We start from the raw sequence: 144179 nt of genomic DNA on the forward strand, positions 1-144179 counted from the left end.
GAAACTTCAATTATTTCTTGTTTTTATTGTATAATAAATTATCCGATAAAGTTACTATTCTTTTCTCCTCTTACACAATATGGATGGAAAGTTGGATGAAAAACTGCTGCTTACTTAATTTACAGAGAAAATCCTGCCGTGTCAGATTGACTGGAGAGGAATCAGTGTAGATTTGTGCTTGGGAGACCAGCAAAAAAAGATTTCCACAGTTTTGAGGAAACACCCTTTATTGTAGAGAAGTTTGTATACACAGATGCGATGTATTTACAACCAGGTTTTCTCAAACAGATGACTATTTAAAATCCTTCACAAATCTGTCAAGAATGAAAGAAGACGAAGCTCAGAAGCCCAACCAGCCAGCCCAACCCCCTAAATTCAGATTAATTCCCAAAGATAACTGCAAGGAGATCATTATACATGGAGTTATTCTGAAGGAAGCAACGGGACTGTGACAGAGATCAATGGATGGACTTCAGGGTTGGTTCAGTCAAAAGCATTGCTTAGTTTGAACTCAGAGTGAATGAACCACAAAGTAAGATGCCAAGAGGCAGATTGGGACGTGCTTTTTCCCAGGGGTGTGGAAAAGACAGGCAGAAAGAGCTTGTGACCCTTCCTTCCATGGCCTCTGCAAGGACTTGTCACGGTGAGAACCTCTGTGAAAAGAAGTTGTCAGTCCTGTGTTCCCCTGGAAAGGTCTTTTCCAGAAAAAGGCAGGAAAAGCGCCATTCTTCTTCAGTCTGCAGGATGGAGTCAATGCACTGCATGCGAGAACAGACATCCTCCCTGGGAAGGGTGTGGGCTCACGTGCCAGCCCAGCCACAGGAGAGATGGCCCCTTGGATTCTTCTGGTGCCCCTCCAAACCATCCCTCAGCTCTGCGCTGCAATTTTCCTCTGTGCAGTGGCATCAGCCTTGCTTCAACCTGCTTAATCACCCCAAATGCTGAGGAGGCACCACAGGGGGGAGCGGTGAGAGGTAGAGATAGACATTGTATTTCCTTGTCCTGATCCTTTTCAGTTAGAAGTAGCATCTTCGTCAGCAACAAAAAATTACATGTGCAGGAGGCACTTCTCTGGGGAAGAAAAAAAAAATACCTCACGCAAGCATTCGTGGATGGATGAGTCCCATGAGGAAGATTCTCAGCATAACCAGTTCAGTTATAAAAGGAATCTGAAATCCTCACGCTGATGTATACGAGAAACACGCTAAACGTATCTGCTAATTCTCCGGGAAGGTACATGCATAAGTTTCCCATAGGCTGGGAACATATATCTTGGAATCTGCATAATTTACTTCACACCCAGCAGAACACTGCGATATTTACAGGCACATTCCAATGGGAAAACATTTGCATATCGAGTGCGAAAGATGCAGCTTTGCCACCTAACCATGGGACTTTAAAAACAGGGAGTTTGTGACCTCAAAATGCTATTTGAGAAGTTTCTGGAGAGAAAAATGGTGTATAGGCAGGAAAAGAAAATTACCAGAAGTTGGTAAGAAGTTGTTTGTTTTTGTTTTGTTTTGTTTTGTTTTGTTTTGACCATTAGAATAGTTACAGGCTGGGACTGAGTCGTTGTAGACCACAGGTTCTGCCTTGTTACACATCACAGAGTGCTTTGTCTATTCTGATTTCCCATACTTATTTTTCCCCATTAAATTGGTTTCTTACTAGCCAGGTTGATGAGAATAGTACATAACTTTCATCCTTCTTGCAATCATCACTATTCATATGAGTAAGTATGCTTACTCATAGATTTTTGCAGAACAGGAATGAAGCTGAATGTCACTTTTTGGATTTGGTCTGTATTCTGAAGGTCAAAGTGGGCATCTGAGAATTGCATTTATAATTCTTTGGAAGTTTTATAAATTAAAAAAAAAAAAAAAAGGACATTACACTCTGAACCTGATTGAGAATGCCAGTTCTCTATCCTGTAGCACTGCATGTCAGACATGGTGGGCAAAGCTATTCAGCAACTACTGTAACCTTATCGCTACCCAGAATTGTTCTGAAACTAGTTCAGCACACTACTGTAGTTGCAGCAAATTATTAAAACTATCTACAGAATTTTAATCATACAATTTAGGTTTCAATATGTCAGCAAAACAGCAACGTATAACCCATAGAGGTTATACCCTGGAAGTGAAATGATCAAACTATTGCTCCAGTGTCTGAAAAGTAAAGCTATCCTCCCTAGGTACATAGCACACTCTCACTTATGCTGACACATAAGGTGGTGGTGGATCTTTAGCAGCTCCATTCACAGGATCATCATATGGTGGCAACAGCACCTGCAGGAAAGGAAAAAAAAAAAAAAGTTATATTTTCTAAAAAGAAGCCAGCTGATAAAAATTACAAGGGAAAAAAAAAAGTCCTTGTGCTAAAAAATAACAAAAAAGAGTTATCAGGAGCTGATTAGTTAGAAAATGAAACAGTATTAGTTTAAAGTTCCTCCTTTTCAATTTATATGTTGGTTTTCATTAGGAAGGAAAATATTTCTTCTCATTCTTATTGACTGCAGCGACAGATTGATTTCAGCCAAAGGCCACTGCTTGCTGGTACCTGAATTTCTTCAATCTGACGGTGACAGTAGCTGCTTATTCCACAGCTGTCCTCTGTCTAGAGTGCTTAAACCATGTCTCCTGGAGGACTGCTCAGGCTGCTAAACCAGAGTGAGGAATGTCCCCCAAACCTCTCTTTCTGATCTCTCACTGGAATAGCTAAGATTTACTTTGGGGTGGCAAGAAGGAAAGAAAATAGAGAACAAATTACCAACGTCTAAATAAATCTCCAGTTTTGTGCTTTAGGGGCTCTCAGCTGTGAGAGGGAAGACATACATTACCATAAGCTCTTGAGTAAATACTTAAACATCTGATAGAAATTAGGACAGCTTTAATCATATATCATCCCCATTCATGGGAGGCCAGACAGCTTCCTAGGACATGGGAGGTGCAAGTTCAGGCCACACAGGGCAGAGGAGGGATTTGAACCAAGGCTTCTACTTCTTTAAGCCAGCATGCTAGCTATCATGCAATTTTTTAGAGTCACCAGCACTGACATCAAATAGCTTGCATGTGAGAAGGTGAAAGAGCACTTGGTTTGTGAATCCCAGCAGGGACTGAGAGTAAAATGGATGTCTAAATGAAGAATGAGTGTGCATTCCCTAAAACCTATCAATAGGGTGTAAAAATATCAGCTGTGGTGCATTGGCAGAGATACTTTATGCAGCTGAAAATCAATTATTCACAATGGAGTTTCCAGATATATCAACATCACTTCTTGGTCATTAAAGGGCACATGAAGCTGAATGTCTAAACATGCATAGGGAAAACCCTGACACCATTAAAATTGATAGGAGTTTTGCCATGGGAGGATTTCACCAGTTTTTAAAGAAGTTGATAATACTTTTTCTGTGAAGAAACATCCGTGGTCATCTGTTTTGGACATCAGCCACGACATAATAAAATCAGTGGGAATCTTTCTATAGATTTAAATAGGCTTTGGATCAGTCCTTTGTAGGATGGTTCCAAGGGTGATTCACATTGTCCTTACGTGAGTTTACAAACATGCACTGTGTGTTCAAGTACATCTGTGCACATGTTTGTTGGATTACAAAACAGATACCTTCGCATCTTCAGCCCTTAATCAAAAAAGTTTCACCATTTAGAAAAGGAAATTGTCAGTGTTGTTGCTCTTTATGAATACCATATGTTTGAACTTGTAAATGTAATACATGATGCATACATCCACTACAAAATCTAAAAAGCTCTGTATTAACAAGCATTTAATAAGCATTTAATAAATGGTGTCAACAATTAAGTGTAAACAACTTAAGGCAGAATACTTATCTAGTGAAATTAGAACAACATATAGAACTTTATATAAATGTTGTGATAAAAAAAATCATAAATTCGTGTTACATTGTTACCTCAGTAAATCACATTGCTAGAACATGTAAACTGTGAAGAACATTAAAACTGAGATCCTATCCTTGGTGCCGATCACTAGTTTAACAGTTTTCTAGGGTCTCTAGTAAAATCCTCGTGTTTCTGAAAAAAGCACTAGTTTCTCAAACGTATTGAAACACATTCATTAGTTGTATATAAAACAATATAATTATTAATTAAATCTAATCCACGGATGACTAAAAATGAATTAAATTCACTTTGTGATGATTTAGCTTTCTTTTTGCATTCTTGTACTGCTCAGCCCCAAACTGTTGTCTATTCCTTTTAGGTTCAGAGTCCATTTCATCAGGCATAATATGAATGACAGCAGACTCAATCCAAAAAGCTGTCCATTTCCCAAGTCTACCAGTTGATTAATAAAGAACAATACCTCTCCCTGTGCTCTGATCCTCTCTCTTTTAGATCAATGAATCCTAAAACTACTGTGGCTACATCAATATTACTACTTCAGCACTGTGGTTACTGTCATTTGCAATAGGTCTCCTGAAGGATTTGCTGATATGAGTGAGCTTCTTGGCTGCCTTCACTCTTGTGAGAAACGAAATCCTTCAGGTAGGAGAAGAGCCTCCTCGATAGGCTCTTACCATGCTCTGGGGAGGTGAATGCTCTGCTTTGCTCCATGGACCCCAAAATCATATGTGGGTCAATGACCCCTAGGAGCCCCAGAAAATGCTTTCTGTCTTCCCAACAGTTCCACAAGAAGAGAGGGAAAACAGGAGTACCTAGAGGAGACATTTTGGAGAAGCCATTGGTGATATGCTAAGGCATATGGACTTCTGTTGGAAAATTCAACGTGTGTGAGGTATGAATTGGGGAGGTCACTAAAGAGGTCCGTAAGTTTCACAATAAATTGTCTACAGTAGAAGGCTAAAGAGTGTTTTCAAATTTCTGTAAGGTCTAGGGTCACTTTATTGCTGGCAAGGGTTATTATTGCTGGTGAATAGTTCCATCAGTGATGAGTTTACAGGCTTACTCCACACTCATTTTTGTGTTTAAATATTGGAGTACCCTCATCATCCATTTCCTTGACATGAACAGAATTGTGAGCTGTAAAAACCAATGAGTGCAGAATAAGCACTATTCAAAATTACTACCTTTGCCTAGCAGCGTTTGAGTTAGACAAAGAAAATATGGACTGGTTTTCTTTCAGTGCGGTGTTTTGTTTTTTTTTTACTGTTACTTAATCATTTGTCAACTGTAAGTATAAATAGTCATCATTCAGCTTCCAAGACAATTTTAATAACTCTTAAAACACTATAATTATAAATCTTGCAACTCTGCCTGTAAGACTACATTTTCCTTGTTTTTGACAGGAACAGTTTCAGGCCATTACTTCCCTTAATAATTTTTCTGTCCTTTCAGTTAAGTCCATTTTGGCCAAAGGGAGAAAGATAAGAGCTGAATTACCTCAGCTTTTAACTGTTTACTGTTAAAACAGTTAACCACCTTGAAAAATCTCAAGAAAAAGAGAATTCCTTTAGAATTTTAATGGATGAATTTACACCAAAGTGGCTGAGATGAAAATCTGGATGATGGTATTTTTCTCATCTATTGTCTTAATTTTAAATCTCAGCATGGCTTAATGGAAGCAGATAAGTTCCTTGGACATAAAACTGCTTAATTATTCTGGCAAAACATTATGTTCTCTAGAGACTTAAAAAGGAAGCCAGTCACTGAGCCAAAGGGTGAATTCAGAAGCTGGAAAAGTGGACAGAAACTCACTATTCAGTTTTATCTGAGAACCTAAATAGAATGGATGCAGTCTAAAATAATTAATGAATGTCAAAAATACTTTAGTTCCATGGTATCCCCAAGGCAGAACATGCACTAAAACAACTGAAGCATTTTGCTTCCTGGGCACTACATTAGAACATTTCCTCGTTTGTTTGTTGTGAATTGAGTAAAATGTATGTTTGTTCCCCTGAATGCTCTGGGACTAATGCTCACAGAGTGTTTGAGATTGTCACTTGAAAGTCATTATGAAGAGTAAAGACAAATGGCCCCGATTTTATGGAACACAGTGATTTCTGTGAAGTGAAATTCTGGGGTTTTATGGCTAGACCAGCTAACACGTTTGGAAGATTAGGGTCCAGTCCTATACGACGCCTAAAATCCAAAGGACAGAAGTTCCCAACTTCTTTCACAACCCCTAAAACAGTATTTAAAAACTACAGATGATTGTAATATCATCCTGTAATATGCATCCAAAAAAGGAGCTGACATTACTTGCTGTTTGTATAATGTTTAGTGATAAAAAGCATTGCCCAGAGACTGTGAGATCAGAGGTCTAGGGGCTCCCAAACCAAGATGGTTTGAATCCACATTGCCCATCTCTCATATGAATGCCTCAGACACAAGGTTATCGGGCAGGTTGGAAGGCCATTTTCCACCTTTCTGTTGTTATAGCAAAGCCAAGTGTGCAATAATCCATTGGGAAGGAGAGAAAATAAGAGAAAATGTGGCTCCATAACCCCATAGTTAGTGCTTAAGTGGGACAGAGAGTCCTGGGTGCTGGGCTTTGCTCCCAATACCATTTAAGCATTTTGTGATAAGCAGTCTTGTATAATACACAGAAATAATCCAGAACTGACCCATAAGAAATCCTGGTCCTGACTTAGCTGGTGTCATCCAACTTATTTGGATAATTGTATTACATAAGCTTCTCTCTATTTTAAAGTGCAAGATAAAGAATGACCTTCTCTGGAAGAAATAATTACCATATAAGTTTCCCACTAGCTATAACATATTCAGTTAGTATAAGCATATGTCATTTCTTATTTTTTACATCCTGTTTAATCTGTTTTTGAGTGGAAGTTCTTAAAATTATTGCTTAGAAATATGCCTAAAAAGAAACACACGCAAATACTTGTATATTCAAATAGTTCAGAATTAATCTTGGCCCAAAGTTGTTGTTTTTTTGGGGGGTTGGGGGGGGATTGCATCATTTCAATAATCCTTCTATATTTTTTGCAGCTGTTTCCCCATTTAGCAGAATTTCCAATAGAAATTTTTCTTTCTTCAGCATATGTGCAAGTTCTATCCTATTGCTGCATGTATTCCTGTTTGAACTCAAGATCTTAGATATGTTTGGTGTCTAGTACATTTCTACAGGACAAAACGTGCTTAGTCCTGTGTGAGTAAACTTAAAAATTTGATGAATTGATTATTTCTGCATTCTTGAGGACCTGACCCAAGACTCACTGAACTTAACAGCAATCTTGCTGTGTCTTCAGAGAGCGTTGAATAACATTTTCCCACAGCCATTTGTACTCTTCACAGAGTGCAATGGTACAATTGTCACAAAACAGCTTCTGGTTTGAACAATATTTTGGCTGGCAGCAGATATGTGAGGCTTTTGTGAGTTCCCATGGCAAAATACCTTGTTGATTTCTTGTTAGAAACAAACATTGTTAGAGACAGTTCTAAACTATATTTTTTCCTGACAATTCCTAGCACAGAAATGTACTTGATAATGCCAAAAAAAGCCATCGATTAAAAATTTCTATGGTATGTGCTGATGGTGGTAGTCAGCATTCAAGATGTTTTCTCAAACTTCAGCTTGGAGATGCATCAGTCCTTCAATCTCCTGTCTGTAAATCCAGGATTATAAATTATAGAATAGCTTTGGAAACAAACAAACAAACAAACAAACACATCCTATGCATCAATCAGGTTGGATAAAAAAAAACGTAAAAAAGACAGATTTACTGTAAAATGATTTAAATTCTTTTTTTTTACATATGAAATACAGAGGAGTGTGAGCTGCTGCCGAGTGTTTGGGAACTCTTCCTTCAGCCAAGACCCATCCCTGCTTCTTGAAGTGAGAGGCATGTTCTGGGACCAGCCTTATGAATGCTCTGTACTTCAACAACTGTGCTGTGAAACACAAGAGTATCACTTCATGAATTTGGGAGGGATACGTGCTTGAACTCTAGCACTTCATAAACAAGTGATCATCTTCCTGTTCTCTATAACCTTGGTGAGCATTTCCAAGGTGCAGCAACTTCCAGCTTTACTATGAGAGTTTGTGGAGCAATGTGAACAGGTTGCAGGGGGTCGCAGCAAACAGCACCTGAGAGTTTTTTCAATAAAAGCTTCAGACCTTGACACTAAAGGACTTCACACTACATCAATACACGATATATAAAGAGGGATAGATGACAACGAATGATTGAGTAGGATTAGGGTCATCACTACTGCAATTCAGTCCTGGTCCTGTCTCTGACATTCTGAGTTTTAACAAATCGTTTGACTTGGTTGCAGAAGGATTTCACATTTGTAAAACAGGCACATTATTTGAAACATCCTGAAAAGTGTTCCAGACCTAAAGACAGATTTAAAACTCTCTTGGGTGAAACTTGCATATGACTGTGTGAAACATGGACTAAATTGTGGAAATACTTACAAAATAAATGTATATTTGCTAAATATTTGACCTATGCCTGGAAATGTTTACCCCACACTCTCCACCACAGCTATGTGTGCAGTACTTCTCTTTCTCCTGCAGAAGGGACATTTGCATCCCAGACACCCAGACCATTGCCAGGAATCCCTACAGGAGGCCCATGCAGATACGCAGAGAGGAAAGAGAGAGAGGGCAAAAGGAGCCTTTTCTCTCATGCAGCTGATGTACAAATTGTCAATGAGTACAGGCCTTTCTTTACTTAAAAAGGGAGGGAGAGTAACCACAAAGTGATGGAGAGTATGGCAGGGCCTGGGCAGGAATCACCGGAGCGTTGCTGGACCAAGTCATGGGTAAAAGTGCTGAACCACAGGAATTTCCTCGTCCGGGAACTTCTGCCCAACATGCAGCGCCGGTGTGCTGACGGGAGGAGTGCTGGCACAGCTGCGGGCTGAAATAAAGAGCTACTGAAGGTCTCCTCTGCTGCGACTAGCCTTTTTTTCCCCTTCCTTTCCAAATCCAGGACAAAATTTCTCCTCAATGTTGCACAGGGCTAATGCATCAGGTTCAGGGACAGCTTGATTGCAATATGAAGCCTCAAGCCACACAAGCCTAGTTGCAAAAATCCTCTGTTCTGGGTTCTTTTTATCTCAATAATCCCAGCATGAGACCCAGCACCTACTTGTACCGACAGACGCAAGGCATGATAAATGTACAGGTGTTACTGTTGTGTGGTCTGGAGTGGGTTTCACAGTGTGCAATCACATTCTCTAACTCCGTGCTTACTTATCTGCTCTCCTGTCATTCACCCGACCAAGAGGAGAGGGATTTCCTTCCACAGCTGCGGTGCCGTGAGAAGCCGTTAACTGCAACCTAAACCACGTTCAGCTGCAGTGGAGCGAGCAGACAGCCTACAAACAGCTCTGAAGGGAAGGCTGCTGACATGACCTGTCCGGTTCAAGGTACTCCCAACAGCCCTCTCCTCGTGTTGGAGACAAATATTATGAAGGTCACTGGGGGAAAGCAGATTTCTGTGTGCATTTCTGATTGCTTCACTCTGCACGCAGAAAAGGATGAGAATGATTCTCTCTTTGCAATGTTTTCCTGTCAAGTTGGCAATGTGTGCTTTGTTTTTGAGAAGTCAGATGACAGAGGAAAATGTAAAATTAAAATGGGTTAACATAAACTTTTAGGGTGATTATTAGCATACCTAGCAGATTTGGGTGAAAATACAACTGGATGGACAATCTGGCCTGGAAGAACAACGGATTACACACACCGAGATTGTCAAGAGAGAGAGAGAGACTGAATCAGGAAGTATTAAAACAAAATCCATTAAGAATTCAGAGAAAAGCCTTTTAACCCATGAGCATGAAGACACACTTTATGCTGACTGTATGAAAAGACTGACAGCCTTCTGGTGAAGAGCGAGCTTTTTCCTCAGAGTGGAGAACCAGGGAAAATACAAGTAATTCTAAGGCAAGAAGCAATTATTAAATGTTTCATGCAGGGTAAGAACTGGAGAAAGACGTAGGGCTTAGCTTTTTTAGCTGCAGCTGAGCATGCACATGTATGGACAGCTCTGCTGGATTAGGTGAGAAGTCCATGCAGACCACAGTGATTAGTGGTGGATGTTGAAGAAAGAGAAGAGCAAGAGGTCTTAATAAAAGAAACTTCTTAAATAAAAGAAATTTATTAATAAAAGAAATGAAGACAGAGCAAGCATATATGGGCAGGTCATTACTGGCAAGGTCAAGACCAGGCAAGTTAGAGAAGCAAGAGGGGTGCTGAGGAGGGAGCTGACCTCCATCTGAATGAAGCTTTCTCCGTGCTCAAGAGAGGACCAGGCACTTTCTCCCACTTGATCTGTATTAGCTATGTTCTTCCAGATGAGATCAACAGCCCTGTGGAAGCAATTCTTTTTCTCTGCTGCTTAGAAATATCTGCTTTCAAGGTGGCTGTTTACAGTGTAAAGGGCTGCCCTGGTCACATGAGTGCAACCAAAGGAACTGTTTTTGAAGAAGTTAAGAGAGCAATGTTTACAAAAAAAACTTCCCATCTGCCTTTTTCTCCTTCCCCTATCCCCAGTTAAAAAAGCCCTGGATATAGGACCAGAGCTTCATATCAGAACCAAATAGTATTTAATATCAAATAGGAAATGTTTTTCTTTGCTTTATTGACAGCTGCATTTGCTTGAAAAGTTTGCCCCAAACATGCTAGTTAATTACAATTTGTTTAAGTGTTTCATGATTCGTTATTTGTCAAATAAATCCCAGGAAACCTTCCTCCCGACATGGACAGGAAGTTTGTATGTTTATATGTGTGCATTTCCATTAGAAACCACGCTAGAATGATTACAGATGGACTAACTGGAAGCAGAATAGCTCTGAGATAATTCATAATTCCATTCAGACAAAAAGTAGGCCTCAATGCTGAAAAATCATCTGTACAGAGTTAGAGTTGGTATTTTTTGTTTTGTTTTGTGTTTTTTTTTTTTCCTTTCTCAAAACTGCTTATTTACTCCAAGCCACCAGCTCTCTAAGACACTGTTTCAGCTACTTTACATGCGTTTATGGATTTCTGCAATGAAGCAGCACAATGTTTTCAGCGCTACAGATAGATGAATAAATGTATATATTACTAGGACACAGCAATATTTAGGGACAGATTGTGATTGCTCTTGCGTGGGAAGAAAATTGGATTGAGGAAACTATTGTCTTTTTTCATCGTGCGCAACCTCATAAAAGTCATCCAGAATAATGGTGTAATTACCCTCCCCATTCAAAGGCATGGAGTGATAGTTCACCTCAGGCCACAAAAGCCTTTCCTACATATTGGCCAGCCCTCTTCTGCTGTACCTCCTGTCGTGCATCATGATCGTGCGTGGACAGAGCACATCCTTCATGCTTTCAAAATGAGCATTTGCTGGATGAATATATGATTCCTAAGGGGTACTTGACTGCATGTCACCAGTACTGATGACTTGGAGAAGTATATTACAACCCTGTGTACCAAATGGTTGGTCTGTTGTCCTGAGCGCAGAGACTGTGAGAGCACACTAATCTTTTGATGGACTTTTTAATTACTAACATGCATCTCCAACCTTGTCTCCTCTTATAATTACATTTTGCTGCCACTCAAGAGTTAAAAAGATGGGAACCTATAAATAGCTCACACAGGGCAGCCAAATTGTTTAATAGAAATGGTCATCTCGTGGGAGATATTCTTGCTTTACAGATACTGCTGGAAAGGCTTCCATTTTATCTTCATCTCACCAGATGGACCATTTTTACCTCCCTATCTGCCCAGGGATGTGGGGTGATTGAACACTGGTCTTTGGCACCACAACAGAGAGATGGGCCAGTTGTAAAATTTGGGGGTAGAAATCTCATCATAACATTTGGGGGCAGTAAGATATGGGACTTTGAGATGCCTAGTTCTGTCTTCCATAAATATTTTTCACCAATTACTATTTTAATACAAAAAAAAAATATTTATATATTGCACAGTGCATTTAGGCATTTCCTAGTGAAAGCTGAATGAAAGCCCTTGTTTATAACAGAATTATTGTAATGCTGTGTTAAAACTACAAAGCAGTGGTGTCATGAAAGGTGATGAACTGACAGCTTGAGGGAAAAGCCGTATGTTTATGTGGAAATCTGTTAATGTTAGTAAATCACATTTGTAAAGCACCTGTCAAACAGAAGCTCTCGTGATTTTTTTCACATCTAAATTTGGCACACGACTGACAGCTCAGCCTTGTTCTTTCCAGAGTTAAGGAGGGTTTGTCACGGAGTCCAATTAAAGCAGACATCGCTTTTCTCACTGCTCAATAGACAGAGGACTGAGACCGTAAGCGCTGTGCAGCTCAGGGCAGGCTGCAGTGGAGAAAGTCCTATGTCCATAAAGAGTCCTGAGGGAGGCTTGGCAAGAAAGCAGTTGCTCTACTGGAAGCTATCGCCTTTGTGGAAAACGAAGGCAGACTGGAAGAACGGTCCAGAAATCACCAGAAGCTAACAACTGCAGGAAGTCAGCCTTCTGGATTGTTGTCACACCCTCGGCAAAACAACTGCAGCTGCTTGTACTCCCCCGTGATACGGTGCTGAGCACCGCCTCAGTGCAATCTCTAGGAGAACAATGCCACCTACTGAACTGCCGGCGGCGGCAGCTCCGTCCCACCCAAGTTACAGAGGATGTTATTTCTGCATCCACACAGCTTAGGGTGCTGGGTGAGTTTTGGCACAGAGGCTCAGGGCTAAAATATCTGGGACATGCAAGGAGTTGCTCCTCCACTTGGCAATGGCCAGGCTCGCGCTGTACAAGGGGGTGTGATGCAAAAGCGGAGCTAATTTTAAAGATGAAAGGCAGCTTAGCAGAGGAGCAGGGCTTCCAGCATGGGCCAGCTCTGTGGCTATACAGCCACAGCATGGCTGACTGCTGCCAGGGCTTGGCATCTCGCATCCTGCTGCACTTGCTGGTCTGCACAACACTGCTGGGGCGGATTCAGGCTTCCCCTCTTCTTCACTGCACAGTGTAACTACAACTCGAGCCTGTCCTGGAAAACTCACACAGGGCTCAGCTTGTACACCCGTATATCCTTGGCAGTAAGGATTTAAGCTGTCATCAGCTTTTGCCGCACTGATACATATCCTCAGAATTATACCTAAGACTTCAACTCATTTTTTCAAGCCCACAAAACAGCAGCCGCCAGATGGTAATGAATTGAGCCTGCTAGGGAAAAAAAAAAAAAGGGTCTGTAAAGAAACTCTGCAACTTTATAAACACTCTATTTTTTCCTACATTGCAACACTCCTAATTAGTGAATTGAAAAAGATTTGGAAGATTCAAATTACACATCTCTGTTATGTCTTTTCTTTTTAAATTTAATTATGAACAGTGAAAACAGATTTATCTCTTTCTATTTCAAACTTCTTACTGATTTTCATGTGTTAGAGTAATTCCAGTATTTGAGCTCTTAGAGCTGCAAACAGCACTAGATTTTTTTTATTTTTTATTTTTTAATTACACTGGGGAAAATAGATAAACACGTATCTTGATTTCTAATTGAACTTGTAAGTAAATGTAAGTGTAAGTGTAATGACTGTAATGACAAGTGAAAATGTTCTGGAAACCTTATTTTTAATCTTTGGAGGGCATTTGCCCCAAATTGACACCATTAATGGCCTGTCTGAGCAGCACAGCTGGCTTCTAACATCAGCCAGTAAGTGATAGGTGAGACCTGTAACAAAAACTGTGATTAGCAAATAGCCCAAAAAAGCAGAGCAAGCAGGCAGCATAAAGCAATTTTGACCTCAGGGAATGCTGGAATTTAAGAGAAAATCCTTGCATAAACAAAGAAGCAGTGGAAGAAAGAGCTGTGTATAGATGATAGGAAGATGGGAAAGGTGGAAAAAAAAAAGACGAAGGAGTAACAAAATCTCTTCATTAAGATTAAAGGACAACTGAAAAAGGATGAGACTTCACTGCAGGTAGAAAGTGAAGTGCTGGAGCAGCCGTATAGCTGTTTGTTGGCAGAAGCAGACTGTTAGGATACTTTTCTGCAACTTGGAATCAATTAGAAGAGGAAGCGCACGCACACATGAGAGAGACGTGAATGCTGGCATCCACGTGGGACTTGAGCCCTTTGAAGATTCTCTGATTAAAGACATTGCTGTGGGAATGTACAATTCAAGCTCGTAAGAGCCATTCTGCAAAGAAACAGATCCAGCCCTTAAGCAACACTTCCAGATCACATGCAGACTATTACTCGTGGCTACTAACTAATTACCGCCTTTACTTCAAGTGCTCGGTAGTTCTGCTTATATGCTGTGGTTTTTTGTTTTTGTTTTCTTGCCTCTGCTTCTTCTTCCTCTTCTCTGCCTCCTGTTTTTACCTGCTTTCCCTCTTGCAGGTTTTATCAGACAGTTTCCACCAGGGAAGGTGGGAACTCCTCTGCCTGCACGCAGCCGGAGGCTCCGAGAAGGGCTCAGAGAGTGAGTCATGGCAGCGGTATTCATTTGTGGTGTGTGCTCACTGTAAAGTATGCTCATGGTTACTACTCAGTGGAAAAAGATGCCTCTGATGTAGTGGCCCAGCCATAACGGTATGCATACAAACCACCATGCAAGACCAACTCCTTGGTGAGCATTGCCAAGTTTCTAGGAATTTTATGCTGCATTATGGAAAATACCTTTAAAGCAGGAATTTTCTCAAAGGTACCTTGAACTCAGACACGTACTCTCTCAAAACTGGCTCAGTATTTGGAAATCACAGGTCCCAAAGAGCCTATCAGAAACAAGAACTCTTGGGCACCGTTTGGCTGCCTCTGGACTCCATCTCACATTTCTGTCTGTTTAATTGGCAAGCGTCTAAGGATCCTTCTCTCCTTCTGTACAGAAACTACTCACCCTCCACACATGCAGAATGAGACAATAACACAAAGAGTGGCTCTTCCAACCTCACCAAAGAATATTCCTGCCTCTGCTCAGAGGAATCATCCAGCAGGAATGAAAGACCGAACTCTGCACTTCTCAAACAGGTTCCTATTGCTTTGAGAAAGGGAGAACAAACGAAAGAAGAGTGTTGGCAGATTAATTTCAAACTACACGGTTGATGTCATGTCCACAAAAGAACTGTATCTGTGCTGAAAGCAAAACCAAAAATGAATAACTTACCAAATAACTTATTAACCATTGCAGATAAATGTATGTCAGATAGGATCCATTAGAGCAATTTGGTAAAGTACGTAAGAATCTAAATCCCAATTTGAGGAGAGATTTACGGCTTTACATTTTATCCTCACTGGCAGCATGACCAGGTTGGCTTCCACTGATTGGCTATGGTGAGTGTTAAAAATAAAATAATGAAATTCCCCGGTTGTCCAAGAGAACAAAGGAGCCATTCCTCCTACGGAGAACAAAATGTCTAACTTTGGGTAATCCTCCACACTCATAACTTGGCAATTTTTCCAAATCGGACAGTCATTTCCAGGGTACTGCAGTCACAGTTTAAATCAGTGTAGAAAACTGATCTTCATCCATGGAGTGCTCGAAGCACTTGGCAGGAAAAAGCAATCCCAGATTGGGAAAGTAGAAAAAGTAACCTTCAGGTTACCATGGTTTGTTGCGTGGGAGCCACCTTACTGCCATCTTTTACAGTACTGGAATAAAGCTTAGAGGGGTGAGATGATAACGTACTCTTGAGCAACCCTGAGGCTGTTGTGACTAAGGTACACAGCTGGACCTCCAGCTTTTGCCATTACCAACCCCTTGGGCATAACAGGGTAACGTCTTCCCATCGGCTGGGGTCCAGGCTGTTCTCCAGCCCGGCACCAGCTGGTCCCCCCACCCCATAACACACACTGTTCATGGAGCCAACCTGGGTGCACTGCTCTGGTGTCAAACTTAGATCAGGGGCCACAGAAGAAGGATGTTTCACCTCACAGGGGTAATGTGAGCATCCCATTCACAGCCAGCAGTGGGGAGGAGGTTCCAGATGGCACGCTTGCAAAAAGTATGGCTTAAACCACTTACACTGAGTGACAAAAATCAGATTATCTGGTAGCTAATAACTATAGCTATCAGGTTACTTACAGTACAGATCTACAAGTGTTATTTATAAGAAACAGTTTGGTCAGGGAGAACTAACTGGAAATTTCTGTGCTGTGAATTTTCCCACCAAACTAGTCCACACTGAAATTATTCTTATGTATTTTAGTGGCATGAGAATTGGACAGTAAGAAGGAAGGGAGGGAGACAACTGGAATTTTTTAAAAATTAAGTATCCCTGCAGTGAGGATCTCAGAAGGACTGTGGGAGAAGGTAGAGCATATGCAGGGGAGTGCTGGTGACAAGGACTGGCAGAGCAGTTCTGTGTGAGGGCAGACAAGACAAAAGCTCGTCTCTTGGAAGGCAACACCTGTAGTTTTCCACCATGAGGCCAGCCAAGAAGATGAAGGAGTATTGCTGTTGAGACCTATACACTCGACATGAATTCAGATTCTTGACGGGCTTGCTCTTGGATAGAAACGGAGTAACTCATTGTGAGACCCACCAAGGACTTCCAAACGCACAGAGCCAAGGAGCAAGTAAGTAACAAGAAGCAGGCCCACGCAACTGTGCTTAAGGAATTGCCCGTTCTTCTAATCACGTTTGGATGTGATGTGCAGGTGTGCTTATGCGCTTTGCCAGTGGTAAATTAAGAAATGCAGTAAAACAAAAGATAATCTGGTTATTATTTTCAGAACAACATGCTGGATTGGAGAGCCACTTAAATAAAATCACAGATTCTTGCTCTTTTGAACCAAACACTGTTGCTCTATATTAAAGATGTTTCCTCCTTTTGTAAGAAAGGGACCTGTAATCCAAGCATCTCAGAAGGGTTCACAGCTGCTGCAGTCAGAAAGTAACTATGGACCCTTTTTACCTCTGTACCACGACATCCCAGCTAGTATGGATCTGATTTTTTTTCTCGAGAAAATCTCAGTCAGGAATTTTATATTTCCATTTAAATTTGAATTTAGATATATTTTCAAGCAGGTAAAACAGGCAACTCCCTATTCAAACATCAGAAGAGGGAAAATAATTATCTTTATGAAGCTATAAGTAAGTTCATATTTATCTGTCAATGGAACATCCAAGAATTTGATTTTGCCAAGATTTTAATAGACCAGAGAATAAATAAGAATAAATATAGTAGCTGACACATCTTCTCTTGCAACAGGCATGGGTGTCCCTTCAAAATGTGGCACACAGCAGTCATCAAGCAATCATAACACAAATGTGATTCAAGCAATTTTCTATGGCAATTTGTCTGTAATTGTAGATATTAGAGAACATGGATTTACCCATTTTTTTCCATTTTCAGGATAAATCCTGTTGGTACATAGAATTTTGAATTCAAGGATGAGTTTGCTGATGATTTGTTATTGATCTCTTACTGACACTTATTTTCCCTGAGTGCAAATTACAATAGAAATAAGGTACATGTCCTTTTTAACATATTTTTCAAAGACAGCTCTCCCCAGATTTGTTGTAAGGCACAGTAATACAATGTTTGTAGCAGTAAATTTCTTAGCTTCATTGAACATATTGACATAACTGCAGGGAGATTTTGAATTTCTAATCATCCTAATATATAAGCCAGATCTTTCAAATTTGACAGTAAAAAAACCTGTGCTCCAGTCCATATCTGAACTCCATACTAAATAGAATCATAGTATCGTTCAGGTTGGAAAAGACTCTAAGATCATTTGGTCCAACCTTTAACCTAGTACTGATAGTCCACCACTAAGCCACGCTACGAAGTTCTACATCTACACGTTTCTTGAAGACCTCCAGGGATGGTGACTCAACCACTTCCCTGGGCAGCCTGTTTCAATGCCACACAACCCTTTCAGTGAAGAAATTTCTCCTAATATCCAACCTAAGCCTCCCCTGGCTTAACTTGAGGCCAATTCTCCTCATCGTATCACTCCGTGCTTGGGAGAAGAGCCTGATCCCCACCTCACTACAACCTCCTTTAAAGTAATTGTAAAGTACAATAAGGCCTCCCCTGAGCCTCTTTTTCTCCAAACTAAACAACCCCAGTTCCCTCAGCTGCTCCTCAAAAGACTTGTTCTCCAGACGCTTCACCAGCTTTCTTGTCCTTCTTTGGACATGCTCCAGCACCTCGATGTCCTTCTTGTACTGAGGGGCCCAAAACCGAACACAGTACTCGAGGTGCGGCCTCACCAGAGCCGAGTACAGAGGGACAATCACTTCCCTAGTCCTAGTGGCCACACTATTCCTGACACAAGCCAGGGTGCTGTTGGCCTTCTTGGCCACCTGAGCACACTCCTGGCTCATATTCAGCCAGATATCAACCAACACCCCCAGATCCTTTTCCTCTGCACAGCTTTCCAGCCACTCTTCCCCCAGCCTGTAGTATTGCACGGGGTTGTTGTGCCCCAGGTGCAGGACCCGGCACTTGGCCTTGTTGAACCTCATACAGTTGGCCTGTATGAAGTATGTATGTTTTTGGTAATGCCATGTCTAGCAATTGAAAACTTAATAACTTTAAAAAAATATCTTGGGTGCAGCGTATAGATGAGAGGCATTACTTGCACATTGTATATAGCACAAGGGATACTAGGAAATAATAGCTGGGACCTGATCTCTAGATTTTAGAAGTATCAGGATATATTTAAACCTTGTTACACTAAAATGTAGTTATTATGCCCAGTCCCATATTTAAGCTCAGATTTTTACTTCCATTTGTATGGATTGCTATTCTTTTAACTAGTGCTGGTGACAAGTATGTGTAAAAAAAAATCCCTGAATACAAGAATATGCCCTACAGCTAGGACCTACAGCTCTGTTGGAATTCAGGCAGCAGGTTTGATTCTAAAAATGATACATTTCTTTTGAAGTAGAGGGCAGAGATTAACCCACATTTTTTCAGAAACTTGTAGTTTGTAATTAAAAAGCACGTTGGGGTGAAGGGCCTTGCCAAAAGAAGTTTCCTATCATCAAACCCATCGTTTCATACATAAATACACTTGAGTGTTGGGGGAATGTTATACAATTCAGCAGACAGCAGTGACCTATCAGAACATTTCACATTTTATGAGGCTTACTCAAGAATCCTAAACTCTCAAAGGTCCTCAGCATTCAACATTCTAAGTCTTATTCTTCCATGCTTTGTTTTCAAACCACATTTTTTCCAGTTGTCTTGAGTTTACTTTTTAAAAATTATGTGAAAAGAGATTTTTGATGATCTCTTTCAGCCTATGCATTGTGAAAAAAATAATCTTTTTCAGTCCTCAGATTGGGGGATGAAGGGAGGGAATAACAATCTTCTGATTCAAAGCACAGGAGGATGATGATTTAACCCTACAAACTCTGTTGTTCCTTGCTGAAGCTTAGCAATGAGCATAAGAAAGAAGGGCTGCTCAGGAGTACATCAGCTCCTCCATCACATCCCTGAGTGCAGGGCGCTGGCAGGTGGCCATGGAGTTCGTCAGGGAAAGATGTGCAAGGGCTGGAACCTGACTGCATCACCTGGAGGTGAAGGAACTCATCCTGGCCAGAGAGAAGCACTCAGACATGGCTTTGCATGAGGCTTGCCTCCATCCCAAGTAATGCGTTCAAAAACCAGACTGTTAGTGACTCTCCCTTCCTGCCTCTCTAGCAGGGCCTGAGAAACTCTTCTCCAGTGGCATTGCTCCTGAGCCTTTCTGTACTCCTGAACCAGAATTTTGTGGTGAAGAAGATGGTTAGCTGAGAAATTCCCACACAGCGCTTTCTACAGGACCTGATCTAACATCATCCCATTGAGCTTACGAGGAATGAACAAATACGTTGTAGCTGAAAGCAACAGATTCTGGCCACGTTCACATGAAGAGAATGTAAATACTGGGGAAGGAAAATATGTCCAATGGTCAGGGCACTAGCCAGGGACATGCAGCCTTTCTCAAAACCTGCCTGTGCGGTAGCTGTGTTTTAAGATCAAGATAAGCAAAGTTAAATTAAACTCTCAGTGCAAGAATACGCCATATGTAAAACAGGGTGAAAGGGCTTCCTTTCCCCACAGAAACACTCACAAGAAATTCAAAGATGAGGAGGCAGCTCAGATTACTTTGGTAATTAAACATGTAATTTTATAGTGAACACAAAAGTACTGAGATAAATTCTCATAGCCATGCATGTCTAAAAACCAAAGTCTTCTGCTCTGTAAAGGAAGCAGTGGAGCATGTGTTTTTAACCCAGGTCTTAAAAAGCCTTGGTAAATTTAGTTTCCTAGATAGCTCAGCTGACATTCTCCCACTGCCAAGCCTGCCAGTGCTGTGGTTTGTGTAGTTAGCAATGGTTCAAGATGAGTTACAACAACCTACAGGCTGAAAAAAAGAGCTATCAAAATTATTTCACATAAAACTCATGATTTTACTCAAAGTAGATTCCGGTTAAGAAAATAGTAATATGTCTTAGCTTTCAATAAACCCATATTTTTATACTTAAATGTCCTGTTTGCCAGCTCTGATTGTAGCCTGTAAAACTTCCTATGCTTCTCTTAGAGCTAGAGATCATGTGAGAATTACAGCTTTCATGTGAAAGCAGTTTTTTAGCCCTTGAATCCACACAGGAGTCACTCATTCTCAAGGTTTTAAGTTGTTGGTCTAATGTCTCAGCATGTGGAGACCACCCATGCTTCTGGAAAACCTGAGGAGGGCAGTCCTGAAATTTTACCCAGATGATCCCAAGAACCACGATCATGCTGCTGTCATTCGGTTATATAAATTACGTAAAGACATAATTTACATAAACTTGTTCCATAAACCAGTGGTGTCACCCAGGGACTGATTTGGCACACTGCCCTCAATGTGGGGCAGCTCCACAGAGATCACTGCAAGCAGAACTAGCTCTTTCCATGGACTGCATTCATTCACTGCCTTCTACAACCAGCAAGACTTTGCTTAGCAGTAGTACTCTGCACGTGTGCATGTCAGCACTAAGATACTATAAAGTGAACCGATATCTTCCATCCTTTGTGGTTAAAATCTGTTTATTCACTTCTTTCATGTTGCTCTTTGTTTTGTTGTCTCCTTACTTTACAAAACCCATCATGCATTGGGAGATGAATCACTGAACTTGTGTTGCTTTTTAGATCCTCTCTGTGTTGGTGCAAAGTGCTACCACTGAGTGCTGAGTGCCCTAAATCACAGTTTCTATAGCTAAATTCACATTTCACAGCAGGTGTAGAGCATGGCATCCCTGGGTCCTAATCAGTCCCTGAACTGATCGTAGTTCCAGCTGTGGCATCCCATGGTGTGGTCTTCCAGGCTAAATGACCCGTTTCATCCCACACAGCAGTGGGGGCTGTGCCATCTCACATCTTAACATGAGATTATCACACAGCTGGAGAGTTCAGGGCTGGAGGCATTCCTGGGCCCATGAGATCAGCTGTAGTTTATGCCTAACACTGATTCTTTAGCAGACCGTGCATAAAATAAAACCAGTACTTTAGCAACAGGTGTCACTTCAACAACAGCACCCCAAGCCATTAAAACTCAAGTCTAAACATAACCAACAGAGGAGGACTCTTGAAGGAATGAAGATGGCGAACTAAGGAGTTAGAAATTAATAGAAAATAGAGATATTGACACAATATCAGACAAATATTTTCTCTGTGGTCTAACACCCTTACCGCAGTGTCATTGGTGGTAATGTACACCAACACATCTGAGTTGTTCCTGCCATTAATGTATCGGTAACAGTTCCACACGCAGCTTATCAAGTAACCCTGCAAAGAGAAGGGAGTTATCATTATGTGCAGAAGATAAACCATACAAATTTTCCTGCCATACATTTGTGCAAATTCTTGAACCTGGACTGGTTAAGAGCTCTGGCTTGACACTGAGAACAGAAGGGGAGCATAAATACAGCAAGTTCCATGAAAACAAATAAACAAGCTAATTATTAGGAAAAAAAAAAAAAGATAGATATGATTATCAAGCTTTCTTTTGCTAGAGAAATTTCAGCCTCCTATCTTTTTGTTCTGTGCCTTTATGAAAGGCCATATCATAAAGGAAGCTTTCCACGACGCCCTGTAAATTGTATGCTTGCCTTAGTCTTGTGATACCAAGGAACAAAGGAGTAGAAAGAACAGGCAGAGTAGTGTGGAGTGAGTCATGCTCTCCAGAGCTCTGTACACAAACCAGGGCATTTAAAAAATGAAATACTACTATAAATATGAATATGAGCCTGAGAGAAGCATGGGACAGTCACTTTGCTTGCTGCAGTGACTGTAAGTTTGTGCAGGGATTCTGTAAGTGATCCGACACCTCTTTATCCCCAATTTTACTTGAACGAGCAGGTCACATATACAAGCGTTCTTCCTTACACCTCTCTAAATACAGAGAGATATGAGTACAGTCAGACACCTCACTGCCATGCATAGGATGCTGCACACTGGCAGGGCTGTGGTTTACCATGTAAAATGAGCATACAAGTCAGATCATGACAAACCAGAGAAGGTGTTGCAGATGCAGAATGCCTCAGGGACAATAGAAAAAATAAACAGAAACCAGTTCTGGATTCCTCCGTGATAAGGCTGTTTAAGTATTGTCACTGAGCGTTCGTGGTCTTCAGAAAGCTGAAGCAAACCCCAGTAGAAAGAGCACAAGCAGGCTGGGATCTGAAACATCATCAAGAAAATTACAGGAACCCCTCCGTGTCCTGTGGTTGGAAGCCTAGCTGGTGACTACGTGATGACTCCATTTATCACATGCATGGTTTCAATACTCCTTTTCACTCAATCTGAGATTAAATCAATGTACTCCATATGACCGGAATAGTCTGTGGTCTTCCTATTCTTGCCTGAACAGAGAAAATTGCCAGTGTATAAGTTTTTACTGAAATCTGAAATTACTCCTATCCTTTTAATCCTTATTGCAAATACTTTTTTTTTTTTTTTTCCCAGTATAAAGGAAAAAAAATATTGCAGTAATATTCCTACCGCAGGATCATAAACTTAGCTGTTTTTGTTCCTGGAGCTCACTTGGCTCCAGATAGCAAAGAGCTAGGAGTCTGCCTGGCAAAGACCTAGGAGTCTGCACTCATTTTATAGCTGGTTAGGCAAAATGCTCACATCTCCTCTGCCAGCAGGAGAGGTTCCAGTCTGGCCAGCAGCAAGGAGCAAAGTGGCTGGATGGAAGACAGGCGGCAAGAACACGTGGAGGAGCAGGACTCAGATCCTCAGCATGCCATGGACAAGGCTGGTGGAACTAAGCAGCCCCCTGTGGAGCTTTCTGCTTCCCACGTAGCCACACAGGACAGTGATGAGGTGAACAACGTGATTTGATAGCACTCAACTTATATTTTTACTCAGTGGGCTCTGCATAGCAGTCCTTCCACAAACCTAGCGTGTGCAAATTGAACTGCCAGCGCTGATTGGATTTGCATGTGTATCTCTCAGAGTGAGTCATATTTTTGTGACTCACTTGCACTGATGACCTTCCAAAAGCCTCTTATCCTCTTCAGCTGCCCTGTGCTTCCTCCCTCTCCAGAGCTGTCACACAGGAGCTGTGTTTCTCAGGATGCCACATGACTCACTCATCGCTTGCCTGCAGACCAGGAAGAGGTCTTTTTTTTATTATTATTTTTTTCACTGGGGCTGAGCTGGCTGAAATCCAGTAAGTTTTCTTCCTCTTCTTAATGACACATCACAGATCCTGGATGACATGGAGGTGTCACGGGCTTTGACAATACTTTCTACTATCAAATGGGGAGGATGACAGAAGTCTGGAGCGAGCTGAGTGCTAAGGGCAGGGCAGGCTGGCTCTGCACCCTGAGCCGTGGGCTATGCAAACCTGACACAGGTTACTGGAACCAGTCTTGTAGAGGCATGTAAATGATGAACTGCATCTTTTTCTTTTTTTTTTTTTCCCCCCAGAATTCAGTAACAATGACACTGTTGTTAATGATAAATGGTAATAAGTAGTTCAGTAGCTTTTGATACTCAGATGCCAGGCACTGAGAAAGGTATGAGGTAGTACAGAGCAGAGTACTGAATGCGGGACACTTGTGGGGACAGCTCATCTTCATAAGAAACCCATGCACAGCAAGGCCACCTGTTTGCAAGCCAATCTTTATGCTCCTTCTGTTCAAATCCAAAGCGAGGGAAGCCCCATTTCTGGTAACACAGCCTTGTCTGGGAGAGGCTAGCGGGAGATTTATCTTTGAGTTCTCTTCTTCTGCTATGTGTGGTGAATAAACCCCATTTCACCCCACAACGTGCACACACAGCCTCTCTGCCTCCCGGCCCGCCTGGATGCATGAGCTGTTTCTCAGAGGGGGAGGCCTGCTCCAGCCCTTGGGGTGAAGAGGCTTCCAGTCAGCACACCACATAGCTGGCGATAATCAGCCCTATGTAAAAGCCCAATGCACTCTGAGGGGTATTTTCATACAGCACAACACAGGCTGCTGGCAGACTCCTTTTGGGGCAGCAGCCTCCGTTCCAGAGGAGCACGGTGATGCCACCACCACTTGGAGGATGAGGACGCCAGAAGGGCTGAGCAAGGAAACAGGCACCGCACCTCTTCCTGCCAGCTTTCGGTCCCTCCACTTGTGTGGTGACAAATGACACTAGCTCCAAAGGAACTGAAACCCACAAAGCTATAACTCTGCCTCTCACAGACCTTTTTGCATGCAGATGTTTAGCTGCACAAGATTTCGGCTCAAGCTGCAATATATATGAAGACTTCAGGGTGATGCGAATGGCAGAGCGGTTGGCTACGTGTATTTCACACATAGTGCTGCAGGAGGGTGCACACGGGGCTGCTTTACTGATCAAATCTGCAATTAAATCCATCTTCCCAGCACATTTGAATGTGCATCTTGTGAGTATAAGAAGGTTTATACAGGTTAGCCCTGCTGGGAGCATCCACGGGGCTGAGATACTGGGTCTGTCCTGGTGAGCACAAAACGTGGTGAGCACCACCTTATCCCATCTGCTGAGCACCACCAGGGGTGGTCTGGTTCCCAGGCTCACCAGTACACCCCCACAGCTTATAGGCATATCACAGGGACCAGGGTGACCCTGAACTGGAATACCTTTCGGCTGCCTCTTCCTCCCTACTTTCCATCAAAAGGATGGCCAGCAAAGAAGAGAAGAGGCCAAAGTCTGCAGCTGCAGAGTGCCAGGGCAGCGAGGGGGAAGGGTTTATTTGGTTGCGTTTGTGCTCACTGGACTCTACCTCATTTGTGCATGGGGGGCTTTGCCCAGGCTGGGGAGGGGGAGGTTGAGGCCTCAGGTTGTCTGTGCCAGCAGCTGGGGCTGGCCAGAGGAAACTGGGGCTCCGCTCCCCAAAGCAGCTGCAGAGAAAGGCACGATTCAAAAGCCACCTTGTTGGCTTTGTGTCATGTGTCAAGTGCTGCATACATTCAGTTATGCTGCTGGGTGTCCTTCGTCAGCCAGATAGGAAACACCTATGTTTCATGGTATGTAGCTCTGGTTCAGCTTCTAGACAAACAGGGTAAGCGGTATAACACATTTCGGTCTACTCTGAAAAAGACTCTCACTTGGCATGAAGTATCTGTCCATGCATCTATCCATCCACCTGAAATATCTATTAGCTGCTTGGGATCCAAGTGAATCCTGAGGGCTATAAAGACAAGTGCTGGTGTGTGGTTGGCTTTCATTCATTCTTACTGCCCTCTTTTGTCCCCCGCTTTTCACAGACTTATGTACAAAGCACAATACTTCTGTCTGACATATCGATATCTCAATTTCTGCTCAATAGTGTTTTCATTTGCATGTAGCTAGACCCACAATAAAAGTGTCCTGATGCCAAATGTTTCTGACAAATTATGTGATTCTGTTTCATATTTCCGACCAGACGAATGCAGCTTTTCCTACTGTAGCTTTTCCTAGGTTACAATGTTTTGGTTTCTCTCTGTTCCACAGGGAGAGGGAGCTCAGGCATATTTTTATGCACAGCACCTTTTCAGTTTCAGTATATAAACCTGGTGCCATCTGTTAAGTCTATCAGTGATAAAGTGTGATGCATGTCATAGCGTCCAGCTTTCTTTTCATGTAGCAGACTCCAAAAATCTGCATAGCAGCTCTTCTGGAAACACAAGAAATCCAAATTAAAACGCTAACTGGAATTTAGCATGTGTTTCTGTGTGAGTCATATTTTTGTGACTCATTTGCACAATAATATGTTGCTAGAATGAACATTAAGAAAAGCAATAGTCTGTAATAACCCTGGCTGTAAAGAACTCGAATAGAAGAATGGAACATTAACCAATACTTCAATCTAACTAGTCACATATATTCTTGGAAAAAATATGTGTAGCAGCTTTAAAATAGAATGATTATTTTGCACTATTAATTTCTTGGATTTCTTTTTTTCTGTAGTAAGTATTTTTTGCTATTCCAATTTTAGTTACATTTATTTTAGAAGCTTGAGACATCTTCGCCATACTTTTTCAATGAAACACCTGAGCCACCAGGAAAAAAACAAGGTGATGCTTGCATCCAAGAGTTTTAAAGAGCATGTTGCTTGTGTCACCTGGCAGATCTACATATTTATTACATTCAAAGGTGAAAAAAAAACACAACTCTATTGCTGTGAACATATATATGGACAAAGCCAGAAGGCTAAATTATATTTCTAAGTCAAAAATAGAAAAATGAATATCACTTCCAATTGCACCTTAAAATATCTTATCTTTTCTTTCCAACTTTGAAAGAGCTTCAATAATCTAATCCACTTTTTTTTTCTTTTTTTTTGATCACAATAACTTTCCCTGTTCGTGCTGTATGGAAGCAACTTCCTGTCCTGGCTCTTCAGGATGTCTCTAACCTAATGTGTAGCTGCTCTGCAGAGGAAGAGCAAGAGCTATTCTGACACCAAACCAACAGCAATTAAATAATTACTCCCTGTTCCCTTTTTCCGCCCCATGTGACAGTCCTCTGTGCTGGCACTCCCAGGAGGGACTGCCTGGATCTATTTAACTGCTCCTTGTATGAGAGCTGTTCCATCCTTCGGATCACTTTCCTTCTGCTCCTGCTGGTTCTGCAGCTCTACGGCATCCTTTTTGAGACAGGACACCCAGAAGTGAATGTGTGCTTCAAGATGCCAGTGCATGGCAGACATCACAAATGGCACAGAAACTCTTAGATTTCTTTTTTAATTTCTTCTATTTCCTATTTATTTCTTTATTTCATTAGGTTATATATATATATATATGATATTTTATTAATATCTAATATTCTTATTATTTGATTCACTTGTTTGACCAGAACTGAGAAGTAAGCTAATACTTTCATGGGCCTATGTTATTACAGCTACAAGACCCCTTTTCAGGTGCTCATGCTTAGTTCAGAGTTGTCTGTGGTGTCTGTGAAACAGGATTGAATTTCCTCTGTGCCCATCACTTAGAATATATCACCATGGGGTTTCTCCACTGTTTTATTGCTCAGTAACTCAGAGCCATGAGACCGTTCTACAAAGCTTTCTCAGCTGATTGCTTCCCTATTTTGGGCAACATTGCAAAAAAACATTGTCAGTAGATCTTCATTCCCTTCCCCAGATCTTTTGTGAATGGACAGCATGGGGCTTTGTTGTAAAAACTGATGATTTACCTTTATCCTCTATTTCCTAGCTACAACGTACGAGGGGACCTTTCCTCTTGTCCCTACACTTCTCAGGGTGTGGTTTTTTGTTTTTTTTTAAAGCCTCTGATGAGAAGCCCTGCCAAATATCTTTGAAAAAATAAGAAGTCTGTATCAACAGTCCCTTCCTTGTCTACTCCTTCAACAGATTTAAGTATCATGCGCTCCCCCTACAAGCATCACACTTCCCCATTGGGCCCTACGTGTTCATGTGTCTGTCTGTGACATTTTCTCCCTTCTTTTTTATTTTTATTTTTTTCACAATACCTACCACTTTGCTTTGTGCAGCTTTCAGACTGCCTGGTCAGTATCTCCCTATGTGTCTTCTGGGGACAGGACTCCCAGAGGGAGCATTTCGCCCATGACTAGAAGTAGGCGGTATACAAATAATGGACTTACCTTAAAAGCCAAAATGATGCTTATGAAAAGGAGTATAATCACAACCAGGCATGTAGGGTTCACAGACATGATCTCTTCCTTGTAGGGAAAATTGCTGGGCTGCAAAAGCAAAAATAAGCAAAACACTGTAAGTTAATCTCACGAGTCATTTAAGATCCATTCAATTAGTGCAGTCTATAATTAATAGCTTAAAAAACTTGCTGTGATCTACTAAATTGGGAGCTCTCTGCACCAACAACCAATTTCAGTAAATTTGTCTGGAACATGTGCTACAAAGGCTCAGCCTGCCAAATGTTCCCCGGAGGGCCGAGGGGATGGCTTTTGCTCTATGTGTGTGGTGGGTTTTCTTTCCCTTTGTGCACACTGGTTTTGTAATGGACACAGATTGACAAGGGGTATCCCTCTGTGGGCTTTGCAGCAGGAAACGTGCCCTCTGGGACAAATGACAGGCAAGTTCTGGTCCTGTGAAATGGTCACTGTCTTACAAGATACAGTACTCTGGCTGTGATTGCCAAAGACTAGTGGCAGCTCCTTCCAAGAGTCAAAGAGGAAAAGTCCAGACAGCACAATCCTTTCACCTAAATATTTGATCAAAAGACATTGGCTGTATTCAAATCCATCTTCTCTTAGCTAAATTTGGATTAGTTCTCCCAGGGGCACTTGTTAGTGCTGCTGTTCCCCAAGGCGTGGGCCGTCCAGGGGAGCAAAGTCATGACGTTAAATCTGAATGTGCTCCAGGCCCTTCTGTTATCTTGTACGTGAAATCGAGGTGACAATGTTCATCTTCTTAGGAGTAGTTATTCAGAACTGTGGGACGCTTCACGATCAGTGGCTGAAAAACAACCTCTAAAAATGTTTTGCTATATCTGGTATCGCTTTAAAAAAAACAAAAACAAAACAAAAAAAACAAACAACAACAAAAAACACCCTTTAAAATGAATTGTTTTGAAACATGGCAGCACAAGGGCTCCTGTTCCAGATGGAAGAAACCATTCTTTGCAGACAGAGCCACTCTTCACACACGATAGCTCCGCTGCAGCAGCAGCAGCTCACTATAACTGCATGCATTAGCTCCTTCCACGCACAGCCCCCTTTTTCCTTACAGGTCTAATTACTTAAGCAGGCCAGCTCTGAATCCCTGTCAGGACAATTAAACGGCCCAAGCTACAACTGTACTCTTGGCAACAATGGTGAAAACCCAGCGTAACCCCTTGATGCCCCTTACACCAGAAGTCAGAGCAGTGCTTCAGGAAATTCTCCTTTTGGACAGCCGCTGGCGACAATCTCTCTTAATGTAGTGCTTCCATGAACTGTTCAGAGTGGTTAACATCAGCTGCAGCTGTAGCCGATGCAGATAACGGTTACATAAGCACATTTTTCACTTCTTGACAGCAATGTTTCTGTTAATGTACTGAATTTCATGGCTGAGGTTTTTATCATGTTATCTTCTTTGTCGAGGCACAGCTTTTGTAGGAAACCAACTTGCTATAATTCAATGAGTTACTTCTTTTTTTCTTTTTCTTTTTTTTTTTTTTTCACACAAGGTTATTGCTAAATATAGTGGATGCGGTCACCCAGAGACCAAGAAAGCAAGAGTGTATGCCAAGAAAAGATGCACTGCAAAGTAAAATCAAACCCCTTATATACAGGACATTTAAGTACTACGACCACAGCCCACCCTACTGCTTGCAGGAGTGAGGCCATAGGCTTGGTTAGAAAGCCCAGTCAGTTAGGGTCAGTCCCAGTAAAACTGCCCAAATAGGTTACCTTTTAGTACTGATCTACCATTAAAAACTATTCAAACTAATTCATGAGTGTAATAGGAACTTCCTAGCTTGGCTTTGGTCTTCATATGCTCTGGTTTTGGGGAACCAGTCGCTAGTCAAAGACTGGACAACTGTATACTGGGGTTTTCATGCCTGTTTTATGCCTGTTTCCAAACATCATTGCAACTGGGATTTGCATGGGGGCAGGGGGAGGGTGGGAAAATGACCAAGGAAGTTCCTGCAACCTTGAAGAGCAGGAACATCTGCTGGAGCCAGGAGCCCTGGCCAAGTCTGGGAGCAGCACATCCCTTACGTCAGCAGTGCTTTAAGTGAAAGGGCCTAATCAGCACTGAAAGCAACAAGCTGGGAGAGTACGTGAGGAGCACATTCTGTGGTTTCTGTCCTCCACGCTCAGGTTTTGGAGTTTCCTTCCTGGGGAGACGTGAGGTGGGAGCAAGCCCCGCGTGGTGGCTGCCCCCACCAAGTGGTGCCTGGTAGATCGTCATGTGCTGTGTGAAAACCAAAGCAGGCCCCTCCTGGGGCTTCCCTGCTTGCTGCGTGGGACAAAAGGCTTCTGGGGCTGCGTGGAAGGCCCAGGGCTGTGGGTCAATGTGGAAGAAGTTCATTTTGTTTGGTAACCAGGCTGGTTGCACCTGCCAGCCAGAAGATATTTAATGCTGGCTTGCCCAGGCTGGCTGACGAGCCGCCTGATCTTGACTCACAACCACAAATCCCTTCGGTGCAGTAGGAAAAACAGTTATGAAACCTTCATTTTGCAGAGAAGCAGGAAAAATTACGGGAAGTGTCTCAGCTGCCCAGTGCAGGTACTGCTGCGGAGCTGGTTTGTGCCAGGAAGGGCTCCTTCATTCCCACCATAACCAAGTGCCAAAAGTGGCTCAGATGAACCAAACACCCATTGTCCTCCGCTGATGCTGCAGTGATGAATTCAAACACTGATGTGACTGTATGAAGTGGGAAAAGACAAATTCTGATCGCGTGCAAGGGGTTTGTCACCCATGGGGAAACCAGGAGCTGGAAGCCTGCCACAGGGATGGTCCTGGGCACCAGGGTCAGGCCAAAGGTTTGGCAAATGCACGGGTGCCATAACTTCTGGGAAAAGCTCAGCGTCAAATGTTGTGCAAGGTCTGATGAAGCTCAGACAGAAATATGGTTGGGTGGGAAAAAATCCAGCCCGTCACTGGAAATGCAGGAGGGATTTTGCAGGAAGATGTTGTGAAATTTCATGCACTGACAAGAAGTACTTGTAGTGGTGTGGCACTGGCATGCTAAAGTCTTAATTAAAGTGTCATTCATAACCTTGTCGTGGATACTGAGTGCACTGCATGCATAATAATATACCCTTAAATTTTCAATTAAAAATAATTACTGCTTATATGTAGCAAAGCTCTATTAGAGACTTCAAAGGAATCTAAATTTTGCATGGCAAGTATATGGTATTGACATTGTACAAATGTACAACAACAGAAAGCCCAAGCCTGAAGCTCCTTCTTGTTCCCTCTTGTACAACCACCCATGCTTTCCTTCCTCTGGGACCACAAAAAATCCACTTCAAATAATGGTGTGGGTTCTCATTCAACAGTTACAATACTCCGAAATTAGATCTTACAGAATTGAAATAAAACAGAAATGAATCTGTAGAATTTTTAAAACCCTGCTAGGAAGTTAATTGTACTTCTTTGGAATTATAAAATGGCATTAAAATGTCAGAAAGAAATTCAATTTTTAAGCTTTAGTTTATAGGAATCAGTTCTTTAGTTCTAATCTTTTACATTCTCTAGACCTCTTTCCTAGGATTGAAAAGCATGACTGGTACAACCTGAGCTGTTAGAGAGCAGCATCACAGCTATTTAATATACTTTGAAATTTTCTTTAGATGACCTGAGAAAGTTCTCTACTTTCATAAAAAAAACAATGTTGCATAACTCAGTTGCAGACTAGCCTGTTCTGCACCTCTGATTCAATTCATTATGTATACTGTTATCAGATGACAGAAGATGAAGTGTTTAATTTTAAGGTTTTAGAAAGCACATACATCAAAGTGCTATTTGGGGTAAAGAAATGAAATGTGTTTTAGGTCAAACTACTTCAGACCTCTACTGCTCCAAGAACCAAGAAGATTTTTTTTATACATGCAACATTTGCTCTATGTGAAGATTTTTTTTTTCCTAGTGACAGCGATAATGACCAAGATGTCCAACATAACCTTCAGAAAGTTTTATGACACGTCATCTCCCTGTGACGTTTCAAATGACAGATTTGTAACATCTACTTATTTTACATGACCCTTTGTGCCGAGATGCTCTTGCAGTGTATGGGATTTAAGGGATAGACCTGTGTGCAGCTGGGTACTAAATGGCAATGCCAAGTTTCCAAAGACACTTAACGACTCTGAAAGAAGCAGTCAGTGTAGGCTGACATTACAAAACGGCTTGTGAACACCATGCTCAGTGTTTTGGAGTTGCAACACTTTTAGCTAGGGTTATACCTATCCTATTGATAGAATCCTATTTGCCTAAAAGTACAGAGAGGGTTTTATAGCAGCTTGCAACTCACCGTTGGTAGACTTAAATCTGGTAGATGTGCACCAAACTGAAGAGATAAAATAATTCCAGGTACTAGCATAGAGAAGTAGAAGTGATTAAAAATATGGGCGGTTGACCTTATGGTAAAAAAATAACATTCTTCTGTGACTGCCAAATATAATCCATTACTTGAAGTATATGCTCTTGCAGATATTCAATAATGAATCTGAAGAATGATTGGGATTTTTCATTTCCCTTATGGAGCTGTGCTCCCTAAAACACCAATCCCCATATTCAAAGCAGTTTTAGAGGCACGAAAACTGAGAATGCCAGGAAGAAACACAATTCACTCCTTTACTTTCTGCCTTGCTTGGCAGGCCCCTGCAAATGGAATGAGGGCAAGATGCCCCTAGGGCTGATTTATAAATCATCAGGAGCAATCACACCTAATTGGCATGACTCATATCTCACCTGTGGGGACATGGGTATTAACTGCAATCTTGTTCTCAATGTGGTGTTTAAGACTACAGACGTATCTACTATGAACATCATTTAAAGGTAAGGGAACACGTCCACGGGTGCAAGCCTGTATAGCAGTACCTGGGCTGTATAGCTGCATTGGTGATATTATTGTTAAAAACTGGAGAAGTTTATTTTTAGTTTCATCTTGTTCTCCGAAATCCTTTACGTTGCAAGAGCATCTCTGAATATCTGATACCAGCAGACATGAATTTCACCCACTGTGTCTGTTTTTTCCTACTTAGAGTGTATTTGCTCTGAACCAAATGTGACAACCTTTTGCCAGAAGATGTGGGCTCCTGTGTGGGGGTCCCAGGGATTCCTGCTGAGCTACTTGTTCTAGGGACCACAGCCCAGACAAGGAAGAGTCAACAGCTTCAAAGCTGTTGTAAAATAGCTTCAAAATGTTGTTGAACAGTTGGCGTTAGTGTACAAAATTCACCTTGGCTGTTGGTAGTTTTTGCCAATCACTAATCTCTGCTGTAAATGATACAATAGAAATTTCTCTTTGTTTCTTACTGAACTTCACCTGGACTAGCTTTTAACTACTCATTATCATTACACCTCTCATCTAATTTAAACAGCCTTTAAACCTAGCTGCTATGCATACAAAAGCCATAATGGTATCACCTCTTGGTCTCCTTCCTTGACAAACTAGGCAGGAAATTTGATTATCTGTCATCATACTACAATTTATCCAGCTTTTATATGATTTACAGAAGAGCTTCTCTGCATGTACTTTGACTTTTAAGTTGGAGACACCAGAAGTAGGTAAACACAACCTATGTGATCAACAGAGAAGGAAAGCCTCCTATCTTACTATTCATTGCTCTATATTCTTCAGCCCGCAAATCTCAAGAATAGTATTTGCAAGCAGGAAAAAAAAAAAGTGGACTCTTGTTTTGTCACTTAGTCCCCCAGGCTGCATTCTAGTTGCAGTTGCCATGGTATAAGCTCATCTGTATTCCTTTTTTTTTTTTTTAATATTTATTCACATTTAGCAATGTAGCACACGTGGCTGAATGAACTCAGCTTCTCAATCAGTGTGGCTCACTCTGAGTAATGGCTCTGTCCATAATGTTATTTACATCTCCATCAGTCTGTGTCAGCCACAGGTTTTACTAGAAGTGATTTTGCTGGGGAAAGCCACAAGTATTGACTCTGGGAAATGCAGAGATCTTCTCACTTTGGGCAATGCAGGGTATAGTCTTTCAGAGGATGGCACAGCAGGACTAGATTAGGCTCCTGCTCTTAACTTTCCTCTAGAGGACTTGGTCCCTTTGGACAGTGACCTAGGGAAGCTCTCCCAAAGCTGACATTACCTTTGTGAATGGCCTCTTGGGCACCACAACCCTCCTCCATCTGCCATCTAACGTGATCTAATGCATTTGTTACATCCTTTATCGATCTAGTGCTTCACTGATGTTCCTGAGTATCGTGCTGCGAAGTCAAATGGCTTACAAAGGTCTACTACGCCCCTGCCCAGCTTTATTGACGAAGTCGGTAATCTTGTCAGTGAAAGAAAATGAGTTTCCCTGCAGGACTGATTTGCTGTGAAACCATGCTGGCAGTCATTAATCATATTTCTCTGTCCTAATCCTTTGTCAATTGACTCTCATCTCAGCATTTCTGCTACTCTGCTTGGTAGCAATGTCAGGCTAATCAGCCTATAATTATCCTGAAAATCCCCCTTGCCCTTCTGAGCACAGACAGTTTAGTGCTCATGAAGCCTTGTGCAATTTCATTACCCACGTAGAAAATGATTTACAACAGCAAGAAAGGATCTGTGCAATCAGACATTTTAACACTCCAGAGTGCACGTTATCTGGGCTTGCTCATTTTAAAACGGTGTGTTCAGAGTGAAAACTCTTTAATGTGTTTCTTGACTGTCAGTGAATAGAAATTACTTCCAAAACCCCAGCTATATAAACATGTTCTACTGCTTGTTTCCAAATGCAGAGCAGAAATAGCTGGTGAACACTTCTTCCTTTTTTTTTTTGCATCAGTATATTTATCACCTCTGCCCAACAAATGGCCTCTCCTTGCATTAGAAATTTTTCTTTTTCATTTCTAATATACTTATAAGTAGTCTTTTGGCCTTTTTGCAGTTATAGATTTTTCTCTGAGGTTGTTAGTTTTGTTTTTTTTTTTTACTTCTGGTAACTTCTAATGAAGGTTTCATTAATTTAAGCTATCCAGAAATAAAACATCTCAACAGCGTGGAAAATTCTTATAAGATTAAATCTCCAGCTTTCTTGAAGTCAGCTCCGTGCCTGAGTGTACGACAGGAAAAGCGTCATGGGAGAAAACCCAAATACACGTGTTCAGCAGGTGGTGGCTACACTGACCAGGAGGGAAAAATGTGTCCTTCTTGGAGTTATTGGTAATGCCTTGGAGTTGCTGTTAGAAATGTAGGTCAAAACAGGAATGTGGATCACAAAGAGTTCTGCTGCACAATTTCCAGTGTCCTCCAGGGTCTGCTCTTTGTATTTTGGCTATGGAAGGGCCAAAGGCAGTGATGTCTTAGCACACATTTTGAGGGAATTGGCCGTCCTTTGCCCTCCTGGTGAGCCGGCTCCAAATGTGGCACCAAGAAGAACAGCAGCTCTTCAGCATGCAGTTCCCAGCCCCAGACTGCTGCTTTCCCCCTCACATTTTCCATCAAGGACCAAGATTAAACAAAACCTGGTTACAACGAGCCCCCTGGGATGGGGAGCGTGAGCTCCAGAGCTGCAGCTGGTCCTCATGCTGCCACAGGAGGGGGGCTGGCACCGACCCACGGTGAGGGGCTGCAGGAAAAGGGTGAAGAGGAGGGCTCCAGCCTTAATTTGTTCTTTTTCACCCTTATCTCTGAGTACCTTTTGAATTGTTCCTCTGCTTCTCTTCCAGTGCAGCACCAGCTGTGACTGTGGGCGGGTGTTAAGTAAGGTGAAGGATAACAGGCCCCTGATGCATCCCAGCTCCCGCTGGCTTGACACATTGCCTCTTCCCAGAGATTTGTGCAGCCACTTATCTGCCTGCTGTTGCTCATTACCTGTTATTTATAATGCCCTAGGTGGTTTTCCATCCACATAACAAAGTTCACAGCCAAACTAATCTGCATTCAAGTTCTCAAGGTGGGTTTTCAGAGACAGCCGCTGTGTTAAGTTGTCCCAGAGCTCTGCAACTCCATCTGAACCCATCCAGACACAGCCCAGGACCCGAGATGAAAGATTTGCTTGTCTTCACTGTAGGTGGTTGCAGTCACATACTTTAGGCTCACACAGTACTGAGTATGGATGTTTGGCCACAGTAGAACCTGTCAAGAAGGGAGCCTCTAATTGTCCCAAAGATGAGACAGATTGATAATATTTTCTAGAAAAAACAAACCTACCTTGAATCTAATTCCTGCCTAAAGAAAGCTGTGTTAAAGCCACCAAATAAATTCAAAGAAGCAACAAAACATCCTTTCTCATAGCATGAGAAATAAGTCACTGGATATGAACGCAGTAACTGAATCCAAAAGCAATCTCTTAGGATCTCTCTCTTGCACTATCATCATCATCCCTAATGAAATGGTGCTGAGAGCTTCCACAGCATCACAAAACTCTAGAACTCCGCATAGATACTGTAATGTAAGTTGGAAATGTAACTTGCAAGGGTGTGGAATACAGATGAGCAAGCTCAAACTGAGCAGACTGTTCAAGGACTGCATACGAAGACAACAGTAAACCATTGGCTAGAAATATGGGACAAACTGGGCACCTTGCATGGTTCTCCCCAAAGCCTCAAAAGGCTTATGAAATTTGGGTGATTTACCAGCTGGCGGAGGTAGTCCTGAATTGTGCTGGGATAGACAAGTACACTGATGGCAACCAACGTGTTGAGAGCAAAGTCAAAGATCTGGTAACAGAAGAAAGGGATGATCCAAGCCGCATGTTGCTAGAAAGGAAATAAAATAAAAACACATCAACCACAAGCTAAAATGGGAGGATATATATCTTTCTGCACTAAAACCTAAGGAATATCTAACAGAATGCAATGTTACATTTCATGAAGCTATAAGAGGAAATAACTTGTAAAATAGGCTAAAAGAAATGTAACATTCAGCCAAAAAGATTGGCCAAACCAGCTTGGCTGCTGAGCTGCTGCAGTATGTGTGGTGCAACCCCCACAGCTCATTATACTGGGACATTTAAAAACCACATGAGACTTTTTTTTTTCCCAGATAAATAGGATTAATATCAGGACAAACCACAGATGTGGGAGGGAATGGGAAAAAAATCCATTAAATTTGGTAAGAACAAGATTCAGTTCTCTGAATTGACAGTTTGCCCAGAGCTTACTCCTATTTGAAAGTGCAGAGAGCAAACACATCTGGGCAGCCTCCAGCACGGGGCTGTGCCATACCACTCATCTAAACAACCAGCTCTGCCACCTCTTTGTTTTGTTTGTTTGTTTTTCTCTCAATTTTCAGCTAAACATGAAATTGTTAGAAAGCAACTTTCTTAATTTTATTTCCACAGAGTTGTATAGTTCACTCGCTTCACATCTTTATGGAATGTAATGAATTACCTTATACGCGCCATACGTAGCCATTGCACAAATCAGAATCATTAGAAGAGAAATTGCTGTGGCAATGCACATATCTGAAAAAGAAACACGTAAGAGTGATTGCAGGAAAAATTCAGAGCTTGGTTCAGTTATTTTGCCATCTGCTTAGTGCTGAGCATCCCAAAGGGCAGGATGGGAAGTGTGGGTGGGTGGGGATGAGCCAGGTGCATCACGCAGCCATTGCTGGAGGAAATCTCTGGCTCCTGTGGGAAATCTCCAAATTATGAGAAGCTAAGACAGAGGTTACACCACTGCACAAGCCTCCGCAGCCCTGATAAGGCTGGGGAGATGCCGTGAATTGTTCCCCCCCCCCCCCTTTTTTTTTTTTGAAGGATTTTCAAATATCCGGGGAAGAATGGCTAGAAGACTATTTTGCCTGTGAGGATGATGTCTGTAGTCAGAAAGTGTCGGTGCTGAAGTCAAAGCGTGACCACTGGAGATAAATCTGAGCTTGCCAGACACATGGAGCTCAGCAGGAGCCGGATGCCTGGCTGTTACCAGCCCCTCGGGTACCTTTACATCCTGTACCCAGTTCTGCCTGTTGCGAGACAGCTTTTGGTATCAGGACCGGCAGCTGAAGGCTATCTGTCTTGTGTGAGTCAGCAGGAACCACTGTCACTTCTTCGCCTGTGGTTGCAGACATGCCTCCCAGACTACAAAAGTTTACAGCCTTGGAAAGGATGTCTGCATTGAACTAGACAGATAAGTTTAAATTAACCTTGGGGAGGTCAGGATCTTCTCATTATTGCCACACCTACTCTGCAACTAACCTAAAGAATGACCAAGCTGCCATGGGTCAGGAGAGGAAAAAAAAAAAAAAAGAGAAAAAGAGAGGAGAGAATGAACACTGTGGCTTGTTTTTGCAGTAACAGCTGCCATGTATCATTGCTCACATCTTTCTAAACACTTCAGAGAAGCAGAAATGCATTTTTAAACACAAAACCAGACAAGGCAAGTAGAGGTATCTTACAACAGAAATAATGTACTCCAAACTTTCATTTCAACCAGGAATACTACAGAGATACACGATTTGTTAATGGAGATGTATGTGTGTCAGGAAAGATAAGGTAGTAAAGGAAGTAAAATATTCTTTACAGTTTTGATTGGGGTATTACAGGACTCCTGTCTTTTTCTTCTATTGCTGCTGAGCTTTCAATTAACTTTTTATTAGATTTAAGAAGTTTCTAAGCCACGGACAGCTGGAAGGAGATCCTGCGGGGAAAAAAATTATGTATGTTTGTTCTTTTCCTATACACCTCCCTAGATATAATCACCGGCCTTAGGATGCCAGAAGTGAGAGGCTGTATTTCTGACCCTGCCCTGACAGTAGGTTTGGGAGCACAACTGAACATTGCAACTATTCTTCAGAGGCTAAGCACAAAGAGGAGAGAGGAGGCAAGGTATTTAGGACATGACTTGTAGAGGTCCCAGCTCTGTGAGTATCCATGAGATACCTGCTGCTCACAGTGCTGTTACCATGTGCGTGGAAACTGCCTGTCTCCGTGAGGTATTTGGGGGACTTGAGACACAGAAATGCTGTGTTCAGGCTGCTCACTGCCTGACTTTGGAGGCGTTTGAAGTGTGGAGATGCCTCCATTTGACCACAGTGTTGACATGACACCTAACTCTAGCACTTTCTGAGGAGCATCCCACAGCAAGGGACAGTCCCTCACCTCCCTGTCTGCATCCAGAAGTGGCCCTGCACAGGTGTCTGGGAGCCTGCAGGAAGCTCCCTGAAGGGGCCTGATCTGGACAGGGACTCCAGTGCAGCAGAAGAGACCCTACTGCAGGCTAATTCCTGATTTAATGGATGGAGCCTCTTTCCTGGGCACTTTTAAACTCTTGTAGTATGACAAGGAGCCCCCATTTCCTTACTCACGGTGCTTCCTACACAAAGCTTCACACATGCTGGCTTGTGGATGCCATGGGGGGACACACAGGCTCCTTGTTTGTAACGCGGGAGGGGATGACGCCTCAGTGCTTCCCAAATCTCGCTTCAACCCAAATTGCTCTTCAGAGGCACCTTCTTCTCCTGATACTCATCTCATACATCCAGCTTGGACAACTGAGCTACGCTACCATGAGCAAACTCCAGCTTTTTAGGAGCTGTAAGGCCTGCGGTGTTCCTGTTGCAGGTGGTCTGGATTCTGTCCTCGAGAGAAAGAATGACCCACAAAATGAACCTGTGCTAATAACAGTTACTGCAGTCTGCTCGTATGCTCTTATTTGTGTGGTTGTTTACTCTGACTGCCCCCCACGCCTCCTGTGAAATCAAAATGATGTTGAGCACTCCCAGTGCAATCAAGGTTATGAAAGAAAGGAGAGATGTGGGAAGGGCCATCTGTAGCCACCAACCTCAATTGAACCTCTTGAAAAAGAGCCTGTTGGATCGACATTTTCATTTTAGCCATCAGTTTGAAGCCACTGCGCGCTTATTTATTCTGCCCATTCATAATCCCAGTCCTTATTCCCGGTCTCAAGGGGAAGCTGCTGTCATTGCAGCTCGCAGCAGACACAGCAGTTAGGGCCTGGCTGTGCTGGTGATCCTGGCAGCTCTGGTTCAGGGCCAGAGCCCAGCGAGCCTGGTCCCTGGTGCCACTCGAGCCGTGCACGGCCGTGCCAAGCCTTCGTTGGCCCAAGCTCATCCTTTCTCATTTAAGGTTTCACTGGGCTTTTTGGGCTGTGTCAGCTTCAATTAATGAGAATGAAACCAGATATGTAGCACACTGAATGAGACGCTAGCAGGGGGGTGTGATTTTTTCCCCAAAACACGCTGTACATCCCGTGGCACTCATGACTAGATGAGCTGTACCTGCACCACTGCAGTGTTCATAAGGCCTGCTGTTCTAGAGGGCTTCTTGAGCTTTCTGTTTGGTTTTAAAGAAATGGAGTTAGATTTTTCTCTCTTGAGCCTTGCGGGGAGACATCTTTCTGCCTGTGATAACTTCTGCTTCCTTCACAGGGAGACAGCAAGGAGCCGCAGCAAGGCCATGACCTCCCATCCTCCAACTCCTCCCCTGCCCACCCTGGAGGAGCCAAGAAGATGCTGAGCAGCAGCCTACAATCCCCAGGCAGTTATGTCTACCCTCCCAGCCTTATTTATCTGGCAGCCTGGCCCTGTTACAGCCCGCTGAGGATTACTGCCTCTCTGCCTCCTCCAGCCTCCCTGGGGGAGCTCTGTGCCCCTGCTCCCAGCATCGCCCCTGGGGCCCAACCCCTGCATCAGTGGCATTTTCTGTCCAGCAAAAGAAGAAGGCCAGTAAGAAGGAAAGAGAGAAGAAAAGAGTGAGCTTTCTGCATCTTTGAGTCCAGCTCGTTTACTCCAAATGTTAAGATGTAGCCCCAAATACTGGGGCAGGGGTCTATTTTTTTCCCCTCTCTGTGACATGGGGTTCATGCTACACCAGTGATGTTGATGCAGAGGGGCAGGGAGGGTACCTGCTCCCTGGTACCCCCCAGTGGAAGTCCAAGCCTGCTATTTATAGGTTTCCTTATAAAAATACATCTATTTTAATTATTGTTTTTTTTGTGCCCTGGGGTGCATGTCACGTTCTGCAAGGAGACCATCCCACCAGCCTGCCCACTCTTCCAACCCTGTACAGAAACCCCTCGCCCCGTCTGCACATCCCTGGGCAAGAACACCAGCTGATTTTGGACTGATTTGCTGACACTGGTGTCAAAGTTCCCATGGGTTCCCACAGGGCATAGGCAGGATTTCAGTCCTGGCTGTCATATGGGTTAGGAAGGATCACACACACCTGTTACCATGAGGGCAGTAAATGAGAACAAGCAACACTCCTTGATCATTTGGGCTTTAACACATCAGGATCATAGCCTGCACACCTGAAGAAATTGAGCAGGAGTTTCAGGTGAAACCCTCTGGGAAGCCAGAGTGACTTCCAGGGCTTTTCCATCTCCCATACAGGGATCATCATGCTTTTACCAGCAAAAGCATCGCATAAGGCAGCTCACATGTTTCTTTCTTGTTTTTCCCAGTCTGACTTCTAGTTCATAAACTCCCCCAGGCCCTGAGGAAATAATGGAAAGAAAGATGAGGCTGAAAGGGCTCAGCTGAGCATCCAGCAGAGAAGAAGAGGAAGCCCAGAGCACTGCCGGTTCCCAGATGCACACCTCGGGGCGGCAGCCAAGCCACATGCCCCTGCCACCCAGCACATCTATCTGCCACAAGGCAAGACCTGGCAGATGCTTTTTCACCAATTGTTTCCCTTTCCAGAATAGAAAGAAAAAGCTCTGCCCTACAGCTTTTTCCAAGTGCACAGGTAGATATTTCCTCTGCTTAATCGACCACTTGGTGCAGAGCCTCTGGCAATGCCCTGGGGACCATGCTCCAGCCTAAATCCTGAAGTTAAGGGTACGTAGCCATTTGCATAAGAACTGGTGCTGCACTGGCATTTTCAAACGTTTCACAGTTGACTGGCTCTGGCTCTAAGTGTGACAGACAACTGTGACACTGCTGGAATAGAAAACTGAAAATTGTCCATAAACCAGGCCTTAGTACAGTCGTAAAGAAATATGAATACAAATATGAGGGGAATTTCTTGGGAGCCAAGGGAAAATCTGACACCAACATCAGGTGAGCCTTACCTCCACTACTATGACTCAGCTGAAAAGTTTGTTTCCAGCTAATATTTGCAGAGGTTTGACCAAGTCTATTTGAGGAGTGAGGGAAAAGGAGTGACAATTTTACATGCAAAATCTGGTTGATGTTTTTTTTTTTTTTTTTTGGATTGCTATGGATAAGGGTAACCAAAGTAGCAGAGAATAAAAGTTACTAATACTTCCATCATTATTTGTCAGTACAAGCACAGACCCACAGAATGGTTTGGGCTGGAAGGGACCTTAAAGCCCACCCAGTTCCACCCCCTGCCATGGGCAGGGACACCTCCCACCAGCCCAGGTTGCCCAAAGCCCCATCCAGCCTGGCCTTGAGCACCTCCAGGGATGGGGCATCCACAGCTTCTCTGGGCAGCCTGTGCCAGGGCCTCACCACCCTCTGAGTGAAGAATTTCTCCTAAGGCCTAATCTAACCCTACCCTCTTTTAGTTTAAAGCCATTCCCCCTTCCCCTATCACTACACCCCCTATAGGAGTCCCTCCCCAGCTTTCCTGTAGCCCCCTTTAGGTACTGGAAGGCCGCTGTAAGGTCTGCCCGGGGCCTTCTCTTCTCCGGGCTGAACAACCCCAACTCCCTTAGCCTGTGTTCATACGAGAGGTGCTCCAGCCCTCTGAGTCTCTTCATGGCCTCCTCTGGACCCACTCTAACAGGCCCATGTCCTTGTGCTGGGGGCCCCAGAGCTGAACGCAGGCTCCAGGTGGGGTCTCATGAGAGCAGAGCAGAGGGGGACAGTCACCTCCCTCACCCTGCTGGCCACTCCTCTGTTGGTGCAGCCCAGGACATGGTTGGCCTTCTGGGCTACAAGTACAGGTAACAACTTTGGGACCTTCATTAGTGTGAAAGTCAATGTATCTTACTGTATTTTGTACTCATGGTTTCACATCTAAGAATTTCAGCACACATATCTAACCTAGGAAATATATACTCAAAAACAGGCAAACAAAACTGGGACAAGGGAAGAACATGTGAAAGTTTGTTTGATGTTTTACTTCACAAGAAAGTGTTTCCTCTGATTTGAACAGATATAGTTATATTGAAAAAAAAAAAAAAAGAAACAAATTTTCCCTCATGCTGGCTATTTCCAGTGACTATAAAAGCCAGCAGCCTGATTCAGCTGCCTTACTTGGTAAGGCATTAAGCTAGAGGGAGTCAAAGAATAAAAGGAGACCTTAATTCACATGTTCGTTCATAATTTAACTGCCTGAGAAACGTTCCCTCTACCAAATGGAAATGAGGTTGCCTGGCCCACAAGCCATCCTTTTACAGCCTTTCAGGGCTCACTTCAGAAACCTGAATAAAAAATACAGAAAATACAATTTTCAAGTGTAGATGGAAATCCCCAATGTACTTGATCTGACAGCTATTGCATTACAAAACAGAATTACTATTTTAAAGCCTTGGGCACTGGCAGGCCTCTGATGTCGGCTATATAAAACCACACTGACAGACAGTCATTACCAAGGTTAATCTCTGAGAATTAGGACACGGCAGTCAGTTTTAATATGTCGGAATCAGCTAGGAGCCCATCTGTATGTATGACGGTCCCTACTTCCTTAAATCCAGTTATATAAAAAGATTTTTAGTCCAAAGGTGTTGGTGCTTTGTCAGTGAAGACACAATAAAGTAGCAATTGCCCCCTGTTATTAAATGTAAGCCTTCGAGGCATATCTGCACTAAAGAACTTGTGGAAATAAGCATCCCTTAACAAATAACCCAGCAGCTCTGACACACCATGGTCATAATTATTTTTCTCATGTGTGGAGCTATTCCTTTTCCTGCTGATATTTTTATTGGCTTCAGCGGGGATGAGTTGGAACCTTTTGCTGTAGATGTGTGGCTCTGAGCAGCAAGGCACCAGTGGGACTGATGGGAGCCCTTATTTCAGATTGCAGTGGGAAATGTTGAACATAGCAATCTTGTGAGCAGAAAAACAAATACGTAGACATTTTTTATCAAAAACACATACAAGGGAAAATCTTCTAGGTACTGCTTAAACAGTTAAAACAAACAAGAGACCAAACACCACCAAATCATTGCCCTGAAAATAAAACTGCCATGGAAGAAAGAAGCATTTGCAAAGGGCAGGAGGTTTTTGTAGGAGAAATAAATGGCATTGAAGATTACTATGGCCTTCCGTGAGAAATAACAGCCCTGTGTTATCTCTATACATCTATGACTGTACAGTTAATACTTACATTTGCATCTGTCACTACAGGTTGGGGCAAGTCATGCCATGTGCACGTGGGGGTGTAAATGAATGACCATATTTAGATGGTTATTCAGATGGTTATAGAAATAGCAGCACATAGTCTTACGTGTGTGCAGCCACCGCAGGGCATGGTGCTCAGAGGCCCAGCGTTCCCTGAATTTTCTAACCCCCCTGGGGCTCTCAGCATTGTGCTGGGGAATAATATCTGCACGTCTGGGGGCTGGCTGTGCTCTGTCAAGCCAGGAAACAGCACAGGGAACAGGTAAGGCTAGTAGTGGGCAGCCAGATTGAACTGTGCCACAAATACATCTTTCACAATAAAAATGCATCTGTAAGGTACCAAGAGGAAGAAATAATTAACGGTCAATAATTACTGAAACAATAGGACAGCTACTTAAATGCTGGAGCAATAGATGTTAGTGCTTAGACAGCCTGTACTTACTGGCATCATCCATAAATTCAAATTCACCCCCTAATTCGGCACTGGTGAGGTGGTACTGGTCAGGGTCGGTCAGGGCGCTCAGCAGAATCAGCAGTACCACCGAGTTGATGATCTATGGAGAAGAAGGGAGAAGGGTCAGGCTGTGAAAGCAATCCATAATGAAACTCTGGGCAGGACGTCCCACCACAGGCTCTGCTGCCGACTGAGGCACTGGCTGTTTTCCAGCTGCAAAACTGTAGCATTTCACTAACACCAGAATTAGTTCCTCTAGGTTTGTGTGGGCAGGATATATTTCTTTCCCAAGTGGCAGGAAAATTAAACAAAATGTTCGTCATTCCTTTTCCTTCAGACTCTCTCCCACAACATCAGACAAGTTATCTCTGTTCTTTCAGATTACAGAACATGTTAACACAGCCATTTTTTTTTTCTGTCAAAAAACTCCAAATCAATTAAAAACAGTAACTTTGTGATTACTACAAATGAGCGCTGCAGTGAAAGTTTACTAGCAGGGCAGAGCTGGAATTGGTGATGTGCCCCATTAAAGTGCTAGATGATCAAAGAAGGGCTTATTTGCTGGAAGAGGCTGCATTTGAGAAGAGGCTGTGAATAATGAGCAGGTTCACATGAGCTGCTAAATCAGGAGGCTTTGGGGGGACAGGAGTAGGTGGCACCATGAGCCCAATGCCTGACGAACACATTTTGTGGCACGTGGCATGGGGAGAAGTTCACACCCAGTAAGACTTGCTCTATGAAGCTCAGTAAGTGAATTAAACGCAAGAACATAAGATTGACTGAGAAATTCTGTAGAAACAGATTGTCAGGTATGAGTGGAATGCAGAGGTAGGGAAGAGCTGTACTTTGAAACAAATCCGAACAAAATACTTATAGCTCTTTGAAGTGATGAGGAGACTAATTGCAGGGAAGAAGATTGCTCAGCATGAAATAACACTGTCTGGCTAAAAGATTATTATACAGAAGTAAGAAGATAACTGATCAACAGGAAAAAATGAAGAAAAGAATGCTGATTATAGAATATGCTGGGAAAGATGGATTTGTATTGCTCTGGTTCGCACTTTGAAGTCATCTCAATTTGATCACAGGTTAGTAACAGCAATAAAAAGGTGTAGAACGAGCTATAATAAGATATGAACAGGCTAGAGAATTTCTTGGGTAAGCTACATGCTTTTTGATGGGCAAATTCTGCTGTGTTTAGCTGACATCAGATTTGTTAACAATGTTCTTTGAAAAATTGTTAAGAATAGATTGAGTTCACAAGACAGGGAAAGAACACATCCAGTTTATACCTTCACAAAGCAGAAAGGCCATAAAAAGAATTTCTGACTAGACTGTGCAATTTGAGAATAAAATAAACCCAGGAACAGACAATCAAGTGGTCTCCTTGTTGGCACTTAAAATTTGTACGGTCATAAGCAACAACCTCCATGGGTTTCTCAAGGACAAGCCACATTATCTCATCCTACTCACCTTCTCTGACAGGTAAAATAGGCTTTGTGAGCAGGGGAAAAGGAGTAGATAACTTTTTGCATCTTAGCAGGCCTCTTGACATACTGAGAGTCTTGGTAGTGAGCAAGAAAAACCTGGTCTGGTTGAAGGTGCAGGAAGGTGAGCGCGCATCCAGCTGCATGGCTGGAATGAAAAATAGCTCTCAAGGATTCACAGAAGACATATTGGTTAGGGGTTCTCCAGTATTGTTCAAATGGTATTTCAAGTAACTTGTGAATTGTGTCTTTCTTCCATTTCAGCCAATGCCAAGATGTGAGGACACTGACCAACTATGGCAGAAGTCAGACAAATAGAGAGTAGCGCACCTCATTTGTGACAAACACCTACAGAAGACCAAGAGTAGAGATAACTGAGCAGGCAACAGTTCCTCAGAAAGGAGTCCTGGGAGTTACAGTGAATAAACTGAAAATGATTCAGCACTGTCCCATACCTGCTGCAGGATCCTGGGTATTAGATGCAAATTGACCTCCCACATGCCCTCCACAGGGGCTCTGCAGGAAGGGTGCAGTTCAAAGCCCTTCAAAAACATACCAAGAAAAACCCTGTGGAGGATCCTACAGCAGAACAGAGGGTGATCAGACATCCAGAATGTGTGACTGACAGTGGAAAAGCTGGGATTGCTTAGTCTAGTGAAGAGAAGGTGGAGGGAGATACTCTCAGCCTTTCATATGCAGAATATGAAAGGCAAGGAAAAGGAGGCAATAAAATCCTTCAGATCCACTGGGAGATGAGTAAAGTAACAAATTTAAATTACAGGAAAAGGGAATTTAGGTTATGCAACTTGCTGAACAATAGAGGAGATTGTCTAGAAGGGTTTAGGAATCTTCATTACTGCATTTTTTTCACAGAGCAGTTAGGTAGTTTTGTGTTGGGAATGCTGTTGCCATAGTTTTGGCTTGTCTTTCAAGTCTCGGCTTGGCTTCCAAGGCAGATCACATGACCATCAGGATTCAAAGTAATATTCTATAAATCCTCTCAGTTTTTAACATTATATATAACTTTATGTTTCAATCCAGTTATTGCTTTAAACTCTTCTGTGGAAAGCTTGAGGGCAGCTATCAGCAATAAATAAATAAGTGTTACTTACGGAGAGTACTCAAAATAATCAAGCAATCGGAAACTATAAATGCATACTGTTGCTATTTTAAAGGCATGCCAGTTTAATCTTTTGTACAGATATAGATAGGAAGATTCATAAAATACTGACCTAGGCACTCTACTTTCTCCATATGGGTATGTTCAGATTCATATTACATGTTGGTCAGCATAGTCTGTAAGTCTGTGTATAAAGACACAGGATGTGTTTGTCTGATCTAAAGCCTAGTGCAGTCAGTGGGCATCTCTCCAAGGCTCTTTAGTACATCACTTTCCTGACCTACCAGGTTTTTGTCTTGAGATCCTCATAACGATCTCCGAGCCCCTTCCAAATGTGCTGTTAGCAATGAAAAGTAAAAAAAAAAAAAAAATACACCAACTGTTTATTTGCTCAACCTTTCTCTCAAGAGAAGATATGTATGCACAGTTGGGTGCCTTGTTAGGGTTTTTCTTTTGTTTCAGCTGTGAAGCAACCATTGAATTTTGAATAATGCTTTAATGCATAAATTTAATGTGCCTAAAAACTTACTGATGTAGCATCTTCTAAGGACACATCATCAAGGAAAAGAGCATAAAGTGAATCCCTGTTGACATATGCAGTTTTTATAAGAGTTGAAATATCTGTTTGAGGAAAAGCAAAGGTTGTTTTACTGCTCTCTCAATAGAGCCAAGATTTCTTTGAAATTTTTTTACATTCCTTCAACAACAAATGATGTAACAACAAATTAACAATGCTTAGAAAACATTTTAATTATGCAATGTTTCAGTCAGCAACTAAACGCTGTGCCTCCTTGATGAAACATCATCCTCCTTTTGTGGATTGAGAAACAGAAACATGTTCATGATCATGCAGCAGGGTGGTTGGTGTTAAGTGGTGAGCATAAAATTCAAGAGTTCCCACTATCAAGTCAGAGCTATGACCACGAGGTCCTGCTGCTGGTTATGGCCATAGTTCTACACAGAGTTATAGGAGAGGAACCCCTGAGGCATCAACAGGCCCCAGCTGGGACCTGCCCCCATGCCTGCCCGTGACCCAGGACCCCATTTCAGCTCAGCCCAGGACTGTCAGTCCCTGCCTAAGAAACACCACAGGAGAGCTGTTTTCTAGCCTTGCTGCCGTAGTGAACCCCTTCCAAAGTATGATGGAGCTTGTCTCCAGCTGTGTTCCTGGTTTCATCCTCTTTTGCTCCTGGTTGGGCTCCCTGGATGGCCACTAGCCCTGGTTCATCACTGGCTGCTGTGGGGGCTGTTGATGGACCCTGTTACCAGCCTCCAGCTCTGTCCCAGGCTCAGCCCCTGCAGGATGGCACCTGGGGCGTTCTAACAAGAGACTCGATAAAGTTCTCACAGAAAGTCCTAGAAATGTCCAACTGTCCTCCTATCCTGTAGTAGAAATAAAATAATAATTAATAAATCCCCAAATCTTGCTGCTCTGGCAAACAGGTGAAATACACCCCCCTTCTCCTCAATGTAGGGAAATAAAAATACTCTGCTTTGTAGAGACCCCAGCATACGTAACGAAAGCAGGACATGTTCTAGAGGAGATATGGAGTCCAAATATTGGAGCATTGCTTGGATTTTTCTAACTAAACATGATTTCAAATACGAGTGGAAGATTTTAAATAGCAACAACTGTGTGAGAGAACATGTACACATGGAGCAGGGAGCAAGGCAACAGGTGCTGAGAGCAGGACCGGCACCAACAGCCACGGTTACTGCTCCCATCTGTACAGGGATAAGGAACCAGCCACTTGTGTACGGTGTGAGGCAGCTCTGCTAGAAGGAACATGCAATGTTTTAGGAAGAAAGGAAGCAACTTCATGTTTACCACAGACAGCATTCAGAGTTTAGAAACTATATAATGTGCTACACTTTGAGACCCCCGCCATCAGTGAGTTAGTTGTCTTCTCTTCCACACCATTTGCTCCAGAGATGAGCAGTGACCCACAGAGATAAAATGCAGAGGAGAGAGAGCAGGTATATCACTGAGCATCAGCACTGTATCAACAGGTGATAAGAAAATGAATACTGCTTTAATTTCAGACCCTTCACAGAGCTGCAGGGTGCATGGTATCTATCCCAGCTTACCTAAAATTAAAATAGCTCCAGTAGCTCCAAAGAGCATGCCATTAATACAGATCTTTTGCTGATACTTAACTGAAGCAAAGGGAACAATATTCAAGCTAGTGACTTACACAGATGCCTGTAAATATTAAAAGAATTGTCAGGAGTGACAATAATGAAATTTCTCCACGCCGTCCTCCAGCTTACAGTCAGGAGTTGAAATAAAATTGCTCTGATAAAAGAGTTTAGAAGAGGAGATATAAAGTTTACTTTAAATTGGCACATTGCATTAAAAATACACTGATTTTTATTGAACCCCACAGGGTCAGCTCTACAAATATTCTCGACTTCTCCCAAGACTTCCTGATGCAGTGAAGAGAGTTCCTTATGTTTACGGGAAAAAGTAAGAAGAAAGCTTGCTTTATTTATATTGAGAATTCAATTTAACTGAATCCATGCGCATAAAGTTCTTCACACTGTGCTGTGAAAGATACCCATAGGCTGTTAATTTTGAGTTTTTTCGCAGCCTCACTGAGCTCCAGAGGAGCCAGGGCAGCACATTCCCTGCACCTCTGCCATGGTGGAGCACCATCACCCTGTCTGGGGGCCCTACAGCTCCAGAGAGGCTGTAACGGCAGTGAACACCACTCTAATACATAGGGACAAGAACATATGTTTAGATAAGGGAATAAAAACACAAGTCTGCAAAGCTAACCTTTGTTTTTATGATGTAGAAAATAACAAAAAGTTGGATGGACTAAAGGACTATGACCAGTGGGCCATCTGAAGGGCATTGCTAACCAAGACTTCAAAATACAGTTCTAGTGTACTTTTAAAAACACATGAAACTGGTAGATTTAGTTAGTTGCTCTCTACAGAAGTATTATTGAAGCAAGTCACTGATTACATTGATTTCACTAGTAAGAAATTATAAATGTTTTTAATAAAACTGAAGGTAGTCTGAAGCAAAACTCATTATCTATGAGTTTTTAGTTTTATTTTAGTTTTTATTTTTTAATGAGTTTTTTTACCTATTATTAGTGCTCATTATCTAGAGAAAAACAAAAACAAAACAGAAACAGAAACAAAAACAGAACCAGAAGCAACATTTTTGCTCCTTCAAACTAAACTAAAAACAGTTCTGTAAATATTTTATAATACTTGGATACTTGAAGTCGGTATTACCATCAGAGAAAGTTAGAATGTATGGAAAATGTCTAGGTAAGGTAACTCAAATAGCAGTAATTCTCTTTATCTACCTTTACCATCCCATTGGGCATATTCTTTGCATTTTTGTTGCATTTTTCTTTTAGCATAAAAGACGTTGCCAAGGAAAAGTTTTGTTTATCAAGAGAACACAAGAATTCTACAAAAGAAAAAAAATTAAAGTTCATGATATAACTTAACAGTTCAGGGTAGATTCGTGCCATCTGGGGCTCCTTTCACAAATTTCTTTTTTAGCACTGATAATGAGTTAAGAAGGTTTATGATCTATAGTGCCTTACAGGCAGAATTTTCTATCTGTTTATATCCTCTCCCTGCTAGGCAAAGTTTATGTTTTTCTTTTCTGAATTCTGATTAAAGAGGAAAAAAGGAGGCAATTTTAGAAATTAGGTTTTTACAGCTGTTTGACTGTGGAAAGCAGGCAAATGACGTGAGAAGACAAGAAGTGTGTTGGTATGTGCCCAAGTTTCATTACAGATCTCATGGCAGCGATTCAATCGTCTTCCCCCTCAGGGCACAGAGAAGCCAGGAGCTACGTCTGAGCACACGTCATGCGGTGGCCTGAACTCCTAGGAGAGGAAGGAGCAGGACAGTTCTGGCTGTCTGAGCAGATACTTCTCGCTCTTTTTTCCACTCTGTAAGCCTTCTGCTTCATGCTATTTAAAATGTATGTACTCTCCAGTGATGTGGCTAGGGACAAGCTGCAAGTGATGCATGAAATAATGAATGGTTCAAGGAAGGAAACCCAGTCACACTTGGCTAGCTTTTCACCCCACAAAAGAGTAACAGCCTGAAGGGAAACAGAAAGATGGCCAAGTGAAGTTGGGTTAAAGGGAAATTCTTCATCCTTTTCACAAGTGATATCCATTCATAGACATTATTACTGAAGGTGTAACGAGGAATACAGAAAGGTTGAGATGTTTATTCAGGAAATGCACATGCTCAGTCCTATTTCCAGGCATCTTAAAAAACAAAATATAAGCCCTCATGCTTCAGGTTATTGCCCTAACTTAAAACAGTAGGAGAATAAATGAAAATGTCTTCCCTGCACAAGACATTCTTTCTAACTTCCCTGTGTGGTTTCTTAAAGCACATGTTTCTGGCTGCTACCTGAAACACTGCACTGGAATAGGGAGAACATTAGTCAAACCAGAAGTATCAATTAAGTTGTTCTTCAATATGGAAAAGACAGCATAGAGTCTGCAATTCTTTTTGCTTGTTTTTTCTTATTACTCATGAGAATTCAAAGAATGATCCAGGAAGGCTCAGACTAGCATAATATAGATTGCCCATTATAGACAGCATATAATAGAAAGCTGCATAAAATATTTTAATCAGACTTTATATGCAATCTCAACTTTGATTATTATAATGACACTAAGCATTGAACTTTAAAGTCTATGCTGATTAAATTGATATAGGAAGTCCAGCATGATTTATCAGCACCCTTCTATACAAATGACTCAACTACTGCTGGCTGCCAGCCTTTAAACAGTCCTAAAACCCAAACCACCAGAGGCCTGTCACTAATGAAATATGGTAATGACTAAATGTACAAAAGAAAAATTAGATGGACAGGCAGTGCAGGATGCACGCTAGAGATTTCTGCCTCCCTAGAGATAGAGTTTAATTTGTTATATACTTAATCTCAGTCCTATTGTGGTTTAGAGGAATGGGATATTTGTATTCAAATTTATTGGCGGATTCTTTTTTACTTTTGCATTGCATTTAAAGAAAGTTGAAGCTATATCTGATCAAGGTCCTGAAAATGATTGCTGTAGTCTTCTGCCCAGCCTGGGGGAAATTTAATCATATAGCAATGTTCTAGTTACAACAGTGCCTGAACAACTCACAATTCCTACTAAAGCACACCTTGGTTCAGGATGCTGTGGAGAGCTAGAAATGAGTTGGCATGCATTAAAACCTTGTTAGAAAAAGAGTTTCAAATAGTCAGTTGGGATTTGTTTGGTTTCTGTAGGCATCCCTGACTTCCAAATACAGATTTGGAAATACAACTGTGAAAGGTTGAGGGTGGCCCTGCTCAAGTGTCACAGTTGGGGTGATTTAGGGAACCTCCCATGAGTCTAAACCTTAATTTGCACTCGTGACAGAGGATGGCCCAGTCACCGCAGCTGGAAATGAGCAGGCTGGGTTGCCAGAGGCAGCTGGCCCTGGCTAGCTGCTGGAGTGCCTTACCCATGCCAGCTCATGGTGCTGTCTGTGCCCAGACCAACCTCCAGCCTCTCTGAGCATGAGCTATTGCAACGGTGAGAGGAGTGTGCTCCAGCAAGCCACACACACCTGCTTATTTAACAACCAAACCAACCAAACAAAAAAAAATCACCAAAGCTTTGATCAATTATTCTTACGTAGTCACCACAGGCAATTTCCACAGAAACCAAGCAATGGAAAAGGGCTGTCAAGTAGTACACTGCATCCTCACGTCATTCTGCAAGCCGGGCAGCAATTTAGCTATATAAAAAAGAAGCAGGCACACCACAAAGGATGGTACACTACAGATAATTACCGAAGTAGTAAACAAATTGATCACATTTATCTAATCTGCCTGGGCCCAGCTGTTTCACAGCTGGAAAATGCACCTCTGCAAGGTGAAAATTTCCTGCAAACCCATGTTTCTGCCGAAAGCATTTGTCCTGTCTGAATTAAGTAGCTTAAAGTATCTCCTGACAGAACAAGACCATGCTCAGCACAAGCCAGAAGTGAAGTGAAAAGCAGCCACAGCACTTTAAAAAGCTCTCTAAGCCAGAGGACTAAGATCACAGGAGTCGGAACTGACTGCAGACACACGAATGAGAGCAGATCCACAGGAGGTCCAGAACATTGCACTAGGCTCAAGTCCAAATTATTTCTTCAGTGATGCCTTGCTGGCAGAGACAATGCCTCAGATGGATGAGGAGTACTCTTGCACCTTCACTAATGAGCATTGCTCTTCCCTTCCTGTTCTGCTGTCCAGAGATATGGGCCTTTAAGCCCCAAGCTCAGCTGCCGAACACCAGAGAAACTTGCATGCATTTTCAGGTTTTGGCCACTTTGAATATCCATAGCTTTATAGTCAAGTCATGAGCCTCACAATAAAATGAGAGAGGAAGTAGGCAATAGAGGAGATTAATTCCTGCCTATTTTGCAACATCCGTTCCATATGTCCAGGAATATATAAGACTAATTGCATTTTCACTGACGTCACTCTTAATCAATGATCAGTTTACAAAGCTTAATGTCTGGCTCAACAGGAAATATATATTAACCTTCAATGGAACTGCTAAACACCTTTTACTTGATTAATGTATTACCTTCTCTCCTTTCTGTAAATATGTTCATGATTTTTGAATGACATCTTTAAAAAAAAAAAGGTAAATATAGTGTACTGTACTTTTAATGTGTTTCTTTCCTGTAACAAGCATTTATCTAATCTTTGCTCCTCTTTCAACTGTCCATTTTCTCAAAGGAAGGAGAAAACTGTTCCTTGTAATCTCCGTAAATTTATCACCCAATTGAAAGCCTTACTAAAAAAAAAAAAAAAAGCGCATTTTACAAAAGTTTGTATTTTCTGAATTGATAACTGTGTTAATTGGAAAAGACAACTCTGTCACTATCCTGAACAGCTAATGCAGATTATCATCTCTAGTTGCAATAATTCATACTGTGAAAAATCCCAGTGTGGTATCTGGGGATACAAGAAAACTTGCATACACAAGATGATTAGAGCTTAAAAAATTGTTTAGAAATCCTTGCGTTTAGTAAATGCATGGGCTGTCCAAAAGATACTTACAAGAAATTTTAGCCTTCCAATGCCTTAAAAAGATTTTAAAAATGCTGATATGTGACAAAGTCTGGGGAGGACTGAAAAAATGCTATTTCTGCTTCTCTGTGCATTATAGCAAACAAGCAAACCTGGAGATTTTCACTCAAAACAGAAAACACAGGTAGTGTTAGATACCAGGTACCTACGAGTCCACTCTTTTTTTCTTGTTGTTGTTTCAGATAAACTTTCTGCCCTCTTCATGCATTAATTCTGTCACCCATAGTTGAGTGATTAGGGTCTTTTCAAGTTGTCTTGTTGATTGTACATTTAAATTTCTCCCACATGGGACTTTATTCAGTATTTTAATTGAAGAAGTCCTGAGGAATGAATTGGACTGAGAAAGAAAGGAAGTGGGATAAAGTCCTGCACAGTAGAAACCTGCCTAGGTTTGTGCGTGGTGGGAAGAATTTATTAAAGAACTTCACCAGAAGCCTTTCATGAAGCAGCCAAGTAGCCATTACATAATTCTAAACTGTCCCTCTATACAAGTTACAATCAGAATATAGGTATTTAGAAGGTCCTCCAGAGCAGATGCATCTTGTTCATGCGAATGATCAGTGCTGGTCTTTACTCTTTGCTTTATCATGTCTAAAATGCAGACATATATTTTCAGTTTCTTACGAAAGTACCATACAGGTCCTGAGCAGACATTTATGTGTAGGATCATTAATGTATCCCCTGCTCACCTTCAGTAAGATAATGAAATGGATGTGATTCACTCTAAAAGTAAATACCCTGATCCCCCCTGATTCCAGTGCCAGTTGGGTATTCAACATATACATCAATGATATGTAGAAATCATTGAAAGTAGCACTCATGTTTCTTTTTTCAAAGCAGGAAGGCTCCAAGAGTTACTTGGGAATATTTTTTCCCCCCTCCAAGATCTCAGTATTAATTTTATGAAAGAAAGCACAGACAATAAAAAAGATAACAATAATTTTGTAGGCAAGGAACTTGGAACATAAATATTCAGTCATTGTAGCTATTTCCACTACAAGAATCAGGCAGCTCGAGTCATTTCAGATTACGTGCTGACCCCTTCACCTGCCAGTGGAGAACACTCGTCTGCTGCTGACACTGCATCTCCTGCTAAGGGATGGAAATTAGCCGTGTCACTGGCACCACCCAGGTCTTCCCTGTGAATGTACTGCCCAGGCCTGAGCCACGGAGGTGTAATCACCTGGTGAACCCACAGCGAGCCCCATTCTGCAAGATAGTGCCACCAGTACTGGATTGTTAGAGGAGGCAGAAGAGGGACCAGCAGTGCCTGCAGGATAACCCGACCCAACAGCCCAGCTACATCACACTGCCACAACATGGAAAGTGACATCCCTGGCTGGTATGAAGGAACAGAGACTTCAGTATGACCATTTGTGTGCACATAAAATTGGAGAAACTGTATTCTTAGCCAATTTCATTCCAAATAAAAACAAAGAAATCTAAATTCAGGTTGGAAATTACAAGAAATTTCTTCTCAGAAAGAGTAGTTAGGAGTTGGAACAGGTTGCCCAGGGAGTTGGTGGAGTCACCATCCCTGGGGGTGTTGAAGGAAAGGTTGGACTTGGTGCTTAGGGACATGGTTTAGTGGGTGACATTGGTGGTAGGGTGATGGTTGGACCAGGAGATCTTGGAGGTCTTTTCCAACCATAATAATTTTTATGAATCTATGAAATTTCTAAGTAAAGCACAAGACCTCAAACTTGCATTCATGCGAATTCCCACAACCTGGCCCCAAGATAACAAAGTTCCCAGTTTCCTTGAACCTCAGTTTCTAATGGTGCGATTTCCCCATTTTCACAATTTTCACAATTCAATTGTGTTTGTTTTTTGTTTTTATTTTTTAGTTTTTCAAAGTCTCCCAATTCTCACAGGTTTGAAAATGATAACTTCACTTTTTTTTTTTTTAAATTTCTTCTGCCTTCCCTGAAAAGACTTTTTCACACCATTCAAGTGACCGACACTTACAACTCCTTGCTGATGTGAGCAGTCCTAGACAGTCTAAGGGTTGCAGGAGTGAGAACAGAGCAGGTTAGAAGGACCTCAGTGTGGGTATATTTTGTTTACATGAACAGTCAGTGCTGATCTCTGCTCCCTGCCAAGTAAGCCAAGATTTCAGTAATCTTCTAATGGGTATTTAAGCACATCGCCATACATGCTGTTTTGCACAGGCCTTAGAAAAGACAAGGGAATAAACATGGCCCAGTCACAAAGTATAGATCTTGAATCTCTTTTTGACATCAGGCCAAGCACACTTTACTGATCTCAGCAGAGATAAGCAACCTGTAAATCCATTGCACAATGAGGCTATAGTAAGCAGTACTTCTCTTTTGCTTTACCGTATAAAAAGGATAGTACCAATACATTTTTTCATCCATTAGGACTCTATCCCATCATTAAAAACAACTGGAATGCTGACAGAAACCATTCAAGTTTTCAGCCATCTGCTCAGAAAAATCCAGCACTGAAGCATCACGACTAGCAATCCGTCCTGAGCTTTCCACAAATAGCTCGAACGTTGAAGCCACCCCGGCTAAAAACTTAGGCTTGCTCTATTTATGTTCGTACCACACGTCCTTCAGAGAGTGCCTCCACAATCTGAATAACTGGCAGTCATAAAAGGCTCTTGCTCTTCCATTAGTTTTTTATTTTTAGGCTCCCTCGCAGGGCCCTGGGTTGAGGAGACGGAGCAGTGCTTCAGCACGGGCCGTGCCGGACAGCTCCCGCGGTGGTTGTGGGGTCCCGGCTGCCCCGCATACACGGGGACAAAGCTCCTTCTTCTCCTGTTCCCCCACCACTACCCCTCCCGGAATTTTTTTCCAGAAAGATGAAAGTTTCATCTTTGCCCCGCGCAAGTCAATGGAAAATAATTGCCGTTGTCCCAGATGGTGCCGGCAGAGCCGCGGGGTGTAAACAAAGCCCCTGCTGCCATGTGTCGAGCTAATGGAAAACCCTTCTGTGGCAATGTCAGCACATCAGAGCTGTTTCTTCTTTGTTTTTTAGATAAAGAAAGGGGAGTGCATTTACTCGGGAAGACAACATGCTGTGTTTACAAGTGCTGTTACCAAAGAGGATATTACTCTGACTCACCGCTACCCACTGGATCACTTGGAGCTAACAAAAACGCCAGCTTTTCATTCTCATTGTCCTTCTTTTTTCCCTACATATATGGCACTTTTAAGACTTTTGTGCCCTAAAGTCTTCTGCTTTATTACTCATGGCCTCAGATTTCATGTTTGATATAATACAAAGAGGTGTAAAGTCCATGCCAGTGGGATGAGAGACAAAGATCAATAACCAGCTGAACTGAACTGGTCCCCAGATTTCTGAATAAATATTACCCTCCAGCCAGCCATATTATTGCCAGTTTATGAACATTACATTTATCTTCAACATTACAGCATGCCTGAAGTTTTTCTCCCCAGTGTAGCACATCAGCTCCTGAAGTGCAGGCCACTCTGGAGCCCTGCTAGATATTGCTGTCAGGAGTTTTCCTCTGATTGATATTTGGCTATTTCACCCTTTACAAGTTACATTTTACATTGAAGTACGTCAGTGCTTTTTGATAGTATATTTTAAGATGCATACTATAGTGTAATATCATATAATGCTGTATTACGTTAGTCTAGATGTGGTGCCTATGGCTCTACCAGAAAGAAACTACCGAAACTCAACAGCTGCAGAAACATTAGCATTCTGAGATCCATTATATTCTAAAATGAAACAAAGTTAAATACTTATTTCCCAGCTATAGATATTTTATGAAACCACTGTTCCTGTCCTTCACCTGCAGGGGAAAGTGCTCTGATCACCCGACAGCCCCACCTGCACTCAGCTCCCCTCACTCTCCGTTATTTGAAGGATCCCAAACATACAATTAAAACATTAAAACTGAAGAGCTAAAACATCATCCCAGAGACACACACTGCTTTTTTCCACATTTACTCAGAAATTCTGCCTCCTGAAATTATCCTAGCTGAAAACCTGTTCAACATGTGAAAATGTTATTTAAAAGACCTCCCCAAACTTACAAGCTACTGTATTTTTTCTTCTTAAGAAACTCTTTCTGTGATACTGAAGCATTATATTCATAGTCAGAGAATTAGTAAGACTTGCACTTCACAAGAAGCAAGATATGGAAAAAAAAAAAAAAGAAAACTGTTCATTCTCTAGGGGGATTTTTTTTTCTCAAGTAATTTCCTGTAAAGATTAATGTATAGAGTAACAGTATAGAGAGTATATAACAGTATAGAGAAAACATATTGGTGGTGAAAAAACAAAGATTTTTTTTAACTTTTATTTGAGGTAACACTCATAGCTCATTTGTGGTTTGAAGTAATACAACCACACAGAATGAATGAATGAATGGAGAGGAAAAATCACCAGCAGGACAGCACCAATTTTTATGTATAAGGTATCAGATCATAATTGATCTGAGATAAAACATTATTTTCTTATATGACTTTGTAAACTAGAACTTACAACCAGGGGCTTAAGGGGCTTATTGACTTAAGGGGCTAGCCCTTATTTACCTCCTAACTTAGTAAGCTGGCAAAAAGGTTTAGTATTTATTATCAACATGCAGCAAAATTTCTGTTCATAATAGTCAACCTTAAAAATAAAAGTACGTGTGATATATGAGAAAGAGTAGAAAGCAGTGTTATCAGTTAACTGGCATGTTATGAGCTATTGTCAGTTTGAAGTCATTTAGGAATCTGCCCTGAAAAATGTATAAAAGGGAAGGAAGCAAAGTAGGAAGAGGTATAAATCAGGAAAAAATCAATACTTAAAAAAGAACATTTTTAAAGAGGTTTTGCAGAAACATAGTAAGTGAAACTGGGGCACTGGCATTTAAATGTTAGTAACATGGTAGGTAAAGTCTAAAAAAAAAAGCCCTCAGCGTTTTCTTTGCAACTAAAGCTAAGCTAATGCACTTACTTCCCTCTTCCTTGAATATTTTTAGGTCCACTGAAAAGCTAAAGTATCTGTATCCCTGTCTTTGTGGAGCTGATGTAAAGAGGCTTCATTCAGCTGAAGGCAGAAAGAAATAACAAGAATCCTGGAAGAAATGTTCAGAAGCTTTCAGGTCATATTCAGACTCACTGAAACTCTGTTATAGGTGGGCAAAAAGGGCATCTTTTTCAATGCTGTGATTATTTCGGATACCACGGGCTGTGGATATTTCATTTAACTATTAAACGGGGAGCAAGAAATAGCTGAACTGACACACCATTTTATCAGTGGTGAAATATGCATTTTATAGGACATCATATTTTATGTGATTTCTGGGACATAGATGTCAACCTAGCATTTTAATTACGCTGATTGAATTTATTTAATGAGCTGCCCTACAATGGAGGACAGCCATGCATTTTTTGCTTCCTTCTGAAGGGAATTTCAGCAGTTAGCAAACAAGCCTGGGTCTAATCTGCTTCCGTCTGCAGTGACCCTTGGCAAACAGCTCTGCGTGGCCTTGGCATCAGATGGGGATGGATTTCTCGCACCAAGAGACTGGGAAGACAAAACAGGCTGAGAAGCAGCACATCCACATAACCCAGAGCGACGAACCAGCTCTTTTTATTGTTGTGACACATTTGCAAACCCCACAACTACGGGGCTGGCTCTGGAAAAGCTGCTTTTCCTGCACTGCTACCCAAGGGGTTGAGAAAAGATTGCCAATGACAGGAGAGGAGATGGGGGCTTGGTGCATCTCCTCCTCTTTCCCTGGCTGGACAACCGGGTGTCCAGCAATGCCAGGTGCCCAACAGCCTCTGGATGGATGGATGGATGGATGATGACCCATTAAAGCTGTGCCTCAAGGGTCAATCCCTCACTCCTCCAGCCTGGTGGAGGAAAGAAGTCTTCCTGATACACGTCAGAGGCTCCTGCAAGCCTCCAGCCCCCTGTCAGCCAGGCTCGGATGCCATCGACCAGCAGTTATCCGGCACATGCGGAGCAGCAGTGACGAGAGCACCTGCCCTCTTTGCAAAGCAGCCTCCCAAAAATCTTGAGAGCACAAGATTTTCTGTGCAGCGCGGTCAGAGCCTGAGCAGCCTCGGCGGAGTCAGCGCATCCACGGGGTCGCAGCGCTGCAGTGAGCAGTGAACCCTTGCTCCGAAGTTTGGGGAGCCGGGACAAACCCTCACATCTCGCATCTTCACCCCCAAACCTGCTTTTTGCTCGAGACCCCTGCTTACCTTTAAATCCACACGGATTTCCTCTCTTGCTGTCGGCAGATTTCCACCACCGGCCCTGCCAAGGAGCGGCGGAGAAGCGCCGGACCCTTATCGGGGCTCAGCCGCACCTGCCCGTGTCGGGACCCCCCCAAACCCCCTCTTACCAGGTACCAGACGCCGAGGATGATGGTGCCGGTGCGGACATGGCAGCAGAGGCAGCAGCTGTTGGAGTAGAAGCGTGCCCAGGGCGAGCTCAGCATCTCCGCGGCTCCTCCGGGCTCCTCCGGGCTCCGCGCAGCTCCGCACCGCTCCGCGGGGGCGGAGGCGGGGCCGGGCCGGCCCCTCCCGGCGGGCGGGACCCCCCTGGCCGGGCACCCAGCACGAAACATCCCCCTCCTTCCCTAGTAGATAGGGCCGGAGACGATGGGGAAAATCTCAGCATCGGCCCCCGGTTGCGAAGGCACGAACGGTTGGGGTTTTGCCAGCGCCCGCTCCCATAGCTGCTGCCATCGCGGGGGCTGGCGTTGTGGTGGTTGTTGAGCTGGCACACAAGTGGCAGAAACCCCACTCTTGCTGGCTGTAGTCAGTGCTCTGACGGTGGGGGAACTGCAGCAGGAGTAAGGACCCCCTTCTGGTGGTCAAACAGCAGCCCCCATGCAGGCAGAAGCTAAGCTTCCTACCTAGCGGATGGCTTTTTCATCATCATCGTCAATCGTAATATTTTTATTCTTATTCTACTTCTTGAGACTTGTATCATTTTCTAGAGGAAGTAACGGAGAAGATTCGACCAGGAGGTCTGCACCCCCGTCCTGACCCCGAGAATAATTCAGTCGCCGACATCTTATCTTGGCTACTTCCCAAATTGCGCAATGTATCATCAAAATATAACGCTGAAGAGTACTCAGATGTTTCCCTATATGGTTGCTTTGGGGCTCTTTTTTATTGCATACATACATCTGCACCGAACAGAAACTCCCAGATAAAAGCTAACTTGGCACAGAGGAACATTTCTAACTACGCCTCATCCCTACTTGTAAAACCACTGTAGTAAATTAAGTTAAAAATCCCTTAAGTAGGACCTTTCTACAACCTCAGTTTTTACCTTGCCCTTACCAAAAAAAAAAAAAAAGTGAAAAAAAAATTATTGTGTATAAATAGAAAAGCCACTTGGCACTGAATTTGTAATTTGGACTATATTATGTGCATAAACTAAAAATTGTATTTTCAAGATTCATATTGAAAAATGACACTAAAATCTATTAAAGTGGAACATGCATAATGGGCAAAAAAAAAAATAATCCAAGAGAGCAGAGAAAAATCCCAAGCAATGTGCTCTGAACTATCTCGCCAACAACCTTGACAGACCTCTGTCTTTAATACCAGAAGGTATGCAAGTTAGAAAGATTAAAATCTTGTATACCCGACTTGTGAGAGTATGCGGAAGGTAAGAGCATTTGCTTCATTAAGGTTATCTGAGCAAGGACCTTTTCAAAGCAAAGGGGATAATAAGCAAAGGTGTGTGATAAACAAGGACACCCAGGCACAAACCCGGAGGACAAGGGATAACGGAGACAATGCCGAAGACCCAAAGTCTCCAGTTACAAACGGATGGGCCATTGAGGAGCTCCAGCATTGCTTTGGAGAGGGGCCCCTGGACTTTGTGACTGATAAGAAGGGGAAACAAAAGGGACCTGAGGAGCTGGGATATTCGGGGGGTGGGGGGGGGAGGGCTGTGGGCCTGTGGTGTCAGTGGCTGGAGCCAGCAGGTTCTTGTGGTTTCCCATCAATGGCTGTAATCCAGATACCCTCTGAAGAAAAAGGAAGAATGAGAAAGTGACCATTAATTACTTCAAAGCGGTTTCCTGTACAATTATAAATTTCCATTCAAAAAGCCTGATGGGAAAGATGCGGAAACATCGGGGTTTACATCACACTCCCCATTTATAATCAGCTCTAGGGGGTCCAGAGTAGTACAAATCCTAGGCAGGGTTTAGAGAAATGATGAAGTCCAATCTGCTCTATTTATATTTCTGTGGCGTACAAGATACTTTGCAGATGGAAGACCTAGTCCCTGCCTCGAAGCACGGATAGTCCTTGGCTCTAGTTAGTGGCTGACGGGGTGCAGGCACAAGTGCTGCTGTGTGCTTGTAGAGGCCCCACCAAGCAACCCCATCTCTTGCCCCTTGCTACCAGCTGTGGTGGCAAGGACGTAGCTGAAAACTGCATTAAAACAAACAGATGCAAGGAAGGAAGAGTGGGGGTCATGGCAACACAAGTTACAACACGAGGTTTACTGTGCTCCAACGCACAACAATCCATTTTTCTTTCACACATTAGAACTAGTTGCTGGTACTCCTCCTAACTTTTTAATACTTTTCTGAGCAAGTCTGCTTCTGGACAGGTGGCTTGGAAGCTGCACACCTTCTGTCTGCACTCACAGTCCACAGAGATGGTGGAGCATGGTTCAATTGGCCTTGAATAATTCAATTACACTGCACCCGGTGTTGCCTGCAGCACATACACAAAGGGGTGGTTGGAGGGAGTGCTCTCAGGAGCACTGCTGATGCTCAGTAGGATTAGCCCCATGCTCCGGGGTGAGCAAAGAGGTTGTTAATTGTTTTGTATTTAGCCAGCTTAAGACAAGATAAGAAAAGGGTTAAATATTGTCCAGAAACCAAGGTCTAGGTATTGTCCTTGGGCACAGGAAAGTGACAACATTGGGAAATTGGCTGATTGTATTAAAGAGCAATTTTGCTCAAGTTCCTGCTTGGCCAGGTCCAGAGCCTGTGTTTCAGGATGGCTGCAAATGATTTAAGTAACCAGGGCTACAGAAATAATTAATGCAATCAAGTTTAAAAAATAAACAACAACAAAAAAACACCACTTTCTAGGAAAAAAAAAAAAGTCTCCTTCCAATAAATACCTGACACCATCTCTGTTTCACAGAGAAAGACAACAGGCAATAAAATAGGACTGCTGCTGCAATTCAAAATGAGTTCAAAAGGTCATTCATTCTCCTGGTTTGAGTAAAACAATTCAAGGTGAGAACAGTATTTGTCTCCAACACCTTGCAACTCAACATACATTTTAAAGACATATAAGAGAGACATCACACTGACACAGCTTGATGTACAGCTGCTTACACAGAGCTAGTCAAATTCCCTTGATCCAGTACCAAAAAATGAATAATAAGCTGTTACCTGTTTTTATTGTTGTTTTGTCTCTCTCTCTCTCTCTCTCTCTGTCTCTCTTTCTTTCTTTTGTTTTCTGTGTTCTCTATTGACCTTTAAAAATTGTTAGAAGTGCCTGGACCTCTTTATTTCATTTCTAGGGATTTTTATCATGATTGGTCTTATAGCAGATGATAGCTCTAGTCTCATAGACAACTGATATACTTACACATATTCTTTAATGATGGTAACCAGCATTTGCAACACCAGTTTCCTGGGTCACTGTTTCATAATCCTGTTTTAAAGTCACTGGTTTTAAAATATGCATCATTAAAATATTTTGATATGTTGCCTTTGTAAATCAGGAAAACCCAGAGCCCAAAAATTCTCCAAGAAAAGGGTCAGCACTATTACACACTGAATATACGCCTACCACAGTGCCCATACCTCCTCTCTTTTGACAAGGCTACAGGGGTTAACACCGTAACCAACAGAACATGTACCTACTACAACCTTCACCTCTTGTCCCCACAAAACACAAAAACAAGAGCATAATAGCTGTTTAAGTCAATTACTACATTTTAGAATGCAAGCAAATGATTCAGATTGTATGAGCAAGGACGAAAATTACTGCTGCAGGTGCCAATAGGTTCATAAATCCTAAAGGCTTCATCCAGACATGAAAAGAGCAGTACAGTGTTTGCTTGACATAGTGTGGGCATTTCCCTATTTCAGGAGTTAAATTATGCATCAGATAGATTTGATCTCTTATAGCTTGCTCCAGTTCCTCAACAGCATTAGTTGAGCTCTGGCATTTCCCTTGCACAAATCTTTGGCTCACCGTGCCAGATCTCTAAAGGGCCTTCCATCCCATTCTGCCTCTCCTTTGTCTTTCTGGAAGACCTGTAAATCCTAGTAGGGTGGGAGCATAGATAATTTTCAGACCTTTTTGACACTATTTTTAGCTTACTGTGCATCGTTCCTTCAGCGTGCTCCCCCAGTATAAAATACAGAGATCCCACCTTGACCAACAGGATGCCACATTGACAGTGCACTGCAAGGGCAGGACTAGGGGTGCCATGGCCATCAAGAAGGAGATACCTTTGGGGTGCCCTCAGAGGGTAGGGTCCCTGACTATGTCACTGCACCGTGTAGGTTGACCAAAGTCCTGCCATGACAGACAGAGGCCTGGTGGTCTCCCCCACCCCCATAAATCTCCAGTGACACTGCAGGCTCACACAAACAGAGATAAAGGGAACAAAGGAATGCGAGAGTTAAATAATCTCAAGGATAAGGAGGTGCTAGACACCGCCTGGAGCATGAGCTGAGCACCAGCTGATCACCAGCACCAGATTCACATTTAACTGGTTTGAAAGGGCTGAACGTGGGGCATAAGAAAAGGTATAAAAGTAGTAATCACCTACTCCCTGTGTGGACTCAGACTCTCCATCAGCTGGCCCATGGACAAGAACCCACCCATCAGCAGGGACACCCCTGGTGCCAACTGCCAGGGAAGAGGTGGGTCAGCCTGGTGTGGTTTGAGCTGTGTGAGCACAGCCCAGAAGCCTCCCAATGTCAGGCCAGAGCCACCTCCATATGGCTCCAAAAGGGACCCACTGCTGGCCAGAGCCAAGCCAGTGAGCAACATCGGTTGTGCTTCTGGGAGAGCAGATTGAAGAAAGGGAAAAAAAAAAAAAAAAAAAAAAAAAACCTGCTGTGCAACAGCAACTGGGAGAGTGAGGAGTGAGAAGCAGCCCTGCAGACCCCCAGGTCAGTGCAGCAGGAGGGCAGGAGGTGCTCCAGGCACGCAGAAGTTCCCCTGCAGCCTGTGGAGAGGCCCCTGGTGGAGCAGGCTGTCCCCCTGCAGCCCACGGGTCCCACACGGAGCAGATCTCCACGCTGCAGCCCGTGGAGGAGCCCCCGGTGGAGCAGGTGGATGTGGCCTGGAGGAGGCTGCGGCCCATGGAGAGCCCCCGCAGGAGCAGGCCCCGGGCCGGAGCTGCAGCCCGTGGAGAGGAGCCCACGCAGGAGCAGGGGTCTGGGGGGAGCTGCCGCCCGTGGGGGACCCGTGCTGGAGCAGTTTGCTCCTGGGGGATGGACCCCGTGGGACGGAGCCGTGTGGGAGCAGTTCTTGAAGAGCTGCTGCCTGTGGGCAGCCCCCGCAGGCTCAGTTCGGGAAGGACGGCATCCCGTGGGAGGGACCCCACGGGGAGCAGGGGCAGAGAGCGACTGTGAAGGAGCAGGGGAGATGAAATGTTAGGGACCAACGACAGCCCCCATTCCCCTGTGCTGCTTGAAGGGAGGACTTAGAAGAGGGTGGATGGGGGGGGAAGGCATATTTCATTTGTTTTTAGTTTCTCACTGTTTTGGTCCGTTGGGAGTAGGCAATAAATTACATTAATCTCTCTTTGCTGAGTCTGTTTTGCCTCTGTGGTCGGTGAGCAATCATCCTGCCCTTATCTCAACCCCTGAACCTTTTTTTTCATCCTGTTTTCTCCCTGATCTGATGAGGAGGGGGAACAAGAGTGTGACATGGAGGTGCTGAGCTGCCTGTTAAATCACCACGACATGAAAGTTAAGAATATAAAGAAAAAGCCTGAAAAGTACATCTAAAGATTGAGCACGATAATATGTAAAAGGAATGTTTACACATTGTACCTTGCCATGCTGCAGTGGTTCTATACTGTTAGTCAGTACTTTAGCAATAAAGAACACCAATTTCTCTCCCCTTTTACCTTGGGGAAGTCCGTGAACTTCTCCAATACTTTTATTTCTCTTGGCTGAATAGAGCTAGTGAACCTTGTGCCCCATCTCTTGCCCAGTGGAGAAGAACAGCTTTGACTTTTCCCCTTCACTGGCTCAGAACACTTGGCTGTCCCAACCCAGTGCCATAGGTACTTCAGTCACCTCTGTGGGCACGTTTGTCACATATGGACTACTCCCATTTGACAAGCATATGGCCAGAAGAAAGCACAAGCTAGTGTGTGCTGGCTCCTCTTGCACAAGCCTTCAAGTCTCATCTAACTGCCCTTGTATTTAAACCAGTAACTTGTACCCATCTCCCGAGAGCTCCCTGAGAAGGAACCAGTCTTCATCCAAAAGACAGAGAGAAGTGGAGACACCACCACTGATCGTAGCAGCTTGGTCTTAACCCGTTATCAACCCCACTGATAAGCCCAGATGTCTTATATCCAACACAAACTTGTCACCTCTTTCTCTGCCAGGCGAATAAGCCCTTTAGCACCTAATGTCTAGTAACTTATACTCTGCAATGAAGTCTTTTCCAAATCTTTTTGTCAAATTAAGTTTCTACCAGCCAAATACTACTTCCAGTCCCTTAAGTATATATTTATTGCTTCTCTCAGGTCTGCATCTAGACAGTGTTGTAAGAGCCTTAAAAATTGCAGACATCAGGCACAACATTATTTACTAAATGGACACAGGGTTGGTATTGTGCCCTCATTCCTCCTCACTGTTCAGATTCAAACATCCCAGGGTTTACACTTGACCTTTCACTATGGTGACCCAGTAGAAGGTCACACTTAGGACATTTTTTCTTTTTTTCCTTTTAGCCTGAGCAGTTATGCTGGACACAGTATTAAGCCAGCTGGTATAGGTGGGTACATTTTATCCATAGTCTGCAAACAACCAATTCTGAAGCACGACATACAGCATATTAGGATGGGATTCTAGCTGTTGGATAAAGAGTTTGTTACATTGCCAACAATGCCATGCTGCTTGCCAGATTGCTTAAACAAAGGAAATCTAAGTGACGGTTTTTAATACCGTGGTGAGTTTGCGGTCAAAGAGGTCACAAGCCTTTTATTGATGGGAGAGGCAGACCTTCTAAGAAAAGATAATGTACATAAAGAGTATTTACTTCCTCTTAGTTCCATTAGTTAGATTAGTTAATTTTTAATTTATGACTTTGAGTATGGCTCAACACTGGGAATTTTGCCAAATTTTATTCCCTTTTTCTTTATGTGATAACAGGTTTCTCCCCTTCATTTAAAGGCTCAATTTTTAATTTTTATTAATGCAAAAGAATAGATGTTCCTCCCAATTTTACTCATCAGTCTTATGTTTACATAGTTATAAGGAAAAAAAATAAACCTAAGAACTATCAGAAATCACGACCGTTTGGTCTTTTAATACTGACCTCAGTGTAGTGATAAAGTATCTTCTTCCACCCTATCGAGAACCAGGACTTAATTTTATGTCAGGAGAAACTAAAACACCACACCTTCCATAATTGTATCTCATTACTTTCTGTAACTTACACAGCAAACACTTCCAGTTTTTTTGTCTTTTTGTGTTACTCACATTACCACTTGGAGCCTGCTTAGACTTTCCCCAGATGCACGTTGTTAGTCCATATATTAAGCCACATGCACCAGAAACCTGAGCTCTGAATTGTCACCAGCTTTAAACCAACTAAATACCATCTCCATCATTATTTTGACTATCTGTGGAGTTATTCCTCTTCTGCTCTCTTTGAAGTTTGCTGGTCTCTTGAGCAAACTCCAGGACACGCCATACAATTTTCACCGGTGTTCATTGCAGTAAGAGGTTTGCCACAGAGCTTTACAGAAGCTTCCAGTCTCACTGATATATTTTTTCCCTTCTATGCTAAGAGGAGCACTTGAGCTTTTCTCTTCGTGTCATCCTCTGACAACTTAACCATCTACTGCTTAATAAGGAGTCACCAATGGAGACTGATTCTTTTGCCAGCCAAGCCTGGAGAATGTGCCACAGCAGCTGTTGGCTTCATACAATGAAAATATCAGTGAGGTTTGCCCCCTTCAGCAGTCTGCTCTGAATCCCCAGGAAAAGCCCCCTTGATGGTTGACTTGCTGAGTACCTGCTGGTGATTCGAATGCAGTTAAGCCCATACTCACCTTTTCTTGCAGGCCATGCAGAGGCAATCTGCAAGCACTATACATGCAGTGTAACACCTTTCATATACACCATACATATTACAGGTCATGGTATGTCCTTCCTGAAACACAGCACACGTGGATTTGTTAATTCAAAAGCAAGGAAAACACTTCTTTTTTGGTATTAGTGGTGCAGAAAGTTTTATAAATTGGAACAAACTTCTAATTAAACTTTTGCCTGTATCAGAAAATACTGCTAGGAAAACCAGATGAAAAGCTACATAAAACACAGCCACAAGTACAGCAACGTGTGTGGGGTGTGAGACTGAAGCTCTCTAGTGCTATGTATTTTATGTTTTCTAAAGAGAGACAGGTCAAGGCTGCTAATGTTCTTCCAATTACAGAAACCAAAGATACTCCTGGCTTCTCTTCACAACAAGCTCCTCCAAATGACCAAAGTATCTTAGGATCCCTTGTGCCAGAAGTAAGATTGATGTTTTAAATAACGTGCCTGATATTTCATTCTTCACTTTGTATACCAAACGACCTCATAAATACCAATATAATCCTACTGAAATAGCATTATTTGGCAACTCATCCCCAAGAGCAACATAAACATCACTTCAAAAGCACATCTCACACTTATTCTTGTCATTATATTTTTGTAAAGGTACATTCATATATTATCAATACAAAGTTTATTACCGTACTGCCGCTATGTAACATTCTATAGGCATACACATCTGAACATGTTTGATTATAGTCTGAGGCAACTTTGGGAAATCCTGACTGGGCTAACGCTATGAAGATCTCCCAATTGACTTTGGAAAGTTTAATTGCAATAACACACAATTACAGCTCATCACATCTTTAGAGTCAAGCATCTACATACAAACCTTTGGAACAGGAGTGGCTCAGGCGTGGCATGTGGAAACCCCATCTCTGCAGGTCAGTGACACTCTACGGAGTAGCCCCTCTGATTTTACACCATCTTAGCACCTCGCTTAATCATGATTTATGCTGTTTTCCAGCTTGAGCCCAGATGACATGCACAGACTTGGGATTTTAAATGCTGCACTCATCTTGAGCTTTATTAGGGGTGTTCATCGGCATACTCCCAGTTTGCAAGCTGATGAGTATTTGGACAATGTTTAAACCAATTCTGAATCTGAAAGCGCTCTGAAATTAAGTCAGTCTTGTTGGGGCAAGTCAGTAGGTATGTACCTGTATAATGTTGTTACTATACATCCTGCAGCTTCCTTGTTTCACACTCTAGTACTGAAGTACCTGACATTTGCTCAGAGCCTGACTTTCTTTTCCACTCTAACATAAAAGTAACTGGTCACCAGCAGGATGGTCGCCAAAACCAAGCTTACTTTGAACGTGTACATCTGCATGTTTTTCCCCCTTTCCCTTTGTTTAGCCTACGTGAACCCTTAGACCACTTGACTACCATGGGTGACACCTCAATACCCTCTCAGCACAAGGTGCTGACTTTCGGCCACGCCGAGCAAGATGTCCTTGGTGTGCTGGAGGAATGCCCCGCCGACAGCTCCCTTTTGAGCCACCAATTCACCATAAATAACAAACACGATCTGCAGGTAGCAATTCTCCCCCCAGTTAAGCTGGCAAAAAAACTGTTTTTGAGGTGGGCTGGCCAAAAAATACTTGGAACAGTAAAATCTCAGGTGTTTAAAGCCTCGCAGCGTATCATGTTCTCAACGCAGTAGCAACACGAAGCAGAAGCAAAACATTTTGCGTGAGAGAAAAGGCACGGTGGTTTCCAGAGCTGTCAGCACTACATTAAGTCCTTACATAAGAAATCCTGCTCCCATAAGATGTTCTCAGGCAGCACAGAAGGATGAACTCCAGCAGCATACTAGCATGAAGTCAAGGTCATTAGCGAGGGAATTATTAATAGAGTGAAGCACTCGCAGTCGTGCTTCTGTGTCTTAACCATGTGCTGCATGACAGACATTTTACCCGGAAGTGAACAAGCAAAAAACTAGTTTCTGATGTGATGTGCACTGCTTCTGACCTCAGTTTTCCCTGTCTAGTACCCACGTGATGTTACTATGTAAATCCAAAATGGCAATCATTGGATATATAAAATCTGCCCCTCTCAGTTGCAGACACACCAAACACTGGAAGCCTTCAATCATATGTCTCTGTCACAGCCTACCAAGCATTTTTATATTCAATGCGGGACATCCTTAAATGTTTTAAAAATACTGTAAAGAAGTTGCTGTTAGCAGGCTGCACAAGTTGAATGACTTTGAACACCACCTCTATAATATATGGACATAAAATAGCAGGGTATTGATTTTCCAGCTCCGTTCTACCAGTGCTGTGCATCCTGAGCCCACTCCAGAACACTTAAATACATTCGCACTCATGCAAAGAGGTTAGCTGAAGCCGAAGTATGAGATCCGTAACCTTGCCCCTTTCATAACATAGAAGAGAAAGTCTGAGACGAGGAATCTTAAGACACCAGCATCAGCAAACACAGAACATGTATGGGCCCTCTCCCCCCAAATTCCCATATAAGCAGTGGGACATGGTGCCCATAGAAGCTGCTGATCACGGTGACAGCCTGCTACTACCAGCTTTTCCAGAAGAACTTAGAGACCTTGCTCAGCTCTGTTATCTGTGGTTTCATTACTGGAGTAACTACTCACAACTGCCCAGCCTCATTACCTGGACATGCCCTTTCTATATGTGAATGGCAGCAATCTCAAAATCTTTTATTTTTCTTCCTTCCCTTTAATCACATCATCAGTAACGCAACATGTAATTAGGTAGCCACAATAATGCAATACTTGGTCAAAATTTGCACACCCCTCTGTAGCTACTTGTTTTCCTGAGTTACTAAGAAATGCAGTTTAACTCTAAAATGAACAATTTTGAACACCAGTTCGCCATCAATCTCTAGATCAAGTTCAAATAACATTAGTTTTGCTTTTTAATAAGTCATCTTCCATCTCCAAGTTTTTTTGTTTCATTATTATTATTATTTTTAAATCATCACATTAGTTCAGAGCAGACAGCTCTTAGAGCCCGTCTCTGGAACCTGTAAATAAATAAAAACAGCAAAAGGGATCTCCCATGTGCAGCTTCGATTGTGGGTATAGATCAAGGCATGACTTCACTGGTCAGCTACATAGATAAAGATGGTCTAGGAAATAGGAATATTGGGAAGGACAAGGTGTTTGTGAATGGGCCTGGTGGCAGCTTCAGTCAGTGGCCTCTAAAAACAAAGCTCTCAGTAACAAAGTACTTGGCTTATACTCCACCAGACATTTGAAATAACTCACTTAGCTCAAAGGCAGTCTATCGAACAGCTACGTGGAAACTGTGTGTGTGCAGAAGAGTTGATATTCCTGAGAAAACAGAACTGTCTTAAAAATACTAAGCCAGTTTCAGAGGTCACTTGATGAAGGACAGAAAATCTACTTGCTTTGAACTGCAGATGTTCGCAAGCTTGCTCTTTTAACAGCACCGTATGAAATCCTGAAACCATTAGTTTCATATTAAGAGTTTCAAATGCAATTTTCTGTGAAATGTTCTTTTACAGAACACACCAAAATTAGACATCATGGTTTCAATAAGAAACTGATCTTCAACGAACTGGAAATCTTCAGTTTGGTACAACTAACTTGGTATTTAAGAAACAGAAGGTCAAGTTTCATTAACAGAAAGGATCCTATACAGATACTAGACAATTTTTAGCAATTCAACTGTTTTTTTCTTCAATAAGAACAACCTGTGAACCTTTACTAGCAAGATGCTAGTCCAGAAAACACCGAGTACCCCCCACCCATCTGATGACATACAAGTTTTCCCACTTGGCTCCTGACACAACTAGCAGTGGCTCTCTTAATCCTGCACGGAAGACGACACATGGCTGTATCATACTGCTTTCAGGTTCATTATCAGCCATGGAACCTGTTCTGGTCCTCACCCCTCTGCCCAAACCCCACAAACTCTAACCCATTTTAACAGTAAAATATTTTAGCAGTATCTTTAGAAAGGTAGTTCCATTTTATATTTTTTTTCTTCCTTTTACAGCAGAACTATGCTGAAAGATTTTAGAGTCAGCCTGGAAAACTCAAACTATCCTTCACTGGTTTGCAGCATTCACTAGAAAGAAATTCACAAGTAGAAATGGTTATCGTTATGGTCACTGCAAAGACTTGCATCTTAACAACTCAAACCTTGGCCAGAGACCAACTTGAGACATGTAAAAGCAAAACTACTACGGTTAATAATAGATGAAAGTCTGCTCAAATTATGTATTCTGATGTCACCTGCAGTTATAAGAGCCTTATTTCACAGGCCAATCCCATGGCTAATAACCGTTAATAAGGCAGTTTCCAGTGAGATACAATTCAGTTACAACACAACAATACTAGAAGTATTTCTATAAAGTTTGAAATGTTTTTAATATGTACATTCTTAGTAAATATTAAAGTAGTGCTCTTCTCTTGCACTGTTTTTCTTTAGACTTCTAAAAGGGCATCAGAAATACAGTTTTCATCCCCCTCCGAACCAATGCACAGGTTGTTACCTTTGTAACAAGCACATATGAATACTGTACATCTTTCCCTCCCCACAAAAGAAAACTATGCCATGACTACCCAATTACACATCATCACAAGTTTAAATTACGCATACAAATAATTCCAGAGTATTTAAAAAAAACCCAACATATTGGATTTATGAAACCATTTCATGCATTCAACAACAAATAAAAGGAAAAAAAGATGGTTAAATTTCTTTAAATAGTATTTTCTCTACCCAAGTACCAAAGTCTGGATTCAGTGTATCATTAAAAATAACCATTGCTTGACTCATAGAAACATGACAATACATAGATAACCACGTTTCTATTTATAGACAACACGCTATATACCTCTTTAATGAATGTCAAATAAAGCAAGGTTTGCTTTCTAAGACATTGAAACTGCACATTAAGAAAACAGTAAGAGGTGCTGCTAAAATGGGTAACATTTTGAAAGGAAGGGTATGTATTTATACGATCCTGCTTAGGAGTAGCAGTTAATCAGCAGGGTTCCTGTGTTGGTAGCTAGATTCTTTTTTCCAGAATGACAAACTTTCCAATAGCTAGAGCTTAATAACCCCCAAATACCACCAATTTTATCCTGAAGAGATGAAAAGAATAAATTTATGGAGTGAAAGCTCTTGGAGGCAGTCATCCTCATCACATAAATGCTTCATTTTTTTTCCCCCCCTACAAGAAAGGCCCATAGCTCAACATACAGGTTAGAAACACATTTTGGATGTACATTACAAACCTGAATTGAGAAGTAAATTCTTTTACTTTTGCCAAGAAAAGGATAAGTAAAATTAAAATATTATTTACATGCATATAACTCTGTTTTGTAACATCCCATTTGAGTGCCTGCCTTAATATACTCCTTGAAAACTGTACTTCAGTTCTAAATTTAGCTCACATGAATCCTGCCGGACAGACATCGGTCCCAGGCATTTTTCCCTCCCAGTAAATAAATCAGTACTGTCAATATGCTCAATTTATTTTGACAGATCAGTTTAGAGTGTCACATGTTCCTGATATACAGGGATTCATACCTGTGCAAATAAGTATCCATTTATTAGGAAAGTTGTCCATTAGCAAGGTGCATCTTCAGTACAATTAAAATCAGCTTGCTGCATTAACTGTTCTTGCCCTGTAATCCTGCTGAACTGCACTTATGTACAGTCGAACAGTGAAGGATTGTTGATCAGTACCATGTGCCGCAGCTGTTAACAATTCTGTTTGTGCCACAAAACCAAATCATTTACAAAACATTTTGGCTCTTTAACAGAATTTTACCAGGTGATGTTAATTACCATCCTTATCAAACAATTTTTTTTTTGTAAAGACTATTTACAGTGTACATGGCTGAGCATGCACCTTACAGACAAACACATCTGTCAGTTTGATACTACGTAATTACACAGTGCCTGAAAATGACAACACATCTTAAACACCATTTTAATTAACAGTTTCAAGCGGGAAATGTTCTTTATTTTAATTTTTTATTTTTTATTTTTATTTTTTACAACTGCTATACTTGCATGAATGTTTATTTATTTTTATAAAAACACTAACTCCTGTCCAGAAGTCTAGACACATTCTACATACTACAGGTTAAGGCAGTAAAAAAAATGTGTTCCTGATAACTGGTCTTGACAATGTCAATTAAAGCTGTCTGAAGCCACTCCAGTTCTCCAACAGATCACTGAAATCCCATATAATTTGTTGAGTGAAAAAAGTTCACCTTGTTTTCTTCGGAGTTTTAGTAACAGAACAAAACAGAATTGGGTATGGCAAATTAGAGCGTTAAGGGAAGGGAACATTTGATTTCAATTCACTGTATGAGCTTAAAAGTTAAAGGGGTGCAATTTTAGATGGGAGTCTGAATCAACCAAGAACTGTAGGGAATGAAGCAGAAAAACCAATTTTATGCACATTACTGCGTTCTTAAAAATATATTGTTATCTTCAGCAATTCAAGTAAGGTAATAGACATTATCAAAAATAACTTCATGAACCATACTTAAGTTTCAAATCACATTCTCAAACTTTTAACCCAAAGCAGTTTTATTGTGTTAACTTCATATAATAAACCATGAAGGTCTGACTGTACAAATGGTTAATGATTTGCACTTGATTCCTGTAATAGCTAGCAGACTTGCTAACCAACATACTGTAAAGATATGGCAGATTACGTATTTTATCAAAGCACTTTGATTTAGGCATGAAACAAATTCAAATGGTTGACATTCTGTGCTTCTACTGCATCACTTAAAAGAGAGGCAAGAAACACCCATTATTATACAGACAAATATTTTACAGAAAACCCTTCCTTGAAATCAACCTTTTATCCGCAGCTGTAGATGAGAGTATAATCTGTTGTAAACAGGGCACTGTGTTGTAAAACCAGTTTTGTTTTTTATTCTAAGATCTCTCTCCAAAAGTTGGAAAAACAGACTCTTCAGAATGTCTTTCAAATGTAGCATGTTCTGTTTTCTATATCATAAAGTTACTTTCCTTTGATTCCTTTTTTAAAGATGTTTGTGTTCACAGCAGTTCTGTTTTTAAAAATTGTTTGAAACTTATATAAAATTCTGTACATGTTCACAAATTATTGCATAAACAGCATAATCTTCATGACAGTATTCAGCAACACATGTCCATCTCAGGAAGTTCACGTTTCCCTTCTTGCTTTTTTCTTCTTTTTAACTTGTTTGGGGGATTCCCAGCTTTCTTCAGACTTTGCTAAAAACAAAGCATAACTACAGAGTTACAACTGAGGAAGTTTACACAGAACTGACTTTTAAAATCCTAAAGAGTACATTCCATAACACAACGAAGCTGTTTTTAAGCCAGCATGATTTTTATAGACCTCATATTTACCTGTTTGTACCAAATAGACTAATCTGAAGTACCTCTAAAAGAACGTTTGATAACTTCAACCTATTTTTCTTACACCATAGAGAAAGTCACTCATTTTTGTTAATGTAACATCTGCAATAAGGTCATTATCAGCTGTTGGCTAACTGGAAATAATATATATGTACACAGGTGACATTATTTGTTCACTTTTATCTGATTACACCATTTTTAACCACTGAGTTACACTTACACATGAAAAGATTAATTTTTTAAAACAATGAACTACATAAAGATGTGGCTACATGGTATCCAGAATTGAATAAAGAATCGCTATATTATTTGAATAAATAGATTGGCCTTAAAACGTGCTGGCTGCCAAAAGCAGCAAAAGTCATCAAAATTTTTTATGTGTTTAATATGAGATATTCTCCCATTTGCTGAGGTGGGAATTAGTCACAAAAGCCTTTTTATTTTAGAACCAGAACAAAAAGCAGTTAATTGATATATTAACTACATAGTTACAGCACAGAACTCCCATCCTGATGAGGAAGAGTACGTTCAAATGTCTGTTAAGGTCTTGACAAGGACAACAAACATTTTCAATCATGCAAGCATATGAAGCTTGTTTTTCCTCACAGTGAAAGGACAGTTGCCAAAATACTATCGTTTAGCTTTCTTTTAAATAAGATCCCTCAGTGAAATATAGAAGCATCTGATGTGCTACTCCGCATCCAAGCCACACGGCAAAGCATTCTGACTGTACATGCTCTGTGGAAAAAAACCACCACACTGAATTCAGATAAAATTGTACTGAGATACTTACTCTGTGGAGGAGGCACACTGTTTTGTTTAATATTGGGACTAGAAACATCTGTCTCTTGCAGCATCTGTGGCACTTGGGAAGCGATCTTGTCGGAATCGCTCTCTGATACAATTACAGATGGCTCAGTAGAAACAGCAAGTGAAGGAGCCTCCTCAGGCTATTTGAAAAAAAAAATAAATTCCAAGAGTTTACTAAGTCATATAACAGTTAGACATTCTTATACAGTGTTATTTTGGAACCATACTTAGCAGGTGCTGGGAAGATGGCACTGAAAAATTAAGCCAGTATTAAAATCATTTAAAATTGCATTCAAAGCCATAAGACTGTGACTGCCATCTAGTGCCAAAACTTTTTAGTTGCATACAAGTAAAGTAGCCACGTAAACTAATTAACCTTAAAAAACACGACATGCATAGAAAGAGAATACAATCTGAAAGTCACTAAAATCTGAAAATGATTCTAGAATATGTATTCAGAATAGGTGGAAGACAGTGATGCATACACATTTTGTTTCAAGGCAAAACAGCAAACTGCTTAGGTCAAAATCTACAACTCAAAAAAGCATTTATATGGTTCAGAAAGCATTTGCAGTCATTCCTACCCAGCGGGCAACTACTTGGTAGTCGCTCACATTCTGTGCTTATATTAGAACAACAGGTATTTGTGAGAGTAGTCAAAAACATTTCAGTGAAAACTACTGTAGGATGAACTACCAGGTGAAAGATAGCTTATTTTACAATTATATGGTCTATTTTGAAGATTCCCACTACAGAGATGAACGGTAACTGTAGCTTACTACGTAGCACTTACTAGAATGAAAGTAGAGTAAAACACAAGTTGAAATGCAAAGAAAAAAAACATTTTATTAGGAAAGTCAGAACAAAAAAGAACTGTATGATCCCACAGCAAGCAACCTACTGACAGAAGGCTTCAGATAAGAGTATACTGGAAAAACATGGCATCAGTCAAGAAAAACCCAAAACTTTAGGATGTTATTAAGAATTCATGGCTGTAGTTGTCCTACAACAGCAAGGATGTGAAACTGACAGAACGTAACAGTGATGTCTACATCCATCCCTTGATGCAGATGTACACAGGTCCTAGGTTATTGTTACCAGCTTGTACTGTTGCCATCACTAACATAAGCATCTCACAAAAATTTAGTCAAAACATACAATAGGGCAACATACATTTTTAAGCCATATAATACTAAGCAAGAAATTAAACAGCTTTAATAATTTTAATTAGAAAAAACTAACAACAAAAATTAAGGTAGACGTTCTCTAATCTACTATGGGTAGAGAAGTTTTCTGTGTTCTTACCCAACTGAAATAAGTTTAATACGAGAACTACTGGAATTATAAATAACATCACACTGTAAGGATGACAATATTTTTTTTAAATACTGTCTATGCTGATAAAATGAACTCCCATATTGCAAGACTTCCAGGCTTTGCCAATTCTAATGTTGTCTAATTGTTGGCAACGATTAGCTACACAAGAACATTAACTTCAACAAAATCAATGTTGCCTCAAACAGGAAGAGGACTTAAAGTTCTTAGTTGTGCAAGGTAACCAATTCAGTTTACTGGCATCACTCACAGTTTTGTTAGGACAGGGTCACCCTCCACCCACATGTAGAACAACTTAAGATTTAAATGTACATTCCAGTACAATTGTACAATACAATCCCTGTACCTGAAGGGGGGCTACAAAAAAGCTGGGGAGGGACTCTTTCTCTAGCAGTGTAGTGATAGGATAAGGGGGGAATGGCTTTAAACTAAAAGAGGGGAGATTTAGATTAGCAATTTGGAAGAAATTCTTCACTCAGAGGGTAGTGAGGCACTCAAATTTTAATTTTCCTCATATTTTGTTTTCATGTTTCAGAGCATTTGCTCAAGACTCAATTACCTGGCTTGGAAACCTAGGTCATCCATTTCAGGCATCAGTAACAGACCATTTCTATAATGTTTTGGAACAGCCAATTCAATATCAGAAAACATCTTTGTACATGTGAAATTACAGTAAAGCCAAACCTGATGGCAAAGAGGCTTGAAAAATAACTGATGAGCCATCTGCATTGTCAGACGTAACAATTCACAAAACGCCCTTTATGTTCACCAAGTTCAACTAACTTTCAGGGAACATCAGTAACATTTTTTTTCCCCTCTTTTCTTTTGCTTCCACAACAAGTTTAATACAATATTTGATCTCGTTTCACAAAACTGCCGCTGGCTGCAACATAGCTATATATAGGCACAACCTATACAAACACAACGAATTTAAGACTCACAGCAACAGGACCACTCCAGTCTAAAAAATAATAGTGCACAGTGTAGGTCTACATCTGAGCTGATGAATCAGACAGGTTGATACCAACCTTGAATAAAAGTTGAAGTAAATCTAAACTGAATAATTATAGTAAAAGCTATACTTTGATGCAGAATATTTATAATAAGCTAAAACATGTCTGAATCTGTTTTTCAAGGCATGTTCTCAATATACAGTTTCTGTACTTCGGTGACCTGTAGCTTCTCGTAGAAGATTCCATTCTATTATTTTCACTGAAATCTTACTGTCTTTATGCAACCTTGTTATAACCTTGCTATCTTTATGTAACAAATGCTTAGTTATTGAAGTGAAACTCAATATTCTGAGGTACTGTCTCACTGGTATTGTTCATACTTGATGGAATAAAAATCAATACCATCAGAAATATTAAATATTTTACTTCTTCTTACAGTGTGATGCTTGTAGGACATTATTTAAAGAAGCTATTTTGGAGAAAGACCAAAGAACTTGTATTTTCTATAGTACTTGTTTCAACTGAGAGCTGAAATGAACGGTCAGTTTGTGAATTGGTTCAATGACAACTCAGAACATAGTATGTTGATAGCTCTTCACTCTGTTGCAATGAAACAGTAAGATATGCTGAGATATTAGTCTTGCACTCTTACCTATTTATTCTTAGGTTTCCAGATATGAAAGTTTTAGAATTTATATATTCAACCAACAACAACAAAAAACACAAACTTGATCATGATGAAGATGATTAATGATTTAGCAAATGCTGCTTTTTAGAGTGGATAACCTTTTTATAAACTAGTAATTGAACCATGCCTAAAATTCTACCTCTTGATCACATTCCAATTAAACATAACCTGAAGCATATCCCTATTGTAACATCACCATACACAAACTAATGTTTCAGTACATCTTGAGCATTTCAAAATAAGAAATTATTACTTAAACACAGTTTTATAACCCTACCTTAGCTGGTTCACTAGTACTTATGGTCTTCAGAGAAAAAGCTATTTCCTGCTGTGGTTGAGCTTTTGAGGTATCCTCTTGAAATTCCTCTCCAGCTTCTCTATCCAGTTCTTCAGTGTCCTACAAAATTGGGGAAAAAATTAGGAGCCAGTATGTGCAGTAAAGTTCCGACTCTTTCTCCCTGCACATCAGTTTGGTTGCCATAATTAGCTTCTATAACTAAGAAAATCTAAAAAAGATTAAAGTAGTTGGCTAATATTTGCTTAATATGCAGAAGTTTCAGGTATTAACTTGTATAGCTTTCTTTCACATATTATGCTTTAACAATATTTTGCAACCCAGTGCAGTTTCCAGTGAGGTCTGTAACATAAACATACCTCTATACAAACTGAAAACATTTCCTAAGTTTACAGAAGTCTCAACCTTTGCTCCTTAAGCACTACTGTTGGACAGTTTTCCTTTAAATGAGGAATTAGAGTAGATAAATTTGTTTAAAGCACTAAAAGGACCCTATGGTGAACAGTAGCTACAACACAAATCTCCAGTTTTAAACTAGAAGTACCTTCTCAAAACATTCCTTCCTTCCTTATTTCCCCTGAAACCTTGTGAAAAATGCAGTCAAAGTCTATTGACTCCTAACAGGTAAGAATACATCCTGTCTTACATTTAGCTCTGGTGGTAGCTTCTGCTGCCTGAAGCCAACAAATACGACATGAACACTTAGATTGTACTGTTAAAATTATACTTCTCATCAATGAACACATTCAACTTTCAGAGTTATAAATATACATAATTTATGTGAGTTTGAAGAACTAGGAAGTTAAATCACTAAACTTACTATTCTAACTTGAAGATCCCTGCAAAACACTGAAAACACCTGTTAACCATTTCTTATTAATCGTGACTTATGTCTAGAGTTATTGCAGATACCAGAACAACATAGATTTCAACCATAGGAAAGCTACAGTCCTAGTAGCCTTTCTTTTTTTAACCTCAAAAGAAATGTTGCAAATCGACACAAATCAACCATCTCTACTTGCACAATATTAAAGGAACTCTACTTGACAGTAATTTTATCTTTTACAATTAAAAAAAAAAGAAGCAAATCCAAACTAATTATGACTGAAGTAATGCTATCCTCCTCCTGCTTTATGAACGGCTGTCACCACAGGCAGAAGCAGGATGTATTCTGAGTATGAGTTGTCAAAAGATTTTTTCCTATTTAGAAAGTACTTGTTTTCATCTATTTAAACATGCTTCAATTGCCAAGTGCAATTTGATTTTGCTTTTTTTTTCCTTTTTACAATAAATGAGTTTCAATATAATTTGTCAAAAACAATTAAAAAATATCACAGACAACTCCAGCCATCCTGTTTGCAAACAGTATCCATCTCATTCGAAGATCTCACATAGGATAGCTGTACTTGTAAAGTCGTAAATACTTAATACTTCACATACATTACAAAAGTACTTTAGAAAACCACTGTGTCCTAGTAGAACCGCACTTCAAGAACACCTAGAAAGGGAATTTCAATTTCTCTTATTCTCCTAGCTAGCTATGCACACAAGGCAGCTGTCTTTCAAAACACAGGAACAGAGAGCTTCCCACACAGAGGAAAGTCCCTGTAGAAGCATCCCTACAGTACAGAATCTTGCTTTGAAAGAAAATATTTCAAGGTAAGTATTTTCCATATATTTCATGCTTTCCAGAAATCCAGCAGAACTACTCTGTATTCACCAGTCCATCAGAAAATCACTTTTTATGAATTCCTCGTAAATTTATTTTCAGACAATCCAGATCTTGCTCCATTTACCTGTGAAGGAGAGTTAGCTTCTTCACCCTGCTTCTTCTTTTTCTTCTTCTTTTTCTTGGACTTCCCACTTGTCGAACTCTGAAGAATTGGTTCTGCTTTTTCTCTTTCATTATCTGAAGCCTTAAATAAGGAAATATAAGATATTAAACATTTAAGATGACAATGAAACACACTTCCTATAAACTAAACATAAAACACTAGCTATAAGGGATTTAATGGCATATAAAAGTAAGTGAACACAATCTTATCTGTTCATTTTGGAAAGACTACATTCTTTACACACTCTCTGGAAACAAAGTACAAGAGCTAGGAAATGGAAAACAGACAATGTACTGGTGGCACAGAAGTGCTGCTTTTTACAAACGCAAAATATTGTTGAGTAGTATTTATGAGGAGAGATCCAAATCCTCTATTAGTACACAATAAAAGGTAATACCTTACATTATGGTGAGACAACAAGATCTGACATGGAGCTAACTGGCTTCTATTTTCCCCTATAACAACATCCAGCACCACACGTTAACAAAATGCTGCTGCTCTTTTCAGCATAAAGGAAATGAGAGATTACCTTAACCATCACCCTTAAGTTACTTTAAGAAACGGCAGTGGTAAGGGCAAAGTCTTGGAGCTAAAGAGGAAAATAGCACCTTTTACCTTCTGAACATCAGATAATGCCTCTTCAGGTTGTGGAACAGAAACAACTTTCTCTTCATCTACCCAGTTTCCCCACTCTTCTGCTGGTGCATTCCAATCAGAGCTAGGATCAGCAGAAGAAAGTCCATCTGCAAAAATTAAAGAGATTTTCAGGAATGTCACCTTGCTTTACAGGTACTCTTTGACAGTTGAAAAGAATTACTATGCAGAAAAGTACCTTTGATACCATGATACAAACAGGCATTTCCTGTATTTCTGAAAAATGTAAATATCTTAATGATAAGATGAAGACTTTGGTAAGTAATGAGTCAGTTTTAATTATTTTACAAAGCAATAGGATTACAAACTAGTCACAGCAGCAGCTAGCCACATGCAATTGCTTTGGGATACTTTTATGAACTATGTAAAGAGCAACAAAGTTAAGGGTTGTTCTTCATCTCAAGTCTTTTTCCTGGTTTGTGAAGACATTACAATGAACTGTGAATAATACTGATGCTTAGTAAGGATCCTTTACAAGTGTCATATCTGAGAAATGCAGATCTCATTCAGCCAGAAGTCATCTTGTAACACAGACATTCTTCAATACCATATTTTTCCCAAGCTTTCAAGTCCCTACTCTATTTTGTTGGTATTGTCATTTTGCAATGGCATGCATTTATGCTGTGATGGGGAATGACAGGGTCAATTATATAAAAGTTAAAAATGCAAGAAGGAAAGAACTAAGCCCTAGAGTTTAGTAGAAACTTACAGCAAGTCGATTTCAAAACCAAACACCTTGTAAAAGATGATATAAACACAAAATGAAAGACTACCAAAAATATTTTTTTTACCCTTCACCCGTGCGAAATCGATGGCAAAGGTGCAAACTTGGTCTGCCAACTATGTAAGCATTCAATTTAAACATTTAAAAACTTATGCCCAAAGGAAAAGCAATGATAAAGCCAATTACATTTACTAGCAAACACTGTAGTTTGCTAGTACACAAGAATTTTAAGATTACCTAGAAAACTTTTTCATCTCTTGCCTTCTTGTAAAGATATACCTCAACTTAGTTGGTATATTACATATATATTACATACTTTGAACATTATACACTAGAATCAACTGATCTGAAAAAATTTACAGCTGTGTAACACTCAATAAGCTTATTATCTATTGCCCTGTCACTAGTTCCTTTAAGAAAATTCCATTCTTCTAAATAGAAAATTGATAGCATCTGCCCATACAGTTAATTCCCATGCACTGAACCTCTTAAATCAGTAAGGTATATCTGTATATCACTTAAGGAAAGTTCAAGCCTATTTCCCCCTTCTTATACATACCAAGTAATAGAGGTGCATTAATGAAAAAAATGACTTGATTAACAGAAGCTGTAGATATAGACATTCTATGTTCAGAAATCTGAATAAATTATGCTCTTATAATGGAAAACTGATCAATTCCAAACAATTAACTGAGAATGTGCTTCCCTTATTCTTAAGCCAGATAAGGACAGAATAATTTTTATATCAACTGGTATGAGAATGATCATGACAAAAATGATGGAGTCAATGACTGTATCAATCCATTCTAATCCTGCAGTCATTAAAGACGACATTGTTCTTAGAAGGTAGTATGTATGGCAGCCTTGCTGGTCACTTTGTTGGCCAAGTTTTTAAGCCAATGAACTAATGAAACTACATTGTTTATTTCAGAAAAAAAACATCTTTATTCAGTCAAATATAAGAATATCAACTACAAGGCAATTCAAAAAGTGGACTTAAGGCTGTAAGCTTTTTTAAGGGTACAGTTTCACTGGTAGGTATTTAGGTAAGTCTGTAACATCACTACACTACTACTACTAACTACGCTACAGCCCTTGTTTAGGTAGAGACTGTGGTAAAAACTACAAGTATATTTTTCTTTCCCCTCCTTGCTGATTTCAGAATAAACACCAAGCTTGCTACAACTCCCAAGTAACTTCATCGATCTCTAGCCTGCATATGCTTTTCACATACATACAAAATTCCCTAATGCTTGCTAAACAAGGAAGTAAGACTAAGACTGAATACAAGAGTTTTAACGGCATGTTAAGTTTTCAGTAAGGTACAACCATGTAAAGGCAAACTCTGTTACTCAGATATATTTTCTACTAATACCAACATAACTTCTGCAGACTTGCAGTAGATTTCTTATCATTTGTAGCAAATTAAGACTGTTGTAATTACATTGTATTTCTAGCAAAAGTCAGAACTACACTAAAATGCATGAGCTTTCTTTCACTTCTGTGTTTCAATACCAAGTATTTTGCCTAAGAAATAATTATCTACTATCATTCAGAAGTACTTTTTCCTGCTTTCCTCAAACTGATACTTAGCTTTACAGAAATGAAACATTTCCGTTTTTGTCTTCATATGCTCACAACTGGTTAATGCAAATAGCTTATAAATAATTATGCTTTAAAGTGATGGTAATTGCAATTTTTGTTAATGAACATTTTAGAGGAACATACTTAACCCAGACCATTCGTCATCAACAGGGGGTTGAGCGTGACTTAAATCCCATTGAAAATCGGAAGTACCAGCCTGAGAAACTGGCTCACTATTGGATCCTGAAAGGGAATAAATGAAATTGTACTTGTCAGTTACAAGCTTCCTCAGTTTTCTTAGGTAAAGAAATTCAAAGCAAAACAACCAAGGAAAAAAGGCCCAAGAAAAGTCTGGTTCTAAAGACTGCACAGTACAGGAAAAGCTCTTCAAAACTACCAAGCTCTTCAAAATGAGTTTTTGAGTTTTATTCAGAAAAAAAGGGAACTGAAAAAGGAAGACAAAGTCAGCAGTAGAATATGGGGAAAAAAAAGAGGTAATACAGATTAATAACGTTCCACAAGACTTACAGCAGTCTCCTCTAATTGGAAAACAATGAAAATTTATGGGTGATAAAATTATTCACCATGTGTAAGTAAAAACTCTTATACACATCAGCTTAGAAGACTACTAGAAAGAAATTTGATTATACCACAGATAGAGCAATTAAATTATTTACTACTAAGTGAATTTTATGCTCGTCATTTAGACTCAGCACACAATCAAGCAGAAATATCTTATTGATTTAGCTTTTGATTATCATTTTAAAAGTTACTTTATTGCATTATTTGAGCATAACAACAACAACGAAAAAAAATCAGTTCAAGTAAAAAGTTCCAGGAACATAAAAGCAGCATGACAAACAACAGTAAAGCCTAATTCCAGCTATGACAATAAAAAGTGTTAGACATCTAACATCATTATTTTAAGAAAAATAAGGCATCAGCAAACAGAAACAATTTCAGAAAAAAATCCAAGAAGCTCATTTGTGGGACTGAAAAAAATTAACATACCACTTTACAATGAGACTTATTTTTGAAAAGTTTAACTAGGACCACAGATAGCTACCTGCTTCTCCCTAATTCATAAATGCCTATGCAAAAAATCTCTCAAATAACAAGAACATTGACACATTCTCTACCTTTTACTAACTAGCCATTACAGCAAGCAGTAAATATTTATTAATTTGGCTAATGTGCATCAAAGACTATAAATATACTTCACTGTCTTCATGCTTCTCTCTGAATTCAAGTTGGAATGATGGTATTGCAGATGAATCTCAGATCAGTCTTTCCCACTTTATTAACTAAGTTTTCTTAAGTTTCAGCCTAGCAACTGAACTTAAATTCAAGTGGATCCCTTTGGGAAATCCAATTTAATTAATATTTTTTGTACAATTACTATTTTTTTTTTTCTTAAGATAGGTTTTCATTAAGTGAGCTGTTCTTTGGAGAGCCTGGTGAATTAGACCTTGGCATTTATAACTTCTTTGTTATACTGGCACAGATGCGCACAGAGAATGAAGCACTTGTGAGCTATAGGACAATGAATGCTAGTTTCACAGTTTGAAGACCACAAACAGCAATACCAGTAAACATAGCTTAATGCATAAGCGCTTGGCTAGCTACTTGCTAGAAGAAAATAGACAGACACGCCAAGCTCTTTAGATTGGGAGTAAATAAGCAAGAGAAGAAAACATGACCCCTTTATTAAATAATAAATCACTGTAGTACTTATGTCAGCAGTTTAACACACAAGATCTGTTAGGAAGCCAGGTTTGCGTTCTACAGCAATTTCACCCTTCAAAACAACATGCCCCTGGAGTTCAGCTTTCCTACCCATCCTACAAAGCAAAGCCTCAGGACTTCAACTCCTGCCTACACAACACATTTTGAAAGTAGTGATTCGGTTCCTTGAAGGGAAAAAAGAACCCCAATCAACAAACAACAAGAACCCTGAAAGTTCAGGGTAAAAATTATTTTCCTAGAAAATCTTCAGATATCCATCTTGAGTTACAGCAGTACTTAGCAATCTCTTATGCCAATCATTTAGATTCAACACAGAATCAAGCAGAAATACCTCATTGATTTAGCTTTTGATTATCAATTTCAAAGTTACCTTATTGCATTATTTTAGCATAACAACAAAAAGCTTGGCAGACTTTCACAAAACAGGTCTTCTACTTGTTTACAGTTACCACTACTATTTTCCAAGGACAAACGATGTGAAAAACACCTGGCAAATTTGTTTCTACCTGGTATAGGAGAAGAGAGGCAAAAATCTTTGGAAGGGCATACATACCAGAAACTCCAGGAGTTAATCCAAAAGAAGAGAAAGAAGTAGAATTTGGTTCAGAGGTATTAATCCGTGCATCCACATTCCAAGCAGCTGTGGGGGGAGGGAAAAAAAAGAAAGAAAAAGCAAGCTTCATACTGCTGGCAATGTTGGAAAAGTTAGCTATTTAATGATGAATAGGGTCAGTAAAACAGAGGAAGTTCCAGCCATGTTAACATTCCATACAGCTGAGAGCAGTGTTTGCCTTATTACATGAGACAATCAGCACTGACAGAGGTGTGAATGTATAGACATTCAGCTTGAAATGATTTTCAGACTAAGATCTTCCTCCCTCTACCACTGTTTCTATACAGAACGTTAGATTTTCTTCTATATATAAACTTTTCCTTTGTGAGGAGTAGATTGAGTTTTTAGACCCATATTGCTGTATTTTCCCCCCTATTAGCAACACTGGAGTTATGAAAAAGCCTATTTGTTAGCTCTGTAGATGACACCTAGCTTCAAGCAAATTGCTTTTATGTTGAAGAACAGAACTGAGTTCAGAACAATTTTTGACAAATAGGAGATGCTGATTAAAAATTACAACATACTTAACTCTGTGAAGTGTAAAGTAGAAAACAAGACAAAATAACCAGTGGCATAAATGTGTCAAAAAGAAGCAGCTGGTTAGAATGTGATTATATGGTAAGGAAAAACTACTAGGAGTTATAATGAGCTACAAAAGAACCTCAGGAATTTCCTAGTACATCCTCCTCTCCTCAACTCACGGTCAGCTCTCAAGTCAGATCAGGCTGCACAGTGCTTTTTATTCAGTTGAATCGTAAAAACCTCCAAGGATGAAGGCTGGTTACCCACAAAGGTTGTGCGTTTATGATGCCTGACCGTCCTTGTGAGGAAAAAGTTTCTGTTTACACTCAGTCTGAACCTCTTGTTTCAATTTATGTCTGTTGTCTGTCGTCCTCCTACTACACACCACTGTGAAGAGCCTGTCTCTGCCTTCCCAGTAACACCTCACAGGTTGTGGCAGGCTGCTGTCAGGTTCTCCTGAAGCCTTCCACTCCCCAAACCAGACAGGCCCCATTCCCTTAGCCTCTCCTCCCAGGGCAAGTGCTCCAACAACCGACCATTTCTGAGACTCTTTGCTGAATTTGCTCCAGCTGATCAACATCCTTTCTGTACGGGGGGACCCAAAACTGGACACAATATTCCAGTTACGGTCCAAGAAGTGCTTAGCAGGGGGCATAATCACTGCCACAATCTACTGACTCCTGTTAATGCAGCTCAGAACATTGCTGGTGTCCTCTGCTGCCAGGGCCCGTGGCCGGCTCATGTCCACCTCAGTGTCCACCAGGACGCCTGTCCCACAGAGCTCCTCTCCAGCCAGCCAGTCATTCCCCAGCTCGGGGTTCCTCCTTCCCAGGTGCAGCACTTCACATTTGTCCTTCAACTCCCTCGAGTTTCAGTTGGCCCACTCCTTCAGTCAGTTTAGGCCCCTCAAGATGGCACCCCCGATCTGGGCTGTACCAGCTGGTTCCCCAAGGGTTTGTGTAATCTGGAATTGTGATGCGAGTCACACTATCACCTCCTCCAGATCATTTATAAAGATAATAAACAGGACAGCTCGAAGCACAGAGCCCTGGGATACCCCATTGCTACCAGCCTCCAAACATAGCATACTATGTACAAACATACCCACTAACCACTACCTGTTTTTCAGCCACCCAGAGCAGACCATCCTAACTTTAATAAAAAAATGCTGTGAGAGACAGTGTTGAAAACATTACTAAAGTTATGGTAAAAAGATATCCTCTGCTCATCCACAATCTGGTCACTTAACCAGAAGTGGATCAGTCTGGTCATGCATGACTTGTTCTCAGTAACAAAACAAGAACAAGCTGTTTAGGTGCTAAGAAATACCACATAAGAATATAAAGCAGAATACAACTAACTGGAATATGAAAAAAATAAAAATAAAACAACAACAACAAAAACACTTGCTTCTTCTCAGTAATAAAAAGCTTTCAATGGAATACCAGGTCCAGTCTCAGGCACCAAAATCCAAGAAACGTGGGACAAATGAAACCAGTTTAGACAAAAGCAGCATTTCTGACTATAGCAGAACACTGCTTTCCAGAAAAGACCATGATCATTTAGACTGAACAATGGAAAGGACAATATTACAGTATCTACTAATAAGGTTGTTGCACAGACAAATGAAAATTTCATCATTTATCTGGACAATATAAGCAAAAAAGGCTAAACACTGTACTGGCAAAGACTAAGAAATAATTTCTAATGAGAAAAAACAATTCTAATGAGAAAAAACAGTAAAAACACTTAAAGAGACTGCCCCAAGAGTTGAGCAATCTTCATTCCTGAAGCCTAAACAGATGTCTGTCAATACAACACAGCTGATTTGATCATATATCAACAAAACAGACTTATAACCTAGGTTCCAATACATATGTTAAAAAAGGAAAGAAAAAAATTATACTTCAATGACTTAATATACACCTTCAGAATTTTAGAAAAGTGATAAAAAATTTGGTTCCTTGACAGAAATAATTTTATTTCAGATGAAAACCAAAAACCCCATTAAACTAATGAGAAAAATACACGATAAGCCATCAGAACTTGCAATAAACAGAAAATGCTTAGTTCACATTTCACTAGACCATTCCAAGATTTTTTTGAATACATAAACAAAGCTATTCCAGAGACTCAGTACCAAAAATTATGTAAAAATGCTTAAGTGAAGCAAATTTTTCCTCAAAATAGCTTACCAATAGGAGTGAACAAAGAACGCTCTTTCCAGGGCCTGCCCACCAGGGTTACGCCCCAGTCCTTTCCATTCCCATTAGCATCTCCAGTGTCTTGGCCCCAAGCCGATGTCTCAGTCTTCCTCTTCCCAGCTGTAGCTGAGGAAACAGACGTCCATTTCTCTTCCCCTACACCAATCTGTGAGGAGATTTTTACAGACTTCTCATTCCAGCTTCCACCGTTTACCGTATGGCTTTCACTCAATCCTGTAGACACTTAAAACATAAGAATAATGAAACGTTACATAAAATACTAATTGGATGAAGAATTAAAATCTTACATGCACATATACTTAGCAATAAAAGAAGAAGAAATGAACAACAGCTTTGCTACACCAGTGTGATATAGAAGAGCTGCTGCTCTGTCTCAGCTGATTTTCCAGTTCAGATGATACACACCATCTGTCAACTAACTTGAAGAGCAAGGGGAAAAAAACAGCACCAAACTGCACCCTTCTTCCTGTGTCCCTTTCTTTGTAAGACTCGTATCTTGTTTCATCAGTGCGTCTAGATTAAAAAACAAGGCAATTTCTCTTACAGACTATGGTGATGCAATGGCTTGTGGAGAGCCCTATGTATTGAATGGAGAACAATTTCTGTTTTGTAACTATGGTGGCATACAATAGTCCTCTAAGCACTAAGTAGAAGAAATGATGTGTAGAAAATGCTTCCCAAGTGCTACATGGAATTTACTAGGCACATAGCTATCATTAACTACAGAGACCAAACTTAGAGGGGGGAGAAAAAACAAAACAAAACAAAAAAACAACCATGGCAAGCTCTCAAAATAATTCATAAGCAATGTATTTTACATTACACTATGGTAAGAGACCACAAATCTTTATCTGCAGTCTACATTGCTGAGGAACTACTAGTCATAGCAAGCTTAATATACATTTTCAAAGGACTCAGTACTACACTGAGACAAAGATCATTATAAATTTTCTTTTCTTTTAATGTCCCCATAAAACATAAAGGCTAATGATCCCCTGGCACACCCAACCTGACCTATATATGACACACCTTTCTCAAAGGGCCCTGCATATCAAACCCTCTCTTATTTTTAGTTATACAATGTAAACAACAAAAAAGCTGCCAGTTTACAAATGATGAAGTATCTACATATTATGAGTGTAACATTTAAATACTCAGCTAAAAAGTGACACATAATTAAGTCAGAATCATATGTCCACAAAAACTACAGACAATGTGTTTTATTTCATAAATGAACTCTGCTCAGGCAGCATGAACATACCAAATTCAAGGCAGCTTCACTGGCAAAGAAATGATTTGCTGAGATACGCCTACATGTTCCTAGATAAATCCTATTTCCAAACACAGACAGCTGTAATATAACAATCCCTGTACCTAAAAACACTGTCCTTTCTCTCACAACTCTAGAGATGCTACACTGCGTCAATCTATGTCCTCTATGGGTAACATGTCCTCTTAGGGGATGGCAACAACAAAAACAGTAAACACAGGAACTGTTAGTGTAGGTGGTAGAACAACCCTTTTTAATCTTTCAAGAAGACAGATGAAGTCCTGGAGCAAAAGCTTGATTATTCTGTTTATTAAACTACTCTTCCAGCAACTTTTCATAGAAAATCACAGAAAACTTAAGGTTGGAATGGATCTCTGGAAGCAACCTAGCTCCACCTTCTGCTAACTTCTGTACAGCTAAGTTCAAAATTGTGTCATTTTACTCAGTCTTCATGATTACCACAACTTGAGAGTTCAAAGCCTCTCCGGGCAACCATGTAAAGAGCTTCCTTGATGACGCCCAAACAGAATTTCCCTTACTGCAACTTAATCATTGCCTCCTACCCTATCATTATGCATCTCTGAAGTACATGGCTCCTTCTCTCTATGCTATGGTCCAGAAAGTTACCACGTGAATCAAAGCTCTCAAAAACTGGCAGTGATGCATTTTCTGGACCCGGGTGCTTTTAATAACTCATTTGTTGACTTGCTTAAATGCAATGACTACCTTTGTTTAAAGAAATGCCACTAATGATGGCTATAAAAAAACACCATCTGTATATCACTATGCCAAACTAATTCACTTCATACACTGCTGTATCACCACCTCTTATCAAAAAGCCATTACAATTCATCAGTCAAGCATAGTCTAAAAATAGCCAAATAGTTTAACAATTATATGACAAATAATGTCCTCAAAATGAATGCCTTTACAGTAAACCCCTCAAAGGAGCATTGAAAGAACTGAATAACCCACATGTACACAACCTGCAATGAGTGCAAACTTCACAATAATCAACTGCTATCTTTGAAATTATCTATATTATTTTTTCTCTGAGCAAACAGACTTATTAACACACAAAAAAAGTAAATTTGAAAAGCTAGCATGAGGGATTTTTAACTGGTGCTTGAGAATAAGCTTTAGCATTCTGCAAGTAATGATCTGTATAGCAAGCAGTCTGCCTGAAAATTTTAGACACTAGATCCTTTTTTTTTTATTTTATACATCCCAACAGATGTAATAGAGACTGTTTTCAACCTGTTGAGTAGTAACTGCAACTTAGAAGTATAACATTTGCATAGCAAAAAGAGCCAACTGCATAATAGAGTTCCAGATTAGTAACCACATAACATCCTGCACTGACAATGTGCTTTCACTTCTGTAAAGCACGTTTCCAGTTAATTAGGAATCCTAGTCATGAAAGCCTTTTACCTTGTGGAATTGATGACTCCCCTTTGGAAGGTTTAGAGCTGCTGACTTGCACATTCAGAAGCGTATCACCTGGTTAAGAGGTAGGAGGAGACAGAGCTAGAGTAAATTTCTGCAGACAGCAACACCTGTAAAATTCCTTTAAGAGTATTCATTACTGGTATTTAAAAAAAAAAACAACCAACCCTCATCCAATAACATTAATCAGTACCTCAAAGTAAATTAAGCCATTTCCATGAAACTTAAGAGTAAAATTAATACTCTATTTTTCTTTGTATTGATTCTCACAGACAAATTGAACTCAGAGGTGATTTACAGCCCATACACTTAGTAGCTGCAGATTTCAAACAATTCTAGCTAGTTTCCCAAGAATGGCAAGCAGAAACCTAAAACAGAGGCTGTCATTTTCCAGCTAATTGTAGCTATACATTTCTGAAATGCTTAGAGATATTTCTAACTTTTACCTTACCATGAAAACATTAGACACAGCTGATTCTTTTCAATTTATTCTGATATTAGGTGATACATAAAAACATATGCTGCATAATGAACTTTGCCTAGAGAGTTTACAATAGTCATGGATAGCCACAGAGTATACAGACAGCTGGAATTACTGTTCCTTGATGCTGTTTGTAGGTAAATAGTAGGAAAAAAAGAAAACAGGAAACAATTTATCCAATTTCAAAGCACTCAGTCAAGATGCAAACAAGAGTCAATCAAGTTTCAATATGTTGTTACAAGGTACCAGACAGTAGCTAGGCTCAGTCTTTTTTCTGCTTAGCTAGAATATCATTTCATTAAAGAGCTGAGCATATCAACAGATTAGAAATATGCCAGAAAGCTAAACTGTGTGTTTAGATTCTTTTAGCTTCCTAAACCACTTCTCATTTACAGCAAAATATGAATTCCTATGCCTGCACACTGCTTAAATCTATGAGACAACCTGAAACAGCAGCAGCCCTTGGAGCTAAAGCCTATTTCCTTATTGAAACCTCAGCTGCTAGAATTGATTACCGAACTTCAGCCAGATGTGTCCCACCATCATGAACCACTTTAGCACATGTACTAACAAACCAGACAGTGAAAAAGTCTACATCTTAAGCAATGAATATAATCAGTGTAGAGAACTCATAGGCATAACCTTCCCACAAGGAAGCACTCAAAAAGTTGAGTTGGTACTGCCTGCAAGAGTGCTGTGGGTGAGTCTAAAGTTTCCAGGGAACATAACGAGCAGAGTCAACAGAGCATAAAGGCAGGAATGGAGACCTACGTCCATGCAACTGTGCAGCTACTGACATAAGATACCGGTGCTGACAGAGCTCTGGTGTGGAGGACATTGCCTCAGACATTTACTCCAGGATGTCCTCTCCTGAGCTCTCCCAAAGCTGTGGCTCAAAAAGAGGGGGAGTTTTGCACAAGGAAAATTATCTTTATGTGGCTTGAAATAATATCCTCAAGAGTTACACATCCAAATATATCCCCTATGCTTCCAAAACAGTCACTATTTGGGCATTCAAGAGACATCATCTTTCTAGAATTCTTTCACAGACCTCTTGACTATCATACCTTTATTTTTTCTGAGACCAACGGGAAGTGATGGTGTAGGCATCAGCTGTTCGATGGATACAGTAGCTGTGTTTTCTGACCCTTGGGGATTTGATTCTCCTGAGCCACCATCAGTCAACACCTTGTCTCGCTTCCGCTGCTGTCGCTTTTCTCTGTTACTGATTTTAGTTTCCCAGGTTCCTAATATGTTCCCCAAAATGAAAACATGATTAAGTTACAGAGCAAACAAGAAAGAGCTTTACCTTCTCATATCAAGCTGAAGTCTGAAAAAAGGTTCAGTTTAAAAATCGGACCCAGCAGGCAAGTTCAACATTAGCTGGAGAAAATGAACAACTGGCAGAAGGTAAGTTTTTTTCTGGATGCAACGCAGTAGTACTTTGCTTCCCAAAGCAAACATGAATAACACTAGTTATTATATTATACATGACTATTCTCAGTTTCTGTAAGTTTAACTGAAATACAGTTAAAATCATTAAACATTGTTTCACACATCAGATTTCCAGATCTAATATACAATTCTGGAGGTAGGACAAAATGAGTTTTCTGTGTTTATGAATCACAAACAAGTAATAGCATTTAAATCATAGTACATCTTATCGATTTTTTTGTTTGTGCTCAGTACCTTCATCAACTTCCTTTCCATCTAGACGTGACGTATCTTGAACCGTTTTAGCATCTCCCTTTGATTTCTTTTTTTTCTTTGACTAGAATAAAAATAAAACATCACCTTATTAATTACTTGGTGATCGCTCACTATATATTTAGAATTTAAAAAACAAAAACAAAAGAACACGAGCAAACTTAAAACAGATTTTTTTCTTAACAACCCTCTGTATGGACAGTCCCTTGAAAATGAAAGGACTACTAACCAACACTTATTCCTAAACATAAATTAAGACTGTTAAAGGGTATTAAAACCTTGTGCAGTATACAAATGGCAGATGGAGTGAAGAACTACTTATGCTACAGAGCACAAATCCTGATGGAAGAAGCAATGCTGATAGCATCACAGTCACAGAGGAAAACGAACTGTTTGACAGACAGATCCCACTGGCAAAATCTGTATAGTTATACATTGAGCAACACAGAATGAGTGATACCTTAAAATATAAGCAAACAGAAACAAAACAAACAAAAACACAAGTTGGTAAGAATTCCAGCATGGAAAATTACTTCAAAGCAGGAGCTGGTATTAGAGCAATATGCATTTATATTTATTTATTTTTAAATGGTTCCACCTGTCATTGTTTCTTGGCTATACAGGCAGAGATAAATGAATAGGAACAGATATGACTACCCCTTCAAGCAGTTTTGGTGCAACAGGTAGTAATATAAGATGTTAAAAAGATACTATCAAAAAACAGAAAAATGACCTTAGCTATTTGGAGGGAGTATATTGCAGAAAAGCCTTTGAGTTTAACCTTTTGATAAGCTAAAGTGAAGGCAAAATGACTTGTCTGCCTTTTTTGAAAGAAACTACAGTACTAAAAAGCTTTTTGATCTAGTGAAGAGGTGTGTAAGAACTACTAGATAAACCTGAAGGAAAAAAATATTTAAGTTTTTAAAGAAGGCTATCCACTCACATTAAATCACAACTTCCACTGATTTGCTGTCTCTGTATGTTAATACTCTAACAGAGATATTTCAAGTATATTGAATGTCTTTCTGAACATCTAGAGCAAGACTAGCAACTGGGTAATAGTTAATTACCAGCTTTTTACTTGAGTTTCGACTATATGATTTGCAAGTCTTAGATGGCTAAGAACCATACACCAATATCTCCAGGACTGGTAACAAATAAGTTATCACCACAGTTGTAGCAGAAATCCTAAGGGTCCACCATGGTATGCAGTGTACATGCCTTTGAGTTTGCATGCCCCCAAAGCATCTTGTAGCTTCCACATGGGTACTGAAAGCAGTACAGCTTGTTAGTGCAGCACCAGAGCTAATAAAAATGCCACTGCTTGTATGCAGTGCTGTGCCAACACAACTGTAACACAGAACTGACTAGAGCAGTTAATTCACCACGTGCTGTACTAGGGGACCCATAATATGCAAGCATCCAAACAGAATTATTTCACAAACTTGTTCAGTAAGCTACATTTACCCACATACTGGCTATGTAACTGCTGAACAGTCTCTAAAATAAAAGGGCCTGTTTCAAAAGCTACCTGAGAAGAATTGGTTCTAAGAACACGAACAAGCCAAATCATTTCTCAGAGAACCTTCCAAGGATTAAACATGACAGCAGACAACATGAAAGATGATTGTGATTTGCTTCTGTGCTCTGTAGCGTAAGTACTTCTTAAGCAAAGGAGAGGTTAGTGATCGTGTATCTTCATCCTCCAGTCTCAGCTACACTGAGAAAGAAAGCTGAGGTCTTAGAATCTCACATCCACAAAGCCATCACAACTCATCTGGTCTTTGACATGAAGAGAACATGTCAGAAGACTTCACAAGTCTTTCAGATAGCAGTTTAAGATGACTGCTTCTCCAAGTTATAACTGCAGTTTCTTAAGAAAATCACTTTTACAGATATACTGACACCAAACACTACATTTCAGATAAAAACATCAAAGCTTACGAGTTTTGAAAGTAAGATTTTAAAAACAGTCCTTGTTAGTACGAAAGACTGAGAATTCGAATATTGAAAATATATTTGCTTTCCTAACCTGAGTTACTAGAACTTAATCTAAAAAGCTGGAACTATAATTAGGTATCTAGCTTATTCACTACCTGCCAAGTGGTGAACCAAGTTCTGTAACCATCATTCTCCTGGTAACAAACTGACTGCTAAAGGTTAAAGATGTTAAAGGGTCTCAAGCAACCTAGCCAATCATTTCGCAGAAGCCCTATTCATTCAAAGTGTCAGCTTCTGCAACATAGAAAGCTGCCAGTGTTGGGTCTGCCACCAGCCAAGGAGCACAGGAGGAACTTGGCAGGCTTGCCAAAATTTATGTCTGTAAGATACATGGTCCCCCATGCAAGAACAAACTATAGAGAAATAAGCCTTTCTTCTTTGTCCTTAATAGTCTGTTTACTTCTAGTATTCAAGACAAGGCAGTTTTGTGTAATTTTAAAAAGAACTGGCACTAAAGTTTTAAGATTCTACAGTCTCATCCAGAGATTTTTTTTTTTTAAATACAGTCCCATATACTAAATGACTAAAAACCCTGTACTGCGCAAGTCACTAAAATTGAAAAAAGGGAAGAAACTGTGCTGTGTCAAGAGAATGAACAACTATATGAATCAGCCACAATCTAGACATTGCCCAAAGCTTCCCTTCCACACAAAGCAGAACAAGAGGACAAAACCTAAATGATTACCCTGAAAAAACATGCATGAAATTCACAAGGCTGAAGCAGTTAAAAAAATACAGTAACTCAAACGGAATTCTATTTTTCATCAAAAGCAAATATTTAAACACAACAAAAAAAATCATACCCTTCAGGTGACAGATTATATGTATTTATATATCTGTATACATGCATGCGCTACTTAAATCCTACCCATCACCTCCTACCGCCCACCTCAAGCCGTACAAAGAACGAACACCTACACAGGACCCCTAACGTTCTTCTTAGCAGGCTTATAACGTTACAAACACAACAGTTGCCCCGAGAGGCTTAACCAAATGATTAGGTGTCTGCAAAGTTACCCGTAGCTTAAAGCAAGTACTTGGGGCTGTTTTTAATTGAAGGGTAACAATCAACTCCAGAGGCAAACATGCTTCCCTAAAACGATATGAAAACAATCTGTTGAACGAGCGTCAAAAATCCATGTGGTGGTACCAACTTCCTGCAGCTTTCATTTAACATTTCAAAATTCGGTTTTAAGGTAAAGCTCAGGTTGAGTATTGAAACACCTTACCTGCCTGGAAACATGCTTAAGATAAAGTGAAAGTTAAGAATAAAAACATGGTTATTCCTTCAGGATCACATTTTGTTCTGTTCTTGGAAAGAACAGTCTGATATGTGACTCATGGAGAAGAGAAAGATGCAGCATGAAATTTTAAGGTGAAGTCATTTTACAGAAAAGTCTATTTGTCAATAATGAAAGCTTTCAGAGTACTATAGCCAACTGACATGATACAATTAACTTTTTGATAGTTTTCTTTTCACCAACATACTAACTGCAAAAAAAAAGGGTAGTCAACTAAGTTAATTAGAGCTTGAGTGAGCTAAACAAATTACAATAATGAAATACTGTTTTCTTTCTCCAATACTCTTCAGTATAGTTAGAGCAAAAGCATATTGTGAAGGAAATTCTATTAATTAACCCTCAAATATACCAAATGATTTAAGTCAATTTACTTTGTCAAAATATACGTATATACATATTTAAAGGTTTTTAACAGAGTGAATTTTTATCATTCCTAATAGTAAAAAAAATTAAAAATGCAACAACATTTACCAGATCAGAACAAAACTGGTAGCTAGTCTTCACTGTAGCATAAGCCAGGAAATACATTAAATATTTTCAGAAATCCACGCCAGTGAGAAAGTTTCATGCACAACGTTAGCAAAAGAACCAAAATAAAGTTTTGATCAGGGGCCTATCATAAATATATCTATGTTGCCTAGAAAGGACAGCATTTATGGCAAAGCTAGAAGGGATCAGTCCTCAAAAAAAATAACATGTCTTTAGTATGGCTACCTAGTACATAAAGCTTCAGATCAAGCTTTAAAAAGATGTTCTAATGCAGCTGTTCGATTTGCACAATAAGAAAGCTCACACCAGACTTCAAAGCCTGTGTTTGTCATCAGAAATTAAGATCTCTAATCACTAATGGATACACCTGACAAAAGAAATAAGCATGCACATGCTCTTAATCCTTTCAATAGTAGTCCCTCGATTGTTGGGCCATTTACAAGCCACTTAACAATACTATCATTATGCTGCATCTCCACAGAAGTCCACAAAGATTAAACACAAACTTAATTTCTGTAGGTTTAACATCTTCAAATTGTGAACAATGGCATCAGGGTTTAGCATGGGGGTTTGTTTTGCTTGATGCAAACACTCCGTGGTAAGGCGTGATCTCAGAAGCTGAGAAAATACATTAGCTCTTTCCAACAGAGCATTAGATTAATACTCTCCATATTAAAAAACACGCCCCCCCCTCCCACTCAGATAAATAACTGGATTTCCTACCACAAATACAGTTATTAGATATTGAAGTAGCATGCATTAAACTTCAACATTTTCATTTCAAGTACATAACTGACCTTTTCATTCTTCTTTTCTGCATCCAAAGGTTGCCTTGTATTTTCTTTACAGACAGGCTGTATTATTTCATCCTCAGATACATCAAGGAAAGACCGTCCATTAGGCTGTGTAAAAAGTAAGTATAAATAATAAAAAAACTGGAGAAAGCAGATGAAGAAAAGCTTAGCCTACACGATTACTGAAATGCAACTACTTGACTGAAAAATGCCTGCAAGATTGAGTAAAACCCACAGAATTTTGGATAAGCACTCAGAATATCCACTGCAGTTCTGTATTTACCACGTGTATGAATGAGAATGGAAAGAAAATAGAATTCTCCTCATTTCATCTCAATCTTATTCAATATAGGAATTACTTACTGAAAGAAACTTCTGTAAGTTACCAGCTTTGAGACCACCTACATCTGTACACGCCGTAAGTTATCTAATTAAATGAACACATTTAGCACTTTGTAACAGCTTGAATTTTTCAAATCATTCCGAGCTTGAATAAATTTCTTCACTTTATTCCCCAAGTACCTGTGCGTAACCCTCACAGCTCACTTACTTGTCAAGTTAAACTTCCATAGTAGAACAGAAATTAGAAGTTAAACATGCAGCATGAACAAAGAACATCCTGTTGTTCTTTTCAGATGGTCAGACTCGAGTGTAGTCATCGCATCAGCCAACTATTTTCCCTTCCACAGTAATTAAAGGAAGGAAATTAGCATGTATTACTTTCCAAAAGTTTCTATAATAACGAAGTTAAAAATCTGGACAGTCCTAAGTCTTATTGTCACTTTGACAGCAGAGGCATATGCCTCAGCTTCCATATTCCCAATGCAAAAATACAATAATTTCTTTAACGCTCCCAAAAAATGAAGAGTGAAGTTGTTGTGTTGAACAGGATTAAACTACCTGAAGTTTTATACTGCTGTTAGCAATTACTCTCACCGAGAGAAATGCAACTGCCAAAGGTATTAATTGATACTAGGTCCACACAACAGGTTTCTTGTTATTCGTAATGATTCAGGTATTTAATTTTCACTCTAATTTAGGGTGTTAAGCATAAGTAACCACTGTACTTCATATTTGTTTTAATGTCTGGGTCAAATGTATTTCCTGCGCAAGACATCTATTTAAATAGAGTTTAAACCACTCCATACATTGTTCTTAGTTATTCTGTTTATTAAAACACATGAGCTACCTTAAGTTCGCATTAAACCAACCTGATTGTAAAAGGCTACATTACAAAGTTAGTGTGACCTACTCCTTTAAATACCAGATCTGCTCTTCAGCTTAACTGGGAAGGGAATTATTTCTTGCCATTTTGTATTATGCTTACAGAGCACCCCTGGCACCAGTGCGTATCATAGTATTGCTTACTGTAGTTAGCTAGCATGCCAACTTGTTATTTGTAACTATTAATAGAAATTGAAAGATCAGATCACCTAACCCCTCTCCTCCTGCAACAGCTGGCTTTAAATTAGACCTTTTATATCTAGCACACTACACTTCTTCCCTTGGCGTTCTGAAAAATCGTTTTATAGATCTGTCTCTCCAAAGTCTGTCCAGCAGTTCCTCTCCACAAAGCTCACAGCGCAAGACTCCACAGGGATACCAAAGATCTGATGTTCAATCTTGACAGTAACCCACTGCCAAAATCAGTTCTCAAACCTATTTTTCCAGATGCCGTACAGCTATGTTGCTAGTGGTACAATGTCTTTTTAAAATCCATGATGTTTAAGATCGTAAGGTGGAGAAAGAAACTCTAAGTTATTTAGTGGTATGCCTAGGTAACAGATTTGCTGCAGTATTGCTCTTGGACTTGTGTCAGAAATGTTTACAGCCAGCTAACTTCTTTTAATTCTGTACATTGCTTTGCTTCTTCGGTATAACATATATACCTTAACTTTGAACACCACTGTCTTTATCTCTCTCAAAATTTCAATATAAACTGTTTAATATATTGAATTTGAAAAGCCTTCAGCCATTTCTCCTAAGCACTAAGCTAATTCATATCCGTTAAGAACCCTCCAGAAAAATTCATCCACGACTGCTAAAAACACTGTCTGATCATCTGATCGTGTAGACCATGACCATTAGAAATAAGTTTAAAAGCCTGAACCGTCATACATTTCTCCCTGAATATTTGCAATATTTGCCTTTTTGGTGGAAGCTTTCCACATTTTATTTCTACCCACAGATGAATCATAGACTTTTAACCAAAATTCATGTGACCATTTTTGGGTATAACAAAGATAGCAACAGAAGCGGGAAAGAAAAAAAGCTTTTCCAGAGTATTAAGAAGTGTTTCTTTTAAAAGGCAACTACAGCTAAAAAGACAAAGTTTAAAACTTGGCAGTAATATACTAAACTTCCACCAATAATACTAATTCACTTAGATTGATCAAGTTATTATATGCCATCTTTGTTTCCTCTTCGTCCAAACAGCTATAGGGAAGATGTGACAGCAGAAATACTGCTGTCAATAACAATACTCATTTCTGAGCACACTCCTGAACTCGCCTGCTGATCTTAAAACTCCAATATTTAAACAACCCTTTTTCCACATACATTCTTTTTTGAGGGCGTTAAGATAATCCAGAAGTAGAATAGAGGTTTTGCTGACATTAAGTGCTGAAACCAAAAATACTGTTCTTTAAATACAGTACAATGCTATGGATACCTCAGTTTCACACTGCAAAAAGCAGTAATGAAATTGCTATCATTCGAGTTTTACAAGGCCATATTAGCCAAAGTCCTTAGTTACACATTACAAAGCTACGCCTACTTACAATTTTTTTTGGCCAATGAAAGAATCCATTTACCACTATTTTCTATAAGCTTTTCTTTAGACAGAAACTAAGCAATTTTCTCTGCAAGCCCTGGACAAGCCTACAGCCTTATTACTGCTGCAGTTTGACAGGTACAACACGTGAGTACTTTTAACTAAGTATGAAAAAGTCTTTATGCAGTCTATTTCTAAGCGTAATAAGCATAGCCTGAAAAGTTCTTTCAAGCAGGCCAAGTAAGAAGCTTTCTCAAATGAATGCCAATGCTTGTACCAAAATTAAACTTCAGTGTGCAGCCTTTACTGTTCTGATATACTTCAAACAATAGGAAATATATTGTTAGCTTGGTATTTTCTGCATCTGTAAATAGATGGGATGAATGGCTTTCTATAAGCTGTAGCTGAATGCAGATTATTACTCTTAAATTTCTGTGATGTTTTCCAGATCTTACAGAAACCATGTAATATCATTTTCACCTTTTTTCTTCTGAAGGTTTAAAAAGTAGAAGCAAAGCAGAGGAATTATTTACAAGGGAAAGGAACTAAGATGAAAGATCAAGAGATTTTTGGAAAGGAAAGGAAAAAAAATCTTAATAGGGGCGAAAGAGCTCTGAGATGGAAGACAAAGTGCTCTGTCCCCTGCCAGGAGCTAAGGAAAAGAGAGAAAGGGGCTTGAGGTTTACTGTACATGTACAGAGAGAATCTGAAGTGAGGATACCATGACGCTACCTTGCTCCAAGCTGCTGGAGGAAGCCAGGACTGGCTCTCTGAACTTAGTGCTAATGAACGCTAAATCATTCATTTGATCTCAGTCTACCCACAGCAAGTCAATAAACAGAACACCACAGCTAGTACAGCTTCCAGTCAACTCCCTGCCATTCAGCTCCACATCGTACTAAAAATCTCAGTTAAATTGTACCGTACCTACGAAGGAACCAAATAAACCCAAACACAAAAAACAAAGCAACAATACTCTTCCTCGGAAAGGGAGCAGTGGAGAACATTTCTGATCCTGACTGATGAGAGCATACATCACCCGCCCCACAATGAGCTCAGTAACCCTACATTAAAGTAACCCTACGGCTTTTAATTAGACATCTGGAGAGTGCTTTTTAATGCTCCAGACCAGTTGCTCTAAGCTTTCTGTAATGCCTGTAATGGAAATCTAGACCCCGGCATAGCAAACCCTCTGGTAAATCTATTGATAATAGGCTTACTCTTTTTCCTTCACAGACCTCATTATTAGCACGAGTGTACAAAAATACAAGATGAAACCACTACGCAGCCTTCGGTAGGATTTTCTGCTGCTTCTCTAAATTTCCAATGTGATTTTGAATGTTTTTCATGGTGAAACAAGTCAGAAAATCTTGGAACGCGCTAATACAGATCCCCGCGAACTTATGTTGGAAAACTAGCATGAGGCAGGCCTATTTAACTTCACTGCTGATACAAACTTATTTGCACTGTAGTTAATGATTCAGTTCTTTCATCTTCTTTCCTGCAAAGTTTTTTTAATCTTATCTCTGCATTAAAATAATGGATACAAAGTTCTACGAAAATAACTTTTCAAATCTTAAGAATACAGAATGATATCTTGACAGATGAAAAACTCTTTTACTCCTTTTTGACTATGAAACTATTTGCTCTTCCATAGCCTTAACTTTCGCTATTTTGTGCCTGAGTAAACCACGCTGGAAACAATACAAGTATTTATATTCACTGAAAATGTCGGCTAGTTAAGTTTATACACAATTAATACAAAGCTTGCTTTTATAAAGCCCTACACTGCAGAACATTGCCAATACTGTATCTATTTCTTCACTCTGTCTTCTGTTCAGGCATTTCTCAGTGTCTCCAATGATGACTTGCAAGAGTTTATGTTGTTTTTTTATACTGGAGTTTAAATAAAATAACAAAAATCGGGATTATTTCTAGGTTTAGTCTGTTTTCTAGAAAGCATAACAGATCTATTAAGCCTTAGAGGATGTCCCTTTCAGGACAGCAAAAAACACTGCATCTTTAACGTGTCTTCTTCAAAATGGAGACCTAGCAACATTTGAAAAATTCTGAATCACAGCGCTTCCTCTTCTTGGTGCTTAGTTATTAGCCTATTGCAACTTGCAGAATCAGCTCCAGCGAGTTTCAGGAGTTCACTGCTCAAAGACAGTTTGGTGCTATATACAGACTTTTGTATTTTTTTAATGGAGAGCAGGTTAAAAAATCTTTAACAAAACTTCTCAAGTCTCAGTATTGCCACAGAACCAAACGAAGGCACAACCCCTTTCTGCACCTCCTTTTTCTCGTCATTAGGCAAACAATTCATATTAAATTTCGCACTATATAATTAAAAGACATAGTTGTAAAAGGCAGGGGACAGCTGCTGCACTTTCATTCCTATAATCCATTTGGATGTAAATAGGATTGCAAACATACCAACAACATAAAAGCTATTGAAGCAATCCCTTCAAGTCCCAAAACTATGATAACTGGAAGCTTGAAAACAACAGCCAATAATTTCTTCATTCAATTCATTTTCTCATGAAAACGCTGTCAAAGACACAAGACTCCTACATCACAGACCGAGGATTACAATAAAAGACAGGCACGATCTGTTTTTAAGGGGCTGCTGAGAGACAGATTTCCTTATTAAAGGAGATGATCCTTCCTGCAACAACCGAGACACGTTCCTAGCGAGGCAAATTCACCACAAGCCTGGTGTTAACGTGTCCTGCCGAAAAGGCGCAGCAGAAAGCCTTACTCAAGTTTGAATCATCGCAGCCTTTACGAGGCTTCCAACAGCCTGTACCTGCCTGGGCTGCGACTCCTGCCTTGAGAGGCTGAACCACGGTAAGGTCTCTGCTACCAGCTCCCGATCCACTAAGCTTTCGATTGATAATAAAAAGACAATACTGATAGTAAAAACGCAACAGTACAGTGTGCGTACATAACCCACGGTTCCACTAAAAAAGCAGGGAGCTCTCTCCTCCTTCCCCAGGAGGAAAAAAAGCATCGTTTTCACCTAAATGTTGTTTTGCAAAGCTCCCGGGCAGCCCGGAGGGAGCCCGGCAGACGCCACCGGGGTGAACCCCACCACCTCGGACCTCGTCCCCCCCCCAGTTCCCCGGCGGTGCCCAGGGCTCCGTGGCCGAGTCCCCCCGGCTCCCCTCTCACCCTCGCCGCTTTCTCGGGCAGCTTCTTCTTGCTCCTCTTCTTCTGCTCGTCGCCCTTCAGCCCCAGCTGCCCCGCCGCCTTGCCCGGCCCCCCGCCGCCTGTCAGGGCCGTCGCCGCCGCCACCGCCTCGTCGCCCTTCCTCTCGGCCCGGCCGGCCGCTGCCTTCCTGCGGAGGCCGCTCCCGCAGGCCAGGGCCAGCAGCAGCCCGAGCAGCCCGAGCCCCAGCGCGGCCGGCAGCCCCAGGGCGAGCCAGGTGGGCAGGCCGTGCGGGTCGAGGCCCAGCTCCAGGCCCAGCTCGGCTCGCAGCAGGCCCAGGCCTCCCGCCAGCGCGTCCCGCACCCGGGCCGCCGTCTCCTCGGCCTGCTGGGCCGCCGCCTGCTGCCAGCTGCCCGCGGCCATCGCCGCCCCTCGCAGGCACGAAGAAGGGGACCCGAGGCGGGCGCTCAGGCCGAGCGCATCGCGGCCACCGCCTTACGGACGGCGGTCGGGGGGGGGGGGGGGGACGCGGAGCCGCGCCGAGCCTCCGCGGGACGCGGCAGCCTCTGCCCCGGAGGCAGCCGGGTCTCCTCCTCTTCCTCCTCCTTCCTCCTCCCCGCAACGTCAGCGCCCCGCCGCCATCTCCGCCCCCTCCTCCCCGTCCTCCTCCCTTCCTCCTTCTTCCTCCTCCTCCTCCTCGGCCCGGGGAGGCGGCCTCGACGTGGCAGCGGCCGAGCGAGGCCGGGCGCCGCCCGGTGGCGGCGGGGAGGAGGCTCCGAGGGGGCTCGGGGGTCGGGGTGCTGAGGGAAGGAGGCAGGGAGAGGGGCAGCGACCCCTCCGTGAGCAGCCAGGGTGCGTTTCCACCAGTGTTAAATCACCTTCGTGTTGCTTTGTAGTCGCCCCGAAGAGGAGTGGGCGTGTTAATTAATGGTTTGTCCCAGCTCTTACCAACACCAAAGCCGTCCCCGGTTCTTCTCGGCCTACAGATGTCAGCGGGGATTTTGTTCTGTAGGGCTCGGTACAGGGAAAGCCTTCCTGCACCTCCCCAAACCACATAAAGCCCCAGGGCCCCGGTGCTTGTGCAACGCCTGGAATTGTGCCGCCACCCCAGCGGGAGCACCTCTGGTCCTGAGCCTCGCACGCCCCACGCCGAACGTGTGAACCGGCACGTACCTGTGGCGTGCCAGCTACAGGTACAGGGAGCGGCCAAAGCTGGCCATGAGGCAACCCACGGGTTCCTGGGACAGACAGGGAGATGTTGCCTCCTGTCCCACTTCAGAGGCCCGTTTCATGGACCTTCAGAGGCCTTCTCTGTCGCAGAGAAGGTTTTTAAAAATGCCATTGAAAAATCGGTGTAATTTCGAAATATACTAGCCAAGGTAGTGTAACAACGTAGATGCTTTCCAAGTGCCTTGTTTCCTAAGATCTCAACTCCCACAGCTGGCTTAATATGTGGAATTAATTGGTGAGCTTTATGTAAAATACTGCCGGGACTCCAAATCTTAATTTATCCATGCACTTAAAAATGAGCTCTCAAAAATTTGATCCTGAATGCATGTCATGTCTTTATTTTTATTTTTCAGAGACCTGGTCTCACAGCATCCAGGGTTCCTGCAGAATTTTAGATGTCAGACCCCAGGAGCTGACATGGTTGAGAAGCTTTACAGTGACTGCAGCTTTAGTCTTCTGCAGTGGGACATTGATGGAAGCTAACAGCATGTCCCGTTCTTTCAGCTTGCAACTTTACTTATAAAGGCTGTTCATCTCATAGTATGGCAGAAAGAAGCCCGCATGGGATACTTGAAACCTGAAATGTAGTAAAATAACATTTGTTTGTTTAAACAGCACAGTGATAGCTTACACTGTTTTTGTATACTGGTAGCTTTGCCTTATTTTGTAAAGTCAGTATATTTTTCACACACAAGTATTTATGTTTTAAAAGTTCTTTGTAAAGGATTTCAAAAGTGCTCTTGAGATTTTTTTTTATTATTATGCCACCTTTAAACAGGCAGTCAAGTGCTTATTTTCTAATTGACTTAAGTTGGAATGAAATGTATTGCTGAAAGTAGTTGTAGCAACTGTCTAAGGCAGGACATTTTACAATAGACAGTTACATACTTTTTGAAGATTAAATTTATTGAAAGTCCTAATACCTTTTCTGTGTGTTTATGCTTCAGCATAGACTATACACATATATTGGAAAATGTTAGTTTTCATGGTACAGACAGTTGCACAACTGAGCCCCCCTAACATGCCAAATAAATTCTTATTCTGTAAGTAGTTGCTTAGTTTAGATACCGCCCTGTATAGATAGGGGTGGCAGAACAGTGATCATGTAGTTTTAGTACAAAATACATTATCTGAAAAACACCTGCAAATTTGAAAGCATTGTTTTTTTAAAACACAGGCCATAGAACATAGATTTTGTTCATTTTAAAGTTACCTAGGCAAGAAAACACTGCAAGAACCTGATGAGTCTCGATTGCAAAATGTAAGCGGTTGAATTTAAGATCCGCTGAAGTTTTTGTGGCCCCGTAGCACCACCGAGTGGCAACACCGTGAATAGCAGCGCAGACGTGGGAAACGGATTGGTGTTAAAAAGGTAGCAGATCCGCCTTGAACATAGCCCGTTTGTTTGCTTGGGATGGTGAAACAAATGAATCTGAAATTTATCTTTTTATTATGAACTAATGTGGAACAGGAATAAGTAGGCATAAAATTTGTCACTGATTGAAATATTTTGCAGGAAGTTTGTGTTTTGGTAACATTAAAAATGGCAGGAACTTACATACTACTGAGACTGCACATCAAATAAAGCAAACAACCTACTTCATACTAATTTTGTTACAAATAGCAATTTAATATTAATATTCAAATATCTTAATGGATTTATTTGACCAAAGCTATCCCAAGGACACTTTCTGGCAGTGCTGAATATAAAATGTTTCTTACATCATTCTCCAAAGAATCAGAGCAGAAGGTTGATTATTCTCATTACAAACGAGAATACAATTACAGAGCCAGAAAGAATAAAGATATATATATATATTTTTGTAATCTCTCTTCTTCCTCTTTTCCTTCTTCCTTCCTTGTTTTACAACCATTATTGAGCATATCCTGTATAATACCTTGCAACGGCTCTAAGCCTAAAAAGAAAATTATTGCAACAAAATTTGAACTGGCAGAAGGTTTTTATGGAGAAGTATACAGAGGGTGCACGAAAGTATTTAAATCTCAGTACCTGTTCTTTGATATGGTATGCAGAAAAAGAAACTAATGCTTCAGAAATATCAGTTCCATGAGATTTTATGATTATCGTAAATCAGTGTGGAAGCCCCATGTCCTTGCAGTTCTGGATATTCTTTAGACTAGAAGTCAGGTGGATATAGCAGAAGTAAATTAAGCCTCTCAGCATTTAAAGAAAGAAGATAGAATCCTGACAAAACAAATGTAAGGTTTCTTTCATGTCAGGAAGTTGACAAATCTTGGACAAGATTTGACAAAATCTTGGACAAGCTTGGCTGTTGTATTATCTCACATACATCATGACCCCAATTTACTTTAAGGTGAACACAGTACGCCATTAACACGATTTGGAGGCTCAACCCATCCTTTGCGTTCAGGCTAAGTTGCAGTTCTAAGGGGCCAGAGTCTAGAGCTCCACTTGAAGTCGACCTGAAAAAGAGTTGCTGAAGAATTCCTCTTCTGAGAACTTGGTTGTCTTGGCAATGGCTTGGGGTCTTTGGCCGTCTCAGTTAGTGTTGGGTTTTAGAGCTCAGGCTAAAATTAGGCTTAGGGACAGGGAACAGACAAAATTTGTCTCTCTTTTTGGACTGGGGAAGGAAAGGGGCTGCAAAAAGAATTACTCTCTGAGAAGCTTCTCATGTGGGTGGTGGTTAGGGGCCTTGGGCTAAGTCTCAGTCCACAGCTGTGCTTAGGGACTTGGTTATGTTTTGGTTTCAGAGAAGGAAGAAAGTCTAAAGATCTGTTTGTTTAGGGATTGGAAAGGGACTGCTGAAGGACAGCAGGGGTTGGAAGAATTGTTTGCTGAAGACATGTTCGCCTGGACTATGTCTGGGTCTGTCAGGCTCAGCTGACACCTAGGTTTGGGGTAAGGGTTAGAAGAAATAGAAGGAGTGGGATTTCCAGCTGTAGTTGTCTGGCAAGGGGCTGCCAAGGGGAAGAGTGGGTTGTCAAAAGGATTCTCCTCTGAGATCTTTTTCACCCGGGCCATGACTGAGATCTTATGCTTAGCTTCAGTTTACATGCCGGACATATTTATCTGGGCTAGGGCTAGGCTACTTTGGGCTAAATTTCATTCAGTTAAATGAGGTTAAGGTTTAGGTTAGGGTTAGGATCGGTAGAGAGACAAAGGCTAGAGCTCCTGCTGGGATAGACTTCAAAAAGGGCTTTGAAGGGAAGGATTGGGTGGCAGAAAAATTAATGCCTGAGACTGTGCTCCAAAAGGCAAAGCCTAGTGGTGTTGTGCTAAGCTTCATATCACAGTTTAAGGGTAAGACAGTTTGTGTTTGGAAAGGAAGAAGGCAGGGAGTGGGTCAGGAAAAGGGCTGTTAGAGGAAAGAGGGACATGCAAACAGAATTCTCCCCTGAGGACATATTGATCTGAGCCATAGTTGGGGTCTTTTAGGCTAAGTCTCCACCAGCATATAGGTTTAGGGTTGGGAGAGAAACAAAGCACAGGGTTTCATCTGGAGAGAGGCCCTAAAGGGTCTGTTGAAGGAAGGTATAGGGTGAAAAAAAAATTGTGCCTTAAGGACTTGTTCATTTGGGCTGTGGTTGGCTGACCTGGGCTAACACTCAGTGACCTCCTCTTCTCATAGTAGTGAATGATTTCAGCAAGTCTTGGGACAATTTCAGTTTTTCTACTGCAAAGCCTCAGGAAAGATTTCTTTCCCACTTAAGGGGAGAGGAAGAGGACACTTCAGTTAAAAGACGAGTAATCCATGCTCCGCTTGTACCTTGTAAGTTCACCTTATTTATTTTTCCCATTGATATGTTCAGCTTCTGGAGCTGACACAGAATCCTAAATCAAAATTCACTGCTAAGGAATACTGTCTTCAAAGTATTTATTCATTTTACATTATTTTTTATTATTGCTCACATTCTTGTGTATAACCATATCATGCAAATGTAGAAACATTCCCACAAAAATCATGATCTTAATTCCCTGTATGAAGGGTAAGTCTGTTCTCATTAAACTTTTGACATAAATAGTGCTTAGGCATCAAAGCTAAATTGTCGTTATGACTGATGGAGCTCATGAGTGTCTTGGGAGGTGAAGAACACTTTGGCAGACTGTTCGCATTCAAATTTCTATCAGCCTTAAGCGCTGAGAAATAAATATGCAAAGACTTGCTACCCAGCTGGGAATAAAAAAGTTTGAATTAACAAAACGCAAACAGAATTATAGGCCTATTAACTCATATCTGTGGTAATACAAAATTGTTTTCTGTATTTTGTCAAGTGTACATTAAATATCCCACGTAATAGGTCTTCTAACATTTATCTTCGGAGAGTTTTCACAGCTTCATTTCATAGGCAAGACAGTTTTCCTAATACAGCCTTTCAATCAAGAGGTGGTTGCTGTTTATACAGATGGAACCAAGTTGGCTTGAAACTGCATGGTTCATTTATTAGCAATGCAATTACAGAAGCAAAGTGTGCAGGCTCATTTATGCATTTAACCTTTTGCACCACAGTCTACAATGGGGAGTCTCCTATGCTGTCAGTACCTGAGCCAGCTAGTAACAGGAGGCAGGGACATCAGTGTGTTGTAGACCTCTTCAAGCTCTTTTAGTTGTTCCTCTGGGTTCTGCCTCAGATAACTATCTTATAGGCACGGGCTAGTTTCTGCAGTTCTGACCTAGAGGTCACTGGGAATATTCCAAAATACCAAATGTTATCAGAAAACTCCCATTCAAGGAAATAACAGTCACTAAGGGAAATGTCTCCATTTTGGTGAGCTTTTGATGTAGCACACCTGGGGCTCCCGTAGGAAGCCAGGTCTGGGTCAGGGTGCTGTGAATCCTGAACACCCATGGCTGTGAGGAAGGGCTGCCACAGAAGCAACCAGTTCTGGGCAGCTATACTCTTGAAAGCCCTTCCTCGCACTAAAATGTCATGGGTTTTCAGTCCCTTTTCTAGTAGGTCAAAGCTGTATAGTCCCTTGGGAGGAGAAAAAACAGCCATGAAGCTATGAATAATACATGGAGCATATGTGGATTCAATCTGCACTGTCAATGCTAAGTCTGGCATTTCCTAACTTTTGAGTACTTGATTTGGCATTCTTAGTTGTTCTTAATGTGAGAATTTACATACCAATTAGACTTTTTAGAAAATCTAATAGGAAAAAAATATTTAGCTGATCCTAAAATCTACTGCAGATTGAAATTATTCCTGTGCAGAGGCCTTACTAAAAAACTCAGCCTCATTTAAAGTTCCCTGGAGCCTGGCTTCCTGAAAGATCATTCTAAAGGTTAAATCTACAGTGCTCAATAAAATAATCCCAGGGATAGTTTCAGCTCCTGGTCCTGGGGTGGCACATGCTGACGTACCTACAGTGCTCAAAACTCTCGTATAGCTGGTGGGCTGTGTCCATACTGACTAGGACATGCCTCTGTCTCACTTGGGTACCATGTGATGTCCATGCAATTTTTTTCGTTGGAAATTTGATTGGAGTAGTCCAACACAAACCCAATAGTCCAACACCTACTAATAATTAAGGAATGTGAGTACTCAGAGTACATTATTCACATTTACTCTTTTTATTGGACTCAACCTATTCAAATGTCTTACATAGGCAATGGGAAGAAGTGTTTGCTTTTGAAAATTTCCTCCTAGACATTAGGCAAGCTCAACTGAAAGTCTGAAGAAGAGCATGAAAGAGGCCATCTAGATTCCTATGAAGTTTCACACAGACCTGATTCTTAGTGTGATTCCTAGTCTGACTGGGACTTTTTAGGAACCATGTGGTTGTTACTTAATCATTCCATGTGTGGTTTTGATCTAAACCAGAGCGATACAATGCAGAACCTTCACATTTAGCATTACAGAGTGAGTTAGGTTGGCTGGGCCCATCTATTCCCATCCCCTGCTCAAAGCAGGTCTAATTATGAAGTTTGACCAGGTCGCTCAGCCTTGCCCTGTCAGGCTTTGAAAATCTCCAAGAATGGAGATTTTTCAGGTTCTCTAGTTTCAGGTTTCAGTGCTTGGCCATCCTTGTGAAGGATGTTATCTTTATATGACACTGGAATTTCCTGTGATGCAGCTTGCAACCATTATCTCCTCCTTTCTTTCTGCTGCACACATTTGATAAGCTTCTGGCTCTGTTTTCTCTATAACTCTTCTTTAGTTAGCTGAAGGCATCAGTTAATTCCCCCTTAGTCATCTCTACTACAGGTTTACCGAAACCAACTCTCCTTCCATGTCATATGCTCCAGTCTTTTAAGTATTGAGAAAATAGTGAATTTTACACTGAGAAAATAGACTTATAGAGCCTGAAAATCAGTAAATAATCAGTGTTGTAAATAAAATGAAAGCTGGTAATTAAATAGGTATTTGGGGCTGAAAGCTAAACCAGAACAATGGGGACAATGGCAAAAATTCTACTCAGAAACGGCACAAACAATATTGGCCAAAATGTGAAATGTGACTTTTTTCCTGTTTCATTTAGTTACCTCTTTTCACAGAACCATAGAATATCCCAAGTTGGAAGGGACCCACAAAGAACATCGAGTCCAACTCCTGGGTTCCCAAAGGACCACCCAAAAATCAGACCATGTGTCTGAGAGCGTTGTCCAAACACTTCTTGAACTCCAGCACTCTCAGTGCCATGACCACTGCCCTGGGGAGCCTGTCCCAGTGCCCGACCACCCTGTGGGTGCAGAACCTTTCCCTAACACCCAGCCTGACCCTCCCCTGTCCCAGCTCCATGCCGTTCCCTCGGGTCCTGTCGCTGTCCCCAGAGAGAAGAGATCAGTGCTTTTTTTTGCTTAGTCTTAGACTTTTGCTTAGTCTTCTTCTCATTTTAGCTTAGGCTATTTTTAAAATGTGAGAAAATATGATTTTGAAACAAAAATTCATATTTTAAAGTTTTTGGCATTCCTGAACAAAAACATTTTATTGCAAAGAAGTTGAACTCTTTCAACCTGTATGGATTTTCCACTCTGTCTGCTAGCTAAAACTGCTAGTCAGCACTTTGATTCAAATTCACGAACACTTTCCTTTAGTTCTATTTTTACCAAATTCACTATTAATTCATTCTTCTATATATTGAACTTTAAGAAGCATTTTATAGCTTCAAAAAGGTGAACTGGCCTAAGTGTTTAATTTAAAAAAAAAATAAAAAAAAATAAAGAAACCTAAGAAGTCACAGGTGTTTAGTTCCATATATTTTTCAAAACATACCCAATGATCATGAACTGCTATGATAGAGCTGCTGCAGGCTGCACACCAAATTTCTGAGCGGCATCCTAGCCTTCTACCTGCAGCTGTGCTGCCTTTGTACTATCAGCACATCTTACCAGCCTGTGGCCTCTGACTTTAACAAACTTCTGCATGTCCTTCTGTCTTCTTTTTTTCTGTTTTATTTTTAAAGTCCCTTTGAAATTATACAGAATATTCAATCGCCTAGCCTAAAGGCTAGCTTTTATGATACTTAGTTTTATTACATGTCATTTATGGAGACTGTTCAACAATTGCTGCCCCATTTTTACTGTGTCTAAAATAGATATTCTATTTCCTGTATTAAAATCAGACTCTCAAATCCTCTCATGAAGTGTGGGATATTCTTTGGGGAATTATATTGAACAATAATAAGAACATATTCTCAGGATATCAGCAGTCTGAGTGCATTAGGGAAGAACTAACAGATGCTTAAAAATCTTTACAAGACAATGGATCCCTATTAAAATCCGAGGTGATACAATTATGCGGATGCCAAAGTGCCTCTAATAGTTACATGCAATTCCTAATGCTGATGTCTGGATAATCTTTTAAAGTATTTCTGTTTATGGTGAGCATTTTTTTTTCTCAAAGTTCTCTGGGACAAATCCTTCTGAAATACTGCATTTCTTGCAGTAACACTCACAAAGTAATGAAGATAAGATATTTTTTTAACAGGCCAGTAGATGGTTCATTTATTCAACAGGGCACACATGATATACTGTGTGCTTCACACAGGACACTAGTCTTTTTTTTTTTTTTCCCATCTTTTTGGACCTGTTCCTTCTACTGTCTTTTCCATGACCTCATCTATCTGCCCTCTGACTTACCTTCCTCTATCCCGTCCTGTTTCCCTGCATCCTGCCCTCTTTTTCATTCCCGAGTTATGCCTGCACTCTTGCCCTTTACTAATTCCATACTCCATGTAAATCATTCACTGATTTTTTTTTCATTAAACATATTCCTGTATAGTACATTAGATAACTGAACACGAAACAAGAACTAACATATAATATAGTTAAAATGTTTGCTGTCCTTTACTACAGTTACTGTATATGTATGTTGCATCTTGCTTTATCTTGACTGTGTTGCAGTGCAAACTCTTCAGGGTAAAATAATGCATGTTTTTTACTGTATTGTTATCATTTGTTTGTGGGGTCTGGTACAACAGAGTCCTGTTGATGATGTGCTACGGGGCACATTGTTGCTTTTAGTTACTGCTGTAACGACCCAAATGCCTGAATGGATCAGTCTGGATGGGAAAAGCATGAAAGAAGCTCCATCTGCTCCACTTGTTAGCGAAGAACAGCATCCTGCGATAAAGAAGGAACATTTGACTTAATGTACTCTGGTTTTGGCTCTTCCTTAGAGATCTTGTATCTGTCTTGGCTGCTAAGAAGCACCTGGCACATTTCCAACCTGGTTGATATGTCTGCGTAAGCTGATAACTCTCCAGGCATCAAAGACATTACAGCAGAAGTTGAATGATCTTTTGGAACCATCTTCTCCTGAAGAAGGTGAGAACTAGAGTATGTAATGCTCAGAAAAGGGGAAAAGATGCTGTGGTGCTGGAGAAGGGCAGATTTGGAGAGAAAAGGATAGTCAGAGGTTTACAGTGTCAGGAAATTGTCTGGGATTACTTAAACAAACAAACAACCAAGCAAAAAAACACTTTGATTTGGTCCCTGTGCTCCCTTCGTTATCCTCAACCATGACAGCAACTACTTGCAATCCACTAGGATACATGGGAAAAGTGGGAGCTGCACTGGTAGTAATGATGACACTAAAAATGGCTGATTTCCTTGTATTCTCTGTAATTCTGATTAGTTATGTGACATTTTAATGAGAAGCCACTGACTAGGAGCACTGCATGTGGTTGTTAAGACACTGCAGTACAGTATTAGAAAACAGGATTCCCAAGCTTGCATCCATTTCATTTTGTCTGCTGTAAGAATGTCAACAGCTTTATCCAGCACTGATGATTGATGCAGATCAGCCAGAAAGCTTTTCACCACAGTGCCAAGTAGAAAAAAACAGGCGAGCAACACCTGGAGAAAAACACTGAGGCGAAAGTGCTGGACAAGTGTAGCTCTCCATGCTGTGCACTAATATTCTCAGCCAGAAACCACCAAAAGAATAGGACTTCACACTAGTTTTCTGCTTTCTGAAGGTGCAGAAGTGCAAGGGGAATTTAACTGGTCTAGAATTTAACTGCTTGGAGGATCCTTGGATAGTCCGAGTTTTTGTTAGTTGTATTGTGCAGCGAATTTCCACCATGGGAACCCACTCAGATGTGTAGTGTACAAACAGAACAACAAGACAGTTACTGCCACTGAAGCCTTACTTTATGATAAATATTGTTAGATATCTCCTATCCCATCTACAGGGTTTGAAAGTGTTTACTGACCGTGTAATCCTTGGTCAGTATCCAAGGGTTCTGGGTTTGCAGGCACAATGTGCAGAGAACTGGGACCCTCTGCACACACAGTCAGTCCTCTCCCCCAGGTACTCAGCGGTTTCCTTCAGAAATGTTTGCCATGCCCTTGGCCCTTTTGTGCCTCTCTCCCAGCTTCAGCACCTCTGCGGCTTTGGAAACTTGGCTATGTGATAGCAAGTGGAAGGAATTTTAAACAAAGACAAACTACCCAGAGACCAGGGAATTGAAATGCTCCTTAGCGGAGAGGCTTAAGGACTTGCCAAAACCATGAAATCATGTCACGAAGAAAAGTGTCACAGATGATCCCATTGAGCTCAATATGGGGCTTTGTATTGGCATGTGCCCGTGAATTGAAGCTCAGACATCCAGAAACTGGGCTACAGAGAGGCAGGAGCAAGTTCCAAGTGAGTCTCAAAAGATTTTTTTTTAGTTCTGCCTCAATGTTGCCAGCTGAGAGGGGGAGGGATCAATGTTGTACACGAGGAATAAAAACATCACCCCACATTTGAAGTATACTTGCATGGTTTGGGTTATGTCTTCCTGACACCAGTCCAGGAGAGTAAAATCAATTCTTAATCCTCAAAAAAAAAAAAAAAAGGTATATTTTGAATATGCCATTTTTTTTCTTTCTGATTTTGTTCCTCCTGACACTAATTAGCTGCAGCACGTAAGACAGAACAGCTATTGCACAGCCCTACTTTTTCTGGGCACCAGGCAGCAATACCACAGAACTGTCTTTGCACTCGCATGAACCCAAGACAGGAACAAGCAAGGGTGGGTTGAAAAAAAGATGAAAGAAAACAGCTTAGAATTTAGAGGGGGCTGAAAAAAAACCTCTGTTTTTGACCACTCAGGAAAGGTTTGGTGCCTGGGAACCTTTGCCACCAGGGAGCAATGGAAGCCTTTAAGTACACACATCACCCACTTAGTTTAAAAGACTTCCTTGTCTATCACTGAATAACATGGGCTGTTCTTTCATATTTGTTCTAAATCCAGTCTAAAGAGACTGAAGATCAGTTGTGGTAGCTTTAGTCAGGCTCTCAAAAAACTGTAACCCAGATATACATGAAATATTTTAAATAATTGAATCCTTTTTAGCTAGTTAGCAAAACACACTTTTTTACAGGATGTTGCAGATTTTATGTGCAGTTTTTCAAGGAACGGTGAGTCAGTACATATTCTAAATCCACTCATCCATAGTGTTATACACATGACTAAGTTTCTCCTATTCTGACATATATTTTATATTTTTACTTGCTTTCATGGAAATTGGCTTTTCCACGACAGTCTTCAGTGGGTAGGGACACAGCTTCTGTTTGTCTCTGTGGTACTTCTCCCCCTGCTCCTCAGCTGCATGAAAGGATGGCACCCTGTTTATTGCTGAAGTCACAAAATAACTCATACTCTAACCATAATTATGAAAATCAAAAAAAATAAAAGATTACAAACTGCCTGTCAGTGGAGTGCTCCTGAAACCAGTGTGGTGTTCGTCAAAATTATGAGCAAACTGGTGGGGAATTCCTGTGACTAGATGTCTCAGGAAAATTAGCATATGGCCAAGGACGTTGTGGGATGTTCACAAGACCCAGTGCAAGAACTGCAGCAACTTTGAGTCCTGTTGGGGCTCACTGCCAGCTGCTCGCAGCTCTGCCGATGCATCTTGGCCTCTCCATCCTGTGGTTCCCCATGTGCTGACACACTGGGCATGTGCTTATGCTTTTCAGCTCTTTTCTTACCAGAAGAAGCATGAAAAGACTTGAGATCTATTTTTAAGGCAGCCTGTAAGAATGAGAGAAGCACCGTGTCTTCCCCATCACAGCTTCCCTCCTAGTCTGTGAAGAAAAGAGAGAATGCACAAACTTCCTGAGGGAAGTGGGCAAAACATGAAACGAAATGAAATGAAACAAAGGGAAGGGAAGGGAAGGGAAGGGAAGGGAAGGGAAGGGAAGGGAAGGGAAGGGAAGGGAAGGGAAGGGAAGGGAAGGGAAGGGAAGGGAAGGGAAGGGAAGGGAAGGGAAGGGAAGGGAAGGGAAGGGAAGGGAAGGGAAGGGAAGGGAAGGGAAGGGAAGGGAAGGGAAGGGAAGGGAAGGGAAGGGAAGGGAAGGGAAGGGAAGGGAAGGGAAGGGAAGGGAAGGGAAGGGAAGGGAAGGGAAGGGAAGGGAAGGGAAGGGAAGGGAAGGGAAGGGAAGGGAAGGGAAGGGAAAGGGAAGGGAAAGGGAAAGGGAAGGGAAAGGGAAGGGAAAGGGAAAGGGAAAGGGAAAGGGAAAGGGAAAGGGAAAGGGAAGGGAAGGGAAGGGAAGGGAAGGGAAGGGAAGGGAAGGGAAGGGAAGGGAAGGGAAGGGAAGGGAAGGGAAGGGAAGGGAAGGGAAGGGAAGGGAAGGGAAGGGAAGGGAAGGGAAGGGAAGGGAAGGGAAGGGAAGGGAAGGGAAGGGAAGGGAAGGGAAGGGAAGGGAAGGGAAGGGAAGGGAAGGGAAGGGAAGGGAAGGGAAGGGAAGGGAAGGGAAGGGAAGGGAAGGGAAGGGAAGGGAAGGGAAGGGAAGGGAAGGGAAGGGAAGGGAAGGGAAGGGAAGGGAAGGGAAGGGAAGGGAAGGGAAGGGAAGGGAAGGGAAGGGAAGGGAAGGGAAGGGAAGAGAAGAGAAGAGAAGAGAAGAGAAGAGAAGAGAAGAGAAGAGAAGAGAAGAGAAGAGAAGAGAAGAGAAGAGAAGAGAAGAGAAGAGAAGAGAAAAGAAAAGAAAAGAAAAGAAAAGAAAAGAAAAGAAAAGAAAAGAAAAGAAAAGAAAAGAAAAGAAAAGAAAAGAAAAGAAAAGAAAAGAAAAGAAAAGAAAAGAAAAGAAAAGAAAAGAAAAGAAAAAATACCACAGCCACCACTTCACAGCACATCTTGACCAGCAAACAACAAAGTTTCCTTTACTACACTAGAAGTAAATGCATCACAAGAGCAGATCGGTGAATGAAATGGGAAGAAAAGATAATATGTGTTCAAGTAATGTGAAGATACCTAGCCTTCTGCCCATGCCTCATACATAGTCCACTGAGATGTGCATTCCGTATTGCTCAAGGAATCTTGAAATAAATGATGGCTGGGAAAATTCAGTCTGACAGATTTCTCAAGCCAGCGCTAATCTCTATTTCTTCTCTCCTAGCTCCCCATCTAGTCTTTCTTCCTCAGCTTCCCCATTCACAATGATTTCCAATCTCTTCCTTTAGATTCTTCATGCAATCTCAGCTTCTAGTCCACGCATCTTCTCCTAGACATTTCTCACTATTTCCACCATATCTGACCATTAATTAAAACCATCTCTTTTTCATACCCCCTTCCTGACAACATGTTGTTCAGTCTCAGACTCCTCCAGACCCTTATCTGAATCCTCTCTCAAACTAGATCTTAATCTGCCCACTTCAGCCTTTTATCTTCCATGAATATTGCACCTTGGCAGCTTTTCCAGCTTTCCTTTCTCACGCTGCAGCTGCCATGCCATGCCATGCCTTGCCACCCATACCACGGCCTGAGCAGCTCCGCTTTCTCTCTCCCATCACCACTGAGACCCAATGCTGACTGCTGAGAGACTACAAGACCGACTGAGGGACTACAGGGGTACAGCCTTGCTTTCAGATCGCATGCCCAGACTTCATCCAGCAACAGCTCAGAAACAGTAACGTGGGGAAAGTCCGGGGGGCAGCTGAAGACTGGAGCCTGCTGGGGTGGATGGGGTCTTGGAGAGTTTAATTCAAAACTGGGGTCTCTACTGAAAACATCTGCTATGCACAGGCTCCAAGTTTTATAATGTGGCCAAATTTTGGTAAAATTTCATGAGGATAGCAGGAAGTTAATCTCCAATAAATAGGCCACCCAGCTTGCAAACAGGAAGTCCCTGTACCAAAGGATGACTGCACTGCAGCTATTCAGAGAAAAGCCTGCCAGAATTTTTTAACGTGGTCAAAACAATGTATTTTTTTTTTCCTCAGTTGTGTTTTCAGAAACAGCTGAAAGCTTTTCACTGAAGTTTTCCAGAAGATTGTCCCGAGGCAAACATCCAGCATGGAAAATTCCAGACTGAACAATTAGTGCGTAGCAAAAGTGTATGCAACTGATAACAAGCCTGTGGGTTGGGAAATTTTGGGTAATTGTCCTAGCAGTCAGTGCCACCAGTTCAACTGCGACCCACTCGTGTATTAGCCAGGTAGTACACCACTGCTCACCGAAGAGCAGCAAAGGCAATGTGCTATCTCTTTTAGCTCGGAGGTGGTTATACCCTTTCTCTCCATCCATTCACATCATGGAAATATGAATTCGAGGTCTAACTGGAACAGTTTCAAATGCACTACGAAGCACAGCCAAACAATGCTGTTCTGTCAAAATCCCCGAGAAATTTAATGCAAAAGTCTATCTATGTGCAATATAGATGTGTGTAACAGCAGCCATCTGTATTATTAATAATGTGACAGGAACGTTGGACTTGATTCCCTTTTTTAAAAGTTTTATCACCAAGGTTAAATTAAATGCCTTATTTCTTATGTAAAAAAGGGAGAGAAGACTGAGGCCCTTTTCTCTTTGAATGTGCAGTATTGGTGTATGCTGTTAACACTATTTCTGGCAAATACTTGCGGAATGGATAGAGGAGGATTGTTCTGTCAAAATGCTATGAATACAAACGTGTTTTTAGTGGGGTTTATGAGCTAAAATGAGTGCAGTGTGGGATCCTGCACAGAGCAATGGGCCAGGGCTTAGACCGAGTCTCCAGTCCTCTTCCATGGATTGCACTGTAAATCGTTTCTCTTCTGTGGCTCATTTACCCTCTGGTAAATAACATCTAAAGGTCTCTGTTGTGCCACAGATTAAGTTTCAATTTCTCAGATTCTTCCAGAATCCTATTCGTTCAGTTTTCCTACCTTTGGCCACCTGACCAAACCGTGCCAGCCTCGTCAGTGCTAGAAAACATCCTTCCAGCAGATGGCAGATATTGCTTATCCAATGTAACCCTGACATCCAGTTCAGGATGTCAGCTATGGGACCTGGAACATCGATAAAAGCAGGAGCTAAAACCTGAATAACACATCCTCAAGATACATGTGTTTCAAAAATATATTAAGTAGCTTGATTAAAGGGTACCATATTTCTTATGTGTTAGGTCAATTCCTAGATGTATACTTTTCTTTCTTTATGATTACTTTCCTAAAGCCTCTTTGGAAAAAAAAAAATATTTAACTGAAACAACAATAAGTGATTTAGCTGTTCAAAACCAACTTTTCTCACTTGGCATGTGTTTATGACATCCGAATACTAACATTTCCTGTTACTGAATCACGTGAATTGCTACCTATAATGCAAATCAGTGTCTGAATTCTTTCAGACCAGAATTCAGCTGGGCATTTTTTAACAGAAGCACCTCATACGAGTCTGGCCAAAATATAGCAAATTTCAAACCCTGATGTGCTTCACAGTAAATGTTGAAATCGAGTCTATTTTTACTGCCATTCTTCCTACTGTACTCATTAGTTCCCTCTCTCCTTTTTGTAAGTCCAGATAGTCAGAGGAGTTATAGTAAAGTTCACCTCATGACATAAGAAGCTGATAGAGAGCTCTAATTTCAGTGCCGTGTGCTTCATTCTATTATTACTTGTCCATTTCTTAAGAAGAAAAAAATGTTCCAACCAGGGAAAGAAAAAGCAAAAGAAATAGCAGGAGATAGATAGGTATCTGCAGTCAAAAGTCTGTGGCTTCTCTTGCAGACTCCGAATTATTTTCCGTATCTGAGCAGTGGTATCAAAGACCATCTTCAATAGGAATTATATCAAATTAGCCTTTCAGACTAATTTTTCCTTGGCACTTTCTAACTCAAAGCTGCTAAGCTCCCATGTGGGAGATGCTGCAGCATCTAGGCTTTCACTCAAGAGCTGTTCAGCTGAGAAGACTAAAATTATTCTTGCTTGATACCCTAAAGAAGGTATGCTAAGGAAACTATATAAGTTTTGCAACTTTATTGATAGGGAGTTGGATTTTTTTTTCTTTGCTGGCTGGGTTGTCTTGATTGCATGGTGCTTGAGGAGGTCATTTCTTTACAGTATTTCATTTTAAAATTTCTTCATTACTGTTTCTGATCTTCTCTTCCAAGAAACACTCCTCAGAGAATGACCAGCTCCTGACAGGGCAGGGATGATTCCTAGGCAGTATCTTCACACCTAATCAAAAATGTTGCATTGCTGTTTGACATGGTTCTGTGACTATATATTCAATTGCTCAATGAACAACTGGAAATAAACAGATCTGGAAGTTCTTAATTCTGATAGCAAGTCTCTTGGCAAAACTAGATAATAACAGATAATGTTTTATTGATATTATTACTATTACTACTATTGATGTTACTACTATGTGGATAGAATTTTTACCCACACTTAATTTTGAAGCCATTCCATACAGCAGAAGGTGTCATAAAGCAAATATATGACCATTTTTTCCATTTGTTATTGAGTATAACCCATGGTGACACACCAGCTATTCACGTTGAAGGCAATTTAATCTAAGACTTTCAGAATTTGTTTCTGATTTAAAGGTATTTCCTACAAGGTGTATGCCAAGGGCTAGGTGTTGAAATTGTCCCTTAGCAAGTCCTGTTGTCTCCTGCTTTGTAACTAGAAGGGATAAGTATATCCAGGAGAAAATTTAACACTTCGCAAAGGCTAGCTTCCAGGCCAATGTGAAATATGACATGAAGTATTTAGTAGCACTTACATCAGAATGTAACATTGGACTGCTAGACTTCAAAGATGGATAAGAAGACAAACAGTATTTCTAAATTATCTGTGCAGTCAGATGTGTGACTCAAGTGGCAGTGAATGCAGCGTTGGTCTTCTTGCATGATACAGTTTCTTATATGATAAAATTTCTTGTATGATAAAATTTCTTGTATAATAAAATTTCTGTCAAGAATTGGAAGCAAATGACAATTGGTCATAAGCAGGTGTCTCAGGAGCAAGTGTACTTATTTGCAAAATATTTTCATACATTCTTCTCAACACTCTGTGTTGCTGTGTCACTGTTCTGATAAGAATCGGGAGACTTTTTTGGGTTTTAGTCTGGTTTGTTAAGAGCTAATTGTTGTGTGCTCCTTCCCTTTCAGGTATCTGGAAGGAGAGAAAGACAAAAGTGGGAAGAAGATAAAGCCTGACTAAACACTCCTTATCTTACCTTTTTCCCTCTTCATTGCTGTAGGTATTGGCAGTCTGAAACATAAATGTTTTCATGCACCAAGTGAAATAACAATCCTCTCCTTAGAATCTCGACCTTAGGAGACGTAATTTTTCTTTATTCTAGAATCAAAATGCATAAGCCTGGTATGACATAAATAAAGCTGTATGTAGCACATGTATCATTTCACCTCTATTCATTTATACAGACCATGGCATGAAAGAATATGGCAGAAAAACAGCAGTAAGAAAGAGAAACTATTGAGGTTTAAATATGATTTAGCACTGCTGTGGCAGTTCCACTCTGTGGGATTACAATCAGCATTACTTTACATAAATTTGCTTACACTATCTGATTTATAAAAGTGATCTGGAATTTGGCTGTGTCCTGGACTCTTTATTTAGGCATAGGATCTCCTAAGCACAAGGTTCCTCTATCCCTGCATTGCTGGCGCTTTATGTACAATATTTCTCAGGTAGATGTACACAAGAGCAAGGAAGGGTGGGGAAAGGGAAGTCTGAACCCTCTTATGACCAAGCACATAGTATGAACAATGCTGTGTGCAGGAAAGATGCCACTCTTGTTAGAGTCCCTGAGTTTGCAAAGAGGCAGGCTTGATTTTCTCGGCCATGCTGCAAAGCACTTTGATCATCAAACACCCACATTCCCTTTCATTGGAAGCTCCCATGGGACCTTCCCATGGGTACCTGAAAACTTTAAAGGTCTGTGTCTTCTGTATCATCACCTTGGTTTCTCACGGTACTGAGGGTAACAGCATTTTCTTAATTAATAGAACTGTGAGGATAACTGTGAGGCACTCAGTTTACAATACAGAAAGCTATTTAAAAGACCTAGAAAGATATTTCTCATTCTTTACGATGTTGTTTTTACAAATCAGAATAAAGCAGTTGGAACCAAGCTGTGTGAATGAATTTGTACTGCAACTGCTATAATTGAAATACATGCTTAAATCTGCCCTAAATGTAAATGCAGAGCATGAAAGCAGATTTGTAAAACTTGTTCTTGTTGAATTTCATTGCATGCAAATTTTCCATGAAGACATTTCATAATTCTGAGTGTCTTGTGATTGTAACATTACTCTTCCTTAAAAATCCAGTCTGTCGTGGCTGCCTGTTTACCACCTGCACTTTAGGGCTGGGATAGCTTTTTCTAACTGGATTTCTGAGAACGACTGTTCTCTTTGAAGGAAGATCTCAGATATGAAACCTATGGGACAGCTGAGCATGATACAAATCAGCAGAATCATGGAATTGCATGAAACAATCTTTCTGTCCAAGCAATCTCTCCAAGCAACCTTTCCCAGATTCTCCCTGCAGTTGTAAAGCGTTTCTTCTTAATGTTTAATCTTGTTTGAATCTCTAAGACTTTAGCTGCTTGTAGTTACTATGTTGTGCAAGCAGCTATATAAATATTTGCTCTTATTATTTAATGTTTTTCCTTCTCCTTTTCCGTTTGGTCTTCTCCCAGATTAGATTGCAAGTCTCTTAGGTCTGGGGCAGCATCCAGCCCTGTGTTTCTGCAGGGCCTGCTACTAGCAGATTGATAGGTTTCTATAGCTGTGTATACGTGACTCAAGACCTCTTGAGTTTCTGGGCCCACAACATTTACCCCTGGTGCATGGGCCAGTTGCTGCCATCACACTTTCTCTCTGAAAGACCTTATAATGAAGAGTCACCTCAGCACCCTGCACAGTGATGAGAGTAGTCCTTCAGAAGAGCCCTGATTCAGAAGCACAACAGCAGCACTACTTAGCTGATGATATGACAATTTATCATTGTGTGAAAATGCTTGTGTAGTGAGCCCAAAGGTCAGTCAGAAGGTTCTGAGCCTTCATAGAGGTGGCTTTCATCTTCACTTGACCTATCAAGGCTCCGCATTCCTGTCACAGCAGAAAAGCAGTACTTCTGACACTGCTGCTGAGAAATCCTTCCTGACCCTGCCAGATTACCTGGGAGAAAGCTACAGCCTCTTCCTACTTCCATATCCATATCCCTGTTGAGGACTGAGATGCTTACTTCCTAAAAAATCTGCAGAAGTGCTTGGCATTTGCACGTGACCAAAATCTGTGACTCTGTAGCATGCTGATGGGGATTTCTGGGGTGGACTGAGGACCCTCCAGGGCTTCCTGTGCAGGAGAAGCTGCTGGTGGGAATGAGCTGCCCTCAGTCACCTGCCCTTGAGATGTGCTTAAAAAAACCAGTCTCTGCAGAGTGAGAGGTTGGAAAACTAGTGTAAATCCCAAAGCACTTTAGGTTTTTTCATAGCTTGGTGGCCCAGGGTCTCCCCAGCATGTGCAGAGGCTCACCATCACTGCAGTGGGAGATCCCTTGATCTGTCACAGGGAGCTGGATCAGCTGGATCCCAACTTAGCAGAAATACAAATAGCTGGGTGCTGGTTTAGCTCCCTGGCCTGGTTCATTATGGGGTCACTGAGGGAGTCAGTGGAAGAGAAGGTATGAAAAAAAGCAGGTCCAGAAATTTGGGGGAGTTGAGAAGTTTTTCTTGCTCTCTTCAGCAGCAGCTGGCCAGATGTGCTGCACAGACATTGAGCCTGTGCAGAAGCTAAAGCAACCTATAGGGACCCTGTTTGTCCTGATTTTAACTGCCTGCCCTCCCCAGCCTTCCCCTCAAACTGGACAGCAGGAACTCTCATCCAGTCTGTACTGTACAGACAGCACACAGCTTTTACCTCTGATGCAACACATCTTGACGCAAACAGACACAAACTGCATTCCTTTGCCCCTGCTGTACGTGGATCTAAGAAGCCACAACTCTTGTTATTTGTGCTTGTCACAGGGCCAGAGTCAGATAAAACTGGCATCTGAACACTCTTCCTAGAAGGGAAAGACATGTGAGATCATTCCTGTAGCTGATGGGTGATGGTGGCTAATACTCGAAGTTACGGCTATCTTTTGTGGCTGAAACAGTAGTAATTGTGGCTACATCTTTAACCTTTGAACAATAAACACGATGGAAACAGGCATTTCCAGAAATCCACAGTGGCAAGTCCAGGCTCCCTGAAGTGAGCTGAAGGGAGAGAAATAAAATTGTGCCTGAAGAACCACAACACAAAGAAAACAGAATGAACCCAAAGTCCACTGAAAACACATTTGCTGGTCCTCAGCTTGGACTTCTTCCAACGGATACAGAGCCACTCAGAGTACCAGGGTCATCTCCACTTCTGTGCCACCAGCATCTGGAGGAGCTTTCAACCTCCCAGCTCTCTGGAGCTGGTGCTGGTGCCCTGACACAGTTAACTAAGTTGCCTAAAAGACCACCATCCATACAACCACACCACTGCTGCTCTGCCTTTCTAACCTACTGATGGCACTCATTCTTTCATTCATTTCCAAGATCCTCCTGCAACAACCCCTGTGTCCTTTGTCATCATCCTGTGTCCCCCTCACTTCCCTGATTGCATTCTCCATCTTCTCCTTATGCAACCAAGAACAAAGCAATGAAATGAAAGTATTTGCCTTTATCCAAACTTTCTTTTAAAAAATCATACTCATCGCTTTAGTGCAAGAAGACCTTTAATACCGTAAACTGCTAAAACTTTAAAAATGTTTCAATGCCTAACATTGAATCCACCTTCATTTAGGATACATGTACGGGGGTGGAACTGTGTTCTGGTACACAGAGTTCATAATGTAAACAACGAGAAGCCAACACCAGCAGGATAAGCACAAAACTCATCACGCTCCAAAGCAACTCCACTTTGTATTTCCATTTTGTAATCCCTAGCTTTTTATCTTTCATCTCATTTCTAAATTCACTTATTCGATCTGCAAGCACTTACTTACACTTTTCATAGCTCTCCACGTGGAGAACACATGACTGAAAGACTGGAGGCTGAGGCCCTGATCCTTTGAGATGGTACACACACATACTTAGCATTGAGTGTTGCAGGAGGTCTTGGAAAAGTGCACGTTTTTACAGGACTGTGACCCTAAAATGTAAGAGCTTCAGATTAGGGCATGTGTGTTCCATTTGTTTTGAAAATGCTATGGTGCTCTGCAGTTAAATAGAAGTGATCTGTGAGAGTGGTCACAGCATTGCTATTCGTGAAGTAATCACGGTCATGTTTTCCTTATAATGCTATATTTAACCAATACCCCTCATTAAACGATGCTGTAACTTCTGGTTATGTTTTGAAAATGATACCCCACGCAAGAAGTATTCAGTGGCTCTTGCTCATTCCTTACAAAGTGCCGGTGAATTTGGGCAGCAGGCTAAAGGGCAGGACTGGTATCTAGAAAGCATCAGAAAGCCCAATGCTACCTACACAAACATGCTGTTACATGAAGGCCCGGGTTGTCTTTGTTCTGCAAGTTATGAGCTCATGTGTCAACATGGGAAAACAGATGTTTAGACGAAAAAAATAATAAAATAAAGAAAAGGCAGAATGAGGAACACATCCAAGTTCCTTTGGCTTTTGTTCAGGTGTTCCATGGACTGAGCTAATGGGGATCATGTGGAGTGGCTGATTATCATTGGAGTCAGATGGTCGTCTTGTAACTGAAAAAAGAAAAGAAGCAATTTTACTCTGTATACACACATCTTTGATTTACTGCTGTGCTTAGTTAAATTAGTCTTTCACTGTTTATTATGAGAAGGGTAGAAGTTAATTGACAGAGTGAACTTAATGGTTTTTTCTGTGGAAGAAAAAGTTGTGTCATGGCGTTAGTAGAAAATCATCGGATCTCTTCTGTTCCTCTGTCACGATGGAAGGCCTGACGAGGGCTTTGCTCCTCAGGTAGACATCTGTGCAAAACAGCAGCACTTTCTGCACATTTCAGTATAGGCATAAGATTATGCTCAATCTGCAAAGCTCTGAAAAATAATTTCATATTTTGTTCATTCATGAATCCCTTCCAGATCCAGATTTTTAGTTATCCTTGACTGAGGTGTTGCCATGTTGTTGTCGTTTTTTTCTTCAAGTGATGTGTCCCCAGCCTCCTGTTGTCTTCATTTCCTCCATATGACCCTGTGTTACTAGTTGCTAGTAGCTTCATGGCCTACGATGTGTTTTGCCACGTCTCTTCTCTAGTAAACCTATGTGTAAGAAGTCATGTTTTATGGCAATGTTATTTTTTTCTTTCCATGGGCTATATTTCTTTTCTGTTTGTTGCCTTAACCTGCTATCTTGCAGGATGATTCACATAATTGCTTTCTCTGACTGGAGTGTAAAGAGCCCCACCTGTTCTGTTTGGTTAAATATCAAATATAATTTTTGCTTCTCTTACTCTCAGCTTCAAAGAGCAAACAGAACTTCCTATTCCAAGGAATCATTTTTATTACAACTTTAGGACCCTATTTTGTCAGTTGCCATACAGTCTTGAATCCTGGTCCTCCCACACTTCTCCCAAACAACTTTCAGATGGTATCTCAAGACACAGTGTTTCATGGAACATTTTGCTAGAAAATTATATTAAAGCAATCAGTTATATCACAGCCTCTAGACTGGAGAGTTTCATGCAGCAAACCTTGATGAGTTTTATAAAAGTTATGAATCCGCAGCCTAGAAGGGACCGTGCTATCTTAAATTTTATGCTGAGGAATGGCTTAGGTATATTTACAAAACACAATAATAGATTAATCAGATCTAAGGCCTCTCTTGCTGAACTGTTTGCCAAAGTATGTGTTTATAGTATTACTTTAACATTCTTTCATTTTATTAATTTCATTATTAAGTCATTTTTGCCCAAGACAATTCATACTGACCTTAAAATGAAATGGAAACAAATGGTGCCAGAAGTAAAAGTCAACAAGGGAAGGATGATACATGGCTTTCATCCATTTGTCCGGAGAAACAAGATTAAGGGCTATATTGTCAGCTGTGCTAAGGCTGTGCTCAGCCCAGCTGAGGGTGGGGGAGAGGATGACTGTGAGCTGCCTGTTCTTGTTCCTGGGAAAAAATAATTTCAGATAAAATGGGAGTTAATGTCTATTAGAGCAGCCCTGCACCTTCCCACACTACCATGCCGCTTCTTTGGCCTTTGAAGATCACATTCCCCTGTTCAAATTGGCTTCATGAGGCCACTCTTGAACAGTCTCTTTTTTACCTGAAATTGCTAGTCTTATCTTTTTTTTTTTTATTTATTTATTCCTTTTTTCTTCTCTTGCTCCTCACTCTGTTGGGCTAAATGGGGTAACTCACTAGCCTTCTGAACTTTCTAATTTCTTGTTTCTGGTTCATGTCCCCAGCTCAAGGGCATCACTTTCCCTTTTTCCACCACCTCCTGACCCAAGCTGGCCCCAGCTCCTGGCAGTTGTGAGTGCCAACATGGCCTATCTCCCCTCCCTCCAGAAGCCAGCAAAGATTTGGCGTAAAATGAGCATAACAATATCTGATTTGTCACCAACGACATCCAGAATGTCTTCGGGCCCATCTCTACATGTTCTCTTCATTTCTGTGGCTGCCCAGAGCCTCCTAGGGAAGTTGTCCCCAGACAGTATACAACATTTTTAAAACTCAGTACTTTTCTTTCTTGGGCATTTGATGCTTGTCCATTGGTATTCTCGACAAACAGACAATGCCACCACCCAGAAAGCAGCTGAAGCAATATTACAGTTTCTACTGGGAGAGGTGGCAGCATTAGAAACCCAACCTGTGTTTGACAGTCTGGCCAGTCTTGGGGTGTGCCCTGGAGTGGGGGAAGCTTTCTTTCAGTTCAAACCCAGAGAGTAGTTTCTTCAGGGTATCAGGAATAGCAGAACTAATAAAGGCCAAAACTGCAAGAAATTTCTGCTTCACCTTCCTACCAGGAAATAAAAGTTGACCAACAGGGTGTTCCCGCCTGCCAGGAGAGAAGCTGTTCCTCTTCTGCTGCCATAGATAATCCAGAGCACAAAACCGTATTGAGGATGTGATTAGTTCTTAAGTGCTCAAGGATGTAAAGCACTGAAAAGCTACTCAAATGCCAGTGTGAAAGGATTTATATTCCCAGATGGCAGGGAATGAATAAATAAAGTACTAATCATCATCTAAGGATGAAATCCATCTTATTTCAAGAAGAAAGAGTAAAGAGCTGTGTACTGATTTACAGCATAGTCAGAGCACATGCTTATAGAAAATGCCTTCATGTGACACGGGTATAGGATTCAAAAGGAAGCCATGGATTTCTCTATGCTACCTTGCTGTTTTTTAGCTCCTCGCTATCTAAAGTGGAATTGTAAAATTTCTGCTACTCCTGGACACTGTCTGGCCACAGGATGAATGGGGGTAGTGTTTCAACCTAAATGATCTCATATAATAAACTACTAAATGCTGGTTTTAATAAAGGAATTAAAGAGAATGAGACTGCTGACAGACAACTTGATGAAACTTTTCAAATTCCTTTTACAGTATTGATTTGGTTCCAGTTTCTCATTTACAACATTTGCTTGTTGTATACATAAACTATTCCTGTAAGAGTTGAAGCCTTTCAGTTAGCCACGCACAACACAAATGCTAGTTCCAGAGCTCTGTTTTCAGCAAGACAATTGTCCTGGATAGAAAATGCAGCGATGTCAGAAATTTAATATAACAAAGAAGGAACAGCACGAAAATAAAACTGGAAAGATTTTGGAGATACTGTGTTTAGTAATACCACCAGTGAAGTCAGTCCTGTACCAGAAAGTGAAGCAATCAGTGATTACCTGCTATTGGCTCAAGTTTATTGGCACTAGAGCTGTGCATCACCTATGAGTATAAATATAAAGAACGGGTTAGACCAAAGCTAGGCAATCTTTCCCTGACAGAGAAAAAGTTCTTCAAAGAATGTATAAGAAAAGATAAGCACGAGATTTTTTTTCCCGCCCTTGGTAGGTAGGCTATTTTCCTTCCAAACTTTGGCAATTAAGATTTAAATCAACTGCAATGTAAGTCGTAAATGTAAGTAGTAAAGACACCTGAAAACAGCTCTTTGTAATAGGTGAGTAGGTGTGGACATCACTAAAGGAATATATATATGCTCTTTTTACAGAATATTTAATTTTTAATATTAAGCTCTGGGGGAGAAAAAGAGAGAAAATCAGAACTACTTTCAGCATTCAAGGGTAGTATTTGTTTTTAATTAGCAAACGCTATTTCTTAAAGTATTTGGTAATGGCATTCTGATTGAAAATAAAACTGGAATAATATTCCATTTTTATATTGACTGGTAAAATGAGAAGGACATCTGTGCATAGACCAGTTTGTAGCTAGAACTTAATTATGACTGTACTTGTGTGATAATCATTTTGTGTTATACTTTAGTGTTAAAATAGAATATTATTTGCTGAACATGGGAGTTAGAGATGTATTTTAAGGCACATTTCAAATAAGATAATGGAGAGCTGCAAATGATATTAGCAATGTTTCTACGTAATCACATTCAATGATACCTTAGAGATTTCAAGGAAGATATGTGGACACTGTTCCATTATTATATATGTGTTAATTGACCTTTTACTTGCTTAGAAAACTAAATGAAAAACATTGGCTTAAGATAAAGGATCAAATTAACTACTCCTCTGAGAAAGATTTTTCCATAAGCAACTTTATTAAGCCTAGAAATAAAGGCATTTTTGACATATTAATGACAAAAAAGACACACACAGACAGATCTTGAGGCACAGGAGCATAGAGAGCTGACAAGCTAGAGGACTACTGTAGTATTATATTGATATCAACAGTATTTTAATCCCAGAGATTGACTGATATTAAAATTTAATAACAGGACTTTCTTTTTCTTTTTTTTTTCACCAAAGTTATTATCTGTCCCTTCCAGAGAATACTTCAGTATCTTAATCAAATGATAGACATAATTTAAATGTATTAAGATGTGGAAACCAAATACAGAGCTGCTAACTACTGTGCATTAAGTACACTGATTTGATCAATAAAGCTTTTTCAAAAGAAGTTAAGAGCCCTCAATAACACACAGTCTGAAGAAATCACAGTGCTCATGGATTTTGGGATGGCAGTAGCAGCTGTTAACTAACAAAGTATCATCATTGCTGAAGTTATTTCTGCAAAAACAGCAGCCTTTCATTTCATGGATTTTACAACATCGTTTGAGCCAACTTCATTTTACGTAAATCTACTGGGGTTCCACCAGGAATGGAGCTTGGCCTTGTGTTCTCCACGTTTTCAGTTGGCTGCTGAGCAGCAGGTAGCAGCCAGTAAACACTGCAGAACAGACTCTGTTGTAAGCCAGTAGTAGTGGGTCCAACCCAACAGCCAGTGCACATGCAGATCTCCCACAGTTGTCACTAGAAACCTGACCCAAGTAAGGAATGTGTAACCTCTTCCATCTACATAGCCGGAATTTTAGCTTTAAATTATCTTGGAAATAAAAAAAAATGTCAACAGCAACTACACACCAGCAACCTAAGAGTAGTTAAACACTAGCAGCAAATAGATCACACCCAGGAGAATTTCTTGCAAGCATGGAATTGCGACAGTCTATGGAAGCTCATTGTGCCAAATCTGCTCTCCCTCAATGGATGGAGGTACCTTAAATAAACAGTAGTTTTTCAACAGACCTTTGCATTTCTTCCCTCCACTTCATATTTTGAGACAGAGAGAAAATGAGGAGCAGTTGCTGGAAAATAGGAATGATATAGGAATAATAATAGGAATAGGATAATAGGAATATAGGAATGCCAAAAGGCATTGAGCAAGCTATTGAATCTACATAGCACAGCACAAAGCCATGAAGAGATACTTATCTGGGTGTTGAAAGCAAGGGAGACACATCAGTGTGGCACTACAATGGTGCTGGTTTGTTAACAATGATTGTGCCCCTGGCTCCAAGCTAGCTCACTGCCATTGACACATGGCATCATACTCCATGGAAAAGGGTAGACATAAACCTGAGAGCACAGAACTACAACCAACAGAACTGTTGGCCAGATTTTCATGTCCGTAGGCTGACATTCAGGAAAACACCCCAAAGCAAACTTCAGGTTCAGTTTCAGCAAGATTGGAGGCAAATATTTTGCCTAGACCCAGGAGGTGTCTTGGGCACACACTTGTAAAACCTCTGCCTCTCCATGTAGAAAAAATAAAAATAAAAATGAAGAGGGAATCAGTACGGTGAATTGATAAAAACAAAATCAAACAAATTGTGGTTTCATATTTTGGTTTGAGTCCTACATTTTTTTCATTGGTTTCATACGTCAATTAGATGAGGGTTAGGAGGTTCTTACTGGAACTGCTGAATATCTTGTGTTACAGCTCTGGAAAAGTTCCTTGGCCATTTGCCACCCTTTCCAGTTCAATGTTATGGTGTGACAGATGGATTCAATAACAGAGACCAGCAATCAAGACATGTGAACCATAGGGTGTGGGGGACTTGAGTCACCATGGCTTGTGAGAGACAACATGTTGTCTTACATGTCAATACATTTTTTTTATGGGGAAAGAACTGGTCTGCACCTAGCTAAAGGGAATTGCACCTGGCTAAAAAGGTGCACCGCTGTGTTTTTTTCTGGCCTCGCTGCTCTTGGGGTTGACTGATCTTTTCAGTCCCCCTGAAAGGTGGAGCATGGTAATCAGCTAACAGCTTCTCCAGGTTAGCATCTCCTGGTCACCACTAACCTCAGAGTGTGAGGAAAAGGATGAAAAAGTGGGGAGCATCTTTCTGCTTCTGGAGGGGCCCCGTCCACTCCGCAAGCTGCCTTGCCTAATGCTGGCCCTGTCATTACTGTTGATGTCCCTCATCCTGGGTCTGGCCTCCTATGTGTGCTTCTGGATGCATTTAGGCCCTTGTTTTCCCTGGCAGGAACCTTATAGTTGTTGGTGACCTGTCAGTCCATGTGTACACTCCTGTTCTCATGAACTGCCTGAACTGCTCCAGCTGAACTGCAAAAGAAGTCAAACCTTCAGGACAGTGTCTGAGTGCACCATGACTCTCAACCAGCGTGGGACTGTGCAGCTGCGGTGGTAAAACAGCAAAGGGTCTCCAGCTGGTCTCTGTTCCGTGCCTCTGAGTCACTGCAGAACCAGACTGAGAGGCTGTTTTTCAGACTTTTGCCTCTAAAAATAATATTGCTTTCTTAATAAACCAGGATCAATTTACTGAACTCTCATGTACTTTCAGTACAGGACACGACCAAGAAGTGTGTTTTCATCTATCACCTACATTTTCTTACCAAAGACGGCATTTTAGTTCTTCACCTTCACTCAGTGTCACCTGAGCTAGCTGTTACCACCTCAGCAGTGTGCAGCCCCCAGGAGCTGAACTAAAACAACATTTATTTTCTTTAGAAAGAGTAGCCGCTGAGGCAACTTTAAAGAAAATAGTCTCTGAAGTTCTGGAAGCAAAAGGTCAACATCTAATTTAGAGGGGCTTGTGATCTATATAGAATCCTGTCTCTGTTCCATAGTCTTTTATATTAGGCCAAATTTGATGCAGTTACAAGGACTCTGCAGAAACACTCTTGTAATTTGTTGTTGTTGAGATACTGACTATAGAACAGTTCCTTGTGACTTTGACATGAACCAGCAAATATTTCAGCCAGCACAGCAAACCCTCTGTGTAAGACTCACCTGATCTGTGTTGTGCTGCCGCATGTTATGGGATGTGATTATTAAAAATCTGCAGGACCACTGAGAACCAATTCACTGTAATCTGGGGGTAATAAAAGAGGTCTTAGAGCCTTACAGCAAAGGTACAAAGACATTCCAAGTCCTGGAATCGATTCCTCCTCTTCCACTGCAGACTCAGTCTACTTAAGCTAGAGGATAGCGTTCCTCCAGAAGTCAGCTCTACCCTTTTCAGTGAGTTGTCTCATCAAGGGCCACACAGATGGCTCTGCATCAGGCTTGTCCTCTGGGCACTTTCCAGCAGGACTCACCATCTCAGAGACAGCACTGGCCCCTGGCTGCCTCCTCTAATTCCTATGGCTTTGCATCCTGCATCCTGGCACTTTCAGGGAAAAAGCTCAGGACTGACAGCAACATTTTTAACCATTTCTGAGGTTTCCTATTACACAGAGCATCCCAGACCCTCATCACACAAAATCAACAGGAAGTAGAGGTATATGTTTCTCTGAATAGCCCTTCGCTTTCAGGCCATTTTCATCACCTGTAACCACCCTTGCAAGCTGTGCCTTGGTCTGCAAAGAGAACTATGTCATCATGCCAAGGTGGCTATGCTTGGAGGGTGTCTCCAGTAGCTCAGCCAAGCCAAGTCTACCAGTCAAGAGTATTATTGTAAGGGGAAGAAAGAAGTGTTGTGTTATTTGGAAGGAGGCTAAACTAGGCATCAGCTCAGGATAGCTGCCCCACACATCTTGAAAATAAAGAGCTGAAGGAATCCAAACTCATGAAGGTACATGCATGTGTGTGTCCATAGGAGAGACAGAATTTGCTGCTCCACAGAAGCAAGCAGATCATTTCTCAGAAAAATACAGGAGACCAAGTCATATCAGGAGGATTCAGGCGTACTTCTGCAGATTAACCTGGTCACTTGTGCTTGGAGAAAACATGAAAAGCAAATGAGTCAGGCTGCCACTCTAAACTGGATTTTTTGAAGCTAAAGAAGTTAGAAAATCTTTGGGCTACATTTGTTAGATGAACACATTAAAGCCATCATTCCTTCAACCTCCCTGACCATGGCTCTTTCCTGAAAGAACTACAACTTCTATTCATTAGTTGGCTCACCAGCGATGGTGTGGCCATAGCTGGCTGGTTATTTTTTTCCATTGCCACAGCCTCTTTTCCTGGCAGACTTTTTGCTGTAGGAGCCTGGATTTACCCTGGAAGAAACTGGCAAAAAGCTAGCATGAATTTCAATTTGTATTCCTTGAAATGCAGTGAAACAACCCACAACAAATTAAAAGCACTTTCAAATAAGCTGTAACAATATCAGCTGCTAGCATTCCAGAGCCCTTCACTTCTTGAGTCAAAGGTGCCTGCTTAAATTGCTAATTAGCTTTCTCTTGTTATAATTTTTCTGACTTAAATACTCTGCATGAAAGCATTTTTCAGACCTGTTCTAGTTGCCATAGCATCCATCACTGCACAGTCCTGCAACTCTTCTGTCCCTGTTTCATTATCAACTATCACCATAATTTTTTGAGGAAAAAAAAGTAGTTTTGAACGAAACACAGAATACAAAATAAGAAGGCCCTAATAAAGGCTCAGATAAATTCCTTATCTGGCAGCATACTGAAAATATCTTGATTCCTGGCACAGCAAATATACTGCGGAGTTCACTCTTCATTAAAAAGCACAGGCAACCACAGTACCAGGATGTGGGTAGTCTTAAAGACTAATGTGTACATTTATGCAGATACAGTCTTCTGGGAACCAGCTTGTTTTAATCATAAAAGAACCCTTCAAGTAAATTTAATGAGGAGTTAGTTGAGGAATTTATTCTGAAACTTTAAACTATGTGTAAATTCCTGAGGATCAAATTAAGTTGAAGGTAAATAATGTTCAGAATGGTGTTTCAGTCAAGGCTGCCTAAAAGCTGGAGACACAAAGATCCTGCTAAGAGAGCATTTCTTTTCCAGCTAGAGACTTCTTTAAGGAGCCCAGACAGATGCCATATGCTGATGATAAAACAACATCTTTCACAATGTGACATTTGGAGCCTGCTCAAGAGATCAGTCATTTTTGTCTTTTCTAAGGTTGCCACCTTTAAAATAAATGCCAAACAGTTATGAACAGGAAAAGAGTAATTGCCAATAGTTATAGGTGTCATCAGTGATGAAACATCCATAAGCAGATGTTTTGCTTTACATGCAGGGAAGTTCTGGACAAAAAGAGAAACAATGAAAAAACCACCACTGTGACAAGGACAGCTGTGTCAAGGATGCTTTAAAAAAACATTTTCTCACAGATTGTCATCATTTACCCTCTTAAAGATAGGAAAATCTTGCTTTGAGCTCTTCTTGTCCTAGTGAGATGGTGGTTGGTCTATATTCTTTGTACATTTGAAAAAAAATGGTGCACTTGAAGATGTATTTTATTTAATAATTTACCTTTTGGGTCATGTTATTTATTTGATGATTTGAAGTGCAATCAGAGGTATGCTGGTGGATAAACAGACACACACATTTGCTTTCACATGAATACAACACCCTCTGTTTCCCTCTCATTTTTCTGCATGTGGTTGATTGTACCCTGGAAGGTCTTAGCAATATACATTGCCTGGTGTTTCCCAGCTGGGTATTGTCATTTATCACACAATTTTTAAACAAAGAAACATTTTCTGATAGTGTCAGATATGCGGGATGCAGATTTTAGGAAAATCTGTTCTGAAAATGTGTAACTTGTATGCTTAATATCCTGATCTTGTCTCTTCATGAATGTTTTAGCAGTGTTCTGAGCTGTCTCAAACATATTAGAGGACAAAAAAAGGAAAGATGGCCCCAACCTAATGAAGAAGTATCCCCCTTTCCTGCAAACACAGCAGAGTGTTCTCATGTATGTTCTCATACAAGAAGTTCCACAAAACTGGTAAGCTAACCTCCACAGGCAGAGAGCCCTAATTAAAAGTCAATGCAATGGGAAGGTGGCAGCTGATGACAGAAGGAACACAGAAGGAGAAAGAGTTGTCTTCAGGAGATTTTTATATTGTGGTTCTGTTGCAAAAAGTCTGAATAATTATTTCCTTTATTTTGGCTGGAACTCTTATACAGGTAAGCAACTATATACACTTGTGTAATCCCATTCAATTCAAGATACAAACTCAATATGAAAGGATAAATAGACATGTCTATAAGATTACCACCTTAAACTGAATGAGCTTGTTTCTATTTTGTGTGTCACTTCACATACTGGTGATCACCAATAAATACTAATAAAGGAAAAACATGAGAGAAATTACACCATTTGATTTTGGAGGATGAAGTAACCCAGGTGGCACAGCTATAATAGGAGGGAGATCCTTGTGGAGGTGTGCAACTGAAAGGGACAATGAAGCAACACCGGTCTGCAAAAAGCAGAAAAGTGGGATTCAGAGGGTAACAAATGTTTGAGCTACTTAAAAGGTTCTTGTTATGGAAGTTTCTAATACGGATCTCAGACCTGGAATGAGAACGGTGAGATGAGCATCACAGCACTGAGAACTCCTATAGTAAAAGGCAGTCAAAAGGAAGATAATTTAAAGTGCAACAGAAATACTTGTGGGACAAAAGGGTTTAAAGAATATGCTACATTTCCAGAGAAGGCAGGCATCAAATAATCAGATCTGGTTATAAAACGGAGAGAACTTGCCCCATAGAGAGCTTTGAGTTTTTGTCAGAAAATCAAATAACCTGGATAAAAAGTCTTACAGCTGAATGTTACTGCTTTTCCAACAAAAAATAATGATTTTTTTTTCAAAGAAAAAGGTTCCATCTCCAAACATTTTAACTTAAGTTGAAACACCACTTTTATGTAGGAAGAATATTTAATCAATCCTATGCTGAAACTCAAGGGAAGGGCAGGTGACAACCACACCAAAAAATCAGATCCTAAATGGCTACAACATGCTACATGTTTACTAGGATGTTTAACTGACAAAGGAGGACTGCAGAGCTGGGCACGACCATGATGAGGTTCCTGTTCCCAGTTGGTCTCCCACTAAACGCTCAGGGATGGCTGAACCCCTGGTGGTTAGCTAATGAGAATATCCTCCCAGGCAATGACACCTGCAACCCACAAAGAGCCCTAAGATGGCAAATGATGACTTTCCCTATCATTCCTTCCCACCCAAAGAGTGATATGCCCGCTCTGAAAGCCTGGCTCAGAAAGTTCCCTCTGCTACAAGAGTGGCTTCCCTGGGGACAGCTGCGGTGGTGCTGTCCCTAGCCACCTGTCCTGCCTCACTCCACAGGTGAATCTCCACCTCATGTAATAGTTACTGGACTGTTGCCACCACCACTCTGACACATTAAATAAAATCAATTTTTAACGCTGATTTATATTAAGACAGCATATTGTAAGAATTGGAGTTCTGCTTCTGCTTCACCAAGACCTGACCTTTCACTGAGATGAGAGCCCCTAAGGGATGTGTCAGCAGGAAAGCTCATGGCATAATCACCACAGCATCCCAAAGCAAATAACTCAGGAATCTGAACTCATTGTCTTGATTCTCATGGTGGACAGCTTTCTGCTTTTGAGTAAATCTTACAAGATTTCTTCCATAGTCATTTCTCTTTCACTGGTATTGTCAGAATTAGTTATTTAATAGAAATGCAATGTTCAGAATGTGTTATTATTTCAGTCTTTGTGATAATTCAAAGCTTGTCCATGCTGACATTTTTCAGTGGGGTTTTATTAGTGGTGGTGGTTTTGTGGCACAGAAGCCTGTTTACTACAGCTTGGATTGGGACCAACAAAAAGAGTGAATACTTGAGAAAAAATGCAGTTGGAGAAAGTCTCTCACTCTTTGAAACAAAGCATTAGAGTAACAACCATTTTTCTTTTTGGTTGTAGTTTATATCCATCTCTGGTCCAGTCCTTCCAGAACAGCTCACCTGCTTGCCTGTTTTCTGGCAGACAGAAGTCCAGCTCCTCACACCACCTTTAGCCATGCTTGGAGTTGTAAGGAGCAGCTGCAATCCTTCTGTGAGGTCCTCACAACTAGGTTGTCCTCTCTTCCTATTGCTACCATGTCTAGAGAGAGCCCTGACAACCAAAGACTGTCACTGAGGGGCCTTCCAGATGACCTGCTGTGAACATCATGCTGGTTTGTGGACTGCATCCCTGACATGGGGCTGGAATGCCTCCAGGGACCTGCATCTTAAGGGTGAACTTCTTCAGTGTGTAAGGAGCCTCTGTGAAGCTTATACACTGACTAACTGCCATGGCGAAGTCTTCTTAATGTCCACATCTTTGCATAATAAATAACTACCGAATGCGAATGAAGCCAATTAACTCTATAGCTACAACGCAGGGGACTTTCTAATGTTGACTCAAGCTATGCTGGAGGTGGAGTGAATATTCTGTGGTAGACCTACAAGCTAGGAGATAGAAAACAATTGACTTGCAGTATTTTCTAAATGTTCTGATGCCTCCTAAATGAGCTCCATTAACACCAAGACACTGAGATCACTTAGTTGTGGTTGTAGAGATGTTGCAAATGATCCTTCCTATGGCTGCTTTAATTAAAACACCTGCTTTCTAGTTTGTCATGTCAATATTGCACCTGTTTATTCTGTGCAAGTACAAAGTAATGGTTACGAAAGAAAACTTTTTCTTTCTTTGAACCATTCCAAGTCAGCAAGATTAAATTGCAAAAAGGTATCTGGAGGTTCTGAGTCTGCATATCTGTTCATTAATATGTGCATGCCTAGAATATACAAATTCTCTTGTAAGTTATGCCTCTTTGTAGTTAGAGAGGAAAAGATATCCTACTGCTAAGCAGTTCTTTGATACCATCAGATTCTATCAAATCTATCACTGATTTTAAAAGCAAACAAACCCCGGGAGGCGGGGGGTGAGGGGAAGTTTGTTGCTTCTTTCAGTTCAGACTCTTCAAACATCAGCTTCACTATTTAGTCTACAATAATGCTGTTCGACCACAGAAAATAATGTTTAGTTGCCTTCTAGCCAGAGAGAATTTCTTTCATGGCATGCCTTGGATTATGTATCTATGATATAAAGAAATTATTTTTCTTGGCACAAATTTCTTTCATTTTTCCTCAGTATTCCTTTCCAGAAGCACATCTAAGAGACGTCTTATGACTGCCTTGCATACTCTGCAGTCAATGATACCAGAGGGACTACCAATTTTGTTCGTTTCAGATGACTTGCAGGTTTTGTGTTACCCTGGGATTATAGATAGCCTTGAGCCATGGAGTATCCATCAACATCTCTGCCTTGTATAATGAACACTAGCTTCTGTCTTCCCACAGCTCAGCACCTGGCAGTACAGCCTTGTAGAAAACACTCAATTCCACCTCTTTCCTCAGCATATTTCTCGGTACAAGTTAGTGAGGCTGTTTATATACACTTCTTTGCATCCACTGCCTCCAGGGAGATGGGGTATTTTTTTTTTTCTATCTTCTTGCTTTCATCACTAGACAAGCGCAATAGTAAAGCAAATATAAGCTGTATTAGGTAGACCTGAGATCGGATTTTAGTTGTAAGCTTGGATACAAAGGTCACATGCAGAAAACAACACAATTTAAATATATCAAATACTATTTACTCGTTATCTTTCACCTAGAATCCTGAGATTTTGATCTGTTTTCACATGTAAGCATTCAGTGTTCAGAGCAATATTTGCTTACCTTTTGAGCTACCCTTGATCTGAAATGTAAACCTTACCTGGGATCCTGTCCATCAGGATGGGGCCATGCCTTCCTAGGAAGCCCTGCCACCTTCTGAATCTTGTTTTCTTTGCTGTCCTCATTCTTGATACTACCAGGAGTCAGGTTTTGGGATTCAGGTATAAATGATGGTTTTATGTGTAGAAACCTGTGGTGATCTCCCTCTTTTCTTGCTTATCCTAGTGGTATTTGAATGTTTTAATGAGATACTGCTGGCTTGTCCTTAAGGCAGACACAAAAACTACTTTGTTTGTTCTGCCCAGAAGATCACAGCCCTTTAGCAGTAGGAGTACACTCACATTAAATATATAAATTATTGGTTATATACACATTCTATAAAACTTCTGGCATGTTACAAGTGTGGACAGCATATGCAAGAAATTATTAATGTAGATATCAAGCTTGGTAATTAGTTACTCTGTATGTATATGTGCATGACTCCAAGACTGTGTACACTTGTTATTGAATTTGTACAACTTGGGTTTCTTTAACTTCAGTCTAGGGAAACTTTGAGTAATAGTCGTTTACTTTATTCTCATCTCCACATTGACCATATCAGATGACAATAATTCAGAAATGGTTATGTGAAGTAGCTGGTGTGTATCAGTTACTAACAGAGTGTGGGCTGGTATTCAGTGTGCAAGTACACCAGGTTTGGATGGGAGAGTCACTAGACGACAGATTTTGAATGAGTCATAAGAGCATGGATTTATTTTCCTGAGCTTAGTTGTGCATCCTTTGTCTTTGACTTGCAGTGTGAGTTGGAGATCTCTGTAACAGTTGTCACAGCTCCTTATCCCGTGAAGAACCGAAGAGCAGGCACAGGTCCCAAACAACCACAATGCCAATCGCCTTGATATACCTACTGGAGGGGCTGAGAAAAATGTCAGCCACAACTAACCATTACATCTCATTCAGGAAAGAAAGGAAAGATGATTATACCTACATACTTACGAAAAACTGGACATATAATCATTATAGTCTTGACTGTATAGACACAAACTGTCTGTCAGAGGGGATAATTTCACCTCTGCTGCAGTATGTAACTTATCATCCCATAGGTACTACAGATATTCCTCTTCCCATCTATCCTTTCTGGACAGTTTGTTTGCTTGTTTGTTTATTTATTATTTTTTATTTTTGTCCCACTGTTCTAAAGCTATTTGAATATAATTAGTTATACCTATTTTCTATAATATGACCTTAAGTTCATTCCAATTTGTTACTATGGCAGTGACCGGAAGTCAAGAAGAACTTTTCTACAATTCTAGAGAAAAAAATGAACAAATAAACAAAACAAAACAACAAACAAACAAACAAACAAAAAAAAACCCTGTATTTATTTCAGCAGTGCAACATTCTGCTTTTCATCTGCTAGTTCTTCTGCTACATCTTTAAACTCTTTAATTGCTCCTTGAATTTCAGGCTCTGTGGACTGTGATTCAGAAACACTGTTCTTGATGTCAGCTTCTGGGAAGCTGACAAGTGTGTCTTTTCCCATTTTATTGTGTATTGGCTGCTCACTCAGAGTCAGTGTCAGTCTTGGAAATGAAAGATTCTTCATGGCTCTTGGGTGAAGAGATTTTAATATTGGAAGAACCTCTTGAGAAGTACTTGTTTCTTTAATATATAGATTTTTCTAGGCTGCTTGTTTATTCTCTATGGTTTTCTCCTTTATTTTTTCAAGTAAGGGCTGATGAAGACAGTCTTCAAAGAAAATAATGTGTTCTCTGTTGTACTCAATTTCTCTCCACATCCTCAGAACAGTAACGTTTTATTCCCAATTGAACTGAATTGGATACAAGCAGTTTAGACAAAGGAAGGTTTTTTGTTTTATGTGTTTAAGTGGAAGAAGACAAACAGCAACTTTCACAGGCTGTTTAAAGAGCTTTCTTCTTTCCTGGCACTTCTTTCTTTCTACTTTTCCCTCATGTATTTTTCCTCAAGAGATGTATATTTTTTTACTTAACTCTGCTATCCCTTCACTCTATTTTTGTTTCCATTGGGATAAAAGGAAAGGTTACAGAATGGATAAATAATTTGCTAAAACATAGGAGATGGAAGGGAGCAATAAACGTCCAGCTCTTAAGATAAAGGGAAGTCATCAATAGAAAGGTCTGTACTTGAATCTCTGCTGTTTAACTTTTTCACAAGTAATTTGGACAGGTGGTGAGCAGCAAGGTTACAAAGCTTGCTGGTAATGCACAGTTATTTAGGATAGTACAGATGAGCACAGCCAGGCGAGCTGCAGAAAGGCCTACAACCTAAGGAAACTGGACAATAAAATGTCAGATAAAACTCAACATGCATACAATGTAATGTGATTTACATGCGGAAGAAAATAATTCTAGTTTCATGCAAGGGCTCTAAACTAACCATCACTTTTCATGAGCAGCTACATTTTGGTGT

General features: G+C 40.9%; 2 protein-coding genes and 1 long non-coding RNA gene across 6 annotated transcripts; 1 reads left to right on the top strand and 2 right to left on the bottom strand.

The window, feature by feature from the left end:
- Positions 1–209: 209 nt before the first annotated feature.
- LAPTM4B (lysosomal protein transmembrane 4 beta) lies at positions 210–61018 on the bottom strand. 3 transcript variants are annotated; one of them, XM_083823336.1, is made up of 8 exons: positions 60699–61017; positions 44632–44743; positions 37307–37380; positions 36551–36673; positions 27925–28023; positions 21550–21645; positions 2214–2288; positions 210–1071 (listed from the first exon to the last, which is right to left on the bottom strand). In XM_083823336.1, exons 1-7 carry the CDS (start codon positions 60921–60923, stop codon positions 2214–2216), a joined length of 804 nt encoding a protein of 267 aa, XP_083679462.1. In that variant the 5' UTR covers positions 60924–61017; the 3' UTR covers positions 210–1071. The 3 variants fall into 3 exon arrangements, with proteins under 3 accessions (XP_083679462.1, XP_083679464.1, XP_083679463.1); XM_083823338.1 differs by having other exon boundaries at positions 210–2288; positions 60699–60809; XM_083823337.1 differs by lacking the exons at positions 210–1071; positions 2214–2288 and adding an exon at positions 2298–7841 and having other exon boundaries at positions 60699–61018.
- On the top strand, positions 28072–44622 carry LOC310893869. The gene is made up of 3 exons (XR_014579379.1): positions 28072–32791; positions 37678–40630; positions 41342–44622. It is a non-coding gene; the product is annotated as an uncharacterized lncRNA (long non-coding RNA).
- A 13606-nt stretch (positions 61019–74624) lies between the features above and the next one.
- MTDH (metadherin) lies at positions 74625–106167 on the bottom strand. 2 transcript variants are annotated; one of them, XM_083823837.1, is made up of 13 exons: positions 105451–106167; positions 99507–99611; positions 94901–94982; positions 94279–94458; positions 92716–92784; positions 89985–90236; positions 87208–87294; positions 85053–85151; positions 82562–82689; positions 81908–82027; positions 80094–80213; positions 76824–76980; positions 74625–75883 (listed from the first exon to the last, which is right to left on the bottom strand). In XM_083823837.1, exons 1-13 carry the CDS (start codon positions 105847–105849, stop codon positions 75813–75815), a joined length of 1869 nt encoding a protein of 622 aa, XP_083679963.1. In that variant the 5' UTR covers positions 105850–106167; the 3' UTR covers positions 74625–75812. The 2 variants fall into 2 exon arrangements, with proteins under 2 accessions (XP_083679963.1, XP_083679964.1); XM_083823838.1 differs by lacking the exon at positions 87208–87294 and having other exon boundaries at positions 105451–106025.
- Positions 106168–144179: the final 38012 nt, after the last annotated feature.

Source organism: Anser anser (genome assembly GCF_964211835.1).
Source record: "Anser anser genome assembly, chromosome: 2".
NCBI lineage: Eukaryota > Metazoa > Chordata > Aves > Anseriformes > Anatidae > Anser > Anser anser.

What these genes read in the sequence shown, in the direction of transcription:
- MTDH (XM_083823837.1), bottom strand. Translation starts at nt 105,849, where the DNA reads ATGGCCGCGGGCAGCTGGCAGCAGGCGGCGGCCCAGCAGGCCGAGGAG. An exon ending in TTCTTTGTTCACTCCTATTG is followed by an intron (nt 87,295 to 89,984) that starts GTAAGCTATTTT and finishes CTCCCCCCACAG; the next exon opens with CTGCTTGGAATGTGGATGCA. An exon ending in ATTAACTCCTGGAGTTTCTG is followed by an intron (nt 85,152 to 87,207) that starts GTATGTATGCCC and finishes ATTCCCTTTCAG; the next exon opens with GATCCAATAGTGAGCCAGTT.
- LAPTM4B (XM_083823336.1), bottom strand. Translation starts at nt 60,923, where the DNA reads ATGTTTCGTGCTGGGTGCCCGGCCAGGGGGGTCCCGCCCGCCGGGAGG. An exon ending in TCCTCGGCGTCTGGTACCTG is followed by an intron (nt 44,744 to 60,698) that starts GTAAGAGGGGGT and finishes TCTTCTCCATAG; the next exon opens with ATCATCAACTCGGTGGTACT. An exon ending in GCATCATTTTGGCTTTTAAG is followed by an intron (nt 21,646 to 27,924) that starts GTAAGTCCATTA and finishes TTCTCTTTGCAG; the next exon opens with GGTTACTTGATAAGCTGCGT.